Genomic DNA, 125,722 nt, shown 5'->3' with positions numbered 1-125,722 from the left:
AACCCTAGTTTATCCATTTCCTGGAATTAAAGATTCTTTGAAATCGATCAGGACAAAACAAAGACAAGCATACATACATGTCTAACAAAATTGCCAGATGTGAAGCCAACTGTTTAATCACTGATAGGCTAAGAGCAACAATATCTCAGTACCAATTTTGCTGTTCCAGAAAGAAAAGATGGATTTACTGATTCTTTGCCAAAATATTCTGTGCTAGGGCATGGTTTCTCAGCCACAGCTTCAGCATTATGACATTTCTTCCCCAAAGAGGTCTGACATGCCAGGATCCAATTTTAAAAGTCCCCCTCCCTCTTGCATGGAGTATGGGTTTATTTGATCAGGCAAGTGCTCAGGGATTACTTGCAATCTGTTCAAATCATGGGTGCTCAAGTGAAATATTTATACAATCTACATATGTGTATGACTTTATGTATTAGGTTTCTAATTTTATTATGTCAGGATTCTTGAGTTATAGAAACTTTTGTGAAAGAGGTCCAACATGAACAGAGTATATACTTGTTCTGAAAACAGCTTAGCAGGGCCACCCAAAAGTGTTATTTTCTGGATCTCACTAGTAAAACAGCAACTGGCAGGCAATCAGGACTGGAGGCTGAAAACCGTGAGCACAACCACTGCATCTACCAAAGCCTCACATGGACAGTCACAGCAAATACTTCAGAAGGTGGGACTGCCATGTCCTATGCATTCTGCTAAGCTACGTCCACAGCTTTTCCTCCATTCACTATGCAGGCAATGACAGAAATTATCTGGAGGTCTCTTGCCATAGGGCAAATAGTAACTTTTTTTTTTTTTTTGCTATCAAAGCTGGTCTATGGCAACCTGAGGGTTTTCAAGGCAAGAGATGTGTGGAAGTGGTTTGCCTTTACTTGATGTAATACATGCATTTACTTGATGTAATTCATGCATCTGAGATTTCTTCCAAATGGATTCTTGACATCAGTTCTTTATATGAATCACCAAAAAACCCCTCTGTGGTAAAACTCTAGATAATTGTTAGAGAGACACTATGCCACAATGGTCATTTTTGGGGAAAATATTTTCCCCAAACAACCACAAGAGTGCAAGGCCTGCTTGGGGAGGGGGGTAGGTCTCCTCTGCCAACAAACATATGAAATGGCCACATTCACATTACTGTTCTAAACCGGATGTTATCCATTGTTGGCCTCATTTGAAGTAAAGTGATACAAGGATGGAGATTTCGTACAGAAAATTGCATTTAGTTAATGAGCCATGTCTGCATCAATCTGGCCATTTCAAACAGCACTGCACTTTTCTTTGCCCTTTTTAACCGTGAGATCTACCTAAAAAAACAAAATATTCTAAACTGACAGTAGCACTTCAATGCTACAGAGGCATCATTGATATGCCTTGGTACTATTGAGAAAAACTGAGACACATCAAGATATATAGTGGTCACTTTAGAATGTTAAAAAAAAGTTTGAGGAAGATTGTCCCATGGAAAAGAGGCAAGAGAAACAACACTATTGAAAGCACTACTGACATTTTAAATAACACACCACAGGAATTCAGAAGTGCAAAGAAGAGGTGAAAATGGAAGAAAGCAGTCTCTCTCTACCATGGCTCAACCATAGAGATGTGCACAGAAAAAAATTCAGTAATTTTTAGACTTGGGCTGAACTGATTCAGACAAATCTGAATAAACTGAATCCCTGGTTTGGATTCAGATGATTCAATTTAGACGAATCGATTCACTGACCAAACTGTTTGGGTTGAAATAGTCAATAGTCAATAGATTTCTGCGGATCAGCTTTTGGGACAGCTCTCCCCCCTCCCTCAGTTTTCCAGATAACAGAAAGCTGACTGTGAAGGTGGTGGTGGTGGGGGGGCAATTAAAGGGTATTTCAAGCAGCAGATCCTGACAGACCAGCTGTTTGGCATGCTCTTGTACCTTCCCAGTCTTCCCAGGCACTGGAGAAGTGGCTCTCCATCTCCACTACCTGAGAAGGCTGGGTGGAGGGGAGGCATTTAAAAGGTGTGCTAAGCAGCTGATCCTGACAGATCAACTGTTTGGCCCATTCTCTCCCCTCAGCCTTCCAAGGAAGTGGATAGCTGCTCTCCATCTCCACTGCCTGAGAAGGTTGGGAACAGGAGGCAAAGGGCATGCTAAGCAACTGTCCTGATAGATTAACTGTTTATAATGTGTGGCCTATTCTTTTTGAACCTCCAGGTGGGACCAGATGATCTTTATTTACAAGACTCCAGACTACATAGATTCGCTATGGGAAAAAATGGCTTCCTTGAACAGTGAAATCTTTGGCATTGTACCCTTCTGAGGTCCCTTCCTGCCTCAAATCCGACCGTTCCCTAACCGGGATTTGGCAACCCTAGGGGCTTGGGGCAACAAAGAACAAATCCTTTGCTACATTTATATAATCCGTGCCTGTGTGCAATAACATAAAAAAATCACAATTTATTTAAACTTTGAGCATGAGTTCTAGTTCTCAATGAATTTTAGGGTCTTGTAAAATACTGGGTTTGGCCATGTGTTCTTTATTCGCAGTTTTATCCTGGCCTTCTTCAAATAAACTCAAGGTACAGTACCCATTCCTCCCCCAAAAAATCTGTTTTATAATCTGAGAGGCAGATTAGGCTGTGCTAATAACTATCTGGGAGTCACCCTTTACATTTCATGAGAGGTGATTTGAACCTGTATCTCCCCACATTCAAACGCAATCAGCTGTGTCTTAGTACCAATATTTTAAATCAAATCCTGCTAATTCTAACTACAGCCCTGAAGATGATACAGGTTTGCACGTGGTATACTCTTCGCCATTGCCGATAAGGGAATGAGAAACACAGCTCTTCTTTCTCAAATTTTCACTAGAGGTCTAAGTTACGCATGCATGCAGGCACAACTTACACTGCACATTTTACAAGCTCTGAGAACAAATCCAAATTGCATTCTCAATACGAGATTTTCCAAGGCTCATCATGACTTGTTTTATGCAGCCAGAATTCTCAGGCACTTCTCAGTTGGAAATTGTTTCCATGCCAGTTTTCAGAAAGTAACCCCTTACCACTTGGGCAAAAGAATGCTACAATAAGAGGGAAATGTCCCATCCCCACTCTCTCTACATCCAACTTCATTTTCTTGCTCAAACTTTCCAAAAATGTCACCATTTAATAGCAGTCCAAAGCATAATTCTCTTCTTGAAGAATGCCTCTCTTTAAATATACACTTGAGCTTTGAGAAATATAAAGGTTTACAGTCAGGCCAGAGCTACAACCCCCATTTAATATCTAACCTCACAAAGGTGATCCCATGCAGCCAGGTACTGCGGTACCTCAATGGAAGTCTAAAGTTCTTCCTTGTATACTCCTCAGCGATATATGAACCGTCAGGACATTTTGCAAACCAGTCAGGCAATATCAGATGCTCAGGCAGGACACATAACAGAAGCCCACATTTTTGCCTCCTCATGCTGGTATGGTCCCAATGTTTAGGAGAAACTGCAGGCAGGGCTACCAACAGACATTACAATTCCCTAAGCAAAGATTCCCTCTGGCCCCACATCACATATTTGGGGAAGGGGGGTTAGAAAATACAATAAGGAAGAATAGAACATAGGAAGGGTGAAATGACCCCAACTAGGAACTCAGTGAGTTTGGCTTTTCCCGAAGAGCCTGAAGAATGTTTCAGGGGTTTCTCGACAGTAAAAAAGTTGAGAAAGGCTGATTTAACCTGTCATTTCAGACTAACAGGCTCAATGTAGTTACTTTCTTGCTGTCATGTGACTGCAAAATATCGCACACCTGGTTTACTTGGCTTCTCAGGGCTCCAGAGCAACCTGGGCCTCGAAGCTGGTGTACATTTTCTGTCCCCCCTCCAAATATCCCCCTAACCGTGTCACATGGGCTCCTTCCTCTAGCCTGGAAGCATCCAAAGTACGGTTTAACATTGCCCTGAAACCAAATGTTCCCATAACACCAGAGTTGTCATCTTTTTATTGATCCTGCTTCCTAATGCTATTTGCACAGACTAACATACAGAGTTTTAGCAAGGAAGATTAGACATCAGGAAATGTTTTTGTATATCAGGGCTGTTAGGCATAGGACCAGGGACAGAGAAAATAATAATAATAATAATAATAATAATAATAATAATAATAATAATAATAATAATAATAATAATAATAATAATAATAATAATAATAATAATAATAATAATAATACATTGGTAACCTTACTCTAGAGTTTCTCGGTGGCTTCTTAATGCCACTTCTCACTGTGTCTCCTTCCTGTTCTTGACTCCCAAACCACCTGCCAAGACAGGAACCCATCCTTCCTCCAGAGCAAGAAGGTATGGAGTGATTTCTAACTGTTATAGTTAGAATGTCTCTGGAATCTAATTTGAATGAGAGAAAGTTCTATACCTTGAAGAGGAGGAGGGGGTTGATGCTCTGTACAGTTTTTCCCCTCCCTGTGGAATCAGCCCCTTCCTTCTCTTCTTCATGGAGTCAACTGTCACCTCTTCTTCCCGTCTGCTTATTAATGGTTATTATACTGAAAATAAGAAACTTCCTAATGATATACCAGAGAGAAGCCATATCAGCTTAGAGACATTTTAGGTCAGGGGTAGTCAACCTGTGGTCCTCCAGATGTTTACTGGCAGGGGCTCATGGGAATTGTAGTCCACAAACATCTGGAGGACCACAAGTTGACTACCCCTGTTTTAGGTGACTGCAAACCCCTTAAGCATGCTAAAATCAGCACACAGGTATATCCGTTAGTATGCTAGAGACTATAAGCCACAGTTCTGTGTTAGGCAGGACATGGCCAAGGTCTCAACATCTATTAGAAGATAGCCAAGACTGTGGGCATCATAAATAACATTGTAGATCAGGCTTTCTCAACCAGGGTTTCATGAAACTCTGTTGTTTCTTGACAGCCTTGGAAGGTTTTCCCAAATGGGTGGGAGTACATTTTTAATATATATATATATTAAATTGCCTGTAAGTCTGTTGCCCCAGCTTCAGCTTGACAGGTAGCTCTCAGCCCTTAGGCCATCTATGGGTAAAAGGATGAGGGAATCTCAGCAACTGATTATTTTTTGCACATAGATATTTTTCTGCAATTATATGAGCAACAGTCAAGTCAAATATTTATTGTGGTCTTCAACCAAAGAGAAAGGAAACCTTGTATATTCAAGGACAGTCTCTTCTTGTATATTTAAGTATGGTCTCAGTTCATCAAAAACACTGATAGACAAGCAACTGTTTGGGTAATTAATCAAAATATATTGATAATTAAAAAAATTCTTATCAATCTTGGTGTAAGGTACCTCATACAACCTTCTCTGATTCCACATTTTTCTTGAATCTGTGGACCTGAGTAAAAGATGTAGCAACCAGACATGATGATGATGATGATGAAGAAGAAGAAGAAGAAGAAGAAGAAGAAGAAGAAGAGTTGGTTCTTATATGCTGCTTTTCCCTACCCAAAGGAGGCTCAAAGCATCTTACAATTGCCTTCCCATTCCTCTCCCCACAACAGACACCCTGTGGGGTGGGTGAGGCCAAGAGAGCGCTGATATCACTGTCCAGTCAGAACAGTTTTATCAGTGCCGTGGCAAGCCCAAAGTCACCCAGCTGGTTGCATGTGGGGGAGCGCAGAATAGAAGTCCGCACTCCTAACCACTACACCAAATTGGCTTCAATGGGCTTTATCAGACAAAAGATTCAAGACTCATTTTATTTGATCAACCAGGGAAACCTTCCAACAATGGATTAGTGGTATCTTTCTGGGTCTTACTATAAAAATCACAATTAGAAAACATGTGCTCAATAGAGTCTACTTTTCTTTGAGTAATAATCATTGCTATGTATTGTAGAAAAAGAACCAAAGAAATTTTCATGTGATTGGATTCATGTGATATGTTTAGTAGACCCCTTCACTTTTCACTGGTTGAGGGGCGCAAAGTTGAATCTAATACCACTGGGGAGTTTGCATTCCAAAATGGATGAGGCAGGCTGGCTTGTGGCCTTGTAGGTCTGAGAGGAAGGTCTGGCTCTGGCAACTTGCCTCCCAAAGGCCCAGTGGAGTGCCCAGGAGAGGAGGCAGCAGCATTCCTTCACTTGTGGGGGTGAAGGGTCAGACTGGATGTTTTGCAGTCAGCTCGAGGAGGCAGAAAGCCTCCTGAGGGGCTCCTGGTGCACTGCAAGACTCCTGGCAGGAACTGGTTGCTTTGGTTTTAGCCTCATCAAGACAGAAATGGTAGGATTTTCCTTTACTGTCACAATATCTCCCCCCTCTAGAATTCCCCTGGGGGGGCTGGCAGGTTCCTGCACCACCCATCCGCTACCTTCCCTTGTCCTCTCTAGTAGCCATATTGGGGGCTTTCCCCAGCTCTACCTTCACTGTTTTCGGAGTTGACCTTTGTGTGTCTGGTTTCGGAGGATGCCACAAGTGTGGAAGGGATGCCCCCACTTAAGCTTGCAGGGAATATCAGGCTCTTGAGCTGCTTCTCTGCAACTGGAACAGAAGTGGAACTTTGCCTGAGTCGGGTTGTGGGGTGGGGGCAAGGGGAGGAATCTATGTACGTCAAATTGAGACTTGTACAAAAATATTGCAAAGTGAGTAACTGGTTGAGGAAAATCAATAATAATAATAATAAAACTACCTGTGTACAAAAAGCGAAAACGTGATTGACCATCGCTCTGTTTTCCTGGAGGCCCTTTCTGCCCTCTGGATCTTTCAGCTGAGCCCTCTCCCACAGCTGCCTCTGTTCCTTCTTGGAATCACAGTGAAGGTTTGAAATCAGGGGTTGTGGTGTTGTTTTGATTTTTGCCTCTCCTTCCCCTAGCCTCCTTCCTGTACTAGGCCTCTGGCTCTTTCAGAGGGACAGTCATGCTTCCCAGGTAGGGTGGCAAAGTGGGTGAGAGAGAACAGGGCCAAAAAACTCCACACGGAAGATGGGGATGAACAGCATAAGCAATAATGGTGTCAGTCACCATGCCTTTCCTTAGCTCTGGGCTGGGCAATGTCTTCTCTGGCTGCCTGTGGTCCCAGGACAAGCCCCCTTCCCTATGCTCACGGGTGAAGCTTGCAGCCCTGTTGCTACTACCATGAAGGGCAGTCAGTGTAGCCCTAGTCATGTGAGGACCCTACTGGCCTGCAGGCGGCCAGACAGGGTTCCTTGAGTTATCTGCCACCCAGGATTCTTTGGGCTGGATGCACAGTCAAACTGTTTTGCTCAACAATCAGTGTTGAAACCAGTTCAGAGTCCTGGGGAGGGGGGCTGTATGTGTGTGGGGTGCTTTTTCTTCGGGGCACTTTAGGGTGTGTGTGTGTGTGTGTGTTTATGCATGACAAAGAAGTGGCCACATCGGCTCATGACCGTCCTAAGTATGCAGAGAAACATTTTATGAATTGTATTTTAAATAAATGTGTTAAAACGTCTTCTTTTCTAGGGTTGCTTTTCTAGGGTTCTGCCTGTATCTCGTTTTTCTGACAGATATTCGGTGTCTTCACCAGACACAACACTTCGGCGTGAAACAGGGGGAACAAAGACAATTGGTGGCATGATGACCTATTATTGCTTTTGAAACTATACACAAAACCTAATTTAACCAAAGATTATAGCAGGTCAAAAATATATGCACACCTCATTAGAAGTGGTGGAGCTACCGTATACCAAATTTGTAAAACATATTATCTCCAGCCTTAGAAACACTTCCTCCCTACTCACCTGTTGAGCAGCTTTAAAATGCACGCCGTGAATGAAAGAAGTTACTATGCTGTCATGCTCTCTTATTGAGAACATGGGTTTCTCTGATTGTTAACTTAGTTGCAAGTTAATTTTTAGGAATCCCTGAGCTGATGACTTCTTGCCCTATTTCAACTACCACTACCCCCCACAGTGAAGAATGGTTGTGTTACATTTCTTATATGTGACGGACTCCTTGCACAAGGACTTTGTCCCTCTTCATCTTTGCAAGTATAATCGCCCAGCTTACCTTTGATTCATTCAGTTCCAGTAACCAGCTCTTCCAGCCAAACAGTTTTATTACTTCAAAAAAGGTCACTCAGTTCAGAAGATTAGTTTCATACATGCTGCAGGGTTGGTAAAGCCCTCCTTGCTTTTCAAATGCCTGTGACTGATTTTCCCAACTTAAATTCTAAGATCAACTTTGTTTACTTTGAGTTTGGAGGTTCAGATAAAAACAGAAGTACATGTGTAGATCAAGGAGCACACCAACACCCAAGACTCAAATGCCAACATAATTTTTATCTCCATGTCTAAGGTTTGAACTAGAAAGACTTGTTCATAATCACATTTAAAGAGACTTCAGACTGTCGTCCCCTTCCCCCCCCCCATGGCCACCATATGGTACAACCTTGGTTCCAAAGTAATTTGATGATTCTGACCTGACTTTTCCAGAGGGCCTTTAAGTTAGATTAATGAGAAAGAGTCTGGTTAGGAACATCAATATATAAACAGTTTAAATTAATTTTAATATGTCTTAATTAGACTCAGGCACTCAAGATTATGAAAATAACTTTATCTGGGTGTCCTCTATGGATATCAAGCAAGGATTCATCTATAGTGCCCCCATCCAGCTCTAGGTAAGTGAAATATCGTGGGGCCAACCAAGGAAGTTGGCCGTCTTTCCTTCAATAGATCAGAAAGCAGCACCAGTAATGTTCCCAGAATCTTACAAAGTTTTCTGAATCAAGTTTCTATACATTTTAGAAGTAGATTATCCTGTTTCACACAGGAAAATCCAGCTGCAAAAGCACATTGAAAGTGCATTATCCAACGTGTGTAGAATTGTCTCTGGTCTTTCTGCCTGCATAAAGTTGCCAATCTCCAAGTGAAGGGATTGCAACTAAACTCTAGGCAACTGAGGTCAGTGCACTGGGATAAAATGGCCACTTTGAAAGATGGATTCATCTTCATTTTAAACAAAATTAATCCACAAGAAATAATCCATGGACAAGTCTGTCTCCTTTCAGCATTGCTCAAAGGAGAAATACTTGTCCATGGATTATTGCTTCTGGGTGAATTTTTTTTAGGATTTGTTAAAATAATAAAGCAACTTTCTTCATTGTGTTCCTAAAGACATAAAGTCATACCTTGGCAGCATGATTTTTGTGTTTCTTTGGTTTGTTTTCATGTTCTCCTATAGTGTTTCTACTGTCTAAATACTGGTCAGACTCCTACCGGCTTAGTTGCAGCAAGGTTACCAAATCATACACCTTCAAACATCCTGGACCCACAGTGCCTTCCTCCTCTCCTTCCTACATCATGGTGTGGGGGAACATAAAAGCACCCTCCTCAGGGCAAAATCATGTCAATTCCACATACTAAGCAGCTTTTTGAGACAAGGGGGACATCTGGTTTAACTTTGTGGCAGCTTTGTGAACAATACAGTGCCATGCTGTCAGCTGCCTCAGCTTAAAACCACTGGTGTCAAAAGAGTTCATCTTATTACAGGAAAGTGAAATTTAGAGTTCAACCCAACCTATCAGTTGAAGTCAACAGAAAAACTTGTGGCCTGCAGTGGAAAATTGGCAAGACATGCCCTGACTATCCTTCTCCAAAGTATTCAACAGTCTGAATTGGTCCAGCAATAGTCTTTATTTTTAATTTTTTTTTACTTTGAGTTGAACTCCAAGTCAAGTCATAATATATTCTTTATCTCAATGTATTTATTTTTCTATTAAATCTATCTCATTTTGATTGTCTCTCCTTAACTTTACCATCTCTATACTGTCCAGTAAAGAATAATATTACCCAGGGAAGGAGAATACGACTTTGTTCTGAGCATGTGGAGTTCTGTTTCAAGGCACAAAAAAGTTTTTTACTAAATCAGCACTGAGGGATCACACGGAGACCAGTTGAGTCCAACACATCAAACATAACCCCACACTGATGAAGAGGAGCTATGGCTCAGTGGCAGAACATCTGTTTAGCAGGCAGAAGGTCCCTGGTTTAATCTCCAGCATTCCCAATTAAAGGATCTGGGAGCAGGTGAAGTCAAAGACCTCTATTTGAGACTCTGGAGAGTCACTGCAATCAGAGTAGATGATAACAAACTTGATGGAATATTAGTCTGACTGGAAACTTTGTGTGTTCGTATATGATGGGGGGAGCATGTCTCGGTAGTAGACCATCTGCTTTGTGTTCAGAAGGTCCCAGGTTCAATCCCCAGCACCTCCAGTTAAAGGGTATGGTAGAAGGTACTCTGAAAGGTCTCTGCAGAACTGCTGCCAAACTGATTGTACAATACTGACCTTGACAGACCAGTGATCTGATTCACAAGAAGGCAGTTGTCTGTGGTGTAGGTTTGCCAGTTCTGAGTTAGGAAACACTGCGAGATTTAGGGGGTGGACCTTGGGGAGAGCGGGCTCTGGGGATAGAAGGGACCTCTTTGGTATATAATACCATAGAGCTTACCCTCTGGCCATCTTCTCCAGAGGAACTGATCCCTGTTTGCTGGAGATCAGCTGTAATTCTGGGAGATCGCCAGGCTGCACCTGGAGGATGGCAACCCTATGTAACTATCAAGACACTCAGTAACGCAAGCATATAAACATGAATAAAACGTATTTGAGAGTGATTCCAGTGTAATATAAACATATTCAGTTGTATGTAGACTTACTGCTTGTGGTAGAGGACACCAGGAAGTAGCCTCAGTCTGTGAAATGAAATCTGTACGGAAAAGAACAGGCCACAGATACCTCACTTGGTCATTTTCTTGGTTCCAAATGAAATCTACTTAAATATGTGAAAAAGATTTTCTAATCTCCCCCCCCCCCATCCGCTTACAACATTCTCTCATGAGCTCAATGAAGAACAGTCACAGAAAGAGTGCGCAGACATTGTTTTACCCTCCTTCTAAAAGATGCCAGCCTTCACTTGCAGAGCCATTGCTGTGCCCCTTTCTTCTCCTTAGCTCTCAAATATATGCAGGCCTCACTTTCATGCCCAACAAAACCACAAATTGGCTCACTCTGCCCCTGGGTCCCAGCTGCATTTCTTTCCCCACCATTGCTAGCTGTAGTGAGACAGTTGAATTCTCAGCCAAGGATCCAGCCACTGGCTTCCTTCACAGAGCATGAACAGAAAATCAGGGCTGGAAAGGTTAATGCACTTTGATGTTAACTGCCAGAAGTAGGAATGTTTGAAATGGCCTTTTCTTTGGATGTATAATGTTTTACTTTCCCCCCCACACACACACCCTTCTATGGCAGTTTGATTAGAAAATCTCTCCACTCGCTCCTAGAGGGGAAAAGTGCAATCAGTAGCTTCACCGTAAGAAAATTCATGGTATAACAGACCTTAAGAGAATGACAGTTGTATAATACCTAGAGACTTATGGTTTTTTAAAAAAGAAATAAAGCTAGGGATTCAGAGAACCTGTTGTGCATTGTGTTATATAACGTTATAGACCACAAATGGCAGGGGAAGAAAAGGGCTACTGAGGGGAAAACCCGAATTTAACCACTCATTTGGCAGCTGTTCAGGCTTCGTTTGCAATCTTTTTGTAAACCTTGAGACAAAGTAGGTTGGGGAATGTTTGGGAAAAAGCTGAGGAAACCCCAGGTGGTGCAGAAATATACCACAATGACGTGGAGAAACAGGAACAAAACAAAACCAAGACCGCTTCCCACTAGCATCAAACCCAGGGCAAATAACCACTGAGAAAATAGCCTAAGATGCAGCTTTCTGAACCTGTTTCAGTCTACACTGTGTACATTAATTAAGGATTGCATTCTTCTAGAAAATTATTCTAGGCCTCAGCTCATGTGTCGCTGGTTAGTTTTATTATATACTCTGAGACTGAACAATTATTCATGTTAATAACTAAAGTTCAGATAGCTTACCTCTTGCATCACTAATAATATGCCATGTTGCAATATAGTGTACCACATACTTCAGTGTCTCAAAAATTTCCCTTCGGTTTCAGATGATTTGTGAACAGAGTGGCTGGAAGCCTCTGAGGAAACCCAGGCAGAGAACCAGGTACTCTTGAGACTCATTGTATAAATTCCTGTATGAAAGGAACAGCAGACAAACAGGTCTTAATGTCATATATGTATTTATTATCAGTTGGTAGGGTTGTGGCCCTCCAAATGGTGGGTAGAGGTCTCCTGGGATTACAACTGAGCTTCAGGTGACAGAGATCAGTTCACCTGGAGAAAATGGCCACTTTGGAAGGTAGACTCTTTAGCAGTGTACTCCATTGAAATCCCCCACCAAGCCCCACTCTCCTTAGGCTGCACCCCCAAATTCTCCAGGTATTTCCCAACCCAGAGCTGACAACCCTAATTGTGGCCCAATACACATGAAATGAACCAATTATGTAAAGCATTTTTTCCTCTTTACTTCAAGGCAATTATTACCATGGCTAAACAGACAACTTGCTATTCACGTTCCTTAATATGTCCCACTCTGAGAGCCAGTTTGGTGTAGTGGTTAGGAGTGCGGACTTCTAATCTGGCGAGCCGGGTTCGATTCTGCGCTCCCCCACATGCATCCAGCTGGGTGACCTTGGGCTCGCCACGGCACTGATAAAATTGTTCTGACCGAGCAGTGATATCAGGGCTCTCTCAGCCTCACCCACCCCACAGGGTGTCTGTTGTGGGGAGAGGAATGGGAAGGCAACTGTAAGATGCTTTGAGCCTCCTTCGGGTAGGGAAAAGCGGCATATAAGAACCAACTCTTCTTCTTCTTCTTCTTCTTCTTCTTCTATTCACTTAGATAGAGTGGAACACTGCAAATTAACATAAATAACTATTCATGTATAATATTTCAGGGATTATGATATCTCTTGCTGTCAAATGGATCCTGACAGGGAAGAATCTGGTTCAAAGGATGTGGGCCACAACGCTTTTGTTTTCCAAGGCCAGTCCCTGCTCCCCCGTCCAAATATCCAAACATCCTTTCATTGGACAAAGGTAAAAATCCCCCCTCCTCCACCACCGAAGGAAACTTGGGTGGTATATTTTCACATCTACCCCATAGCACCAAAGTTCCCAGCCAGGCCTGGATGGATGGGAGTTAAACTTGTTAGGAACAAAGTGGTTTGCTTTTTCAAGTGAACAATTAGAATTATGAGCCTTGAAGCTTTAAAAAAAGTAACATTACTGGGGGTTTTTGGGGGGAGGGGGGTTAGACTTGGGGCAGGGAGGGACTTCAGTGGAATATAATGTCATGGAGTCTACCCTACGAAGCAGCCATTTTCTCCAGTGAACCGATCTCTGTCCCATGGAGATGAGCTGTAAAACCTGGGGATCAGCATCCAAAGACAGCATCCTTATGGCTTGGCAAACAAATGTGAAATAGCTTTATAAGTATACTAGTAATCAAGCCCGCTGCGACTAATGCAGCGGGTGCTAGGGCAGGCAGCCCCCGGCAGTCGTGTGGAGCGCGGCTGCCGGAGGCTGCCCGGGCCGGCGGCGTGACGTGGCGAAAGGCGCTTTGCACCTCTCGCCGCGTCAGGCGGCCAGGCAGGGAGCCCCCGGCAGCCGCGCTCCACGCGACTGCCGGGGGCTGCCTTGGCCGGCGGCCTGACGCGTCAGGACGCCGGCAAGGAAGCAACTGCGAGCCGCGCTCCTCGTGGCTCACAGTTGCTTCTTTGTTGGAAGGGCAGGAATCAGCCTGGGCCAATTGGCAGATTGGCCCGGCCGATGGTCTGTCTGGAGGAAGGGGCCAATCAGGCCCCTTCCTCATCACGGACAAAGCCCGCCCTAACTCCTCCCCCAAAGCGCTTAGCGCTTTATTTAGTCTGCGGCGCCTGTGCCGCGGGCGTGTTAAGGATAGCTTCAGAATTATAGAGGGAAAACATTTATGCTTTTCAATATAACACTTATCATAACCCTAACAACTTTACGGTTCAAGATAAAACTGAATGATGATGTTTGTAAACATATCAATATTTGAAGAGACAGGATCTTCAGTGCCCTTGAAGGAAGAGCACTAAGAACAAAGACAAGTTTTAGCATACAGCGTCCATTAACAAAAGGAAAATGAGGAAGTCTCAAATGTTAACTTAGAGAAAGGGCAGGCTGCTTCTTTCCCATATGTTCCTCAATAGAGCTTGCTGCTCTGGAATCCTTTCTCTGGCTTGGGCCTGCAAACAAATTAGCAGTTTCCTTTAGTCAGGCTCTGGGCCTTCTCTCTCCTGTTGCAGGCCAACTGACTCACTCAGTGGAAAAGGTTTTAACCATATCTTTAATGACAAGTCAGCTTGAAAAACCCTTTTTTATAGAACAGCTCCTCAAGGGGAAATTCTAGGATATAATTTCTCCCTGATTGTTGGGCCTTTCATAAATCTGCAAAGAAATTGGCAGTTTCCCTGTTAAACTCTGGCCTTCTCTCCTGCTGCAGGCTGACTGACTGAGGGGGTGCAGCTGTTGCAGCAGCCAGTTCTTTGTTTATTTGTTTATGCTTTGATTGATATGACTGCCCTGCCCAGCATAGCTGGCTTGCGCTGGCCTACAACATTTATATTACATATCTTAACACCGCCCGCGGCGCCATGGGCGACGCGGATTAAATAAAACGGTAAGGGGTTCTGGGGCGGGATGTGTCCGGGATGAGGAAGGGTCCGGATTGGACCCTTCCTCCAGACAGACAATGGGAGGGACCAATCGGCAGGCGCTTTGCGCCTGCCGATTTGTCCCTCCGATTTCCAGCACTGAGCTACTGCGAGCCGCGTGCAGCGCGGCTCGCAGTTGCTCTTTTGCTAGCAGCCTGACGCGTCGGGAGGCAGGCTGCTGGCAAGGGAGCACCCACCAGCCGCGCATAGCCACCACAACCCAAACACCCCCCAGCCCCCCCCAGCCAGCACCCGCTGCCACAGAAGCCAAGCCGCCGCCACAGGGGCATTGCCCAGCTCCTGCGATGCCACCTGCGGCGAATCCAGCCTGCCGCCAACAAAACAGGTACGCGCCTGGCCGACAGGACGACCCCGGCCTTGCTAAGCAGGCCCGCACAGCCCCGCCGCCCTCATGGCGCGCCCTGCTAGCGCCTGCTGCATTTTGACTGCAGCAGGCTTATTTACTAGTAATAATAATAATTCTAAACCATTAAAACACAATTAAAATATTTAAAAGTTTAAGTAATCATTCCAGTTACAGTACCTATTTCTATAAATCTTGCCTTCTGCTTCAGTTCTCTCATTCTAAACTGCCTAATAGAAATAAAACATTAAAAAAATGACATGGGTTACATGTTAAAGTGGATAGCCGTGTTTGTCTGAAGCAGAAAAACAAATGTTGATTCTAATGGCACCTTTAAGACACACAAAGTTTTAAACTTTTGTATACAGGTACACTTAAGGCAGCTGACATGCTGTCTGAAGCTCTGACCCAGAGGCTGGGAGTTTGATCCCAGCAGCCTGCTCAAGGTTGACTCAGCCTTCCATCCTTCCGAGGTCGGTAAAATGAGTACCCAGCTTCCTAGGGGGTAAACGGTAATGACTAGGGAAAGCACTGGCAAACCACCCCGTATTGAGTCTGCCATGAAAACGCTAGAGGGCATCACCCCAAGGGTCAGACATGACTCGGTGCTTGCACAGGGGTTATCTTTACCTTTACACTTCCGCCCACCAGCGAATGTGTTTTATATGCTACTTCCTACTGACCATACCTGCCAGGGATTATCCATTGTACATCTGCAATTTTTTACATCTCTAAGTCTTATTTTAAATGTTAAATACAATATCAGAATGTCTATAAACATATAAATGCAATTATAGGGGGAATTTTTTCCCCATTTTGTCCCAGTAAGACCCAGGTCCTTTGACTAAGTGGTTGGTGGGATGTAAAATATGAAAAGTTGATGTTTGTTTTTAAGCCATAATAGTTTTGTGGTGTACCACCAGTTCTTACAATCGTCTCTCTCAATCACTATGACGCTGAAAGATTTTCAGGTAGGTGAAGAACAATACTTACTATATATATAGTAATATTTATGTACATTTTTAAATATGAATAATCTGGTAATGAATGTCTTTGGCATTCTAAATATTGGTTTGGAAAATAAACTAATCCATTCTACTATTTCCAGGGAATAATTTTCAAAAAAAGAAGGCAGAAGTTTTACAGTGTTCTGTGGTCTTGTACATATAGTGACAGAGCACCAATTTCAAACCCTCAAATCTATTCTGAAACCAAATGGCATTCATGACTATGTAACTTCCAGTTCTGAAGTCTGTGCACAAACTACCACTGAAAAAGACAGATAACCCTGTTATCTTTAAACAGCCCGTGGCGCCACGGGCGCCACGGACTAAATAATTCGTTAAGCCCCCTAGAGGTAGGCTTTGTCCGTGATGAGGAAGGGTCCGGGTTGGACCCTTACTCACGACAGACAATCGGAGGGACCAATCGGCAGGCGCTTCGCGCCTGCCGATTGGTCCCTCCGATTCCCAGCCTGAGCAACTGCAAGCCGCGCACAGCGCGGCTCGCAGTTGCTCCCGGACTGACGCGGCGAGAGGCGCAAAGCGCCTCTCGCAGCGTCAGACCGCCGCCCGAGGGAACCCCCAGCAGTCGCGCGAAGCGCGGCTGCTGGGGGTTCCCTCCCTGCCGGTCTGACGCCTTCTCCCCTTTCAAAACCCCTTTTTATAAAGGGGCTTTGAAACTAGTCTTTCCATAAAATAAAAGGCTATAACAGATTTTTAAAAATACAGCAAACAAGATCATATCTGTAACTATTATAAAAGACCTAATGACCTTTGCCTCACAATGACCTTTTGGGCCTTCCCAATTTAAGGGCCAATGATTGCTCCTGCCCGAGTTGTCTTGCCGCATGTGGCCGCCTGCCTAACCAGGCTGCGTCTCCCACCCTTAACTTGTCATGTCTAACAACTTCTCTCCCTTTGCCTCAGACCACTGACAGAGCAGGCAAGTGCCTGATGAGCGTGCTCCCAGGAGCCAGGGGCCGCTGCCTCCCTGCAACAGACGGCAACCAGAGCCAATGAGAATGTGGGGAAAGGAGAGTCGGCCAATCAGAGGGAGAGCCCTCTAAGGCCCGGCCTCCATGTGTTGTGGGAATTCTGAGGGGAAATCCCTACAGGGTAGCGGTCTCCAACCTTTCTCAGGTCAGGGACCGCCTCCGGAGTGAAGGAAGAGCCGACGGCCCGGGTGCTGCGAAAATGCATACGCGCAATTGCCGTGCATGCGTGTTTTCGCCACCAGGTGGCATTAACGCGCATGTGCGGCAACTGCGCGTGCACGTTTTCGCCACTGGGGGGCGCTAACATGCGTGCGCGGCAACAGCATGCATGCGTGTTTGCGTCACCGCCATGCCGGCGGCTGCACCTGCCTCTTCCCTTCCTTCTTGCTGCTGGCGGGGGAAGGCAGGCATGGCTAGTGGCGGCCCTATGCGGCCTGCCACCAGGCCGCGGACCAGGGGTTGATGACCCCTGCTCCAGGGGGGTGACTGGAAGATTCCTTGCCAAAGATTTTAATGTTGGACCTATTTTGGCAGGACAAAACAGCTGGGGGAGGGAGAAGAGCAATTCTAGCGTTGGTCTCTGAGAGCCATTGTGGGGTAACATTTAAAGACCAGCGGCCTCTAACCTGGAGAGCTGGGTTTTATTCCCCACAGGCAGCCAGCTGAGTGACCTTAGGACAGTCCAAATTCACTCAGAACTCTCTCAACGCCACCTCCCTCAATGGGTGTCTGTTATGGGGAGAGGAAGGGAAGGCGATTGTAGACTGCTTAGAGACACCTGAGACCTGCTGGCTAAACTTGGTCCAGTCCCAGTTCTTTCAGAGCTCTCCAGACATACCACCCTCACAGGGAATCTGCTATAGGGTGAGGAAGGGAATGTTTCTTCTCCACAACAACCCTATCCAATCTCCAAAGCAGCCCTTTCAGCCTGGGAAGCTGATCTTTATAGTTTAGAGATGAGCTGTAACTCCAGGAGCTCTCCAGGCCCCACCTGGAGGTTGGCTACCAGTGGGTTGGAAATATTCCTGGAGGTTTGGAGGTGAGACTTCAAAATGGTACAGTGCGTCAGAGTCCACCCTCCAAAGCAGTCATTTTTGCCTGAGAAGTTGATCTTATCATTTGGAAATTAGATGTAATTCCATGAGCATTCCAGGATCCACCTGGAGGTTGGCTACTCCTGGGTTAGAAATATTCCTGAAGGTTTGGAGGAGGGCCTTAAAATGGTACAATGCCTCAGAGTCCACCCTCCAAAGTAGCCAATTTTGCCTGCAGAACTGATCATTATAATGTAGAGACAGAAGGAGCAGGGTGGATACTGGTGTACCATGTGGGTTGGGGCAGGGGGACATTTTTGTGTCCATGGCCTAATTCACACAAGAAGGGAAATGAGGTAGAACACGGAATGGGGAGGAATTGGCTGCCAAGTAATCTCCCCCTAAGAAGATCTGTCTGATTTCCCCTTCACATATCTGAAGACATGGCTCTTGAAAGCTCATCTGTAACCACTACACCCCAATTCCCAGTGGTCAGTCCTCTCCAACACTCAATGAACATTCCAAACCACAGCTTTTTGATACCCATCTCTCCACTCCCACACCCTCATTTGTCACCACGCCACCACAACCCCCCCCACAAAACACACATTAAACCCCATGCCCTTACAGACCGGACAACCCCTCCCCTTCCTCTTCCCACCGCCAAGTTCTAGCATCTGTTGTTCTAAAACCTACATTTCCCGAGTGCCCATCCGTGCCACAACTCTCTGCAATCACACACCCTCATGCCCAGCCATACAACCACAACCCAAACAACAAACAACAACATCCACATGTCCTTCCAGAATCAACAACTCCTGACTTTTACCACCCCCACACTCTAGCACCCATTGTAGATACAACTGGCTTTGCCTCTAATTAGAACAGAACAACAGTCCCTTCTTAAAAGGGAAGATATCTTTTTGCTGGAGGTAATAAGCAAATTAGCAAAGACTAATTCTGATGTTTGATGCATGTGGGATGAATTCATGAAGTGACTTCATGAGCACAAAAAGGGGGTCAAACTAAGCACATATGAATCTAATCCAAGGCTCCAATGGTTATGAATGGTGGCATGGGGCAATCTTGTTCTGAAACAGTGTGTGTACAATATCAGTTCATTTTGACTTCTGAGGCAATACAATTACATTTTTCAGATGCACAAAATTTAGGGAACATGAACCAATGTAAGTAGTGAGTAGTGAGACAAGCGAAAGATCATGGAAAAGTTACTCTAACACCAATTTCCCCCATAAGTAGAATCATCATTAATTCTTGCCTGAAAAAGTTAGATTTTAAAAAATGGCACAAGAATTGGATTCTCACATGAGATATATGTGTGCTGTGTATGCAGCTAAGGATGTTGTCACATAAATTACTCTCTTTCTCACGTATGTATTTCTAAACCATTTTTTAAAAGCCATATTTTGCTTTTAAGGTTTTTACACTCAAAGAATATCAGGGTCTATGAAAAATTATGGTTTATGAATTGGGGTACACTCCCCCCCTTTCCTTGGGTGATTCCCGCCGCAATAAATGTGGTTCTCCCCATTCCATATACACTGAAATAAACAATAACCACTTTTTCTTGCACTGTTTGAAACACATGCCAGAATAGGGCTGCCAACCTCCAAGTGGGACCCTAGGAACCCTTTCTAGACAACAGAGATCAGTCCACCTGGAGAAAATGATTGCTTTAGAGGCTGGACCCTATGACATTGCACCTCACTGAGGTCCTGCCCTCCTCTGGTTCTACCCACAAATTTCAGGCACTGGAGTTGGCAATCCTATCACTCCACCCTCCACCAGTAGCCAGCCTGGCAAGCCTCTGCAAGGAGGAGTTTCTGTAGCATGCTTAGAGACAGAGTCCTCACCTGATCAACTAATATCCAGGGCATAGATCTTGGATCACAGTGTAAGTAACGTTACAGGTATGCCACCTGAAAAACTGATTGCATAAAATTGGTAATGAGCCATAATTTTATGACAGCTACAAAATAGCTGCTTATAATATAGTAGTTGCATTGAAAATTAATCAAGAGCAGTTAATTAAATGTAGATTTGTGTACTCCTTTTTGAGACTTGAATATAGCTTTGATGTTGAAATAATCATGCATTTTTAATATCTGAACAGCAACTTAACTGATGGACTAATCCTTACGCATGTTATATAAGAAGTTTGCAAGGTTGGTACATCTGTAAAGTTTTTTTTAAACAGGGAGAGTGCATTCAGACTTTATTGTTTGGATTGCAGATGAAGGTAGAGGTATCCCCTGTGCAAGCACCGGGTCATGTCTGACGCCCTCCAGCGTTTTCATGGCAGACTCAACGCGGGGTGGTTTGCCAGTGCCTTCCCTAGTCATTACCATTTTACCCCCTAGCAAGCTGGGTACTCATTTTACCGACCTCGGAAGGATGGAAGGCTGAGTCAACCTTGAGCCAGCTGCTGGGATCGAACTCCCAGCCTAATGGTCAGAGCTTCAAACAGCGTGTCAGCTGCCTTACCACCCTGCGCCACAAGAGGTTCTGGATTGCAGATAGAGAAAGCAAAAAATTGAACACTAATTTTTGCATAATTAATAAATTTAAAACACTTGACTTGCCAGGGGAGTGCCACAGAGGAAGGGAAGATCATATAAAAATAGGCCAACATACTATTGCGCTTTCATGTAGAGAAGGAGTGAGTAGATTTTGATTCTGGGAGCTACTTAATGTTTTTCAAGTGTCTTGGAAGCTTCCTGGCACAAGATGGTGACTTGTACTCAAATTAATGTTCCAAAGCAGGTCTCCTACACTTAGGCTAACTGTCCTTGCAGCCCCTTGGTGGGACAGCAGGATAAAAATACCTGAAAATTCAGTTTTGCACTATCATTTCCATCAGATTCTCAGAAGTAATACTACCACACTGAACATGCTGCTCTAGGATTTGCCAAAAACGATGTATTTACCATAGAGTTTTGGCACGTCCTAGAATATCACATTCAATACAGTGACGTTCCAAGTTTTCATCACAAGGGACATGCACCAGAGGTGCCAAGTTCCCACCAGGGATGGGAAGTCTGCCATCCTGGGGTAAAATCACTGTTGGATAAATGCCTGATATAATTTCTGTGTTTTCCTCAGAAGTGATACCAGAAGTGATACCTGATGGCACTCCCTTTTTCCCCACCCACCCATTTCCTACCATTTGAGAAGCTGTTGCCAACTAGCAGAACTCGGAGGGAACTTTGCTGTTTATCCTAAGCAAGTCCTACCACCCACAGAGTAAGTAGCCCTACAGAGGGAAGATATGCAGCTACTTCTATGTTTTCCTAGGATAGGCAATTGCAGGTTTGAAGTAAGGGGAAAGAATCATGCTCCTTTCCCATTCAGAGCAAGGGTGTGGAGGACAGACTGATGGGAAAGGGTACTGGTGTTTCCCATCTGGAGCAAGGGTATGCATGTGTGTGTGTGTGGCCTTTTCCTTTACATCAAGGTGAAGCAGCTTTAAAGGGAGGGATCTGAAAGTGATTACAGAAACATTGGAGGAGGAGCGTCAAGGACATACCCTTTCTGCAAACCCCTGACTACCAGGCTCCTTAATAATTTATCTGGCACTTGGTAAGGGGTAATTTATTCCTTCACCACCCAGAAATGGCAAACACCTCAGGAGCAGTACTGCAGAAAGCAAAGTAGTATTAAGCCTATATTTATCAACCCCCAACTTTTCCTGATGTCTAAAGCGTCAGTTTGGCAACCGTTTTAGAGAAGGAATTCTGCTTGTTTTTTGTTCCACCAGCTGTTCCAAAACCATTTGCAAATCTGCACAGTCCTTCTCCAACTCACTCTCCACCAAGAAGTAAATGTCAGGCAAAAGTCTGCCTTGCCTGCACCGGCATGCACACGCACACAGGACTTTGCTAACTTTGCTATTAAAAACGAAAAGGCAAGAATTTGTTTGTTTCCTCCCTCGGCCCTTTAAATAATAGTATTTGGTACCGGGGTCTTATTCGAAGAATGAAAACCAGATTGCTTTTGCATTACGCCAGTGAGTCTCTTTTGGGAAACGGTGTGCATTGCTCAGCGATTCCTATTCAGTGTTTAGATCCAACACCAGGCAAACAGCTGCAGTGAGGGACTTCCTCCTGTTTACCATTCAGGCCTGGCGGCCATGTTACATATTCCAATTTCTTAAAACACGTTACACACTTTACAGAAAGCTTAATATTAATGCCTGGTCTTTTGAAGCCCCAAGATGTCACGACATCAGTTCAGTTTTCCACTGGAAGGGATACTATGCACTGGCCCAGGACTGGTGCCCCCTGCCATTGCCTCTGAGGCCCCAGAAGGCAATGGGGCAGATTGCTGAGCGATCTCCCGCCATTGTGGGAGACCTGGAAATTGGCATGTTAATAATCCATAACGTTTCTGCAGCCCAAACATTCATTATGGTGAATCTTTAATTAGGAAGTCACAATAAATAATATACACAGAAGCACCATGTGAGTTTTCTCTGGGCATGATTCACACTTAGCATAAATCTGTTCACGGTTTGCACTTGGACTACTGCTAACCGTTTATACTTTTTCCTTTTTGTAAAGTTTCCCTATGAAGTCTTTCAGTCCCATCTGTTTTCTGTCATTTGCTCCACACTAGCATCCCTCCCAATATACCTGCAAGGCTTTCACAATTCTGCATAAAGAGCCATATTTCGTTTTCTACTAAACCACATGTGACTCTAGAGCCTTGGGTTGCATTGCTCATGATTTAAATGGCCCTTCCTTAAGTGAATCTTCTTAGGGATAAGCTAGGCTTGAAGCTAGGAATTCTGCCAACAGATCTCCCAATTTAAACCTCCCCACACACACACACTTTATAGCAAGCATCTGTTGGCCCAATTTGGATAAGAACTGGGCTGAAACAGCCCCATGAGGGTCCTATTTGTCCCAGTGAGGAAACAAACAGGTACAAATATCAGAACTACAGAGCCAGAATGAGATCAGGAAGACTGGAGGGGGAGGCTGAAATCCCATGATCCTTTGCGCCAAGGTCCTGATCTAAATTACACCTGCATGCTTCTACTGTGTAAAGAAAGAAAAGTGCTGGGAACTCCACTCCCAGAAATTCTAGTCTGGTGACTGCTTTGGCTCTCAGTTATGCTGGAATAAAATAGCTAAAAGGTCAGAGAAAGAGAATACATTAAGAATTGGTTTTCATTATGGAGCCACAGGAGTGGCTCCACAAGTTAAGGCACGTTGTTTAAACCCCATTCTAACATTATAATGCCTGAAAAGTTCTCTTTTCTCTCACCCTCATTTTCTCTACCATATATCATCATCCCATCATATATATACCAACCTTAAAAGCAGGACACACACAGACAAGACAGGGATCTTTTCCTACTGGGGTATTCCCCAGGTATGTAGAAAATGGCTATGTAAATCAACTAAGGTGGGGGAAGGGACCAACCAGCTGACACGAATACCTTCCAGGAGCTCTTAAGAGGTCAATAAGAGGGGAAAAGTAGGGTGGGGAAATCAGGTTGGCTAATCACTTCAAACTTACTGAATAATAAGTGGGTAGGACTTCCAGGTTATCTCCCTCTCACAGTTTCTCACAAGTTATAAGCTTGTTCCACTAAACATATGATTCAAGCAATAAGTCCTATCTCTGTGAAATCTGGGACATGGGATCTCCCTAGTGAGGGATCTCTCTGGTGTCATTCATCCCTGTTTTAGAAAAATCCAGTTTATGTTGGCAGATCCTAACAGAAACTTAAAAAAAAAACAGCACCTTACTCATACATTTGTAACATCTATTTTGCAAGCGAAACACACTTTTAAAATTTCCTTTTCCCAATTTAAACTGTGTACAAAAATTCAGAAAAATCCCAGAGGCTAGTTCCTTGTGTTGGTGAAAATTTATATTGTTTATAAAGTTATGAGATGTCAAAGTCCCCACTGTAATTTTGTATTAAGTACTGGCAAATTATGTGAGCAGGCTTGCCTGGTAAATAAGCCTTGTTCCTTGAAGTTCTGCATCAAAGTATAATGCCTAATGGAGGAAGCCTGGATCATCAACTGGGCTATTGAAAAAGAGTTTTTTTTAATGTATATCATGTAGAGGAGATTAAAAGAAACAATTATCTTAACACCGCCTGTGGCGCCACGGGCGCCACGGACTAAATAATGCGGTAAGGGCTGGTGGGGAGGAGTTAGGGTGGGCTCTGCCCGGGATGAGGAAGGGTGCCGATTGGCCCCTTCCTCGGACTGACTATCAAAGGGCCCTCCGATTGGCCGCCCGCCGGCAATTGTGAGCCGCGCACAACGTGGCTTGCCGTGGCTCACTTACCGGCGGCCTGCCGGCTCGGGGGCCGCACACTGCCCTGTTACACCTGCTGTATTTCAGCTACAGTGGGCTTGATTACTAGTATACAGATAAATCAGCTGAAGTTTACTTGATGTGTGAAAAATGACTGGGGAAGCTGTTCCTTTCGACTTATGGCAACCCTATGAATTAATGTTCTTCAAAATATCCTATCATTGTTAACCACAAAATGCTATAGAACATAGCCCTTGTAGGACTGAGTGGTTTCTAGAAGACTCATTGTACAAGCCCAAAGACATGTTCAAGTTAATTAAAAAAAATTAATATAAAAATGAGGCCAAGGAATCAAACTACAATGAACAGTATAAGAAAAGCTTCAAAAGTCAAAAATCCTCAGTTGAAAACCTAGGTACAAAGTAATGCTTTAGCCCTGTGGGCAAGTAAGGTTGAAGCCAGGTGATGAGTGTTTAGGGAGAGAAGTCCAAAGGTGAGATGCCACCACTAAAAAAGCCTAGTCATCACCTACCTTACCTCTGCAGCTGGAGACACATGAATTGTGACTTGAGAAGCTGATACCCCTGGGACTCACCTCATATATAAAATATGTTTCCCTAACAGGTATGGACTGTTTCCAGGTATCTCACAAAGACTGAGCTACCTCAGTCCAGTGCTGACTCCTATCAAACAAGGAAGTTAGGTGTAGGAAATATGCAAGATAGGTGTGAAGGAATCCCAGTTGGATGATTTTTCAGAGGATAACTATGAGGACGCTTAAATTTGCATCCGGTAGCACCTTGAAGTTAGGTGTAGGAAATATGCAAGATAGGTGTGAAGGAATCCCAGTTGGATGATTTTTCAGAGGATAACTATGAGGACGCTTAAATTTGCATCCGGTAGCACCTTGAAGACCGACAAGAGTTTCAGGGTATAAGCTTTACAGCAGGGATGGCCAAACTGTGGCTCTCTAGATGTCCATGAACTACAATTCCCATGAGCCCCTGCCAGCACGGGAATCTGGAGAGCCACAATTTAGCCACCTCTGCTTTATAGAGTCAAAGCTCCCTTTGTCAGACATAGACTAAAGGAGCATCAACTCCTTCAACAAGCTTACACCCCGCAATTCTTGTTGGTCTCGAAGATGCTATCGGACTCAAATCTAACTGTTCAGCCAGATGAGTGCAGGCTGGAATTTCAAGCATGGAATTTACCGATGCATGGTAAGATCACCTCCTTCCCTGGGACTGATGCCTCTACGTCACTTCCAGCCACTCCTTATTTACTTAGATGACAACCAGTTATGCACTAGAAGTGTTGGCTAGATGTGAGAAGCACAGTGCTATCTCACATGTGTTAATCTATAGCATTTTAGCTTGAAGCAAATGCTCTAAAAATGTGTTTTGAATTCATGCTGGTTATGGAAAACACATTCGGAAGCTGCTGCCAAGAGCATTATTGAATGACATACACACAATCTCTAAATTGACTCCGGGGAATGGTAGAGGACAGGAAGGCCTGGAGGATCATTGTCCATAGGGTCGCGATGGGTTGGACACGACTTCGCACCTAACAACAACAACACACAATCTCTCTCTCCTTACAGTGTCAAAAGCACCTACATTTAATCCCAAACCCATCTGAGATCATAACAAACTCACTAAATTGGTGGTAGTTGTTAGATGTTGGTTTTGAATATGTTATTTTCTTACTTTTAGCCTTGAATCATGAAATATCTGAGATCATTCCCAACTTCTGGAGGAGACCCAACAGCTGAAATCTCCTGGGGAAATCTGACTTAGCTAATAATAGTCAAGTTCACTCAAGGATAAATAAAATAATATTTTGCTGGTTGTGTTCTAGGGTTGCCAGCACTGCCTTAGCAAATGCTAGAAGATTTTGAGGGTGGTGCCTGGAAGGGGAGGCATTCGGACCAGATATGACTTCATTTCCGGGTGGTGCTAGGAATTTCTCCCCATCTTTGTTGTAAATACCACCAAGACACGGGGAAATTCCTAGAGCATCAGTATGGAGGCTACTTTATGGCCACTTTTTCTCTTACTCCTCAATTTGTTGAGGACAGGAGACTAGGTCTGAGGTCAGGGGGTTATATAATACAGCTGGGCAAATGTTTAAAATTCTGAAATTTACCATTACCACTTTTATTTTTGCTTGTTGTGACTATTTTAAAGAATTCAGTGTAGTAATTTCCCACACTGGAGAATTTTTTCATCTAATTGTTGCCAAAAAGCTAAACACTGTAAAACCTGATTACTTCTCCTACTCTGCAGTAGTGTGCACATAGACCATCAGATAGCACATGATTAGGTGCATAAACTGCTACTTACTGTGGAGCTCCACAGATCTCAGTTTATTAAAAAAACAAGCATGTTTTTCGCTTTTACAGGTTGTAAAGTTTCATTTAAAAAAAAAGTGTAAGCATCTCCTGCAAAAAAAAAGTCCCAGCATCCCCAGGCAGAATATCTGTGATTTGCATGGCTCCACTGATAACTTCATATATAAAAGTTCTGCTTCTCTCTATATGCACACCTCCTGCTAGTTCCCCTTGGCTCATAAAACTTTATTCTTGGCAACATTTCATGACTAATCAGAAACAGCCTAAAACTAGGTTCATATACAAAAAAAAGGAAAAAAGAAAAGCCATAGGGTACAGTTACTATCACTTTTCACAAACAGACAGCAAGGAATAATATTAGGACTTGGTCTTGTGATAGGACTGCTGTGCAAGCAGAAATAGTGTGTGGGGTCCAACCCACTCATAAGAAGTGGGATATTCCAAAAAGAGCTGAAGATTTTGTTAGAAGCCTCATGAACACGCTACAGAAAAGGAAATACATCTGAGAAGCAGACCTAATGTTTCTGGACAGATACACATTTCATACACATTACCCCTCCCCCACCCATCATTAAAATATCCCAAGTCAGCAGACTGGGGAGCAAAAATGGCCCTGGAAAGGCCCCCCCCTCCCCTAATGTGTGTGTGTGTGTGTGTGTGTGGTGAACAAAAGCTGACTCAGCTCAGTGAATGCATGCTCCCTCCACTGTGGATCCACCAGTGCAGCTAGCTTGCTCGCTGTCACTGCTGTTCACCTGCCCTGCTGGTTGCCTGTAGCTTCTTGCCTGTTCTGCACAAGGTGAGGGCTGCCTGCTTGCCATAGTGGTGACTCAAGGATTACGCTTCATTTTGGGGATGCCTGGCCCCGGGGTGGTGGTAGTGGTGGCTGGGTCCCAGGGCATCAGACTATTGGAGTTTTCCCCTGTGTCCTTAATGGTCAGTCTGTCCTCGTAGTTCAGTAAAATGGGGTGCAAAAGAGTGTACTTAGCACACAGACATTTAATATGGCAGAGGTGAGAGGTCAAGAGCAATACTGAGCAGATTGGCTCAAAATCCTTTTCTTTTCAATAGGGCTTATGCCTTGGAAAATGGTCATGAGATTGAACTGTTCCTCCAGAGATGAGCCACTGTTTACCTTGTGGGGTGTGTCACTTATCATACAACTGAGAAAGTGGGAAGCAGAAGAAGACCCCACATGATGCATTTCACAACAATGCAGAACTGGAGAGCATCTCCCTAATTTGGTTTCAAAGGAGGTGTGCCCACATATGTCTGTCTAAGGCAGGCTTTCTCAACCAGGGTTTTGTGAAACCTTGGAGTTTCTTGAGGACCTTGGAAGGGTTTCTTGAATGGGGGGGGGGTTTAATTGATTTTAAATTTATTTTCTAAATTTCTTAAATGTTTATCAGGTGATATGATCATATTTGGTCATGGTGACCAGCCCCCCCTCCCCAAATGGCCAATGATGGGCCCAGAGGGAATGGGAAGGGGAGGGACTCCAGGAGGGACCCCAGGACAGCTATGCTTTCCAAAAATGTTCGGCATGATCACAGCACTTCTGGGGTTTCTGGAAACCTGAAGGATGTTTCAGGGGTTTCTCAATGGCAAAAAAGTTGAGAAAGGCTGGTCTATGAGATAAAAGGGAATAAATAGACTGCAGCCACATCTGTCAAGCCTTTAAATTTAGGAAAATATAATCTAGGATCAAACGCAGGCAAGCACCAGACACATAGAAGGCATAGCAAGCTAGCTCTGAAAATGAATCAGAGACTTAAGAGCTGATGAGAAATCCAGACCCAGTCTTGCTATAAGTATTTTCATGTACCAGCAACTAACATCCTTGCCCCTGGAAACCAGACTTACCTTCTGTGCAACCCAAGCTATCTCCTTTCACCTTTATTTCTAAAAGGCCAAACTGTATTAATCTAATTTATAATAGCACATTTTTTCACACCCTTTTAAACTCATCCCCTTCAAAATGACAGACAGATGAACCACTGCATCCAGATGTGCTCTGATTATTATCCACAACTCACATCAAGTGTGCTTCTCATCTCTGCCCAAGCATATACCAAGAGATGGAATTTATAGCTTCCTGCAGAAATCCTCGTAAAGAATTAATCTGATATTCTTTTATCAGAGGAATACATAGCAATGCCAGAAAACTAACCATCACAAAACGAAATTAAAACAAGAGTCAGAAGGATGCCTTCACAACACTCCCTAAAAGGTAGCAGTATTTTGGGTCTGCATCAGTACCTTCCAGTTCTTACAAGCTATGAAACAAGCAATGAGCAGTGAGAAATGTCAATAAGTGTACATGAAATAATCCAGTGGGTAGCAGATCCAACCCACAGAGAAAGCTTCTTACTGAATTGCTGAACGATTCACTGCTTTGATCAAGCTCAAGGGTGGCCATAATGTGACTCTCCAGATGCTCAGTGACTACAATTACCATGAGCCCCTGCCAGCATGTAGTCCATGGACATGTGGAGAGCCACAGTTTGGCCACCTCTGGTCTAGCTCCTTTCTAATCAGCCTCTAGCGCATCAGGTGGAACTGGGTCATTCACTCATTCATAGTACATGGAAGCAGCAGAATTCTCAGATTCCTATTGTGTCCCTGAATTAGTCCCTACTTTCTTTCCTTCCCCCAGTAGACACACTGAGACCCATAAATTTCAAAATTCATAAAATTGACCTTTGTAACAAAGGGTTATTCTTACTCTTGCACATTCTAAAGCAAAACTTCTTAGAGGTCATATTGAAGAGTGCCTCGCGTTTTAATTCAGAAAATAAGCATATCCAGATGTCTGAGACGAATGAGCAGAACTGAGGATGTGGTAAAAGGAGAACTAGTTTAATTGAAATCCTATCCTCCTGGTCCACGATGCGTTTTAATATCGTAAGTTTGGATGGTGTTCCAATTGGGGGAGGAGATAAGAGAGCCATTAAGACACACCAACCCAGGCTCCCCTCAGTGTAGTCCCTCCCAGAGGCCTTCATAAGCCACACCCCAACTCTGTACCTACAGAGGCCCGTAGGCATTGCTCATATGGGATACCCTCCACTGTGGAAAAATAGGGAGGCATTTATCCACAGTAATAATTCCTCCTTGCTTTCAGGTCAGGTTCAAATGCAACACTGGTGAAGAAAAAGGGTTGTTTTGTCAAGAGCTGTCAGCGGTTCAGAAATACCTGGAGATTTTGCGGGTGGAGCCTAAGGAGAGTGGGGTTTGGTGAGGGGATGGATTTCAACAAGGTAAAATGCCACACAGTCCAGCTTCCAACGCAGTCAGGTGATCTGATTTGTGACGCATAGAGATCAGTTGTAACAGCAGAAGATCTCCAGTTACCACCTGGAGGTTGGCAACCAGAGTTTTCTCTCGCCAGCAATTGCAGTGAGAGCAAGCCTTGTTATGCTTGTGAGAGGTGAGAAAATAGCCCTCAGCACTGGGCTCACCCAACAAAGATCTCCCAGAAAAGGGGTATCAATGGAGATGTAAAGAAGACAGCACACGCCTGCAGTGATGTACAATGGATTATTTCTTTCACAAATCAAACTTCCCTCAGAGAGTGAAGTCCCTGTGTCAGTCTGTCAGTTCTCCCTACTGGGCCCAAAATCCCTTTCCCAGGGGTCTTGTTCTGTGCAGGAACCTATCCTCCTGCCGTTCACTAAACTCCTAAAGGACTTTTCTGGGATTTGTTCATTGCTTTCGTTTCCTGTTCTGAATCTGCAAAAAACAGAGAGAATAGCTAGGCCAAAGCATTTTTTCTGGATCATAAGTTTGGCTGCTCCCTTCTATAGCCGAGCCTCCAGCCCAAACTGACCGGGCATTTCCGCACAGAGGTCAAAATAGCGAGATGCCTCCTATCTGCAGTAGCATGATATTAAAAGCCTTCCTGCCACAGTGTCTCTCCTTTTACCCTCCTCACATGCTGTGCAAAAAGCAAAAGAGAGAGCAACACGCTCTTTCACTTACCGCTCCTCGGCCCTTCAATCAATGGAGGCAACCAATCAGAGATTTGTTGGGCTAGCTTTTTAATTTTTTAAATTGAAACTTACACATGGCAATACATATTCGTTGACATGTAAGGTAAAGTCTCCCCCCAAAAAAGAGCGGCTTCCTGTAAGGCGCTGCTCCTGCAACCATGGTGGGAAAAGTGCCACCACCAGAGCACAAGGCTGGCCTACCCTGTGCATGGTCACGAGTGAGCCAGCCAGCCAGATGCAGGTGCTCCCTGTCCACCGGAGAAGCTCAGCAGTACTCCCCAAGGAAGGGGCAGATCAGGCCCGGGAAGGGAGGGGAGATTGCAAAATAGCTACCTACCACCTGCCTGGCCGGCTGGAAGGCAGGCAGCCTCCCACCCTCCTCCTTAGAAGGGCAGTGCTGCCTGCCCTGCTAGTGGATCTGGGCTGGGGAGGTGATGCGAGGCTTGCTCGTGCAAATCCAGCCGCAGCGACAATGGAAGACGCTCATGGCAGAGGGCCCGGCGGTGGCACGGGCAACATGGAGGTGGCATGGGTGGTATGGATGCAGCGCCCTGCTTAAGAAGTGCTTGGGTAGGAAGAGGGAGGGCAGGAGTCCTAGGCGATTGTGGGATGGAATGGCTGAGCGGCAGGTGGGTGGGAGGAGAAGAAGGGATGGGGGCCTGACAACCAAGTGGAGGAAGGGAAGGAGGCACTTAGTAGAGACTTAATGGTGTTTGAACTGACAGAGGGGGAATCTGCATCCCTTGCTGGGCAGGAAATCGAGGGGGAAGGGCGGGAGCGAGGGTGGGACAAAGCTGCTGAGTCTATCACGCCTTTTCCCCTCCACATGTTCTTTGCCCTGGTTGCTTGCGAGTTGCTCACCGGTGGCTCATGCATTTAATGGTGGTAAATCCACTTTTCTCAATTTCCAAAATACTGAGTTTAAAATGGTGAAATCGCGAGCCGGCTGCTAGGCAGCCTCAGCCTGTAGGCGATGTCATGTTGCTTAAAATGTAATCACCAGGCAACCCTGGATAATTCTGTGCCTGCCGCAAGCACGGGAGTGCACTGTCGGTTCCCAGGATGAGATAAAACACTAACAGCAGTATAAGCAAGCAGGTTCATTTTATGCCAGTTTAGGCCTGCTTTGGATAGCTCGTGGCAGCCCAATCTCATCTCGGAAGCTAAGCTGGGTTGGCCTTGGCTAACGTGTGGATGGGAGACCAAGGGTGTGACGTGGAGGCAGGTAATGGCAAACCACCTCTCAATGTCTCTGGCCTTGGACCTGATATAGTGGGTTCTGACCCAAACCCAGCATTTCTTGGTGCCATAAACAGAACCAGAGATTCTGGTGATGCTGAGTAAACAAAGTGCTCCTGAGGAAATATGCCAGTGGAACAGGATGCCCAAGAATTTTGATTCCCCTTAGAATAACAAGCACCCATCCCCTAAGACTGTGAAGGAACCACAAATTTGCATGATAAATGGTTAAGCTGTTCCCTGTGATTTCAAATGATGATTGGGAAAGTATCCAGGCTGTCAAATATGCCTCCTTCCTCCTTCTTCTACAATATATTATTTTCATTTCTGCATCCATCCATCTGAGCCGAAAGGCGGTATACAAATATAATAAAATAAAAATAATCAAACAACAAAAAAAGAGCTATGTCTCTTTAAAAGTACCCAGGCTGTCAAATATGCCTCCTTCCTCCTTCTTCTACAATATATTATTTTCATTTCTGCATCCATCCATCTGAGCCGAAAGGCGGTATACAAATATAATAAAATAAAAATAAACAAACAACAAAAAGAGAGCTATGTCTCTTTAAAAACCAAGCAGCATCCCACGTTGCAAAGCAACCACGCAGATAAGAACCTGGAACAGTATGCCAGCCTAGGAGGAATATAAACTGCTGATTTGGTGCACAGTGATGGCCCGAATGCTAATTCTATTTATATACGCCTGCATAATACATAGAGCAAAGGGAATCCATCTACTCACAAAGAGGTCTGAAGGAGGTAGGTTCCATTCCTCGATTCGACCCGGCCACATTCAGGGCTGCAGCAAGCAGGATCAGAAAACTTGAACCACTTAATGTGAAGCAGACTTGCAACTGCAGTAGCTTAGTGAAGAGGAATATTTAAGAGCCGCTGATCCTTCTGTGCCTGATCAAGTACTGTGCTGCACAGTTCCTCAAGGGTAAGAGCATTCTTTGAAGCATCTGGCACTGAACTCCATGGGTCAAGACACGAGTTTTCAGTGCGCATTCTGAGCACCCAGTCATTTACGATTTTACTCTGATGTTTTTGAAAACATGAGCATTGAATGGCATTACTATATTGCTTAAATCAGCACTGAATATACCTTGGAATTGACTACCCCGTTTAAAAGACTCTGGATTTCAGGGCTCAAGGAAGTTGACTCCTGAGTGGAGAGTGAGGTGGTCCTGGCGCTGCCTGGCTTTACGTGGCACGAGCATCTGGACTTCAGTCCTTGGCCACCTGAACTTCACTCCCTGGATGTCAGCAGAAGGATTGATGCTTACAATAGCGTTACTATATTCTTGTTATGAAGACATGTGAAGAAAATTGAAAATTGCACTGGGGAGAAAAAGGATAGGAAAATACCACTGAGGATTTTTTTCCCCATCACAACAATGCACTTGCTCCTTCTTTGAGGGTGGCAAGGGCTGTACTAAATGAATTTTGATGGGAAGCCTTATCCACTCCATCCTATAGCCCTGATCTGGCCCCTTCAGAGTTCTTTTTGTTCAACATTTAAGAGGATCAGGATTTGAATCCCTTGACGACGCCCAAACTGCCATTTTGACGTGGTGTAAAGTGAAGAGTGCAGAATTCTTTGGAGAAGAAAAAGAAGAAGAGCTGTTTTATATATATATCTTACTTTTCACTACCTGAAGGAGTCCCAAAGTGGTTTACAAACACCTTTCCTGTCCTGTCCCCACAACAGGCACCTTTTGAGGTAGGTGGGGCTGAGATAAAATAACTATTCTGTGAGAACAGCACAGGATAGCCTGGTCTTGTCGGATCTCAGAAGCTAAGCAGGATCAGCTCTGGCTAATATTTGGGTGGGAGACCTCGAAGGTCATGGTGCAGAGGCAGACAATGGCAAAACCATCTCTGAACATGCCTTGAAAATCGAACAGATCACCATAAGTCAACTGTGACTTGATGGACCTTTCTACCACCCATACTAGGAAATTACGATTACAGAGAAGTTAGCAGACATCATGGCGGGCCCAGTGCAGCAATTTCATCTAGTGCTTTTAATTATGGTTACCAACCTCCAGGTGGTACCTGGGGATCTCCCTCTTTTTATCCCTGATCTTCTGACGACAAGATCAGTTCCCCTGGAGAAAATGGCTATTTGGAAGGTGGACATTATATCCTGCTGAGATCTGTCCCCACCTCAAATCCCACCCACTCCCAGCTCCACCCCCAAAGTCTCCAGGTAATTCCCAAACCAGAGCTGGCAACCCTAGCTTTTATTCATGTCCTTCCTCTCTGTCCATACGCAGAACACGCCTCTCTAATTATCATGGAGATACTGAGCCAAATCACTCCATGCACTGACATTATCCGAAATAACACCCTGATAAAAATGGAAAATATCAGCTAAATTGGAAGGTCGAAAGCAATGCTTGCTGTCTTTTCTTTCTGGCAATTAGCCCAGCTGAAATGCCATGGTGTTCATACACAAAAACAACACTTGGCCACAAAAAAAAGAAACTAAAATGCAGATTATTATTGGTTCACATTTTCAAACGCTGAGATTCAAAGAAAAATGGCTTTAATGCCTGGATTCATGGCCACAACCTGGAGCAACGCAATTCAAATGTAAACATTTGAAAACTAATCATGACGGTATAAATACTTTTATTCACCTGTTCTTAGAAAATAACTGAGATGAAAAGCAACAGAGAGAAGATGTCAATTGACAGACCGGAGCTAAGCCAGCAGTTCTTAAAAGCGTGGTCCGAGGACCAATGTGATGCAAATAACAGGCATAAATGCTGAGATGCCAGAAACTTTTTTGATGTTTCCACCACATGCAGAAGAGCTCAAAGCTGCAACTGCTCACACCACTGAAGGCTTTTCTGTGGAAATGTCAAAGAAATCACTGAGGATATAGACCAGGGGTAGTCAAACTGCGGCCCTCCAGATGTCCATGGACTACAATTCCCAGGAGCCCCTGCCAGCGTTCGCTGGCAGGGGCTCCTGGGAATTGTAGTCCATGGACATCTGGAGGGCCGCAGTTTGACTACCCCTGATATAGACTGTCATCCTTGGGTACCTCACAAATACCCACCTTTCCAGGGGCAAGTGAGAAAGACACACACTCAACGTGAGAAACGTCAAAGAAATCTCTGGCCAGCATATTTCCAATTACACTGAGCATGCTCTGCAATACAGTGATGACTCAGCAGTCCTCACGGATGTGAACTTTGATGCCACCGTGATCACCACCAGGACCTTCTGGGATCAGGCTCCTCATCCATACAATGCAAGCTACATCACTTTGATGTTTTTGCCTGCAGTTCATCTTTGAACAAGCGGCTGAGGAACTTTGTACCTGCACCTTTACCTGTGTTACTGTATCATAGCCAGGTTGTGCCATGGTAAATAAGCAACATTGATAAGTGCATATGTTTCAGCTTACAGCCATAGTGCACTCTGCAGAGTAAATTTTCTTGATCATTTATGGACAGGAAAAGTCAAGGCAAAGCTACCGTGTAGAAATGTAATCACCAACAATAATAATCAGAAAATCAATGAGTATATTGAATATATATGGAACAAAGGCAATTCAGGAACAATATCCAGATATGCGTAAAGCTACTTGCAATCACAAATAGTGTCTGTTTAGAATGAAGGAATGGGAAACCACAATACGTGTCCTGAAATCTTCCATAAATGAAGCACTCTCTCATAAATTAATACATAGAGGTGTAACAGGCAAGCCTCCTAATTGTAAATCCTATTTGACCAGAGCTCTCTCAAGTGTAAACTGTGTAAAACAACCCCAAAAGCTCCTCAATATAATGTGTTAATTTTGCTATTATATTACTGTGGGCCTATATAAGAGTTTTAAGAGGGAATTCAAATGGAAAAGCCTACCACAAGGGATTAATCTATGAACAATATGTTAGAAACTATCTGTGGAGAATTTATCTGGAGGAGAGAGAACAATGTTAAAGGTTAAGTTGTTTATCTGAAGTTTATATTCTGTTATTATTAATATAACTTACCCGTAAGCTCTAGAGATAAATTCATGCAGAAGTTTCATATTGAGAGAAGGTCCAGAAATAACTAGGCTGGAAAAGAAAATGAAAGATATTAAGGTTATAAGGATTCCTAAGAGGAATATGTAAATAAACTTTTATGGAGGAGGTAAAACATATCCCCCCACATTAATTAGAGGCCATTACAGTTACCTACTTGTCAAATACAAAATCACTCATAATTTACCGCTCGAAATGCCTGCCTGCCCCGTCCAGTGAATAATTAGCAGCCTACATTATTTGCTTTCTACCCCTGTGTTCTCTGTGAAAGGTATGACTTTGGTGCATGCATCTTAGCTGCCCTTCGAAAAAGACATGGCTGGCATGGGCCTATCCAGACGAAAGTCCTGACACCCAGCAAAAAGTTTTGACTTGCCACATAAAGCCAGTTTGGTGTAGTGGTTAGGAGTGCGGACTTCTAATCTGGCATGCCGGGTTCGATTCTGCGCTCCCCCACATGCAACCAGCTGGGTGACCTTGGGCTCGCCACGGCGCTGATAAAACTGTTCTGACCGAGCAGTGATACCAGGGCTCTCTCAGCCTCACCCACCCCACAGGGTGTCTGTTGTGGGGAGAGGAATGGGAAGGCGACTGTAAGCTGCTTTGAGCCTCCTTCGGGTAGGGAAAAGCGGCATATAAGAACCAACTCTTCTTCTTCTTCTTCAAAGTATGGCATACAGACAGGCTTTAGCAGTTGTCCAGACCTGTTGTTTACGTGGAGCAAAACATCAGGGCCCGAATGCGACTGCAGTGCAGCCTGCCAAAGTATTTTCCATCTGTCACAGGGATGTGAGCATCGTGCTTTCCACGGCGATGTGATGGAGCGCTTTATACTCTCCCCAGCTGCAATTGAGTGGATTGAAAACTTAGATATTAACAACTGGGGGGATTGCCTAATCTCTCTGCATAACCATTGAATCTACTTGGCTACATATTTTATATTACTGTATTATATATTATTGTATTATTATTGTACTAGATCAAAGGCCATTTTAAAGAGGAATAAAATGGGCACTAGGAAGGTGACAGTGGCTGCATGTCTTGGCGGTGGGCGGCAGCGTACCCGAGGGCATGCATGTGGCGGCCTGAAAGGGTCCCCTGTCGGCTGGCGGCACAGCCAGGCCTCCCCCAGCGCAGGCCTTATCTGGTCGATGTCAGGAGCAAGTCGAGGGGCTCGCTGTTGTTGGGTCGACTCGACCGTTGCGGCCGCCGGGTCTCCCGCCACCAGGTGGTCCCGGCAGAGGCACTGGCGGGGTAGTCGCGGTGACGATCGTGGGCCGGTTGGCCGTTGCTGGTGCGGCAGCAGGCGGCAGCGGCTGGAGCCTGGGCGGGGCCGCGGGGGGGCGAAGCTGTTGCTGCCGCCGCCGTGGCTGGCATCGGGGCCACTGGGGTGGGGGAAAGCGGCGGCTGGGCGGCAGTAGAGTGTGTCGGAGGGTTAAAAGAAGCCGAGTGGGGCGGTGGCGAGGCGGGTTGCTGGCGGCTGTAGGCGGCGGCGGGTGCTCCAGGGTGTGCGGGCATGCGGTCAGTGGCTGTATCGTCGGCGAGTGGGGCTAAGCCGCGTCGGTGTGGGCGCCGGGTCCTCCTGGAGATGCGTCCACATCGGCGGCACGTGGGGAAATGGCGGATCTGGGCGGCCAGTCCAGGGCGGGCCAAGTGGCACTCGGAGGGGCCCAATCAGGAGCCGCTTCGTGGCTCCTGATTGGACCCCTCCGAGTTTTTATCCCGGATGGGTCCCGCCCTAACTCCTCCCCACCAGCCCTTACTATTTTATTTAGTCCGCGGCGCCCATGGCGCCGCGAGACATTTAAAGATGTTTCCTGTGTGTAACTCTGTCGTATGATAAATAATAATAATAAGGTGGCTTAAAATAACACTGTTTTCGATCATGTTTTCCAGTAAAGTACTCATAATGTAACCCGGGAAGAATAAAACTCTAATTTTGCGATGATCATATGACACTCCTGGACTTTGAACTCTGCTAATTACCAGGGGAAGCCATGCATAAGTCTATTGAAACTCATTTGAGCATTACAAATTCTCAGCCCATAAGCTTTAGATGCAATTTTTTTAAAAAGGAATTCCTTACACAGGTTACCGCACCAACAGAACCAAATGGAGCCAAATGGAAGTTCCTTCCTTGAATGCAAAAATGTACACATCTGTCCTTCAGTGCCTTGGTTAGCACACATGAATTGGCCTTCATCTAGCTAATGGAAGGAAGTGTAACTGTTCCACTACCCGGTGCTAAAATTATAGTCCAGATAAACTTTCACCCAGTTCTGTATAAACCCTTAATCTAATTATGTTCTTTCTCTCAAAAAGAACGCTACTTTATCCCCATTTTAAGTAAATAAACCGCAGCATGAGAATTCCTGCATTGAGGGAAAATATGCAGGTTGGAAAGGCATGGTTGCTTTCATTTCCAATGGATTTAGCTAGGGATGCCAGGCCCCAGGAGGGACGTTGGGATCCCCCAGAATTACAGGACATCTCCAGATCAGTTCGCCTGGAGATTTTGGGGGTGGAGTCAGGAGTGGGTAGGATTTCCAGGGATTTCCCAGCCCACAGGTCGCAATCCTAAATTCAGAGTCCTGTGGCATCTTTAAGACCCAAATTTTTTTATTCAAGGTTTGAGTACATTGTATCTGAGGAGGTGTGTGTGCACACGAAAGCTCACACCTTGAATAAAACTTTGTTAGTCTTAAAGGTGCCCCTGGACTCTAAATTTGTTCTGCAGCTTCAGACCAACATGGCTTCCCACTTGAAACCTAGAACCAGGCATTGCTTCCATTTTCTCATTTAAATCTCTGCGTGGGCCTAACTTTAAACACATTTTATCTCAGGTCAGGACAACAGATTCTAAGATGGATTCCCATGAGCCCATGCTGGATTCAGCTCAAGATCAAAGAAACAGGGTACTGAGGCCCCTTCCCATCCAATTTTCCTAAGGATGCCAGTCCCTAAGTGGGACCTGGGGATCCCCCAAAATTACAGGTAATCTCCAATCTAAAGAGATCAGTTCCCCTGGAGAAAACGGGTCCTTCGGAGGGCATTATACCTCACTGGGTCCCTTCCTGCCCAGAATCCCAACCGCTCCTGGCTCCACCCCCAAAGTCTCCAGATATTTCCCAATTTAAAGCTGACAACCCTATGTCTAAAGCAACAAAAACAATCAATTTGGGCAAAATATAACCATATAAATTCTGTGCTGCCGCCATTGAGATGCACAAAAATTTCACAGGGAACTACATTTTTGTGTATTGTTCTTTTGCAATAGTCATAAGTATGCAAATTTTATCAATTGCTGTTTTAATATGCTTTGATGATCCTGAGTTTTAAATGCATTCAGCATTTTACGTTGCACTCATTGTTCTGGTCTAAATAACTGCAAATAAAGTGTTTTGTTTGTTGGGACCTTCCAGTAGGAGGCCTCCTGTCATAGTGAGAGGCCTAGCAGCCCTAATATATTGATCTTTATTAACAAATCTAGTGATAACATGTTGTGGCATAATGAGGAAGCAAAAGTGTTTACTTTCAGTCTGCCAATAATGCATCCTAGGTCAGACTTTAACTTTTCTCAACTGATGGGTAATCAAAATGGTACACATAACCCAGACCAGGGATAGTCAAACTGCGGCCCTCCAGATTCACTGGCAGCGGCTCATGGGAATTGTAGTCACTGGCAGGGGCTTATGGGAATTGTAGTCCATGGGCATCTGGAGGGCCGCAGTTTGACTACCTCTGATCCAGACAATACCTCCATAGATCAGGCTGGATGCTTATGTGACATAATTGTACAGCTTCAAAGTATCATTTACTGAGATATTTGTCTGGCGCACCAAATGGGTAAAAACATGCAGCCCTATAGGTTCCAGTGCTGCCATTGGCTTCAATAATAACATGCCTTAGGAATTAGAAAGCTTCTGTCTACTGTGAAATAGCTGCTGTGCATTCCAGGGCAAAGAAGATGGCAAAACTGGTTTCCTCAGTTGCACATTGCAGCATCTAACTGCATAACTGTTTCACGGGCTTTGGTGTGGGAAGTTCACGCAAAATGATATTCAGCTCGCTGGGTGGTCTTAAGTCTACTTTGAAGCAAAGCTGCCTCCTGCGTTGTTGAAAAGGCTGCTGGGGTACATTGGGTTCAGATACTGAAGTTCTCACTGCTTGACAGACAGATGTCTCCAGGGTGTGTGTGTGTTAGTGGGATATTATGCAAAATTTATATTTTCAGCCATATCCATGGCTAGGTCACAAGACAAAATTAAGAACAAACAGAATGTCCTAGCTGAATAAGAGATAAAGAGCCACCATAACTCTGTACTGGGTATCCGATAACGTTCCTGGAGATTTGGGGGTGGCACTTGGGGAGGGTGGATTTTGAGGAGGGGAAGGAGCTCAGTAGCACTGAAATGCCACAGAGTCTGCTTTCCACAGCTGCTGTTTTCTTTAAGGGAAGGAATCTCTATAGCAGGGGTAGTCAAACTGCGGCCCTCCAGATGTCCATGGACTACAATTCCCAGGAGCCCCTGCCAGCATTTGCTGGCAGGGGCTCCTGGGAATTGTAGTCCATGGACATCTGGAGGACCGCAGTTTGACTACCCCTGCTCTATAGGCTAGAGATTGGTTGTATCCAACAAGATGTCCCTAGGCGGTTCACAAGCAAAAGTAGAGACAGGCATCTTATGCTACTGGCACCAAACACTCTGGTAATCTAAGCTATACTGCCTCTTATGATACTTATTCCATGATTTACTCTAGGCCCTGGGCAATAGAATCTGGAGCTATTCCAAGCCGGGTCTTAGTTATAGATCTCTACCATCTCTAGCTTCTAGGGAACTGGATAAGAAGGGCCCTGATAGGGCTCGTTGTCTTTTTTGTTTTAGTATTTGTTCTAAACAAAGCTTTTGCTCTTTGTACCCAGGAAGGCCCTTTTACAATTCAAAATTTTTCACATTTTACAATTCTAAATACACAGGATGCGTTTGGCGATCACGACTAAATGCTACTGAGAGATCTGTCTCCTGTTCATTTGTCTAATCCAACCTTTTAAATCTTTTGACCATGAAATAATTTTTCATACCTCGAGGAGACCCGGAAGTGATGTCAGCTGGCCATGCCCCCCTGCCATGCCCCCAGAAGTGACATCATTACCCAATCCTTAGCCTTCTTTTTGCTCCCTCCCCGACGAGAGCCAGTTTGGTGTAGTAGTTAGGAGTGTGGACTTCTAATCTTGCATGCCGGGTTAGAATCTGCGCTCTCCCACATGCAGCCACCTGGGTGACCTTGGGCTCACCACGGCACTGATAAAACTGTTCTTACCGAGCAGTGATATCAGCGCTCTCTCAGCCTCACCCACCCTACAGGGTGTCTGTTGTGGGGAGAGGAAAGGGAAGGCGACTGTAAGCTGCTTTGAGCCTCCTTCGGGTAGAGAAAAGCGGCATATAAGAACCAACTCTTCTTCTTCTTCTTTACTTCAACTATGGTGGCTCTGCCTAATGTAGGATGGCAAGAAGACAATAAAACCAGAGTCCAGTAGCACCTTTAAGACCAACAAAGATTTATTCAAGGCGTGAGCTTTTGAGTGCAAGCACTATTCCTCAGACTATGAACTGACCATCATGACAGTGGGAATATATAAGCAAAAGCTGAGAAATCAGCCTGGAAACTCCCCCCCCCCGAAAAAAAAACACTACAGAGTTCCCACGGACCCCCTTCAGAACGCCTCTGGACCCCCAGGGATTCAAAGAGCCCTGGTTGGGAATCACTGGTCTAATCCTTTTTTTCAATCTACTTAAGGTGAAGGCCAACACCACTACCTCTTGGAATAATGAATTCAACAGGTTAGGAATGTTTTGTATAAAGTGATAGTGCTTATTCAGAAAGAACTGCCAACTGATTTAATTAAGGTAGCTGGAATCTTTGTATTATGAGGATGGATGGAGAGCACATCATGTCACAGTAGGGCTTTCAAGGCAAAAGACATCCCTAGGTAGTAGGCCATTGCCTGATTCTGCATCACAGCCCTAGTATTCCATGGAGGTTTCTCATCCAAATATTAGCGAGGGCCAGCCCTAATTTTCTAAGATCCAATGAGATTAGGCTAGACCTGAGTTGTCAACATCTGTGTAGTATTATGAGAGAAAGACAAAAAATTGTATTCTTTTCACATCATTAATGGTTTTGGAGATCAAAATTATGTCCCTTATTGCCCCCCTGTTTTCTTTCTTTAACCTATGTTCCAATATCACAATCAAAGATTACCGTCAATATTACATTAGTCCTAAATTAGGCTTAGAAACCAATTTCACATTCTTAAGTGCTAGCATGAACATTTACTAAGCAACCAAAATCACATGTGTAGGTGTTGGTCTTGCACAGTACTGAAATAAAATTCTGTGCCTGGGCTTAGGAATTTGAAACATTAAGCAATCAGGTGCCTTAAATGTTTCCATTGCTGTCAAAACTATTATACTTTGGGCTGTATCCAGCAGCCTGCAGACAGAAGGATAAGGGAGCTTTCCTCTTCACCAGTCTTTTCTGGAAAGTTTCTGGAAAGACCCCAGGAAAGTTTCTTCCTGGCATCACAGTATGTCAAAGCTGGACCCCGTGGGTTCCAAGGGCAAGTATGAAGAAATAACAGACCTTGGTTAAAAGTTATATATGTAAAGTTTATTAGAACAAGTTAAAGAATATCCAACCATTATGACGCAGCACAAGTCTCTATAAAAGCAAGTAGGTTCAGAAAATAAAAGATAGTAACTTAACTAATTAAACACAATTAAAGGTTGCGCTAGAGCGCACATTCCTACAGCAATGAAGTCTCAGGCCTCCAGATGTTCATGGACTACAATTGCTATGCTGGCAGGAGCTCATGATAACTGTAGTCCGTGGACATTTGGAAAGCCACAGTTTGACCACCCTGGTTCTACAGTATAGTACATTTGGAAACAGGCAGATCGTACTTGAGGCCTTGTTTCATCAAAACCCAAGTTAGCTAGCTTAACATCACATTCCTTGTCCAGTTATTGTTTATGGCCCACCTGGCTCAGGCAATGGTGATGAATCAATCACCATTTGTTCTGGCTAGAATCCTCTATCTCACCCACCCTTGACTCACCCCCTTCCATCACAGCTCACCAGTTCTCACACAGAGCCAATTATCCCATTCCATCCTTGGGTCTTGAAATTGGTTAAGTGGCCTATAGGCGGCAAAGCCCAATTAGTAACACCTGTAGGATGGAACCAGTCAGTTACTACATTCATTAACCCTTTGTTACCTTAAGTAGACTTGTATCCTGAATTTATGATTAGCAATTCTAGGAAACTTGCTGAGTGAGAGGGATGTGAGATTCTTCCACCTGTGTATGGGGGGGGGGGGTTCCTAGCCAGAAATCTCAGGCAAAAGCTGATTTAGAAATTAACCCAAAAGGGTTTTTATTGAAAAACAAAAGTCCCCAGCACACATTCATACTATTTAAACTAAACAAGCATACAAGAAGAAAGAACAGAGTTTAGATGGTACAAAAGAGGATTCAATTTTGGGCTAGACAAGGTTTTATGATGTGGAGAAGTCCAATAAAGATGGGAGAAGCAGCAAGGTGAGCCAGCATACAATGCCAGGAACAGCACACACAAGACTGGGTCCAGTATTGAAATAATCAAAAATGTATCCTCAGACAAGGATTGGGTGGTTCACCCCTAAAACAATGTATTTGAACTAATTACCTGTGCAAAATAAAGAAATGACCAGCTAATGGATTCAGCAAGTCTGTGACAAAGAAACCTTGATTGGATTAAGGGGAAACTTCTGGAGTGAGGTAATTCAGAAATGGTGTTATCAGGCAGCTACAATATTAGCCTGAACGGATGGTTAGTATGGTAGAGCCTCTCTGTAAAAATGGGTTTTGACAATCTGGTGCACATGGATGGGGAAACAATTGGTAGATAAATATAATCAGGGAAAAATTAGGGAAAGAATGGACATGTGTGTGGGGAAGATAACTGAAGTCTGTCATGGACATTAGCAAAACTGCCAGAGACAATTATACCATTGTTTGAGGGAAAAATAGGGGTCACTCTCTGTGAAATTAATTACATTATTGTGTGATTGCCATAATCCTCTTACGTGAGGTTGACATGTCACTGAGAGCAAGCATAACCTATCTCTGGGACTCAAGCCTTCCTGTGCAAGCTCCCTGGCCTGACCATATCTGGCTAAGGCATACCAGAAATGTTATTGTGAAGGGAACTTAGTGGACAAACTCCCTCTTGAGGGAAAGAAGCTTTGCCCCTCACAGTACCCACCTGTACTTATAACCAGATAGGTCAGAAGGAAAGAAAGGAAATCTTCCACTTTATCCTCTTCCATTCTCAGCAAAACTTCATTGACTGAAGAAGCAGACAAGGCAATTTTTGCCCATTTCCCTATCCACGTGGCTATTAGTTCCTGAAGATTGCATGACCTCGGGGATAAACTTTTAAATGGTTGATTCAAGTGGGTAGCCATGTTGGTCTGAAGCAGCACAACAAAACAAAATCAGAGTCCAGTGGCAACTTTAAGACCAACAAAGATTTATTCAAGGCGTGAGCTTTCAAGTGCAAGCACTCTTCCAACCTAAATGGTTGGAAAATGGGGAAAATCAGTTACCATTAGCAAATTGATAGAGGCCCTTCATGGTCTTGGCCCCTCTTATTTGTGGCTCCTCTTCTTGTGAGACTGCCTCTGTCCTTATCTTCTGCCTTGAGAACTTTGGTCAAAGCAGCAGGGCAAATAGGCAGAATCAGCAACTGAGAGCCAGCTTGGTGTAGTGGCCAAGACCAGAGGCCTCTAATCTGGAAAGCTGGGTTTGATTCCTTACTCCCCCACATGCAGCCAACTGGGTGGCCTTGGGCTAGTTACAGCCCTGATAGTGCTGTTCATCAAGAACATTCCTGTCAGAACTCTCTCAGTCCCACCTACCACACAGGGTGTCCGTTGTGAAGGTGATTTGTAAGCCACGTTGAAACACCTTTGTGTAGTAAAAGCTCTTCTGCTGCTGCTCATAAACTTTTTTTGTCCATTGTGGCTCCCACCCTGAGGAATGGCCTGCCCAAAGAGGTCAGAAAAGCCCCAATTCTCTTCCAAAAACCATACAAAACTGAATGTTTCATGAGGGCTTTTCTGCGTAGGTAACAGGTTTGCACTCTACTAAATGGTTCACAAATTTAGAGACTATGGTCTATCCTTGCTGTAAGTAGGATCACGCTATGTAATCTCTGCACCCCTTAATGTGTCATGTTAATACTTATTCCAGACTTCTCAAATCCTAATGAATTTTTGTAGAATGTCCCATTTTGCGGATTGTTCTGACTCACTATATGTAATCTGCCTCGAGGGCCTGTGAGAAAGGCGGATGATAAATTAGGTAAATCAAAATAAAATCTTCCACCAACAGATTGCTAAATGCATTACTCACATCTTGGTTCTCCTCCTCCTGCTCCCTGCTCCAGCAGGTGAAGTAGTTAAAGAGTAGCAGACTCTAATCTCAGGGGCCAGGTCTGATCCACTACCCCACCTCTAGTTCAGCGTTTTAGCTAATAATCCAGTGATTCCAAAACGTGTGTCCATAGGAATCCTGACGTTACTTAAAAGCATACATGAGATTTCTTGATAAGAAGAATGCACTTCCCTAAAAGACGACTTCCCTAAAAGACTGTCTAGCCTAGCGTCACTGCTGTCTTTATAGTCAGTGCCAGAGCTTGAAATACGACTCATCCCTAGTTCAGAGTTTTAACCAAGAATCCAGAGGTTTCAAACTTGTGTTCACCAGAATCTTGAAGTTCTTTAAAAACATATGTGAGATTTCTTGATTTCTCTAAAAGACTGCCTAGCATTACTGCTGCCTGTTTTACCATTCATCTTGTGTGTGTGTGGGGGGGGGGGGGCATAGTGTGGGGAAGTGCATTGGGACCTGTTGGCTAAGCCATTACATTACAAACTCTATTAGGACTGCTTCTCTTGATAGTCTGCAGAATAGCCTCTTTTGGTGGACCCAAAGTTCTGCAACACACCTGTAATTTAATTAAAAGACTCTGCAGTTCTGAAATTCAAGTTGTGACTTTATTCAATCCAAAGCTTGCATCACAGGGCCCTTCTGTTGTCTAGGGGTAATTAGGGCAAGAAGTTTGAAAACAGCTTCATAAGGCCATTATCTAATTCCTACCAGTTGCTTTTAAGATTAAGAAGAGTTTCCTGAATGGGTGGGAGTTAATTAATTTTGTATATATTTTTTCTAATTTGTTAGACATGTGTCAGGTGATATGACCATATATGATCATGTTGACCCACCCCTTCACAAAACAGCCAATGATGGGCCTGGATGGGTGGGAAGGGGAGGGCCCCCAGGTGGGCATGTACACAGTTATACTTCCCAATCACATTCTGCACAATCATGCCACTTCTGGGGTTTCTCAAAGCCTGAAGAATGTTTCAGGGCTTATTCAACAGTAAAAAAAACTGAGAAAGGCTGCCCTAGATTATCGCCACAGCTGTATACTTGTTCAGGATGCATTCCCCTACTCACCCTCGCATTAGAGTCACCCAAATGCTTGACTTTAAAAAAATGCCAATGAAATTTCATTTTCATATTTGCAACAGTGGGTATTATTTTTTTAATTATTTTTTTAAGTTGACATCCTCAACTCACTGAGTGCTTTGTTTTGTGACCCTGCACACTTTTCTTGCCAGTTTCCCTCTTCTGACAAGGGAATAGTGTCTGTGGCAAGTAAGAAGCAGACTCTCTCTCTGTGTGTACTCACCAATTCATTTGGATTCCACTCCCCTGCGAGCTCCCTTCTTGGAAAGTTGGCAGGGGACAGGATTCAATGAATGGGCCACATTTGGGTGAGCTGGAGAGCAGGGCCCTTCTCAACTGCAGACTTTGCTGGCTCTCAGGCATGGAGCTGGCACCGGGGTCAGAGAGGCTGGCATGGCTGATAGAGACAAAACATGTATTCATCAAAAAGCAACAACCACAAGCGAAGGTCACATTGGCTCCCCATTTTTCACACTTATGTCCTTTGTCCTTAAGAGGCAGCACCGGAAGGTCTGTTGTATCTGGAAGATAACATTACCTGCTTTTGAGGGGGGGGGGATTAGTTTCTTAAATAGGAGTAAGATTCAAGCCACGACGGTCAGAAGTGCCAGAGCAAAGTGTAAGTCCAGTGCAAGACCAATAAAGTTAAGGTGACCAGATTTTAACATTGGTAAAGCAGGACACCATTGACCGGGGGGGGGGGGTGTCTTGATTTAAAATGTGGTCTATATGGAGCAACAAAAAATTTCAAAGAATGCATAGAATGCAAAAATAGTATTGTAATATATATTTTTAATTTCATCATAAGTACAATTTGCCAGGTGCCCCCAGATGTCCCTCCAAAAGTGGGACAATCTCGTCACCTTAAACAAAGTGCAAGACAAGCAAAGTTTTATTCCAGATGCAAGCTTTTGTGTGTACAGCACTCTTCCTCAGATACAATGAAATGGAGGCTAGAAGATTACATATATAAGCACCCATGAAAGCTTACATCTTGAATAAAACGTTGTTCGCCTTAAAGGTGCCATCGGTCTCAAAACGTTGTTCTTCTAAACATAAGCTCAAGCCTTTCTCCTGGATCATCTTGCACAAAACAGGATGTTTGTATGCTCTGCTGCCACCCTGCGGCCATTATTCAGAACTCTGTGTACCTTTTCACTTGGCGCTGCTCTTTTGAAGCAAAAACTGCTATGCTCAGGGAATCTTCCTTCCTTCTAGCAAGATTCAAGTGGGTAGCCGTGGTGGTCTGAAGTAGCACAACAAAATCAGAGTCCACGCCCTGGATAAATCTTTGTTGGTCTTAGTTGTTGGTGCTACTGGACTCTGATGTTATTGTGCTACTTCAGACCAACATGGCTACCCATTTGAATCTTCACTTTGTGAAATTCTGCATGCACAGTACATTATGCTACATAGTGTAGTAATTGCAACCACACTTTTAACCAGAAAAAGGGAGCTGATCTGACCAGCCTGGCAATGCCCAAACAAGGCCACGTTGTCTGTGTATAGGTGAGTATCCTAGCACTTGAATGTCAATAAGGCCGTGTGTCCTCTGAGCCACTGAAGCTGCCACACCCCTGTACTAGAGGCAAGCCGAGGAAGAGAAATATCAGCTTCTCTATTAAAGCAAAATAGTTGTTGAAAAGGGAAATGGAGAAGCTGGCAACAAAAAACAGACAACAACTCAAGGAGACGTCTGCAGAGCATTGAATAAGCGTCCATTGCCAGCAGTCTGACTGAGAGATCTACTGATGGTAAATATAACTCAGGAATCAAGTGGTATACTCCATTTCTGCAAGCTGGATTGCTGATAGAATACCACTTCTGTGTATTTTAGAACAGGGGTGTGTGTGTGGTGGGGGGAGGGAAGCTAAGGCTGAGCAAAGGGCAGAGGTGCAGATGTGTTGAAGATAGGGATGCCAGCCTCCAGGTGGGAGCTGGGGATGCCTCAGAATTACAGCTCATCTCCAGACTACTCAGATCACTTCTCCCGTAGACACTGGGTGATTTGGAGGGTGGTCTCTTTGGCCTTGTACCTCATTGAAGTCCCTCCCTTCTTGACTGAGACTCTGTGAGAAAGGTGGATTATAAATAAATATATAAATACAAACTTCTGATTGATAAATATCATCTGATTTCTTTTGGGAGACAGGAGAAAGGTATTCATTGTATTTTAGGTGCTTTGCCAAGGCAGAGAAAAAGATGCCAATAAGAATAAGTAACAGAGCACATTTCATTACAAACACATTGAGAGGAAAGGAATTTTTGTCCCTAAAGAAATAACACATAAATCCTGCTCTGTGTATAAAAACATAGACTGCCATTTTCTGGGAAAATGACTTTAAAGTCCTTTTCTTTCTTTGGCTTCAAGCTGTGAAGTGATTTTACAAAGTATTAAGTGGTCTCTGTTTTATGCTGTTTTATACATGAGGATGTGGTCTATGGATAAAGAGCGACAAGTGTGTCATTTGCAAAGCTTCTGTTATTTTGTTAAGTATGACATCACAAAATCTAGATAGTTTGTATTCTTGCCTGGTCGAGCATTTGTTGGTCTAGGGCATTAACCCTAATGTTAGAGTGGTTTCTAAAGGGGGAAGCGACCAATGTTTCCGGGACAGACGTTTTCTCTAACCAACCCACGCTTGGAGTGTGGCTAAAGTTATATGCTTTTAAAGTGGAAGTTACTATGTATGATTGTTGATGTTGTATACTCTATTAGAAAAAGAAAGTAAGGAGGGGTACAAAAATAACAGAAAAAAAAGAGAGCCATAAAATACCGGTCACCCAAATTGCAAAATTATTTCAGAACATCTTATAGCAATGGCTTGTACACCAGTGAAATACTTAGAGGCACTATGATCTTTAAAATATGGCAATGAACAGCAATGAGAGAGGAAAAAGATATCTTCTAATGACCGTCTGAGTACCCACTGCCTTATTCTCAGTCTGCCTCAGGGAGGCAGTAGCTCCGTAGCCGTTGAACTAACTTGCTAGCTCTTCTCCGAGGCAGGCCTGTGACGATGCAGACTCATGTGGGACTGCACAGAAATTACGAAGATGTACAGTGACAAAGCATGAGAAGGCAGGTGGTCTAGTCACTCTCCTGAAAAAGAGATCCTTGCCTTTGATTTTGGACTGGGTGGATTGCATGTATCCAAAAAAGATCAGGGCCCCCCTACATGAGTGACAGTAGCGATTTACATCAACGTCCTCAGTTCACCCTCTCCCAGCTAATGTGTGTTTTTATGAGATTGTTAGACTGGGTATGACCAGGACCATGTGTTTGTGTTTCAGGACCACTGAAGTAAGCGACTTGGGATTCCTGATAATATGGATCTAGGAAGGGTAACATTCTGGCAAGAACACCTTGCGCCTAAAGGTACAGTAGTGCAGCCCTATTATTGGTTACCAAAGGGCCACAGCTGTGCCAAGTGCCCCTATCACATACGAACAAGTGAAGAAGCAAGGGTCTCCTACAAAGAATTTCAAGATGCCTTTGGATTCCCAATGCGTGATCCAAACAACCACCTCATCTTTTACGAACTGAGGCACTTCTCAGGCAAGTTAATTCAAAAGGGTCATGCCACAAACTGCAGAGAATATGACCTTCATCCAGAATCAATGTTATTTGAGATGGGCGGTTACCTTGACTCCGTGGTATACAACTACAAAAACGTCATGTACGTCATCCTTTATTCAAACTACTCTCCTTGCAATGAGGCCAAGCACGGCTGCATACGCAAAATTTACACGTTCTTGACCAACTATCCAGACATCTTACTCTGCATTTACTTTTCCCAGCTGTATCACACAGAAGAGGACTGCCCAGTGGCCACGTGGAACTGTGGAGCTCTACAGAGCCTGGCCAGTATGTGGCCTCGAGTGAGCCTTGGTCCATTGTGTCCCGACGTTTGGCACACCCTGCTCCAGAATTTTGTGGCCATTGAACCTTGGGGGCCATTTTACCATCCAATTTTGCCAGCAAGAGATTTGGCTGGTAGACAAAATGCACACCGACTTAACACCATCACTGGGGTGAAGTTTCCCTTTGTGATTGCATTGCCTCAGTTGATCCCTGGGAACTCAGCAGATGGGCCTCATCTGCAACAGTATCATTTTTCCAGTTCCCCCTTGCAGCTTCCACCACACATGCCCAATGGCAAGCCACCCCCACTGTGGATGCCACCACCCCATTCGACATCTCCTATTTCCCGAACATTCATAAAACAACCTTCCTACACCAAATTGACCGTAAGGCACTTAAAAATGCCAGGTGAGATATCAAAGCAAGCCAAAGATTTACATAAGTCATTCCAAACAGAAAATCTTGTTCGTATGGAAAGAATTTCTGAACAGCTTCCAGCTACCAGGAAGAAAAAGAATTAAATCCACCTCTAATCAGTTCAGTTGGCGCTAATGGGCCACAAGGGAAACAGACCATGAGCAAGAGGCCTGGTGCTAATTTGCATGTGATAAACACATGTTATTTTCATATATACTGCAGATGTCATGTGAACAGTAGCTGGAAGAACCAAGGCTAGGCATCCATTTGTCATTCCTGCTGTTGGCATAAGGACATTGATGGCAAAAAACACGCTGAATGACCCATGATAGCTCTTCTTTTGTCAACTCATAGGATCCACTGAATAGCATTAATTGCCAGCAGCAGAGAGGGGAGCCAACGATCCATTTCCCTAGATGTTTATGATCATGGTGACCACAACGCTGATTTTGGGTCCCTGCTCTGCATAGCTGTGATTCTTGGGCCTGCTTGCTGAGGTAGCCATTTGACAAATTAAGCCAGAGTAAAGAGAGATGCTGCTTATTGGTAAAGCACCTGGTGTTGATGCTGAAGGTCCCAGGCTCAATCCCACACATCTCTAGCTAAAAGCACCAGGAAGTACATGATGTGAAAGACCTCCACCTTGGACCCCGGAGGACCACCACCAGTCAGAGGAGCCAATACTAACCTTGATAGACCAGTGGTCTGACTGTACGAGGCAGCTTCATTTATATATTTCTGTCACCTGAAAAACAACCAAGAGGAGTCTAGAAACTTTTGAGAATTTTCTTTTGTGTTTTTTTTCCAGCTTTGGGCACATAATATCAGTGTTCAAAAATTGTGGAACAGACTTTCAAATGTCATCCGTACACAGTCAATAGACTCTCGAGGAATAAGGGAAGTGAGCTTAGCTCATCTGTACATAGACTGTAGTCGCAAACTCTATGTTGGAAAATTCCTGATTTTTTTTGGGGGGGGGTATCCTAGAGAGGATGGAGTTTGGGGAGGGGAGGAACGTCAACAGGGTATATTGTCATAGACTCCACCCTCTAAAGCTGCCATTTTATCCAGGGGAACTGATCCCTGCAGTCTGGAGATAGCTGTAATTCCAGAAGACCTCCATGCCACAGCTGGAGGATGGCAATTCTAGCATGAACGGAGAAACTGATGGCATGCACAGTGCATAGGAACAAGCATTTTTCCCCTTGTAATAATAGTCAAGAAATGGATACCTGTATAGTCAGCCTGGTCGGGCCTGTGGGCGGGAGGCTACTTCTCCACCTGAGTGTTCTGTCATCTTCCAACCTCTCCAATGAAAGGAAGACATCAGGACAACAGTTAAGGTCATAGTTTATTACACAGTTTATTTGCTGCAGAGTCTCAGATTGCAGCCTGGGGGGTCCATGGGCACTTCTAGGTTGACTGCCTCTGATTACCGACTCACACACCCCTCAGCACTGTAACAATGGCAAGGCAAGCGAGGCACTTATGATGATAATAATAATAAATAGTAGACTTTAATTTTCTAACCTGTCTTTTCCATAGGCTCAGGGTGGGTAACAACCATCATAAATACAGGTACCCAAAACTGAGGGGTGCAGAAAAGGTGCTATTACTCTTGTTACTTATGTATTTGTCTTTTTAACAAAATAGCTATTATGAAATATAAAAGGGGGCACATTGGTATTCTTACCTCAGCCACAATGTTAGCGAATTATGGCTCTGCTCCCCCTACTCGTGTAGCAGAAGAAAACAGATTTTGCAGACACTATGACATCACTTCCAGTCTCCATTTGCATGACACTTTATGTATTTTCCCAATTGCCATTGTTTCAACGTAGAGATTGGGGGAACTCGTAGAATATCGCTAACACCAATGACATCACTTCCAGCTATTCACCCAGTCATAATTGATGTCATAGATTCATGTGTTTCTCCCTCTCCCTAGAACTGCCCTCTCCAATGTTGCTGGGAGTTACCAGTAGAGGGCTGGAAGCTAAGGATGCCACTCCCCAGGTGGGACCTGGGGATCCCTTGGAATTATAGCTCATCTCCAGGTGACAGAGATCAGTTCCCCCTGGGGAAAATGGCTTCCTTGGAAGGTGGACTCCATAGCATTATGCTCCACTGAGATCCCTCCCAGGTATTTCCCAAACCAGAGCTGACAACCTTACAGTGCCCAATTGTTTTCACTCTCCCCCAACTGGCTCTTGACTAAAAGTGCAGCAGAGGCAAGCTGTGGCATGAGTCTCCTTATTTATAGATCCCTACTGACTCTGAAAGAGCCTCTTGTGGCGCAGAGTGGTCAGGCAGCAGACATGCAGTCTGAAGCTCTGCCCATGAGGCTGGGAGTTTGGTCCCAGCAGCCAGCTCAAGGTTGACTCAGCCTTCCATCCTTCTGAGGTCGGTAAAATGAGTACCCAGCTTGCTTCCTGGGGGGTAAACGGTAATGACTGGGGAAGGCACTGGCAAACCACCCGGTACTGAGTCTGCCATGAAAACGCTAGAGGGCATCACCCCAAGGGTCAGACATGACTCGGTGCTTGCACAGGGGATACCTTTACCTTTACCTTTTACTGACTCTGAGAGTGGGGAGAGGGGTGGCAGCTGCATGTGCTGAGCAACCTGTGTTGGTTTTCATTATTTTACCCAACTGGTTCCAAGCAAGAGTGCAAGCAGGAGGAAGCGGCAGCCAGCATGCTATGGGCACCGGGGAAGCACAAGGCTTTTGCCACGATGGCACAAAACTCTCCATCTCTTTTAGTTCCTTTTTTGCTCTGGATTGTTCTGTGTCATTCAGTTTTTTCCAGTGCGAAGACAGAGCTCGGTGGGAAAGAGCTGCAGCTGTGTGCAGCAGGCTCAGGAAGTGCCGTGGAGGCCTAACGCCACAGTGGTCCAACCAGGCAGGCAGGGCACATGGCAGGCAGGTGCTGACTCCCTCGGCTGTCGGATTGAGTGCTCAACCTGTAGGCCTGCTGTCCTCACTACAGTCCTTCCTTCCCTCTGATCAGGTTCCAGCTTGGGGAAGAGGAAGCAGCCCACATAGCTCCCCCCTCCCAATAGCAGTTGTAGACCAGTGGCAGCACAGGGCCCACTAGTGGTTCTTGTGGCCCCCCCTTTCCGACACAAGTCTTCTTTTTCCCTCAACTAATTCCCCCTCAAACTAAGCAAGAAAGGGCAAGCACATGGCTGTTCACTTCTGCTTCTTGTTGCCAAGGTGGATCCAGAACTAGGAAAGCAGAAGGACTGTGGATTTTCCTGCCTCCCCGAGTCTTTTCTCTGATCTCACTTGGGAGCTCATTCCACCAAGCTGGGTCTGAGGCCGAAACGTTCCAGGCCCTGCTTGAGGCCGGGTACGTTTCTTTGGGGCTGGGGATCATCAGCCTGTTGGCATTGGCCAAGCACAAAGCCCCTCGGGGGGCATTACTAATATAGGCGGTCCCTAAGATACTCAGACACTTGTAGCAAGGAAATATGGCAACTTCTCATAGCCAGTCATAGCCAAGAGAGGGGTGAGGTCATCTTAGTCCCTCACTAAATCACCATTTGGGTGTGCGGGCCATGAATAGTGAGGGCCAGCAGAAACAGTGCTCAGAACTTTGAGCAAGGGCAGAATGGCTGTAATCCAGGCATGCCTTCCAGTAGCCCAGAAGGTAAGGTAACACACATTAGCAAGGGAGAAAGATAGCTAACTGGTGGGCATATCATCTGATATTCAATAAACACAGTTTACGGTTAAACTTTGTTATCTGGTGTCTTTATTTGCAAGTTGGAGCGCAATTGCTTGTAGATGTGAAGGGCCCCTAAGGGACATCCTTGGAACTATTACATTTGGTCCTCACTCTTATCTATTGGGAATGATTGGTTAATGTCCAACTCCGGCATCTTCAGCAAGTACCTGTATTTCTCACATATTTTAAGATTGTCATTTGTCATGCCTACTTCCCACACTGGAAAATCCGGAGCCATCTTTAACCATTCGTCTTCCATGGCAATTTTCCCAGTGAACCACCATTCCTAGGACAGAGGAGGCAACAGGCAACTGCTCAGAATATGGCTAAGGAACCAATTTTGAAAATTTTTACAATAGGGCAGCAAGGGTCTACAACTGTCCACCTATCTTTGCACCTTCTACTATTGCTGATTATTAATTATTGACTTAACTTCATTTATAATCTGCCTTTCTTGCTAAATAAGGCAGATTACCCAGTAAAAAAACTCCAACGCATTGAGAATAGCATGATGCAATAAACAACAAACAATGCTATAAAAATTGGGGTGACAAAAATAGTGGAACCACTAGAAAATATAATTAGGGCAGGACTACAAATATGAGGAATATTGCTACAAAACCAGCATAATATAGACAAAGAGCAATGTAACGAAAAATGCCTAAAATATCACAGGCAGTAACTCTTTAGTTTTCTTCAGGGGGATATGTATGTTGGACAGTTTACGCACTGGGATCTTCATTGCCCAAACTCCTGTGCAGGAGCAAAAATTGGGAATAGATGAGCAGCACCGGGCCAAATGCTCCCCCGTGTGGGTGCAGGAAGAGGTGGGGCAACCTGCCACGATTAAAACTCCAGCCTGCAGCCCAGCATGAAACCTCCAGTGCATAAACGGTCTTGGTCTGAACCCATAGAACAAAGATTGGCTCCAGTGATGCCTTTAAGTCCAACAAGTTTAATTCTGAATGTAAGCTTTCAAGTGCATGCAGACTTTCTAGTGATTCGCAGCCACAGAATGGACTCTTGTGATGGACTTGTGCATTTTCCTTTGCGTGCATGGATACAACAGCTGTTTTGTGTCTTTCAGATCTGAAGAAGTGTGTATGTACATGAAAGCTTATGCCCAGAGAATTAAACTTGTTGGCCTTAAAGGAGCCACTGGACCTAAACTTTGTTCTAGTAATTGTTTGTTACGGACTACATTCTGGAATGAAGATGCAGTAAACAAAAGAGAGCTACTGTATTTAACAGTTGCACCTCTCTATTTCATTAGAAGATTCATATGCCACAAATAGAAGAGTGGCCCATACTGATTTTTAAGGAAGGATGTTATTCGTTTTACATGTTATATCCAGCCTTGACTTTTTGGAGATCGTTTTGGTTAGATAGTAAGCAAATTTAAAAATAATGCAATCCAGCCAAGCCTCTCCCAGTCATTTGCTGTGTGTTTAGCTAGTTGATCAAGCACGCCATGTTATACTGTATTGGACTTGGTGAGGCAGTAAAGAGGATAGATGTGTATGAGAAATCAAAACAGAATCTACCAAAAATAGGTGTTGCTATCAGGTTGCCATCAAGTGTTGCTACACACATATAACCAATCATCCATCCAGAAAATGTGGAAGGAGTTACTACCCCTGTGTGAATCAATATTAGACAATAATAGTCCAGAATACTCAAGCATATCATCATCATCATCATCATCCCAAGGTCATAAAATAGACCTGAACTGGCTATTAAAGAAATATTAGTTTACTAGTAATCAAGCCCGCTGCAGCTAAATGCAGCGGGCGCTAGGCACTTACTGTGGTTGGGGGTCTTTCTGCGGTGTCGGTCTTTCAGCGGCGGCGGTCTGATGGGCGGTGGCTGGCCTGGGCTGCGTTCTTGCGGCCGCGTCAGGCTGCCAGGCAGGGAGCCCCCGGGGGCTTCGCGCCTCTCGCCGCGTCAGGCCGGGAGCAACTGCGAGCCGCGCTGTGTGCGGCTCATAGTTGCTGGGGCTGGGAATCACTCCGATTGTCTGTCGTGAGGAAGGGTCCAATCCGGACCCTTCCTCATCACGGACAAATCCCACCTCAAGACCCCTTAACCATTTATTTAGTCCGTGGCGCCCGCGGCGCCACGGGCGGTTTAAAGATGTGGGGAGGAAAAGTAATTTGAAATTGATGGAAAATATCAAGCTTTTATATCAGAAGCATCACCCCACTACTAGATTTTTCTGTTCAACTTAATACTTTTTGTGGTCAAACTTGTTGGTGGTTTCCAATTTGAATTTAAGTGTTCTTAGTTCAGTAGTTGAATGTCATCTATGGTACATATTTGCTAGGGCTGCTGGCCATTTAGATACACAGCCACAAATTTTAAAAACTGAAAAAGATCCAGTTAGGAACAAAAAAAAGGTTGAGAAATCACAGGGCAGGTTTGCTTGTTTCCCTTCCCTTTTTCACTTTCAGAAGACTCAGTTCTCTGGGCCAAGTGGATGCTAGCATTTTTTTTGTAGATTGACGATACGTTCTCCAGACTTTACCTGGCTAATTGTCAGCCAATTCTTCTCCAGATAATTCTCAAAGCAGTTCTGGATGGCTGTTGCAAGGAAAATCTGGCTCTCTTCATCATTCCCAAGCATCAACTGGACGTAGGCCTTCAGATGATAAACCCTAGGGTAGTAGACTGGACTTGTAGAACACTGTACCATTGCCTGCTCCAAATTCTAATGAGAGATCAAAAGAAATTGGTGTCAGGCAAACACAAATGTGACCAAGGACATCCTCCTCTGGTGGCCAAGGAGGACCTGGGAACCTTACACACGTTACATATTCATGATCTGTTCCCTGTTCTTCCCTTTCTATGTGATAAGGAATGTCTTCCAAGTCCAGAGTGAGAAACTTAATTCCTAGGCATATATGGGCCTAGTGTGGATTGGGACTTCCTCATTCAGGGAAAAGGGATTTAAGCCTCTCCCCTTCTTGATGTTCACAACTGGAAACACCCCCATGACACTATATGCCCCACTGGGGATTTTATGCGTACTTATGGGGAATATTTACATTTCCCCAATGGGGCAAGATAGCCTTCCAATGGGGCAAGATAGCCAGGATGGTTCATCCAGGTCCCATTCTGTTTGGATTTGCGTAAGAATTACCCCGGCCACACTGCTGAAAAGGGGGACAAAATGACATGAAAGAAGAGTTGGTTCTTATATGCCACTTTTTTCTACCAGAAGTAGAGTCTCCAAGTGGCTTCATCAGTGCTGTGGTGAGCCCAACGTCACCCAGCTGGCTGCATGTGGAGGAGAAGCAGGGAATCAAACTCGGCTCGCTGGATTAGAAGTCTGCACTCCTAACCACTATACCAAGCTGTCAAGAAATTTTGAGAATCCCTGTCACAACAAAAATGGCAGAATCAGAAAATTATCATAGCTAGACCAGAAAATTATCATAGCTAGAACAAGGAACGGTTCTGTTGGTGACCCTTCCCTTCTTCCCTGAGAATCAGGCCATTGCCTTGACCTTCACATAACTCAATGACCCTCTGAAAGGACAAACATGCTCCATGCCTTCCCCCATAGTCCTCACCTTCGTCATCCTGTAACGTAGTTCACGGACTTTTTCAGGCCTGTCTTCAATGCATTTTTGTAACCACAGAGCCTCACACTCCAAAAGCTTGCAGAAGCCGTAATTAGCAGTCAGTGAAGTGCTGGTTCTTCTCACCAGCCTTCTTGCCTGTTCAAATGGCTCTTTGAAGTCATTCCATAAATTAAGTCTTGCAAACCTTTATTTCCAAGACAGACCCACATGCATCATGCTTTAGGCAACAGGCCCTTCCCTTTTCAGAATATGTAGCCTGGATTCCAAATATTTGGCTATAAATCAATGAGATATTGGCCTGTCTGCAAGCTCCACCAACCACCCTTATGTGGACAAGAGCATGCAAGCACAGTTTCATGCAGTCTCAGTACACATCTTCCAGTACCAGTGGTGGAGAGCCAAATGTAGCATTATGGAGGCCACCCGTCCAACCTGTCATCACCAATGCCACTTTAGAGAAGAATTTAGCTGTTTCCTACTATGATGACCTGATTAAGCCACCATAAAGTAGGACCATGTAATCTTGTTTCCTCCCCACATGCTGTTAAAGTTTGTTTTAGCAATTGAAAAAAGCACATGGAGTGGGGACAAGATCACCAGTGGTCTTGCCACTAGAGATCTCCAGGAATCATAGCTCATCTCTAGACAGACTAAAAGAGATCAATTATCCTGGAGAAAATGTCTGTTTTGGAGGGTGGACTCCATAGCATTATATTCCATGGGGGTCTCTCTCTGGCCTAAATCCCACCCAACTCCTGGCTTCACCCTCAAGGTCTCTGGGTATTTCCCAAGCCAGAGACAGCAACCCTTCCCACCACAACACCATCACTGCACTTTTTAAATGGCCAAATTCTTCTCTAAAATGGCGATGAAAACCATGGGTTGGATCTACAGCCATGTCAACATCTAATGTGACCATGGGCTGCCAAAACGATTGGTTTGACCTTAATTCAATTTTTCAACTTCTAATTTCCCAGTCAGGGATACATGACATTTTCAGGGATGTACACATGCTAATTCCCCCTCCTCTTGTCCTTCTGTAACTGGCTTTTTTATTTAGATATTTATACCTCAATTTGCTCTCAAGGGGGGCCCAACATTTTCTCCTAATAACAACCCTGTATGTCAGGTAACTGAATCAAGATCACTCAGCTAGCATCTTGGTATAGTGGAGATTCAGATTTCATGATCCTAGTTCAATATGCTAACTACTAAACCACACCGGATCCCTTAACTGTCCTCAAAGTCCTGTGCCTCTTGAAGCATATACAGTTCCCATCAGGCTTCCTTGGGGAGGGGACTTCTCCTTTTGTTTTCCTTTCTTTTTCTGTATAGTTGGAGAATCCCCAAGCATGTCAACTCTATGGGGGCCAGTGGTCTGGAAGGTCCAGGATTCCAGAGAAGACTGCTACAGTCCAAGACTAATGGGTCAGACCACTGCTCCAGTGAGCCTTTGCTCAAATTAAGTCCCTTAAATCCGGGGTAGTCAACCTGTGATCCTCCAGATTTTCATGGACTACATTTCCCAAGAGCCCCTGCCAGCATTTGCTGGCAGGAGCTCATGGGAATTGTAGTCCATGAACATCTGGAGGACCACAGGTTGACTACCCCTGCCTTAAATCATGCCAGAAAAGATGAGATTCTCCAAATCACCTGTCATTCCAACTGTTCAGTCCCTGTTCATTGCCATTTTAACAGCACAGTCACAGGGTTCTTTTCGTGGTCACCGAAATTGGCTTTCTCAATTTAGAACACTCTAAAGTTGGGGTTTAACGAGTGAAAATATTTCCTTCTTTTGAGTCTACAAGCCACCTAAAACTACAGTGTTGGGCTGGCAACAACAATTGTGAACTGAGACAGTAAAACCCAAGATGCTATGAAATGTTACCAAATGGCCAGAGACGAATACAAGTTGAGCATAATGCCATTTTGAGACATCAGGACGCAGTTAGCTGCATTGGTAGTAACGAAGTCCAGGCAATATGCAATTGGCTTAAATTGAAAACCTGTGAAAGAAAACAAGCATAAGTCCAAAACGGAAATAACAAACGGCCTAGAAGTTATATGAGAAAGCCAAATAAAAGGGTTGGCTGGGGCTCAGTTGGAGAAGAACTGAGTGGAGTTGACCATGGTGAGCTACCCAATATGATCCACAATTAACCACGGGAATTATGTCCACTTTCCCCCTTACATTCATTTTTGTAACACAGGACCTGACATTTTAGAACAGGTAACCATGGAGAAGTGGTCAATAAATTAAGAAAACAGTCATAAACCAACATCCATTTGAGATGGGATAATAATGCTACCCTTGTACACATCTGTCAGGACTGTGTTAAAATTGGATGACATGCAGAAAAGAAAACAACTTGGCTGAAATTTAATGAATTTAATGAATGAGGCCATGGTAACAAAGGTGAGTGTGGAAATATCCTGGGCCATAAGAGACAGACGATGTCCACTGATTACTTTTCTCCAACTTGAAAACCATGCCTTGACTACAAGTCTCAACACCCACCCTTCCATCCGTTCCTTCCACTGGTAATCTCTGAGGGACACACCGTCCAGTTTAAATATTTATTTGTTGCATCCAACATGCGAGGTCAATCATGTGGTGAGAAGCAACTAGGACTTACCAGCATAAAGCATGAGATCCAGGCATCCAGAAACGAAGCAGGCCTTCCCAATGATGTTGTCGTCTCGAAACAACAACTTCTCCAACCAATTCAATACTTGTGCAGATTCAGAAAGGCTAGAGTGGAGCAAAGAAAAATAATCTTTGTGCCATTACAGTAGGTCAGATCCTAGAAGACCTAGTTGTATTTGTTGAGATACTTTCAAGCCAGGCATCATCTCAACTATGAAAGCTCCACAACTTCTTTATGTTTAGATGATGAGTGGCTTTGCCTCTCTTTGATTACAGAACTCAAGTGGTCTCTGTAGGGTTTTCCAGAAGATCCTTCATGTAGTGAATGCTCATAATCTGCATCTTAAGCAGCACAGATACAGTTGCCCTACAGGAAAGCAACTTCCCCTTTTCCCCATTGGTGGACCGAAAGCATACTTTTTTCAACCTTTTGACTGTGGAGGAATCCCTGAAATATTGTTCAGTCTTTGAGGAGCTCCAGAACCAGGCCAGAAGTGGTATCAGCTGGCCACAACTGCCTGCAATATTCAAGGAGGAGCGAGAGGGAGAGAAAGGGGTGGTTTGAGGCAGGGGTAGGCAGAAGCAGGCTCCAACCTTTTTCCCAGTCGCACTAACCATATGAGAATGCCACCCCCAGGTCAGTGGAATTGGCCAGTTCCCTGCTTTCATGGCAATGCTGGGAATAGCTTGTGCTGAGCCCATTAAAGCAGGCTATAGGGGGAAGGCCAGGGAACTTCTGGGGAGCTCTCACAGAACCCCAGGACACCAGGGAGCCCTCCTTGGGAATCTCTGACCTAAAGGAGCAGGCGCATGTATTGGGGGGGGGAGTAGCAGGAGGGAGGGGATCAGCAAAGGCCACCTTTTCCTCTTCCAAAAATATTAAAGCCATTCTGTCCTAGGAGTTGCACCAATGGAACAACACCACAGATCCAGGCCTTATAGTTCCATTGGAAATAGTTACACTTTTCCATATTGATTGAACTCAGTGCCTTAGAAAAGTGTAACCTCACTTAATATAGCACTGTTATTTTTAATAAGGTTCCTGGACCATGTGTGTCTTCGGTCCCAGGATTCAAGACTGATCACAGCAGAAATCTTCATTTTGACAGAAGTTTGGTTCATCGTAACAGTCAAAATCATCTTTGCCTAAGTGGTTTGTTACTTTAACACGAAACCTATGGTGGCCAATATGTTTGTTCATACGACGAGTGTCTTTTTTCTACTTTCTCTCCCAGTTGGATCAGTTTGTCATTCACAGAAACAATAGGAAATGCTTGGGAAATTTACACCATGCATCAAAGAGATCAGAGAATCACATATGGGAAAGTTACCTTTTTGCTCCTGAAAACCCAGGGGATACCCTACTAGTTAATACCAATACACCCTGCAGCTACTGCATTTTCCACAGGAATCGCAGATTGACTGCTAGTGGTGAAGGAAGTCACAGCAGTGTGCTAAATTTAAATCCTACATAAAACATTCTGCAGGAGAGAACGACTGAAGATGGCGCCGTACTAGCTGGGCTTCTGTCCGGCTCTTAAGCCATGCTGAGGGTCAGGAGCAATCGCAACTGGCAGACCTGAGCAGATACGCAAATCTTGCTCGCCGGTCGCCCCAGGAACCAGGAACAGCATCCTGAGGGTCCTACAGATCCGTGGAGACTGAGTTCTCCGGATCGCCGCAGCATGTGTTCAAGGTCATGATGGCGCCCTTGTCGTAAATAACTTTCTAAGCCTGAAACGACCAGCTGACCCTACATTCTTCCCAGATCATCTTTTACCAGACTGACAGGAGCCGAAGTCTACAACAGTAAAGACTGTGAGTTTTCTGGCTTTTTCTTTTCTTTCCCCACAAGCTCTTCCCCCCCCCCTCCTCAACCAATTTACAAGTGAATTCTTTCGTCGAGTGGGAGGCTCCCAGCTAATTATACTCACTAATCAAACAAAGAGAGCTTAAAGAAAAGAAAGACTTTAAAGTTTTGTTGGAGAGAGTTCAGTGGGGGACGCTGACTTGATACGGATATCGACAAACTGATAATTTTGGATCGCTCGTGCTCCCGCGAGACCTCACGAGACTTTCTGTTTATAGTTTGTGACTGCCTAGAACTATGGAAAAATTAACTAAGGCACAGCTTTTCCATTTGTTATGCGAAGGGAACTCAAAGATACTGAGAGCAGTCAATAAGGTGGAAAAGGAAATCCGAAAGACTAAGAAAGAGCTTTTAGACAGAACCGACGGTTTGGAAAAAACAGCTGATGAAAACACAACTCAGCCAACAATACTTCAAACGAGAATTCAATGTCTGGAAGTTAATCAACAGGAGGGGGAGAGCTAGGGACGTAAAAATCAAAAGCACCTTGGAAGAACTTGGGAAAACAGATTTAAGGAAGGAAAGCACCGAAAACCTGGAAGTCTATTTAGAGCAGGAAGTGATTTGGATCAACAAAATAAATAGAGTCTATTCAAAGGCGACAGCACGCAGGAAGCTATCAGGAGATATCTCTATGCGACCAGAGGAAGAGATCCGGATTGATAAAGTATACAGAGCCTACTTAAAGGTGACTGCAAGCAAGAATCAAGCAAGAGACTTCTTTGGCCCTGACAGAAGGACAACCAGAAATACTCTATGTAGGAATCATCAGGTGTTACTATGGAAAAAAATACAATTTCATTTTCTGCGACCACCTGAAGGATGTGATGAACAGTGGAGCATTCTCCTGGTTTCCTATGGGAAAGACAGCAGCAGTAACTTTTAGGTCAGGACCAATATATGAAGGGGACTGACTTTATATTATCTAAGACAATAATAGAATATATATTCTTATAATAGATTATACTCTCATATGTATCAACAATTACTCTGCTAAGAAAGATGGTAATACCTTCTAGATCAGGATCAATATGTGATGGGAACTGAATATGTATGCCAATATGTATGCTAAAAGAGGATGGCAAACTATACTTCATATGTATTAACAAGACAGCAGCAGTAACTCTTAGGTCAGGGCCAATATATGAAGGGGACCGACCTTATATCACTTAAGATAATAATAGAATATATTCTTATAACAGATCATACTCTCATATGTATTAACAATCATTTCACTAAGAAAGATGGTAAAAACTTCTAGATTAGGATTAATATGTGATGGGAACTGAATATGTATGTTAAAAGAGGATGGCAAACCATATCAGCTGGTTGCTTTTTTTCCCTTTACTTTTCTGTAAATGCTTCATATAATAATAAATAATTATATAAAAAAAACATTCTGCAGAAATTTCTTTAATCCATGGCAAACATGCCAAGCTTTCAGGGTAGAAAGTTGTTGGGAAAGGGCTTCCATAAAAGTAGCAAGTTTGGGAAACACTAAAGGTAAAGTTATCACCTGTGCAAGCACCGAGTCATGTCTGACCCTTGGGGTGACACCCTCTAGCGTTTTCATGGCAGACTCAATACAGGGTGGTTTGCCAGTGCCTTCCCTAGTCATTACCGTTTACCCCCCAGCAAGCTGGGTACTCATTTTACCGACCTCGGAAGGATGGAAGGCTGAGTCAACCTTGAGCCGGCTGCTGGGATCAAACTCCCAGCCTCATGGGCAGAGCTTTCAGATTGCATGTCTGCTGCCTTACCACTCTGCGCCACAAGAGGCTCTTCTGGGAAACACTACATACAGTCAAATATAAGAAGGTATGATATAACCAAAGTACCTGGATCTGAGGAAAAAAGAATTGAAAAGATCAAAGAGAACACTACAGTTGAGTTTAGATTTCCGGATCTGTTCACAAATTTCGTGCGCTCGAAAACCTGCAACGAGAGCAAACACATCAAGTGGCCTCTCTCCTCACTGCCCTGCAATATTGTTCAGTGCTGTCTGGCTAACTTACCCAGCTTGGAGGCCAAAAGCAGGCTCCCTAAGCAAAGCTTCATGTAGGCCAATGAAGCCACCACCTTAGCTATTATAAACAGCTCTCCTCCAACAATCCCGAGGTGGGAACTACGCTGGATGGCCATCTCCTCATATTTCATCCATTCCTGCTGACAGCCAATCAGCTGACAGCAGAGTGAGAACTCCATGTAGGAGGAGATTATCTGTGAAAAGAGGAAATCAGTGACATTTGTCATTTATTTGGAAATCTCCATCAGGGAGCATTTAAACCTGAATTTTAAATCAGGCATTGTAATAAACCAGAATCTGTAGAGTTCATATGACAATGAGTGTAACAATAATGTTTATGCTTTTTTTAAAATTTGCACAATCAGGATTTATGCAGAAGAAAACATATAGCCTTAAATTTTTAAAGAGTGGCAGAAATGCTCCGTTTTATTATTTTATTCATTAAAAAAAAACACTATGCAACCTCTCCGGAGTGCCTGTTCAGGCCAGCTTACAATGTAAAACATAATCAAAACATAAAATACCATAGAAGTCAATAACAAGGAACACACTATGTAAAAGCTACTAAAAACCCAACCTGAGAATAAAAACAGCTTTAAATAAAACAGGTCCCATAATGCAATCCGCAGGCTAGAAGCAGGCTCTTAAAAATGGCCATCTCCCTTATTAAGAATTCATCCTCAGAATATTCATTGATTTGGCATAGGTATACACCTTGATTGTATTCTTCCAGATGTCCTTTAGACATTACCCCCCAGTACAATAAATACACATGCAGGGAGTGGGCATGAACATGCTGGCCCATTCCCCCTTCCCTCCATGCAAAGACTGAGTTGTGAGCATGGTACCTATGCACAGAGGAAATGTCTACACACAAACACCTCTTTCTGCGTGATTAGGAATGTTTGGAAAGGAGCATGGACACGCCAGTTCCTATTTTTTGAAGCTTAGATCAGTACACAAAGGTGTCATATGTAAAAGGTGCAAAAGGTACATATGGATGTATATATGTATTTATTTATTATATTTATATACCGCACTCCCCGAGGGCTCAGGGCAGTTTACAGAAAACAGGAAAAGACACAATTAACAGGTAACAGTAACAGTAATAAGAATATTATTAACAGGTAACAGTAACAGTAATAAGAATATAACAATAATAACTTAACAAGATCATAACAATAACATTATAAAATAGAAATTGCGAGAGCCTCAGCTCAACTCTTACTGGGACCCAGTGAATAAAACCGATTAGTGTTGGTCGTAGGGGGGGAGCTTGGGGGCCAACTGGAAGCGGTGGTTTGGGTCGACCTCAACCAAATGCCTGACGGAGGAGCTCCCTTTTGCAGGCTCTGTGGAACTGTTTAGGTTCTGTGAGGGCCCTGATCTCACCTGGGAGCTCGTTCTACCAGGTGGGGGCCAGAATGGAGAAAGCTCTGGCCCTGGTTGAGGTCAAGTGGGCTTCCTTGGGGCCAGGGACCACCAGGAGGATAAGTCTATTTGCCTCTGCAGAGTCTCCCAGTGGAAAAATGGGAAACAAATCTACCCTTTGACCATTCTTCAGCCATCCCAACAGAATATAACTTGCTGTGAAAAAGACATCTAATCCATATGAAAGTCCAGAGGTGCACTCTTTCCATGTGACAAAGCTACCACAAAAAGGGCAAGGAATTACCGTGATTACTCCCCAGAGCTAGAGTGAAGGACATACCTGGGCCTCATCCTGAGACTCCTCTGCACAGTTCACAGTCATGAGAGCGGCCAAATGACAGAACTTCTTACTTTTCGTAGCAGGATCCAAGCTAAAGGCCTGCCACAGTACAGACAGACAGCGACCTTGTTGGTAAAGAAGAGCTAATCTCTTTTCTTTGCTGCAAAAGATATGAGACAATCAAAAAATAGGAGAAGATTCTGGCCTCCCTGTTCAAAAATCCTCCTGTAGGCAATCACTCGATGTATACCAGCCAGAAACTGGCTATATGCCGTTATAGATTTTTCATAATTGAATTGGTTGGATTTTAAAACTGAACCCTAGATTTTAAAACCGATATTATATTTAATTGCTATGGGTTTTTAACTCTGTTGTAAATCGCCCCACTGGAGAACGGCAGGGTAGAAAACTAGAAGTCTAAAAATAAATACATAAATAAACACAGATATGTCATGATGGAATTGCCACTCCTGGAAGAATTACATGGAACATGTTGGTGGGCAAGGAGAGAACACAGAAGTATAAGCTTAGTGTTTATAACCTTTCCCTCACACACATTAATCACTGTGTCATAGGCCCAGTGTAATGGTGAAGAGCGGCAGTTTCTAATCTAGGTGGGGGTTTGATTCCCCGCTCCTCCACATGCAGCCAGCTGGTTAACCTTGGGGTCACCCCAGCACTGATGAAGCTGTTCTGACCGAGCAGTGATATCAGGGCTCTCTTAGTCTCATCTGCCTCATAGGGTGTCTGTTGTGGGGAGAGGAAAGGGAAGGTGATTGTAAGCCGCTTTGAGACTCCTTCTGGTAGAGAAAACCAGCATATAAAAACCAACTCTTCTTCATTTACTACTTCTATGCAGACATATACCTACAATTTTATTTATTTAGATTTAGACAGAAAATTGTTTCTCCGCACAGCCTATTTGAGACACCGTAAGAAGTGCTCTATATGTTCAGACGGGGTTTCAGTTCTCCCCCCCCCCCCAAAAAAAAAAATGTTTTCCTGAAACAGTACTGGTAGCTGGCCCACTAGAGAAACCCATGTGGTGGTGTATGATCCTGCCTTGGGTATGTGGAAGCAGAAGGGGGAAAGTACGCCCAATGAGATCATTTGGTAACCATTAGCATGCTATTGGACCTTTCGTACTTCAGCTTCTTGAGGCTGGGGCACAACAGGAAGTAGGGGATGTGGGGAGGGGCCCCCAGTTCCATCACCCAACTTCACTATGCCAGAATTTTGTGGAAGATGGTAATGTATGCTTTGCATTGACTTAGTCCTGAAAGCAGAACTGCAGAGATTCTAAGGAACAGGCTATGGTGGGCTATGATAATAGTTTTAAAAAACCTAAAATACCTTTCTGATCCTCTATGGCAGCCTTATTCAAGCTTTTTATCATTGAGAAACCCATGAAACGTTCTTCAGGCTTTGAGATGCTCCAGAAGTGATGTCAACAGGACACACCTCCCTGCCACACTCTGGAAGTCACATCACCAGAAATGACATCACACAGACACTGGATGTGACATCATCCCCCTGCCCCCTCCCAGTTAAATTAAAATGAGTTTACTTACCTCTGTGGTCTCCAGTCACTACTATGTGTGATGAGTCTTGGCCAGCAAGGATTTTTATGACTGATGCTCCTTCCTTTTCTACTCCTTCCTAGCCCATCATTGACCATTTTGGGCAGGGGGGCCAGGTAAACAAAACCACATATGGTCATGTCACCTGATTTTTTTTTAAGTTTTAAAAAATATATTAAAAAATAATTCCCTTCCATCCAATTGGAAAACCCTTATAGCAATAGGGAGGGAGGGAGGGGAGCCAAAGAAAATGGCCATAATTCAGCCCAGACTGACTGGGTTGGTGATGAAAAATGCCATCAAATCACAACATACTTCTGTCAACCCAGTAGGTTTTCAACTCAAGAGAAAAATGTGGTTTTACCACTGCCTGCTGAGAAGCAACTTTACACATCTTTGGTGGTCCTCCCATCAAATACTAACCGGGACTGACCCAGTTTAGCAGCCAAGATCTGGTGGGATCAAGCTAGCATAAACCATCCAAATCACTGTAGATTTCACATATGCTTAATTCTTTATTGGACTATGGTCAACAGTAACAATGAGTTGGATCCAGGAGAAACATTCTAAATGTCTTAATTCAGAGGGCTGCTGCAAAAATTATTTATTTATGGTATTTATACCAAACCATTTTCCCAAAAGGAGACCCTGTAAAATAGGCATGTGAGACTAGCCTGGGCTTTCTCAACTATGGTTTCATAAAACCCTGAGATTTCTTGATGACCATGGAAGGGTTTTCCAAATAGGTGGGAGTTAATTAATTAATTTATTTTTAATTGTTAAACATTTATCAGGTGATATGATCACATATGGGCTTTTGACCCACCTACCCCTTCCAAAAATGGCCAGTGATGGGCCTGGAGGGGGTGGAAAGGGGAGTAGCCCCAGGTGAGCATGTACACAGCTAAGCTTCCAAGCCATGCTGTTGTTGTTGTTAGTTGCGAAGTTGTGTCCGACCCATCGCAACCCTATGGACAAAGATCCTTCAGGCCTTCCTGTCCTCTACCATTCCCCAGAGTTCCAAGCCATATTCTGCAAAGCACAGTATCTCTGGGATTTCTTGAAGCCTGAAGAATGTTTCAGGGGTTTCTCAATGGTAAGAAAACTGAGAAAGGCCAGACTAGACCATTGTCACCCAACAAGCCTCCATGGCAGAGTGAGGATTTGAACTTGGATTCCCCATATTTTAATCTGACACTCTATTCTACCATGCTGCTTCTCAAATTAATATGCTCCTGAAAGAAAGGGAAGTGATAGAATCCCATAACTGGAGAATTTGTTTGCTTTGAGAAGAGGCCTTCTAGCTCATTTGTGTTTGAGTCCCAGAAATGGAACAAGGTAGGACATGTACTCCTATTGAAATTCATGACTCCACACTTCTTTTCAAAACAATTTGTTGGTATCCTACCCATTAGCCATTTGCAAAGAATTCTGCTTCTTCTGATGTGTAATATGTTTGGAAAATTCCACCATGGACATGAAAAAAGCCCCAATGATAGTCAACGGGAAACTTTTCTTCAATAAATCCAAAGCTTTCTTCTCCATCCTTTTTGCTAAATGGATCTGGCCCATATTGTAAGAGACCTATGAAGACATGTGTGGGATAAAAACACAGTGAATATTGTTAAATTTATTAGGGTACTCTGGTCAGAATTAGTCTAGTGTACTGAGGTTCCTCAACCTGAGATGCTTATCCCTGGTTTGTAAAGAGGTGCATGAATATGAACTCTGTCCATAAAAGCTGTGAGGAGTAAGCACAACAATCTGACATAGATAGCCATTCAAATGATACCCGAGGGCACATATAATTTTTCATGTATTATTGAAATCAGAAATCCACATTCCATTTCCTTTTTCTATCTAGAAATTCAAATGCCTATGTGCCAAAGTGAATGGAAAAAATGCCCAATTTATTAAATCTATAAAACAAAAAATAAAAATTGGGAGAGGGAAATCCATAGGCTTAGATGATACACACAGGCTCCAAACTTTAAGAGCAGAAAGAATACATTTAACTACAGAGAGTACAACTCTCATATCGCTACTAGCCAAGATAAATTCAAGGTGAAAACATGCCTGCTCTTCCATATGGACAGAAGCTCTGGGGCTAGAGGGACTCCAGCACAAACCAGAGGCATCAGAAGTAGGTCCCCCCAGCCATTATTTCCAGCTGTAGATTGGGAAACTCCTGAACATTTAAGGATGGAGCCTGGAAGTAACATGAAAAAAACACATTGCTGTGCTCATACCGCCTTCCAACCAGTGGTTCCCCAGCATCTTCTTGCTTACTCAACCAAACCTCAATTTTACAAGAACTTGTTCCTGACATCAAGGAGGCTGTCCAATTTCAACTGAAGGATGGATTTTTCAGAGAGGGGAGTTGCAACTGGAAGCATCCAGATGGTGTCACCAAACAGGATTAAGAAGACATCGTCTTACCTCACCCTTGAGGCAGTACAAAACAGACATCTCAAACTGGCTAATAATTTTCTGCGTGGGCTCCAAAGATTTCAACAAGCACTCTGCTGTATTCAGGTATGTAAAAGCCTCAAATAAGAATATCAAAGGATAAATAATTTACTTTTTGAAACTTTATTTGCACCACACACACACCCCTAAGCTTGTAAACTCATGAATCCATTGGTAGCTGGTTGGGACCTAGGGTGTAAAACCCAAAGTGCATCTACAGTAGGGCTGCCAGCCCCCAAGTAGGGGTGGGGTTTCCCCTGGTTTGGAGTTTCTCCCCATTTCAGGAAGTTACACAGACATAGTGGTGACATTGGAGAGGGCAATGCTCTGGTTTGGGAGGGGGGGAAGACTATGGTAAGAAGCTAATTCTACCATAGAGGTTTTGCCCACAAACCAGAAAGTTGATCCTGATGTGCCTACAGCATTTGCTGGCAGGGGCTCATGGGAATTGTAGTTCATGAACATCTGGAGGACCACAGGTTGACTACCCCTGACGTGGGCAACTCACATTTATTTCTAGCTTCTTCCCTCTCCACTCTATTTAAGGAGCAGGATTCCCCCACCCCCAAGGAGAAGACAACGATATGCTTTGCAGATAACTTAAACATGAGTTCTGCCTGTGACATGCTGTGCCATGCCTGGCTTCATATCTGGCAGCTAATAATTGAAGAAATATGTATTTTGTTACTCTTCTTGTTTAGAAATATTTAGCCTATTCAGTTTAAATCCCTTGAAAATTCTGGTTTCCTGCAATAAATTAATTTTATTTATTTTTGCACTTACACCTCGCCTTTCCTCAGAGGCTCAGGGTGGCTTTTAAGCCCTATGTCTGCGATCTTTTGAACTCTGCTCACTCTCCTACTGCTTTGGTCATGTTGTCCCCAGATAACACTGGGGTTCTGTGGTTCTTTTTAAGAGGAAGATTTAGAAGGCTGGGCTGAACAAGAAGATGGCTGCTTTATAGAGGTTCATATAGATTTTTACCGCATTTGGGGGGGGGGAATATGATTGGGAGGGAGGGGGGCAAGAGTAGATTAGGCCAGAAATGTCTGCACACCACTCAAATGAAACTTTTTCAGATGTTGTAACTATCAGTTTGTAGAGTAAAGCAATAGGAATACGTGCTACCCATGATTTGGGTCATTTCAATGTTTTAATGTTTATGTTTGTTACTGCCTATGTGGTTGTATTTACTGTTGTGTGCTGCCCTGAGTCTGCACGGAAGGGCAGAATACAAATTAAATAAATAATGATGATGATGCTCCCAATATAATTTTGTGTGAATAAGGCAATGCATGGGCTTTCTATGCACATACAGCTTTGGTATTGTGATCCACACATTGACCTCTGCACAAGAAATGACAACCATGTATTGACGGGGCTCCCCATATGCATGATCATGACACCTTGAAAGGAATTAAAAATTTGCTCCTGACCCTTTATAATCCAGGATTGGGGCACAACTACATATTACACAGTCCTTATGGTGTATGCTGCTCTGCCACCAGGGCTTCAGATAAGGTGCATGTTGCAAGTTCTGTGTTTGGAACTCAGTTATGAATACTCGAAGCTGGCTCATACTGAATCAGACCTTCTGTCTATCAAGCTCAGTACAGTATCCAACTTTCTTTTTCCCCAAACAAATTTTAAATAAAAAGACGAAGTGTAAACCCACCCATTATGTATTAAATGCACCTGGATCCAGTCCATCTTCTAACAATAAGCAAAGAAATGTTAGCAGGGCCTATGAGATCGATGGGGGAAGAAATTAGATGGTTCCACTCACCATGTAGTTGTTGGAGAGGTGTAAATAGGCAGCAGCACATTCTAGCAAGTAATAAAAGGCACGGACATAATTTTCCACAGCCATGCAGTGGTGAGACAAGGGCACAATGACAAACTCAACAATCTCCTCACAATAACAGGAGCCTATGTTGTTGAAGTTGTTCTTGTCCGATTCAAGAATCTCGATGATTTCATCCAGCCTGGTTAGAAATGCTTTTTCTGTATATTCGGTTCTGGTAGAAAAGAGAGCAGGGGAAATAAAGGTCAGTGGCTTCTTAATCAAGCCTCATCTCTCACCCCAACATGAACAACAGCAGCAGCAGCGACAGAAATCTTTGAAAACACCCAGAGTTCCTGGACCCTTCAGAACTGTCATGGTCAGCATGTAGGAATTAACCAGTAACTATGAGGGTTGCTGGGTGACTCTATATTAATTCAGACCAGTGAGAGTAAAAAGAGACGTGACAGGAGTGGCCATCTTGTTCCTACTGGTTCTGCCTCATTAATTTCTCAAAGTGTGAAGGTCTTATTTCAATCTCCAAAGCCTCTCAGACCAATTTTTCTTTGGATTTTAACTCTTCTACGACTGTCAAAAAATGCCTGCTCTACAGAAACTATCAGTAGATCAAAGCCTCTAAATTTTATGTCAACATAATCTCCAGTCCTCTATTTCACTGCTAGATTTACCTGCAATGTCTGTGGTCCCTTTGACAATCAACAAGAGTTGAAATACAACTCTTTGTTTTTCTCTGCACATCAAGCTTGAAATACACTTTGTTCCTTGAAATAGCAAGGTTTCCACTTCCATCCAAGGACTAATTTAGTTCAGTTTAGTACACCTTAACACCCTCAAAGAAACCGACACTCCACTAGGAGAGTTAAGGAACATTGAAAAGTCAGTAGTTCAATTTAGCCTTCATATTCTTAATTTCCTGCTCACAAAAGGGCAATGCCTTAATGTGCCATAGTGGTATAGTGGTAAAGTGTCAGCCTAGCACACACCCAGTTTAAGGATTTGTACCAGAGCCAGTTTAGGAATTTGCGGGGCTTTAGCAGAGGGCAAGAGCCTCTTGTGGCGCAGAGTGGTAAGCGGCAGAAATGCTGTCTGAATCTGTCTGTCCATGAGGTTGGGAGTTCGATCCCAGCAGCCGACTCAAGGTTGACTCAGCCTTTCATCCTTCCAAGGTCGGTAAAATGAATACCCAGCTTGCTGGGGGGTAAACGGTAATGACTGGGGAAAGCACTGGCAAACCACCCTGTATTGAGTCTGCCATGAAAACGCTGGAGGGCGTCACCCCAAGGGTCAGACATGACTCTGTGCTTGCACAAGGGATACCTTTACCTTTAGCAGAAGACAACTTGTACTGCACAAATGATTGCAGAGCCCCCCTCACAGGGATTTCTTGAAGCTTAAGAATCTTTCAAGGATTTGTCAACAGAAAAAAAGCTAAGCAAGCTGGTCTAAGGCAACCTTCACACTTATGTAGCTTGTGGTCTGCCCGCATGCTCAGTGAGTGATTACTCTGAGTATAAACTGGAGCAGAAGAGAATGGTGTACATTGTTCAGAGCTCTTTGGAGAAAAGGCACGATAAGACATAATAAGTTAGGCACTCAGTAAATTAAGAGTGCATGTACTGGCAATTCTTCATCCTTCACTACCACCAGACACCATCCAGAGAAGAGTACATCTGGAATGACTCAAACTGGAAAGCACGGGGAAACGTGTGAACCTTCAAAACGTGTATGGTACCATACAATGAGCACCTGCAGGATATGAAGATGTGACAGAAGGAGCCATGTATGAATCATCTCCCAGAGTCTGTCCTAAATGCTGCTTCTCAGTTATCTCCCTGAACAGAAAAGTCTTTTCCACCGTACCTAAAGATGTCTGTCACATTTATCGATGGCCGATCATGGTCCGCTGTGCCTTAGTGGGGAAAAAAATTAAGATAAATATATTAGTTTCAAACACATTCTGTGGTTTCTTCATAAAATAAGGGAGGGGATATAATTGATTGATAGAAATATTAGAACCCACTGAGTATTCACTGGACTGGCCTTCTGATGAAGTCACAAATGGAAGTTGCAGAGAACCTTCACCTGCTGGGCTGGATGTAGATGACTTTTTCCACTTAACCCTGGTCAGTTCTCCACAATTCTTGCTCAGTTCTGTCCCCCATCCCACATGGCTGCAGTCCATGCAGGTCTCCAGCACATACCCTTTTGGGTAGTCAAAAGGAAACCCTCTCTTTTCTTTTTATTCAACAGAAAAAAAAACCTAGCTGGATCCATTCCATAGGACAGAACTTTGTTGCCAAGACATGAACTGGGGGTACCTGTGCATATACATCCCTGGAGTATCTTTGGCGCCATATAACCCCTTCATGTAAAGATCTTTGTCTGTCGAGCAGTCAACATTATACAGTCCAGAAAGAGCATGAAGAAAGCTTCTTCTGAAAAGTAGTCTAGATATGATTCAGTTTCAACTTCAGATTGGCCGAGAAGCTACTTTCTCATGCAAATGATGGCTCAGCACAAGTGAGGCCATAGTTGGTCTTTCCCAATGGCTCCCAGTCCGATGGTACAGGGAAGAAGGACATCTGTGAACAGCCCCATGGACCCAGTTGAACCATTCAAAGGCACTACTCAGCCTCATGGAATTCCATCAGAGGAAAGCATTCCCACAAAAAGTAACATCTGTGTGTGAAGGGGCAAGGGGCAGAATTGCAGCCAATTGATAGCTGGCAAAATAAGTAAGACCCCGAATTCACACTGAGCTAAAACAGTGCATTTAGAATTTATTAACGCCGTCCCTCCCATTGAAACAAACCCATTCATTTTCTAGTTTGTTGGGCACAAGTGCTAATGGGCACACATACTTTGCTCCTCTCAGCTGTGCTTTAAAATCTGTTTGAAGGCCACTTGTCTACTTCTTTGATGTCACTTTTAAAAACTCAGACATCTTCCTTTAAACAAAGAGGTGATCCCATAGGCAATCAGATTTAGATAAATGATGATATTATTTATTTATGAAATTTTTATGCCAGCTTTCCACCTGATCAGGGCCCCCGAGGCAGCACACATGACAATATTTGAAAAATTAGAAACATTTAAAATTATAAAATAACTCAACAAAATTTATGAATATAAATATATAGAACAGGGGAGGAGGGCAATAACCATTACTGAGGATGTGCCAAATTAAACAGAAAAATTTGCACCCACTGATAGAATGCACCAGTAGAGGGAGACAGAAGTCTTTTAGGGAGGTAGTTTTAATACCATGAGTGAGAAAGCTGTCAGCCGTCTAACCTCAGATGATGGGGCAACAGAAGATGATCAGAATGAACTGGTAGGTTCATAAGGGAGAAGGTAGTCCTTAAAGTATATTGGTCCAGGCCATTGAGGATTTTAAAGGCCAATGCCAGCACCTTGAATTGAGCCTGGGAGTAAACTGGAAGCTAGTATAGATTGTGGTTTGTACTTTAAAGCTTTATATGCATTCGTTTCATTTCTATTTTTAAAAAAATCAAATATAAACTTTTTATTATATTTTAAAAACCTGGAATTTTCAACCCTAACCTCCCTTCTTTTAACGTAACTTGGTGCAATTATATCCAAAGTCCAATTAACTGGACAGTTTCCTAAGCCTATGAAAAATAACAGCCCTGGTATCTACTCTAACTCAGTTGCTGATGCAACATAAACGTCCAAAGAATCCTGGAGTTCCCTAAAACAGAGTTTGAAAACCACTGACACTCACAATAACAGAGATTATACTACTTGTGAGTGATAATTTAAAGTACAAGGTTTGTTTCTTGCCCAGAAGCAATGGTTTAGAATCCTTGTATGGGACACATCTTTAAGCCCATCTTCTGATGCAACAAAAAATCTGGACTTGTTACAGACTCTCTGTCCTAGGCAGAGTCTGCACTTACTTTGTTTATTCCATTGTCAATCCTGTTGAATTCAGATCGATTTGAACTCAGGTCTTCCTCTCCCCCCCCCTCCCCATTGAAACAGGAAAGTGTTCTGCACGTGGTTAGGGTAATTTGGGGGGGGGGGGAGCCAAGCCTCTTTCTTTCTTTTCTTGAAGGGGGGGGGAAAGGGGAGCCAAGCAGGGAGCCTCTTTCTTTTCTTGGGGGTGGGCGGGGAGAGGATCGAAGAAGGCAGAGGAGGGAAAAAATACAAGACCGATAGAAGTTGAGAGAAATTAGGGGCTTCTCCTTTAAGGCAAGCTTGTCACATGGCCACCTTTGGCCAATCAGGGCGTCTCTACCATGGAGGTTCAAAACAGCCTGCTTTCTCAATCCGGATTTGAAAAATATTGAGCATTAAAAGCACTCTAAGATATCACACAATAAAGGTAGGGTCACTCTGGATCAATCCTTCTTGCTGCAGAAGGAAAATTTAAATTGCCCAAAATCCAAATGGAAATCGCATTCTGTATAGATGGCAGGGACTGAATTGACCTGGGATTGGAATAAAAGCTCCGTGCAATTTACACCCTAATCTTTTACTCATTCCCTTCCTCCACCATATTGAAGTCCCAGCTCAGGATACTAAAGCTGCTAGATCCATTACAAAAGACACTCCTTTTGGATTTTATGTTTGGGATAAAATTTCAGAAGCTACCACCATCAGAAGCTCCTTGGAACGTATTTATACTGTCAAGATAGATGCAGTCTCACTCCTGGAATACCTGTACCACTGAACCGATTCTGGTACCGATATGGACTAATTCTGTTGAGCCTATTAGCTTCCCCATTGGAGTGTAAAATCAAGCATATGGGTTTATATGAGTAAAACGACAGAGAGGTGCCAGAAAATTTGTCAAATTGGAGGACTCCTGCACACCCCAAATGTTGTTCAGAGCTGGGAGCATTTTCATTAATTGCAAATGAGCATTGTTCAGATCAGATATTGAGTGATAAATTTCAGATTCCATGGCCTGAAATTTTTTAAAAATCCCCACCCAAGATTTTTCAGCTCCAATCAGGAATTATTTTTACAATACATGAAAGTGAAGAGATCACAAATGATTAACCAGGTGGTAGGCAGACGCCTTCCTACAAATTTTGGGGTAGGATGTGCCATCCCGTGCCCTATTATCTGTTCCTTTTATTCCCCCCACCCCAGTAATAATCTGTTACATTAAAAATGAGCCTACCTTGTCTAACCTTTGATGTTTCAATTTTCTTTAAGATTGCAGTGACTGTTGATACTAGAAGGAAGAAAAAAAAGCACATTGTACATTGTCAATATGAATCCATGATACAAATAATCATTGCCACCATTACAAGATAAATAACAAGATGACTGGGAACAGACATTCTTTTCAAAGGCAGTGCAAGATTTTAAAGTGAAAGCAAACTGGCAAATGAGATTGGGGACAGGGAATTAACGAATTCTGTTCATTCTCTGTTCGGTGTAGTGGTTAGGAGTGCGGACTTCTAATCTGGCAAGCCGGGTTCGATTCTGCACTCCCCAGCTGGGTGACCTTGGGCAAGCCAGGGCACTGATAAGACTGAGCAGTAATATCAGGGCTCTCTCAGCTTCACCTACCTCACAGGGTGCCTGTTGTTGGGAGAGGAATGGGAAGGCAACTGTAAGCCGCTTTGAGCCTCCTTCAGGTAGAGAAAAGCGGCATATAAGAACCAACTCTTCTTCTTCTCCAGTGTCTTAAAATAATTAAAAGAAAGGAAATTCAAGAATGGAAGAAGAAAAGTAAAACTTAGGGGGAAAATGTCACTCAGACAACAACAGCCCAAGTCACAGGGAAAAAGACAAACAAGGAATTGGTGCGATATCCAAAAAGAATAAGAGGCACAGAATTAGGATCCAGCATTATAGACAAAGCTTCCAATTCTGGACTAACCGGAGAAAGTTCTACAAATCACTAGTGGGAGATGAAAAAGTAGAAGTAAAACCAAAGGAAAGACAACCACCTTCTGGAGAGAACTCTGGGAAAACTCCAAAGAATACACCTGGATCAGAGATGTAGAAAACAAACTGAAAGCAAAGCAAATGGAGGATAACGCCTCTGATATCACAACTGTAGAAAAATGAAAAAATATTGACAGTGCAACCCCAGAAGACAGAATAATAGAAAAGAAAGAACAGGCAAAGACCACTAAAGTTAGAGCAACTCAGTTGTCATTGGTGCCTAGAAGTCTCAAGAAACACCTGGACATTCTGGGTATTGAGCAAATAACACTAACTCAGCTCCATAAGACAGTGTTGTTTGGAACAACAAGAATCATATTTAGATACATCTGAAATTGACTAGATTTTGAATGGTAGAATATGTAACAATTCATAGAAGAGGAAGGAGCCAAGGAAGCTTGTAGCCAGACGCGGATGTTGGATTTTCGTAGGGCAAACTTTAATAAACTCAGAGACATGATGAGTGTCATACCATGGACGAGAATGCTGGAAGGAAAAGGAGCATGTGAAGGGTGGGCGCTACTCAAACAAGAGCTATTGCATGCTCAATCAATGACTATTCCAGAAATACGAAAACACTGCAGGAGCTCTAAGAAGCCTATTTGGATGAACAGAGAACTTCAAGAGGAACTAAGAAAGAAAAGGAAAATGTTCAGGAAATGGAGGGAAGGACAGAGCTCTAAAGAAGAGTACCTACAGGTTACTAGGCACTGTAGATCAATCATCAGAAAGGCCAAAGCTGAGAGTGAGCTAAGATTGGCCAGGGAAGCCCATTGTAACAAGAAAAGATTTTTCAGTTACGTGAGGAGCAAATGTAAAGTAAAGGAGGCAATAGGCCCGCTGTTGGGTGCGGATGGACAAACTCTAACGAAAGATGCAGAGAAAACAGAAAGGCTTAGTGCCTATTTTACATCTGTTTTTTTCCCACAGGTCAAAGTGTTTAGGCACATCTAGAGATGGCTGTAGCCAAAGGATAGTGTCTGGGTGGCAGGTTAACATGGATAGAGAGGTTGTCGAGAGGCATTTAGCTGCACTGGATGAGTTCAAATCCCCTGGTCCAGATGAAATGCACCCGAGAGTACTCAAAGAACTTTCCAGAGAACTTGCACAGCCCTTGTCCATCATCTTCGGAACCTCTTTAAGGACTGGAGATGTCCCGGAGGACTGGAAAAGAGCAAACGTTATTCCGATCTTCAAAAAAGGGAGGAAGGATGACCCGGGAAACTACAGACCAGTGAGTCTGACCTCTGTTGTGGGGAAGATAATGGAGCAGATATTAAAGGGAGTGATCTGCAAACATCTGGAGGACAATTTGGTGATCCAAGGAAGTCAGCATGGATTTGTCTCCAACAGGTCCTGCCAGACCAACCTGGTTTCCTTTTTTGACCAAGTAACAGGTTTGCTGGATCGGGGAAATTCGGTTGATGTCATTTACTTGGATTTTAGTAAAGCTTTTGACAAGGTTCCCCATGATGTTCTGATGGATAAATTGAAGGACTGCAATCTGGATTTTCAGATAGTTAGGTGGATAGGGAATTGGTTAGAGAACCGCACTCAAAGAGTTGTTGTCAATGGTGTTTCATCAGACTGGAGAGAGGTGAGTAGCGGGGTACCTCAGGGTTCGGTGCTCGGCCCGGCACTTTTTAACATATTTATTAATGATCTAGATGAGGGGGTGGAGGGACTACTCATCAAGTTTGCAGATGACACCGAATTGGGAGGACTGGCAAATACTCCGGAAGATAGAGACAGAGTTCAACGAGATCTGAACACAATGGAAAAATGGGCAAATGAGAACAAGATGCAATTTAATAAAGATAAGTGTAAAGTTCTGCATCTGGGTCAGAAAAATGAAAAGCATGCCTACTGGATGGGGGATACGCTTCTAGGTAGCACTGTGTGTGAACGAGACCTTGGGGTACTTGTAGATTGTAAACTAAACATGAGCAGGCAGTGTGATGCAGCGGTAAAAAAGGCAAATGCCATTTTGGGCTGTATCAACAGAGGCATCACATCAAAATCACAAGATGTCATAGTCCCATTGTATACGGACCTGGAGTACTGTGTGCAGTTCTGGAGGCCTCACTTCAAGAAGGACATCGATAAAATTGAAAGGGTACAGAGGAGAGCGACGAAGATGATCTGGGGCCAAGGGACCAAGACCTATGAAGATAGGTTGAGGGACTTGGGAATGTTCAGCCTGGAGAAAAGGAGGTTGAGAGGGGACATGAGAGCCCTCTTTAAGTATTTGAAAGGTTGTCACTTGGAGGAGGGCAGGATGCTGTTTCTGCTGGCTGCAGAGGAGAGGACACGCAGTAATGGGTTTAAACTTCAAGTACAACGATATAGGCTAGATATCAGGAAAAAGTTTTTCACAGTCAGAGTAGTTCAGCAGTGGAATAGGCTGCCTAAGGAGGTGGTGAGCGCCCCCTCACTGGCAGTCTTCAAGCAAAGGTTGGATACACACTTTTCTTGGATGCTTTAGGATGCTTAGGGCTAATCCTGCGTTGAGCAGGGGGTTGGACTAGATGGCCTGTATGGCCCCTTCCAACTCTATGATTCTATGATTCTATGATTCTATGAAGGAGACTTCATGGGGAGGGGAGATAAAACATCTTTACCAGTACTTGCTCTCATCCAGGATGAACGTTTATTACCAATGCTTACGAATGATTCCATTCCTGAAAAGAAAAAGAAAAAAAACAGAATTCAACCGTATGCTCAGAACCACTAAACATCCTTAGTAACCGCTATTAACAACAAACTTGTTGGAAGTTAAGGATTTTGTGCTATCTGTAAGCCTCGGTCTTCTAAGGGTGACTATAGAAATCAGAGAGACAGGCAGATCAGATCAGTACATATTATCTGATTCTCTTTCCATCCTAGCTTAGAAAGCTAGCTGGAGTGTCTCTCTTTCTCTCCTTTCCTATCACAGTATAGATTTCTTTCAACAACTAAAAAATCCATTTCTTTCTTCAAACAACAAATCTCAGGTGAACTTTATTCTACAATTAGCTCCTGCTACCAATGCAACCGGTCAGTCCTAGAGTAGATCAGCCCTGACTGCTCCTTAGATGGCCAGATCCTGAAGATAAAGCTCAAATACTTTGGCCACCTCATGAGAAGGAAGGACTCCCTGGAGAAGAGCCTAATGCTGGGAGCGATTGAGGGCAAAAGAAGAAGGGGACGACAGAGAAAGGTGGCTGGATGGAGTCACTGAAGCAGTTGGTGCAAACTTAAGTGGACTCCAGGGAATGGTAGAGGACAGGAAGGCTTGGAGGATCATTGTCCATGGGGTCGCAATGGGTCGGACACGACTTCGCACCTAACAACAACAACACTAATGTACATAACTGGGAGGTTATATCCTTTAAGGAATCACATTCAAATTGTTAACTACGGGCATTGAGAAGTAAGGAAAAGGTCCTCCCTATTAAAGGGACCATCTTGACTAAGGCCATTGCACTGGGAAGAAAGGATTTAGCTCTCTCCCCTAGCATCCATCCATTTGGAAATGTCCCATCCTCCAGCTGCTTATAGCTCCAACTAGGAAAAGGTATCTATAGTACAATGACCTGATCCCCTCCATTATTGTTAGAAGAAGCCTGATTATAGCCTGACACTCTTGTGCTACATCACGCTGGCTTTCAGCACTCCCTTGAGCATCTAGCACTCCCTTGAGCTCGTCCACACAAGAAGGAAACAAGAAGCCACTTGTGGAATCCACAAGAATGAAGGCACCATCCTCTGTCCTGTAGTAAGGATAGCCCATTTTTGTGCCACTGGGGCTGTAGATCACAGCTCTTTAGTAATGTAAGGAATGCCCAGTCCTGAGTGGGTGAAAATACTCAAGGTCTCTGCAAGGCTCAGAAGTCTCACATTGCCCTTCAATCAGGGCTAGCCCCAAACAATGCCGTTTAGCCCCGCCCCTCACCAAACCAACTGGTCACAGCTGATTCTTTGCTTTCCCACTAAACCAGCATTTGAGGTTTTCCATCAGTGGTGCCATCCAGCCACCTGCCCCACCTTCCGGGAAGCGAGATTTACCTTTAATTGACCTGGTGAAAGCTTCTGGCACCCTGGGATTTAATAGCTCATCAGTATTCTTCATGTCATTAAACACTTCCGATCCTGTCAAACAGAAAGAAATGATGATCTGAACATTTCTTGCCGTGGTATTTCACAACTAGGTCAAAAGAATGAACATTCCACCTCTACCCCCTCCTCCCCTTTCCCTTTCAAGGTCTTTTTTACCCTTCTGCAAACTGCATGAAATGGAGCTGTTTAGGAGCACACATAGAAATTTGCTTTGGGCTAAATTAGCTAGGCCATCTATTGATAAGTGACTCCAGATAACCTAGCCATATTTTCTAGAATGTGACGTATCTTTTAGAAGACACATCCATGAAGATTTTTAAGATGAACACAGTGAACTAATCTGGTAACTAGTTATTATAACAGCTAGGACTACACTATCTATAGCATCAAAACAACTCCAGAAAAAAAGGATTGCTTGGGCAGGGTTTGTTTTGTAATGACTGTGGTCATGATCACAAAGTATTTTTTGTTTTACTTCATTTACTCCTTGCCTTTGTCCTCGGGGGAACTGAAATGACTAACCACATTCTCCTACTCCTCCATTTTATTCTTTAAAAAAACAATCTAGTGAGGTAGGTTATGCAGAGAGAAAGTGACAGGCAGTGATCACCCAGTAAGCTTCCATGACTGTGATGATTTGAAACCGAGCCTAAATAAATTATAAATATATATGGTTACCATGATTTCATAAGCACTTGGTCTTCTCTAGTAAAGATCTGGAATTTTTGTAATCCAATGAACCATGGTAAATAAGGTGGCTATGTAAGTATCAGCAATATATCTAATTCTGAGTGTGGTAAAATTTGTGGATGCTTAAATCCAGATATTGGAACTATGAACGGACAAGAGAGGTCTTTATACAAACCTGAGAAAAGCCCCAGGTTTGGAGAAAAATTGAAAATCCAAAGAAAAATACAATGGGGGCAGGTTAACTCTCCCCTAAAAATAACAAGCACCTGTAACTTTAAGAAATGAATGCCTTCAGTGTCCATTGCTAGGCAACCACAGCAGTATTGCCAGCCTTCCAGATTGGTTTCCATTAGTAAAAGGCAGGTGGAATGGGCAGAGCCCCTTCTGGGGCTGTTTGCCTTTTGAGACCAGTCCTGGAAACCATCACCATGCAACTTGCTACCATTTGACTTTCATGACTCACCAAGACCCACCTGTTTGCTACTGCTCAACAACAACTATCCTGCAAAAGCCGATGTGGTGCAGTGGGCAGAGTTTTAGAAAAGGACCCGAGAGATCCAAGTTGAGGCCCCCAGTTTACAATGGATTCAGATTCAAATCTCCACTTTACCATGGAATCTCACTGGGTGAACTTAACACACACTTGGCACTGAACTACCTCACAAGGTTGTGGTATCAAATGGGGAGAATTAATAAGCTGCTTTGGTTCCTCCTTAAGGAGAAAGGTGGACTAATGAGATGTAAATAAAGAATAAACATAGCTGAAAGGGGGCAGATAAAAGGTGGGTGAGTGGGAAGGAGAAAAGAAAGCAAGGAAATGTGATGTTATGGGAATTGCCAGAAGGAAAAAAGGACACAGCATAGAGATGAGATTACAGGGAGGAGCAAGGTTCCCCCTGCAAGTCCTTGTGAGTCCCTTATAAATAAAACCTGGGCTCAGCAGACAGCATGTGTAACTGAGCCTTAAATGTCTCTGGCCTTGAAAACCCTATGGGGTCACCATCAGTCACCTGTGTCTTAACAGCACTTCCCACCACTCAGCCTTAAGTCTTTGATCTGCTCTGATATATTGGAGGACCAAGATGGAATCCTGTAGCCCAGAGATTATATCACGATAGTTTAGATTAGAAACAGAGGTGTATCTAGCTTATCACTTTTACTTATCAATACCTTTGTGTTCTGCTGGAATCAACTCACTCCCCCCAAAAACAACAAAACTTGTCCCAAAAACCTATCTATGCCTTCTACTTCTGGCTCTCTTTTTATCTTCTCTGGGATAAGTTATTACCTTTTTTAAGCATTCAGACTGAACCCCTGAAAATCCCTTGGTATTGTGATCTCAGGGAAGGAAGGAAAGCCGGTCACTTTCCGACTGACCTTTCCTTCTTTGTTCACAATCCGTCAGCTCCTTGCCACACAGTCACAGATAAGTGTAATTAGGTGAGTGGAAGCATCTGTCTCTAAATTACCTGCTGCCAACAGCAAAATATATCTCCCTTCCCCATTTTTGGGTTCCCCAGCACCCTATGACCAAGGGCACCCCTGCACCATCACCACAGACTTGTGGCAACGAAGAACTTTACCTACGGCTCTCAGTGTGGTAGAAACAATCTCTGAAGCAGCCTCACTCACGTTGTCCTTCACTGGCTCATTTCTAAGCTCCTCGGAATCTATTTTCCACAACATGCCCTCCACGGCGTAGCGGTGGAAGGCTATGAAATCCCCTTCCCCACAGTACTTGCATTGGTGAGCATCACACTCCAGATAGCTGGCACACCTGAGGTGCAATGCTTTTTTCTGGCTTTTGAGCCAGAGCTCATAGGCAGTTTCCTTCAACAGCGGTGTACAGAAACCCATGACTTTGCATTGCATCACTGCCTCCTCATGCTTAATCCGGGTGGCAATGATTTGTCCAAGATCTGAAAGACAAATTGGCATTTGGCTTCAATGTTTTAATCTGTCAAAATACTACACACACATACACACACATACCCCGGCATCTATTTTGGTGAAAGGATAAAAGCAAGAACAGCTAAACTCTTCTTGGGTAAATTCTAAGCAGCTTTTTCAGCTGAAACCTAAAGCCATGGTTCTATTTTGTGTCATAGTTTTTGAGATGGGAAAACAGGAAAAAATTCTGCTTGATAGATAGCTAACTGCAGATCCATTGGATTCCATCTGAATGGACAGGCGGTTCAGGACGAATTCTACTGTTGACTTGAGGGATCGGCAGTTAAGAGTGTCAGTTGAAAAGGAAAGTGGAGGGTGAATAGAAATGAAGTAAAGGATCTTAAAGGGAAGTGGAACCAGTAGTCCTTCCCTGAGGGAAATAGCTCCTAGAAAACTCCTAGAAAAATGGTGATCTCTATAAGTGTTAAAGGTGGAAATGTGTATATTCCTGCTTCCACAGACTTTAACAGTTTTGTAACATAAGCTTATGCCTGTTTATCTAAGAAGTGACAAGTTAAGTGATCTCTCTCAATAGTTATAAACACCTCTGCAGAACAAACCAGCTATATTTTTGTGACAAACTATCTATTGTATATATATAGTTACACAAAGTCTTCCTCTTTCCTGTTGCCTTTTCACCTGCCAAGTTTAAAACTGAAGCCTCCCTGATAGTCTGACGACCTTTTTGCTTTGGGGTTGAAATAAAATAGTTTATATGCTGTAAATTCACCTCAGTCTCACTTCTAACTTATTTAGACATATACCAACAAAGGATTTTCAATTCATCCATATTGTAGGATGGGTCAGAACATATCTATATACATTTTAACACCTGGGGAATAGATGAGGGAAAGAGGGGGGAAGACAAGTCATGTTGGGAGTTGTAGGCAAACAGTACTTCCTTCAGCATCCTGAATGCTATTGGAGGCACAGCCCAACTTCCTGGCAAGTAATCATAGTGGGAAAACTTTCCATTTGCCCCCACCCTCTCACTTCCTCTCTAGCCCTTTGTTAGCATCAGCCTGCCCACAGAGTTAAGCATCTTTTCCCGCCAGATGAGACTACACTGAAATCACAATCTGATTAGAAGAATCCAGCTGATATGTAAATTCACCGCAAATGGATATCTAATAAAATATGATTTAAACAAGTCTCCTCTGCATTGGTCACTTTCTGCGATGAGAGTTACCTGCCTGGCTCTCTGCAACAGAACAGGAGCTGCTCGGCAATGTGAAAAGAGATGTGGGAAGTGTCAGACCTGCTCATACAAATACCAATCCATTGCCAGTTTATGTATCTATGAACACACGGGAAGCTTGCCTCACACTGAATCAGATTTGCCAGTATTCTCTACTGCAGGCTTTCTCAGCCAGGGTTTTGTGAAACCCTGGGGTTTCCTGATGGTCCTGGAAAGGTTTCCCAAATGGGTGGGAATTAATTTTTTATATATTTTAACAATTTGTTCAACATTTTGGGGGTTAGATGACTATATATGGTCATGTCAACTGCCCCCCCCCCATGGCCAATTATGAGCCAGGAGGGAGTGGGAAGGGGAGAGGCCCTGGGTCGGCAAGTACACATCTATTCTTCCCAACTGCATGATCTGGGGTTTCTTGAAGCCCCAGGGATGTTTCAGGGGTTTCTCAAGGGTCAAAAAGTTAAGAAAAGCTGCTCTACTCAGTAAAGGTCAGTATTCTCTATTCAGACTGACACGGATCCTCCAGTTTCTCAGGCTGAGATCTTTCATATCACCTACTACCTGATCTTTTTCACTGGAGATGCCAGGGATTGAACCAGGGACCTCCTGCATACCAAAAAGACGTTCTAACGCCAAACCACAGCCCTCCCCATTTGCTTTAATCTGTCCTTCCTCTAAGGAGCTCGGGGAGGTGCATATGTTTCTCTCCCACCACCATTTTGTCTGCCATTTCACTTAACATGTACATACAGATACTCTTCAGGATCTTCATGAATAAGTATGCAACTTTGAGTGTTTTGCCCAATTTCCTACCTGACACTGCCTTAGCTACGGTAATAAATGCAGAGGAGGAAAAGTCCAGAGAGAATGCATCCCATTTCCGGTTAGTATGCTGCACTTTTCCTTCAGTAAAACACTCAAAGATGTGAGATTCCACCAGGGCTGCTAATGTCTGATTCATTTTCATCTTGGTCCATTCAGGAAGGATGTGGAGGAGCAAGTCTGTGTTGAAACTCACACCAATGATAGCGGCACATTTCACAACCATCTGCTCTGAAGGGGTCATGTTGTCTAACTGAGCCAGAGCAATCCCTACCCAAAAGAGAGTCAAGTTATGCAATGCAGACAGAATAGCATTCATGATGCTTAAGAACACATTAGAAGTTCAGTAGCAGTTATCTAAAAAAATAACATGGGAACAGAAGAGCAGATTATGCAGATAGTATCAATCTTTGTTGAGAAAACAGCTGAATTATCTGCGTAGAAATAATTGTATTCTGGTTTTGGATGCAGAGTCAACATTTACTAAAAGGGATACCATTTGTATGTAACTACACCAGCCCTTTTCATTGGGAACAATTTAGAATGAAGTAACAGTTTTAGAACAGTTCGGGGTGGTCTGGCCATTTCACTTCTTGGGAAACTTGCCAGTGGAAGACTGTTTTGCAGGTCCATTGACGGCCATGAGCAAGCAGAGTTTGTTGTTTTGTTAGGTGTGAAGTCGTGTACGACCCATTGCGACCCCATGGACAATGATCCTCTCGGCTTTCCTGTCCCCTACCATTCCCCGGAGTCCATTTAAGTTTGCACCGACTGCTTCAGTGACTCCATCAAGCCCCAGCAATTCTGCCAGTGCCATAGTGGCTGCTTGGTTGCTGTTCTAAAAATGTTATTTCATTCTAAATTTGTGAAAGGAAACTAAATTTGAATTTGGGAATGCCTCACTGGAAAACTTCAAATGGGTAGCCGTGTTGGTCTGAAGTAGCACAATAAAATCAGAGTTCAGTAGTACCTTTAAGAACAACAAAGATTTATTCAAGGCGTGAGCTTTCGAGTGCAAGCTTTCTGAGGAAGAGTGCTTGCACTCGAAAGCTCATGCCTTGAATAAATCTTTGTTGGTCTTAAAGGTGCTACTGGACTCTGATTTTATTTCACTGGAAAACTAAGAGTGGAGATCCAAGTTGGGGGGGGGGGGGACATTGATGTAAAGCAGGATTTGGAAATGACAGGTTAAGAAGGTGCAACATTTGGATTTACTCCAGGGGAGACCAAATTTTGTGTGGAAAGTTTTGCATTGCTTGATTATTTAAGAATGACATTGCAGGGGATTACTCTTGTATGCAAATGGTACCGCTCCCCCCCTCATCCCCTATCTCCCACCCCCCTGATTCCCACCTCCTAGTAACATTCTATGCTAGCAAACTAAATATAATAATAACAACAACAATAGTCTTTTAAACTACTGTATCAACTACTGGTTGCTGATAGCTGCTTAAATTATTGTTTTAATGTTTTTGAAAATGGTTTTATCATTATTGGTAATGTATACATTTTATTATTTATTATCATTTTATTGTTATTGTTGACACACATTGTTCACCACCCCAACACAGTGAGTCCGACAGTGGAGTATACACATTGATTTAACAAACGAACAAATAAATAAATACAGACAGGGTTTCCTCAGAGGTAGCACTTCATCTTTTGAATGTCCTCCCCCTTTGAGGCTCACTGGCATCTACTTCTTTAGGCACCAGGCCAAAACACTTTTAAAGACAGAATTTTAACTGGGGATTTCCACCAATTAGAAGAAGAAGAGTTGGTTCTCATATGCTGCTTTTCTCTACCCAAAGCAGCTTACATTCACCTTCCCTTTCTTCTTCCCACAACAGACACCCTGTGAGGGAGGTGAGGCTGAGAGAGCCCTGATATTCCTGCTTGGTAAGAACAGCTTTATCAGTGCTATGACTGGCCCAAGGTCACCCAGCTGGCTGCATGTGGGGGAGCACGGAATCAAACCTGGTTCGCCAGATTAGAAGTCCACACTCCTAACCACTACACCAAGCTGTCTCCTGCACCAAGCTGGCTCCTTTTGAATGTCCTGGTTCTATGGTCTGCTTCTAACCAAACATATTGCTATCATTATAAGCTGCTAAATGGTGTTTTATGCAGTGGCTTGTTTTTATGTTGGTTTTTGTGACTTTTTAAAATTGTTGTTTTATGATTTTACTGCACTGTTTTAACTTGTTTCTGGTGAGATGGAAGTTTCTATTTCAATAAGTATTAAAGAGGAGCTGCTTTAAGGCAGAACATTTCACAGAAGTTTGTGCTGCTATTGAAATGACATTGCCCCATTAAGTTCTCCCGTGATTCCTGTGTCACATAGTTATTCCACACTTTTGCACCTATCATATTAGAGGTTTCTTTGTCTCTGCCAGTCAGTGCAATGGTCAGTGTTGTGCCAGGGCAGTGGTGACAATCCTGACATGATAATACATGTCCTGTGATTAGTATTACAGGGAAGTCAGACATGGCTTTTGTTATTTCTACTGGAGGGCTTATGAAAAAAAAATTACCCCCCCCCCGCATGGGCGCGATTTTCGGCTGAAAATCGAGTGAAAAATAAAGGGAAAATAAACCAGCAAACGGGGCGGTGTGGTGCTTGGTGACTTAAAACAGCTCTGGGGAGGGACTGCAGCCGGGGAAGCCTCGCTGTGTAAACGAAGGCTCGCCGGTGCATTGATCTCAGCTCGTTCCGAGAAAAAAAAAAGGCAATTGCTTCGCCGGAAGATCAGAGGAGAGACCAAGGGGGAGGGACTTTGCAGAAACCGCAACAATGGTAACGCACAGAACTTTCCCGCTAGTGTTGCAGATTGGTTGCAAGAGTGTAGCGCTTTCCGGAGGGTGAATCCACTTTTGGGGATTTCCCTGAAAGCGCTACAACGAAGCGCTTTTTGCAGATCGGTTTCAGGAGTGTTGCAGATTGTCAACGACGTTGTGCATAACACCAAATTAGTAGCGATTTCAATTTGCAACCATTGTGCAATTTTGAACGAGTGCGGAATGGCCCCAAGAGTTCACAGAAATTGGCCTCACCTTTTAACATTGGAGGGAGCATTACATTGTACAGCTTCACGTTCTGCTTGACAGTGCAAATGTATTCTTCACTCTCTTTGTTTTCAAAGGATTTGGAATTTTGAGTCTTCAGAAGAGCAGTAGCTTTATGAAGGAGACAAAGGACGAAGCAATGAAGTAACAATCATTCTATGTTTTCAATGTATCTGGCAAAACCCCAGGCGTAGGAGAGAGACTAGGTAACAAAGCAATGGATTACCTTTCTGCTCATGAGAAAAATATGCTAGATCTTACCTACATGGAAACAGCAAATAAACAGTGCTCTGTGTTAGGCTCTCAGCTATGCCAAAACAGCTTCCAAATCTTGTTCTAGAAATTCAGGGTTAAATGCAATTGAATTGTGTTTTGCGTAGCCCTGCTCCATATGTGATGTTTGCTTGGATGTTCTTGTAATTTGGTTGGGAAAGGGAGGGTGAAGTGTTGGTGCCTGGAAGCCAGGGGGATGCAGGATAACTCAGGATTCTCAGAGCAGTCCAGGCCAACAGCTTCCATCCCATGGCAGTAAGGAAGAGTCATTCATTTATTTATAGTCATTGACCAGCAGTAAAAGCAAAAGAAAAGAAGCCAATGGCAGAACAATATCAATTAGGGCAATACAGGCTATATTCATATTGTGAAAATATTGTGAAAACAACCTGCCCTGAGTTCCGAAAGTCAGGGCAGACTATAAATCCCCAAAACAAAAATAAATAAATAATATGGAGTCTGAACTCCCTATTGATCCAGTCAGGGATATCAGCACCTTGATGACTACATAACAAAACTTCGCCACAGTATGAGAAATAGTGATGTCCTTATTTTCAAGTTAAAAAAATTACTGAAAAGTCATCAAGGTGTCCAGGAATCCTGGTCAGCAGAGCAATGTCTAACATCACAAGAACAATTACAATACAACAGGAAGAGCACCTTCCCAAGCTAGATGGAGTGCAGCTTATAGTGGCCCAGTCAGCCAGGAACTTGTGATGAATTTTGATGCCTCCTTATTGATGGAGGCTCAGGTCATGAAGGTAGCACAGATGGCATTTTCCCACCTACTAGTACCCTGGCCCCGGAACACCTGGCCACAGTGATCCTTGCAATGGTCACCTCTAGATTACTGTAACTTGCTCTACACGGACCTATCCTTGACCCTGCTCTGGAAATTACAGCTGTGTCAAAATGCAGATTCCCGAGTTCTCACACGAACACCGTGGAAAGCCCATATGAGACTGGTCTAGGACCATTTACGCACTGGGAACTTCACTGCCCTAGCTCCCGTGCAGGAGCACAAATCGGGGGCGGATGAGGCACACTGGGCCACATGCTCCCCCGTGTGGGTGCAGGAAGAGGTGGGGCAACCTGCCACGACTACAGCCTGCAGCCCGGCATGAAACCTCCAGTGCATAAACGGTCTAGGTGAAACAAATGTAATCAAGAATCTGAGAAGCAACACAAACTCTGTGCTGTGATGCTGTCAGTTGTGAACACCCCCATGACCACATATACACACACCCACACCATTCCCACCTGCATGACAGCTTGTCTTTAAAGCATGCCATTCAAGAAATAACTGTACGGAGGGCTTATGACAAATAACTTACTGAAAAGGCTGTCCCACTCATCCTCACTTTCTGCGTCTTGTTCTACTATGTGATACTGAAGGGCATTGTTTATGTGGAGGTTGTGGAGAAGCTCCTCACAGAAAAATGGGTTTCCATGGCTTCTTTGTATTAAGAACCTAGAACAACATTTGAGCAACACATTTGAAGGAAACCCAAAGACAGCCTATATCCAAAACAAAGGGGAAAAGCACTTGCGCATGCATTGTGCTAGCAATTTTGGCATTTATAAACGCAATGATGCAGTGTCTTTTTCCATTTGTTTCACTTTGAAAGAAGCGTATTGGTGCGTTATTGCTTTACGGTACATGGTAATTTGCACAAGGATGAGGAATACGTTGGAAAGGTTAAATGAAGGATGAAGTTCCTCTAGAATGTTATTTCTGGGACTCAAATATTATATGTATCCTTACCATTGTTCTTAATATTTGGGAAAGGCCCCTGTGGGTGGAACGCTGCCCGAGACACATCCGGTGTCCTGAATGCGCTTCCACCTGCATGGGCCAATCCAGGCACATCCAGACCAGATTGGGCCGGCCCATGGAGCACCAGCCTCCAGACCCTGCCTAGCCACCGAGGAGGATGCTCCTGCCCTGTCCTGCCTTGGCGGCCAATCAACGCGGTCTGTGCAGCCATTGCCCCAGCTGGTAGCATGCCTCCTGCCTTGCCTGCTGCGCGCCAGGACAACCGGCTGTGGGGCTGTCACTTTTTAGGCAGACTTTTTGCGAGGTTTCTTGCCATGCATAATACACCCTGGTCAGGGCTCCTGTGCTGTAGGGTAGGTTAGGCTTCAAGTGACTGACTCAACATTACTCAGATTTGAGTCCAGATCCTACTCTCATGGTAACCAATAGGACACACTGCCATTTCCTACTTACGTCTCAAGTTCCCTGGCAATAGTGACCACCCCAAGGTCCTGGCAAGCCTTCTGCACGATCACGGCAGGGGTCAACACCTTTAATCTAACGTAGGTGCTTGCCATGGTGCCCAGGATTCGAGATGCCGTGGAGCACAGCGGGTGTTTAATTTGGTCAAAAGGAGACAAAGACAAGACCAAAAGGATGGGGACGTGGACCATCAATTTATCCAAGAAATCCCAGGAGGTGGAATCGATGAACTGCGCATCGTCAATGACAAAGATAATTATTTCCTTCTCTGCGGACTGAAAGGGATAAAAGAAAAAGCAAACAAGCCAGAAAACATGAAAAAAATGACTCAGGTTAAGGTGATTCTACAACTTTGGAGTTCTTGTCTCCAGTTCTGTCAGCATATCAGCCTGTATTCTGCCGCTTTGGTCAGCAACATCTGCAGCATTCTTGTAGCCTGTAATGAGTCTTCCTCCAACGTCTTCCTCCAACTTAGGTGACGTTTGTTTGTTTATTTGTTTATTCATTCATTCATTCATTCATTCATTCATTCATTCATTCAATCAATCAATCAATCAATCAATCAATCAATCAATCAATTTATTTCTTCAATTTACATATGTCCCAGTAAAAACCCCATTAAAAGGACTATAACAGCAACAATCAACAGCAAGTAAAGATGGTGGAACCTCAACCCCCTCTATTCATCTACTAGAGGGAGGAGAGGGGAGAGACAAATCAGATGGTGTCCGTTGTTGGCAACAGGGGGACCCCAATTGCTCTTCCTGCACTAACCTGGCCTCAACCATAGACCTGGCGGAAGAGCTCCGTTTTGCAGGCCCTGCGGAAGACAGCAAGGTCCCGCAGCTCACCTGGGAGCTCATTCCATCAGGTTGGGGCCAGGACTGAAAAGGCCCTGGTCCTGGTCAAGGCCAGGCGTGCCTCTCTTGGGCCGGGAACATGAAGGGATAATAGTCTGATTAAGGGCCAATAAACTGGAACTCACTTCAGACCTATCTGACATAGGTTGACAATATTGTCAATCAAGGATGAAAACATGAGCCTTTGATAGACAGGGCTGTGCTCCACTGAAAGAAGAAATTTGGGAGTCGTTCGTGCTTATAGTCTGAGGTCTCTGTAGTATGCAGCAGCTTTGTCCAACTTCTGTTAGTGAGCCAGCTGTGGGGGTTTATGAAAAGACAGGATCTCAAAATGATCATGCATCTGTGTCATTCAGCAATGCTCCAAGTTTGAAGCAGGTCACCTCAGCCTAACAGTATGGCCAACGTATTTGTTGCTCTTCCTCAGGAGTAAAGACAATTAGACTGCCCACATGGTAATAGGAACATGCAATTTTTAAAAGACAAATTACTGTGAAGAGCTAGCAATAAGCAGAGGCTCTCATATACAATGTATATTAATAAACTCACTGAGTCACAAAGATAAATCACAGTAACAGCTGTCAAAAAACCCAAAGTCCATTGGCTCGCAAGTAGGTCCACCCACTGCAGAAAAAGCCTTCACCAGATTCACTCCATGCACGTTATCTTTTCCCTGCCTTGTGGAAACGTTTCCATGGAGTCACCATGCCAATTTCAACTGTTACAAACGTGTCACAAGGTAAGAGTCCTTATATCGACTAAACAAAGGGCCAACAGAAACCCCTGGATGTTTTTCTGTTTGGTATATCTTCATCCAGGGTCAATCAGAACTCACAAAATGTCTTCTCATCTTCAGATTAGTCGGTGGACCACAGCTTGGCATAAGAATATTATACAGCACGCTGCTCAATCTCGGGCTCCTGTGGTTTGTCATTGTGACAGTGTGTGTATAGATCTGTATTATATATGAGAGTCCCAACTTACTGCTAGTTCTTCACAGTAACTTCCCCAGGAGTAGGCAGGACGCACAATAGATTTGGCACCATCTTGTAGTGAGAGCAACACAGAAATGGAATACTTATGCAAAGCAATATTTATTTTACATAATATGTTACAAAGGTGTAATCTTATATTGTGGAATCTCTCTTTTCCACAAGTATTTCCCCATGATTTGCATCAAATATTTCACTGGGGTTATGAACAACTGGGGGAGGGGGCACACAAATCTTTTTGATACACCCTCCTTACATGACTGAATCTGATCTACCTAAGGGTTCGGTTAAAGTTACTGTTTCTGTTGAACAATGTTTCTGTTGAAATATTCTAGTTGATATGTTATATGTTATGATTGTCATATTTGTTATGATGTTTTATGTAATTACCCCATGATGTTTCATGTAAACCGCCCAGAGCTGTACGGAAGGGTAGTATAAAAATCTAAATAAATAAATCTTTATCCATTGTTCCTCTTAATAGTTGTGTAACAGCCCTGAGGGTGGAGAGTGTCCTGGCTGTCCGAGCTGGAATAGGGCCAATCAGGGTGCAGCCAGCAAAGCTGGCCGCACCCTGATTGGCCTGCATCTACAGCTCCCGCCCTCCCTCCCTGGATGCTAGCCACTTTGCTCTCAGACGTTGCCGGAGCCACCATGTGAGAGACACAGAAACATGGAGAGCCCTGCCAAACCACAAACCAGCCTTGATTACCTGCTATGACTCCTGCTGTGAGGGAGGGAGGGAGGGAGGGAGAGAGAGAGAGAGAGAGAGAGAGAGAGAGAGAGAGAGAGAGAGAGAGAGAGAGAGAGAGAGAGATCCCCTGGGTCCTGGGTCCTAACGCCCATTGTATTCCTGGTTACAATGGGCTTTCTTGCTAGTAATAAATAAATAAGAAACTTATCAGCTTGATCAGTACTGCAGAAGTTGCTAAGAAATTAACCGATAGTGTGTACTTTGCAGATCACCCAAGCCTCTACAGGATGAAAATCACTACTTACCTTCCGGAGAATCTGTACAAGAACTGTTTCCAACTCTGCATTCCTCTTTTGAACATCCATGTTTGAAACAATTTCCGAAGCAAGAAACTGATCAGAAAACAAACCCATGCCCACAAACATAACTGATCAGTGAGGTGTGGAATCTTTTTTTCTTCATTTTGACAATCTTTCCTCCTCTGTTTTTCCCCATTGAAAACTTGAAAGACAAGTTTATTTTAAACTTAAAAAAATATACAACAAATCCGTTAAGCCCTTTCCAATCCTCTGCTAATTTCCCTTCCTTCTCAGTCGAATAACCCTTACTTAACAAAAGAGAGGTGCTGACCAGACACAAATCCCATGCTGTCCTGACTTTGAAGTAGAATGAGAGACTCTTCCTGCTGGGCAACACAAAGCTGTAGGTTACCTGCCACCTGTTTCAGCCAGAAGTTAGAAGAAACTGCAAATCTCATGCTGCCTAGGCAGGGAATTATGATACTGAGCATGCTCACCTTTTAATCCTGCCTTTCACCCTAGAAGGCCCATACATGGCTCTCATTTCCCCATTTTATTCTCACAACAACCTTGTGAGGTAGGCTGTTTGGAGAGAAAAGGACAGGCCTAGGTTCACTGCGTGAGTTTCATCACTATGAGGAGGTTTGAACCAAATCCTAGTCCAACATTCCAACCTAGCTGTTCTCAAACTGTGGGTCAGGACCCAAAAGTGGGTTACAACTCTCTCAGAGATGAGTCACAAGACCAGAAGGGCAAAGAGCTTTGAGTTGCAATAGGAGACTTTGAGAGGTTCAGTGACAAATCTGGTTTGCTTTGCCCTGAAGCACAAAATGGCCATGAAATACAGCCTTAGGAATGCTGCCTGAGTACCAATCCTGGAGAAATACGTTATACCCTTGTTCAGTTTTAAACAATATAACATTCCTCTGCCGTGGGGTGGGGAATGATTTGGAGTTCCTTTGTAAGCTGGCCCCGTAAATTACAGTAAGTATGAAAGTGGATTTCTTATTCTCTTACATAAACTTTTGTGAATTCCAAACTAGTTGATATGCATATGTTTAAATATTTGGACTATATACCTTAAGCTACAATTGTTATTGTGTATTGCTTTTGTATTGTTCAAGGACTGTAATAAATGCCTGACTGGGGTTTTTTTTTTTAAAGAAGAGGCGTGAGTCTAGCAGTATTACTGTTTTTTCCTGAACTTGGATCCCTGGAGAACAAAATTAGGGACAGGAAAAGTTTTCAAAGTTGTGGACGAGTGCTGTTTAAAGTTAAACAAGATGGGTACCCACAAATGAAGACACCGTGTTCAGCAGGAGAAAGCCTCTTTTTCCGACACACTTCCTGTGCCACCACCTTCAGCTCTCTTGCGCTGTTGCTGCTGCAGTCCAGCATCCTGTTGTGTATTGCACTGGACTGCAGCATGCAAACTCCCAGCAGAGCCTGCAGGGAGAGTCAGTCCCTTTGCGAGCTGTTAGTGTGGGCATGTACCGCTACATGTATTATGTTGAGTCCTGGGCCCATTCCGCACATATTAGATAATGCACTTTAGAAGTAGATTTTCCTGATCCGCATAGGAAAATTTAGCTGCAAAAAGCAAATTGAAAGTGCATTATCCTCCATGTGTGGATTGAGCCCTGGAAAGGGCTTTTCTGTCACTTTATTCTGTCACTTTTCTGTCCTGGCTACGGTACTGTTGCTTACATTCCCACCATGAGCACGCACTTACAAAAGCCACTTCATTACCTTAACGTAAAAGAGGTTGTTGAGAAGGCAATAGTGGGTTTCAGCCACCGTACCACGGACTTTGGTCAGAAGGATGTGCTGCCTGGCATCGAAGGATTTGCAGGTATCAATTCCCAAGAACATAGCCATAAGTGTCCGGATGGTGAAGAAGTTCTGGGCCAAATTGATCTTTGTGAGCTCCATGGCCACAACCCTGCAGAGAACACAGGATAATGTGAACTGTCATCAACTGGGGGAGTAGGAAATTAAAAGGCAAGAGATATTCACAATAGGACCCTTAGTCTAATATATGGAGGCTGAAGACAGACCAAATTCAAGATGGAAAATGTAGAGCCACTGAAGAAAAACCCATGTAAGAACGTCTTACATGTTGATCCCTGTAATGTAAGACTGTTTATAAGACTGGCCACAACCCTGCAGAGAACGTAAGACTGTTCCATGTACTGTTCCATGTACTGTTCTTGTGTTATTATGTAAACCGCCCTGAGCCCCCGGGGAGGGCGGTATATGAATGAATGAATGAATGAATGAATGAATGAATGAATGAATGAATGAATGAATGAATGAATGAATGAATGAATGAATGTCAGCTATCTTGCCTGAAAGGGCAATAACATCAACCAGTCCAAAGCAGAGTTAGATCCTTCTAACTCTGCTAAAGTCAGGGGTCGTAACTCTGCTTAGCATTGCCCTGTACATAAAAGTTCTGAGAAGAAATTCTGGAGATGCATTACTCGTGCCATGAACACAACATAGTAATTTAATTAATTTCTATATTGCCCCTCCTCGTAAATGAGCTGGGGTGATTTACAATAAAAGCACTGTAAAAAACTAGTCTCCTTTCACCCACACCCTTAAACACCTTCTACCAGTTACCCAGATGAGATGACATAAAATAGGAGATGGTCTAAAATAATTGGGGGGAGGGGAGAGCCAGGGAGAAGGAGGGAGGCCCATGTAGCTTCAGATAGCCATGGTCTCAACCATAAGCCTGGCAGAACAGTGGTGTTTTGCAGGCCCTGTGGAAGTCTGACAGCTCTGTCGGGGTCCAGATCTTCGCTGGCAACTCATTCCACCAGGTTGGGGCCAGAGCCAAAAAGGCCCTGGCTCTGGTCAGGGCCAGGTGGATGTCTTTAGGTGTTTTAGTGTTGGCAGAGTGGAACGTTCTCCAGGGAGCATATTGGGAAAGGCACAGGACCCAGACCATATAGGGCCTTGAAGGTTTGTACCAAGACCTTGAACCTGATCCAGAACTCTTCCAGGAACCAATGAAGCTGCTGGAGGACAGGTCAAATGTGGGCCTTGCACCAGCTGTAATCTCCAGGTCAGGGCCAAGGTAAGCCCTGCGCAGAGTGAGCTGCAGTAATCCAGCCTGGAGATGTTGGATTACTGGGATAAAAGTTTCATCCTTTACCATGTTGTAGCTGATAAATGAGAAATCCAGTATGTAGTTCTCTGCTTCCCTATTCTTTGTCTAAGCAAGGATCTGGTCAATATGTCCTTATAGTAATCTGTTACCAGTGATAAGTTGTTTCAGCCTCTGTGGACAAGTGGGAAGTACAGAATTTAAATATATTTTAATAAACGAATGAGTAAACTGGGGGCATTTGATGGTTATGTGTATTTGGAGGAGGTACATTGGAAGAATCACTGGATGAGCCTGTTCCCGACTGACTCAAGTGGAGCTTACCCAGGTTGCCTCTAACAAAAGAGCTACGATATCTAAGAAGTAAAAAAAGACCCTTTAAAAAGAAATGATAACAAATACATATTCATCACCCCTAAAAATTAGAATTCCTTAGTTATACTTCAAAGAGATCCAGGGAACATCTTTCATGTCTTGGGAACAGTTTTGCTTTTGGAGGACAGAACAACTCCTTTTCTTTTCAAGCTCATAGAGTAATCCAGAAGTTTGATGCCCACTCAAACTGTGCTTTGGGTCAGGACTGTGCAGTGTTACATGATGTAGACATGGACCTGCTGGGGGTGTGGAAAGGTGATAGATGGTTTGAAGAGCAGTGAGTAGATGGGTTTTTAGAGTGGCTGGGCAGATGTAAAAAAGTGAGATTAAAATGCACTCACTTTTGGTTCGCTGCTTGTCCTAAGTAGGCAATTTCACTCAATAACTGGCTTTTCCCAGATCCTAAGTGGCCTTCATACATTAAAATGTGGCTTTGGGGGGAGGCTTTAAATTTTTCCACCAAGTCCTCAAAGATTTCTATTTCCCTCTTCCTACCTGCAGAGAAACAATAATGTAGGTGAGATGTCATTAAAACAACAAAACAGTTATTATTTGTTGAATTCCGCCTCTCCCGCCTCTCCCATCTCCAAATGAAATAAGATCAATAAGATCGAAATAGGGTTTCTTTCATGGCCCATGTGCAGCAAGAATGTACATTATGGTTGTAAGCTGCCATGACCTGGCTGTGCTGGGAGCAGCATGATGGAAACCCAGTCAATCAAAAATTAATTAATTAATTAAAATAGTCCAAAATAGCTGCAGTCCATCCAAAATAGCTATGGCTCATCAGCAACAACAAATGAAACTATCAACACATCGAAAGAGCGCCTGCGTGTGGTCTTGCTGGCAATTAGCAGGACAGGGAGAGGATTCGCAGGATGAGAGCTAGACTTTCTGGTATCAGCCTCATTCCTTTTTGCATGAACACAAATGTGTGCAACGCTCAAGCCAATACCCATCTTGCCTGGCCACTATAGTGGAGGCGGGGAGCTCCAGCTGGCATTGAAGTAGCACAAGGGCTTTATTTCCAGCCTTTTGTCCCCCGACCCTAAAATCAGAGCTGGGGGGGGGGGAAGTCTCCTACAGTCTTCAAATTGAGGTCCTGACCAATCAGTGATGGACTACCATGCTATGTCAGCAGTGGGGGCACAGAGAAGGAGGTGGAAGAAAAACAAAAAAAAACCATGGACATCTACACTTGCAATACTGTGTTTTCAGAGTGCATTTCTCAGATTTAGCGGATAATATCTGCTTCAAGATAGCCCAGAGGATATATGGTGTCACCATGGAGTCAGTCACAGATGCTGCAGATTCAAAATTTTAAGAGATCAAAAAAAAAAGGAAATCAGAAAATATGCAGTTAGCTTTTTGCAATGCGGGCTTATAGAGGATAAAAAACCCAGTGCAGATAAGACCATAGTGTTCCATCTAGTTTTTATTTATTTATTATTAGATTTTTATATCGCCCCATTTGAGGTTGCCAACTCAGGGCAGTTCACAACATACAGTTGTCAATAACATAGCTACAATTAACAACAAAACATTTAAAACTAATGAAAATTATTCCAATCTGCATCAGCCATTGAATTTCATTTCTGCCTCTCCATCACCTGTTCAGGAAGTGGGTTACTTTGGGAGGGAGGCATAAAATGGTGTTGTTTCCCTTATTCACTAGCCCCAACCAAAAGTCTGGCAGAAGAGCTCAATTTTCCAAGCTTTTGGGAATTGTGGCTATACCTAATAGCCACTGATGGACCTCTGCTCCAAATGCCTATCCAGTCTTCTCTTGAAGCTGTCTCTATGCCTGTAGCCACCACCACTTCCTGTAGAAAGGGATTCCATGTGTTAATTGGGGTGAAGAACCTATGGTGAAGAACCTATGGCTTTCGGATTCTGTAACTGCACATTGTAGGAAGCTAATAATCTACTTACCCAATAAAGGATATATATCAGATCTCTCCTTGGTCAGATATGCCTTGAACATCATTCTGAAAAGGGGGAACAAAGAGGGAAACATTAAAACACAAACATATCCACTCAAATAATACGGGGAATGTTTATTAGAGTTTATTAGAGGGGAATGAATGAATGAGTTTCTAAGTTTATTAGAGTTTCTAAGCAAGGAATTCTGGGAACCAAAACTCTGTGCAGAGATATTTCAGAAGCATTCCACATTCATAGTTTGAATTAAATAGCATGAAAATTAAAACTCATCTTTAAACCGCCCGTGGCGCCACGGGCGCCACGGACTATATAATTCGGTAAGGGGTCTGGAGGTGGGATTAGTCCGTGATGAGGAAGGGTCCGGATTGGACCCTTCCTCATGACAGACAATCGGAGGGACCAATCGGATTGGTCCCTCCGATTCCCAGCTCCAGCAACTGTGAGTTGCGCGCAGCGCGGCTCGCAGTTCCTCCTGACCTGACGCGGTGAGAGGCGCGAAGCGCCTCTCGCCGCGTCAGGCCGCCGCCCGGGGAAGCCCCCGGCAGTCGCGCAAAGCGCGGCTGCCGGGGGTTCCCTGCCTGGCGGGCTGACGCAGTGAGAGGCGCGAAGCGCCTCTCGCCCCGTCAGCCCGCCCACGCCGATAGAAGCTCGCCGACGACGACGAGGGACACTCGGGCCAGCCTGCAAGAAGCCCGCACCTCCGCCGCTGCCTGCCGCCGCGCCGCCGCCTGCCGTTCCCCCGCCGCCGCCGCCGCCGCCGCCGCCCGGCTCTCCCCGCCCCGCCGCCGCCGCCGAGGGGCCGGGCCTGCTGGCCAGCAGGGACAGGAGCGGCGGCGGCGGCGGACAAGCGGCGGCCGAAGGGGACGCGCAGGCGGCCGGCAGGAGCAGCAGGAGGTCTTTGACCCTCGGACCAGCCTGCCAGAAGCTCGCCGCCGCCGCCGCCGCCGCCGCCGAAGCAGCCGCAGACCAGCACGCCGAAGAACAATGTAAGGTCCTAGCGCCCGCTGCATTCCCCTGCAGCGGGCTTGATTACTAGTCAATAATATTCCTATAGCAGAAAAGCATGATGGTAAGCAATATTAAACAATATTATACATTCTTAAGAACATCATGTAGACCTCAACATTATCATTATACCCTGGAAAGCTTGTTGGTCTTTAAGGTGTTGCTAGACTCAGATCTTGTATGTATACAAAGCAATTAAGATCCAAATACATCTTGTGAGCTTTTCGCTAAGCTTCGATATTAAAAGAACATCAAAATAAGCAAGAATTTTGCCTTCATATCAGAATCAAATATGAGGAGTGAAAGCTCTCAGTTGAAAGTCCTCAGCCCCATTTCCCCCTCAAGAATGTCTGCAAGGAAAGGTTTAGTGGGGAGTCCCCTTCAAACCTCCGTATTCTACCAACTGCAGAAATCCAATAACTATGCTGAGAGCAGATGATTGAAAAAAGGAAAAGGATTTACTTAAAATCATTCCTTGATTTACACAAAAAATCAGATAATCGATGCAAAGATACTGTGTGACAGAAAGCAAAAGGAAGACCCTGTCTAATCCCGTCCCCCCTAAAGCTGGGAGACGGGTGAAGTTCAAGTTAATTGTAATTCTCTCTGAAGGTGCCTTTTGCACCAACAAAATCCCTCCCGATGGAAATCAGGATCTGTGAGAATCTCTGAGGAGCTGTTTCTGTTTTTATTCAGTCAGGCCCCTTTGAAGTGTCAAAGTTAGGCAACAGAAAAGATGTGTTGTCCTGACCATTTGGCCCAGTGTGGTTTTGGTGTGACCCGCACAGGAAGAGACTCGGCAGTTAAATGTCATCACAGATCCTTCCAGGGAAAGTTTGACTCACCATTTGAGTTAGTGTTGCAGTGTGTTTGTGTTGGGCACCTAGAGGTGAGCTAGCCTGTCCTCACTGGTGTTTCAACCAGCCCAGAGACTGTCCACCCTGATTTCTCTTTTCCCAGCTTTCTGTGGAGGTAGCACTTACGTTTTCTCAGTGACACCGAGAAATTTATAGATTGTTCCGGGGTTCAGAATGCCTTTCATCTGAGCTAACGGGACCTCTTGAAAAAAATAGGGTGGCAGCTTGGATTCGGCGTAGGTGACTGCATCACAGGTCACCATCCCGGGATAGTACACCATTATCCGGGCAGCCAGGTTCACTTTGCGGCCAATGACTGTATCAGGGGAAGAGTGAGAGAGAGGATTGATTTGAGCCTATGTCCTCAATCAGGTACTGGCACGTCAGAACACTTCAGCAACACATTCAAGCAGGGCCACACTTACGGACCATTCTAAGCACCTATATGAATTAGAGCTGCACAAATTCTTGCCAGCCCAGTCCGTGCCCTGCCTACTAGTTGCAAGCAGATAACCCACAGGCAAGAGGACCACCCCATTTTCTTGGTCTGCTGGCTGAAACCGCATGATATGGTGCAATGCAATGAGCTGTGACTTCATGCATGGACACTTCCCTCCAGTGGAAGTCTGCTTTTTCCTTCCCCCCAGGGTCTCATTGTAGCTGCTCTGGCAAACAGTGCATAAACTGAGTGTGTAGACATGGAGGTTGTTGTTAGGGGAGTGCTGCTAGTTGTTGTACAGTCCCCCTCCCCCGAGTCTTTCTAGGGCCAGAGCCTTCTCTATCCTGGCCTCCACCGGTGGAATGAGGTCCCTGAAATGACCAGGGCCCTGCCTGAACTCCCACGGTTCCGCAGGGACTGCAAAAGGGAGCTATTCTGCCAAGCATTTGATTGAGGCCTACCGATCCAACAGCATCTGCTAGCCCCCCAGAAACCCCTCCCCATGATCTGAACTCAAATATACCATCTGGGAGTGGCAGGCTAGAATAAGAGTAAGAGTAAGAGTAAGAGTAAGAGTAAGAGTAAGAGTAAGAGTAAGAGTAAGAGTAAGAGTAAGAGTAAGAGTAAGAATAAAAGAATATACGGGATCATGGTTAGAAGTTAATGTTGTTATTGTGAAATGTAGTAATCCTTGTTGTTTTCAGTTCTGGTATCCACTGTTATTGTTGTTCTGATGTTTATGATATTAAACAGAGGCTGTTGGTCAGTTGTCCACCCCCAAGCATGGAGTCCTTACTTGCCAAACCAACTCACGGTATTCCTATTTTTCACCGGCCATGCTTTTGCTAGAATATCAAATGGAGCACCTCTCCTATTTGCCATATGCTCAAGAATGGCAAAGGAAGTTCTACAAGTTCAGGAAGGCCAGAAAACAAGTATTACAGTACTGGGATCCCAGCAGTGGAAGGAGGGAACAAGAGTCTTCTCAATTCATGGCAGAAGGTGGGGGTGTGGGAAGAGTAACAGAAACAACCAATCGATACCCAGATAGCATGGCCCACCTGAAAAATTAGACCTTGGCGGTCAAATGAAAACACGGAATGGATATCTCAGGCAGAAACGGAAGGCTGTGTTGGGAATTTGATGGGCCATAAGCTCAGACAGATAAATGAGTGGTTGTAGGAGTTCAGGGGAGGGATTAATGTTTCACTTAAAGCACCCAAGTGCTCAAAGATTGCCTTGGAGCTTGGACAGTGGGCAGTTACCAGTGGTCCACAATGGCTGTACCTGTATATTCATGTCTCACACGATGACCAACTACTCCACAGAACACAGACCCACTGGTGACACCAATGGAGACAACCCTACAACAGACAGAGAGGAACATGAAGTCAGTAGGCCAAACAAAAGCTCCAGGTACTTCTTTCCCCCTTGGAGCATCTCAGTATTCTCCTTCAACCAATGCCTAAAGAACAAAGCTAGGAACAGATATATAAAGGCATAAAACAGATGAGCAAGTTGTGTGTATCCTGCCATGGCATGCAAGGATGGACTTGCCTAAGCCTACAGGACTGTTCAGGACTGAGCATTCTAAGAATCCCCCTTGCCCATAGTGCGAGAGCTCATAGCCATATAGTCTCACAACCCTTGCTGGTCAGTAAAACAAATCCAAGCTGACCTTCTGCTTTCCATAGCTGTTGCAGGTATAAAAGCCTGGCTGTCACCAGAGGTGCAAATTGAAGGGCAAGAGCAAAATGTTTTATGTCACTATGGAGGAGTCAGCTAAGTAGATCAACCCAACAGATAGCTATTATGCTTTAGAAAATATCGAAATTTTATTTTTGTAAGCTGCTTTGGGACCCCAATAGGGAGAAAAGCAGGAGAGAAAATGCATTAAATCAGGGATAGTCAAACGCTGGCAGGGGCTCATGGGAATTGTAGTTCATGGACATCTGGAGGGCCGTAGTTTGACTACCCCTGCATTAAATGCACAAAGCAGAAAGTATCCAGTTGCCTTTCCCAGAATGCCACAGTCCCTGGGACATATATGGCTCGTTAAGCCTCTATACCTCGTTCCTCTTCCCTTACCATTGTCAATACTCAAAGACTTTTCTTGGCTGCTTGCATCCAAGTCCCAGCTATCATGTTTCTTTATGATACCAGTCAAGCACAGCTGGAATGAGGCCGCAGAAAATCATTGAAGAAGAGTTGAGATTTATACCCCACTTTTCATTACCCAAGAGAGTCTCAAAGCAGCTTACAAACACCTTTCCTTCCTCTCTCTACAACAGACACCTGTTAGATAGGTGGGGCTGAGAGAGCTCTGAGAGAAACTGCTCTGTGAGAACAGAACTATCAGGAGTGTGACTAGCCCAAGGTCACCCAACTGGCTGCATGTGAAGGATTGGGGAATCAAACCCAGCTCTCCAGATTAGAAGCTGCCGCTCTTAACCACTACACCAAGCTGGCTCTCATACCAAACCGGCAAGCAGGCACTTACCTCACTTTCATGAGTGACGAGCTACAGAAGTTGTAGATCTTATGAGCACAATCCAGAGCATGTGCGCTCTCATCCGCTTGCTTGTCTCCGGGGAGGCCAAAAACACAAAGGAAAGTGCAGCCCTTTGGGGAGGGGGGAGGGAAGGTGAGAAAGTAGTCAGAAAGGGTTGGTGAAAAGAGCTCCTGTATAATGACTGCAAAAGATACGTTCGCAAACTAAATGCCTATTTGCATAAGGGAAGTCGATGCACCCTTCAGTGTAACACATTCCAGCTGGCTGGACTTTTGATTTTTCTACTGGTTTTCCTTTTGTCAATGGTCCATCACTGGTGTAAACAATGCTCACTGTCTGCAGGCAAAAATGTGCTAAAAACTGACAACTCACAAATGTGATATCATTCCATTCATTTCTTCTTCAGTGGTGCTTGCAAAAGTTTTCCTGGAGCTCCTCAGAAAGGACGGGGCAGAGGAAATAATCAGATCCCCCCCCCACCCCGCATCCCCACCAAAGCTCCAGAGAACTGCCGATGACCTCTTCCTTATTCCCAGTTCTATATACTCGTTTCCATGCTCATTTCCATGCTGTTTTCTTTAATGTGTAGCTTAGGAATCCCCTAGCGTCGCCAAGCCACCATCTCTTGCCAACATAAAGGCTGGAAGATTGACAGTGAGCAGCAAGTTTGTTAGACTTGTTCATGAGTGAGCGTGGGGGTCTTCTGGAAGCAGTGCCAGCACAATATCCCCATTTGTGATGTAAGAACATTGAAATCATACATTCAGAGCAGATTTTTTTGTAGGAATGTTTTGATTTATTGATGTAAGCTGTCCTGAGCCTACTTGCAGAGGGGGGGGGGGTCCTATAAATGATGACATGAATAATGGCAGGAGCTCTACCAAATAGACAGACTCGTATTACTTGGCTTATATTCCCTTGCAGGGGTGGCCAAACTGAGGCTTTCCAGATGTCCATGGACTACAATTCCCATGAGCCCCTGGGGCCCCTGCTAGAGACCCCACCTTCCCAAAGCAACAGGAACACACTTTAGGAAAATGATAATGCACTCCCTCCACCAAGTGAGTGATGTGGGTGTTTTTCAGGTATCCTCCCTTTATATATTATATCTATACACATATGCATGTATGTGTGTAATATCCATCTATCTATATGTAGTCACATTTGTAATCTAAGCCACCCTAAACATATGTCAAGGGCTGGAACCAAAGAGTTTGTTTTCCTTCCTAATGCAAAGTAACAGAAGATGCTTTGATCTTAAAATCAAGGCTAGGCAGATTTACCCATCACTCTCAAGGACATTGGTTCTGTCTTACAAGCACATGCCTAAGTGGGAAATGCATGAGTTCTTAATCAACAAATCAATGATCAATAATGTTAAATAGTATTTTTCAAGTTTGCAAATGAGCTCTCTTATATTTGTTTATTTTGATCTTTGGCTCTGAATTTTGACACAGTTTGATTCTTAGGTTGTAAAACGGCCCACACGTACCATGTGGGGATATCAATTCTGCTGTTGGCGGGCATTACACCACCCCATCATCAGTACGGAACGCTAAATTAGGCTCTTGAAAGCAGGTATTGACCCGTAGGACCGGAATGGGTGACACACCCCTTTGGAACAGTCACAAAAAATTGCTGCTGTCCCAAAGAGTCAAATCAACCAATCATTAGAGGACTCACTTTGTCAAACATGAAGATCTTGTTGATCTTGCCTCTGAGGGGGTGTAACATTTCTGTGATGTAAATGCTGGCATCCTGAACAGCCTTGGACAAGTGGAGAGTATTGGCACTTTCATCAAACTGAAGGTTCACAAAGACAATGGTGACCGGACGAAGCTCCGATAAGTACTCCAAGGGCTGGTCATCATCAATCTGAAAAACAGGGGCATCTCAGTCCACATTGAGTGATCTTGGGGACAAGGAAATTCTTAAAGCTAAAATGCTGCTGCCTTCACAAACATTAGAGCAAAGGCTGGATTACATGCTTTTGGTATGCAGAGGGACTGGTCAGCCATGAAGCAGGACATTTCTTCAGAAAGGATCACCAGGAAAAGTTACCTTGATTGAATTTGCACGCGGTTTTGTGCTGCTTGCGCTACAGGATAACAGTAAAGTTGTGCCTTAGTAAATAAGTAACAAAGCAAATGGCAGCCACTTTTGCTCAGTTTGCAAACAAAATCTCATTAACACACTTATTGGAAGTCTCCCAATTATGTGTAGATCTTTACAATACATGTGAATAACGTGTTATCTGAACAGAAGGAATACGGGTATGTGGTAGGGACGGGCATGAACCAAACCATAGCAAAATCTGTGACAAATTTTACACTGTTCGTGGTTCACAAACCGAAGTTCAGGAAGGGTTCACTGTCATGAACTTCCATTAAGTTTTATTTTATTTTCTTTTTATAATAATTTTATTGTTTATTATTATATAAAGCATTTACAGAGAAGTTGTAAAGAAAAAGCGACCAGTTGATATGGTTTGCCATCTCTTTTAACATAGATATTTAGTTCCCATCACATATTATTCCTAGTCTAGAAGTTTTTACCATTTTTCTTAGCCAAGTGATTGTTAATACATATGAGAGTATGATCTGTTATAGGAATACATTCTGTTATTATCTTAAATGATATTAGGTCAGTCTCCTTCATAAATTGGCCCTAACCCAAGAATTACTACTGTCGTCTTGTTAATGCCTATAAAATATGGTTTGTCATCCTCTTTTGGCATACATATTAACATACATATTCAATTCCCATCGCATATTAATCCTGATCTAGGAGTTATTACCATCTTTCTTAACAAAGTAGTTGTTGATACATAGGAGGGTATAATCTATTATAAGGATATATTCTATTATTGTCTTAAATGATATAAAGTCAGTTCCCTTCATATATTGGACCTGTCCTAAAGGTTGCTACTGCTATTTTTCTCACAGGAAGCCAGGAGAATACTCCATTGTTCAGCTCATCTTTCAGGTGGTCGCAGAAAATGAAATTGTGTTTTTTTCCATAGTAGAGTGTTTCTGATTGTCCTTCTGTCAGAGCCAAAGAAATCTCTTACTTGATTCTTGCTTGTAATCGCCTTTGAGGGGGCTCTGAATCCTTTGTCAATCTGGATCTCTTCCTCTGGTCGCACAGAAATATCTCCTGATAGCTTCCTAGTTGCTGTCGCTTTTGAATAGACTCTTTTTATTTTGCTGATCCAAGTCATTTCCTGCACTGAATAGACTTCCAGGTTTTTGGTACTTTCCTTCCGTGAATCTGTTTTCCCAGGTTCTTTAAAGATACTTTGGGTTTTTACATCTCTGGCACTCTCTCCCTCCAGTTGATTAACTTCCAGACATTGAAGTTTCACTTGATTTACTGTTAGCTGAGCTACGTCATCAGCTGGTCTCTCCGGACCTTGGGCTCCATCCAAAAGCTCCCCCTTAGTCCCACGAATTTCCTTTTCCAGCTTATTGACTGCTTTCAGTATCTCTGAGTTTCCTTTGCATAACAAATGGAAAAGCTGTGCCTTAGTTAATTCTTCCATAGTTCTAGGCAGTCACAAACTATAAACAGAAAGTCTCGTGAGGTCTCGCGGGAGCACGAGCGATCCCAAATTATCAGTTTGTCGATCTCCGTATCAAGTCAAATTCCCCCACTGAACTTTCACCCATAAATCTTCAAAGCACTCTCTTTGTTTGGTTAATGGGTATAATTAGCTGGGAGTCTCTCACTCGGCGAAAGAAGGAATTCGCTTGTGAATTGGTTGAGGGGGGGGGGAGGGAAGAGCTTGTGGGAGAAGAGAGAGAAAAGCCAGAAAGCTTTCAATTCTTACTGTTGCAAATTCCAGCTTCTGTCAGCTTCTGCTCCTGTCGATCTGGTAAATGATGGTCTGGGAAGAATGTAAGGTCGGCTGGTCGTTTCAAGCTTGTAAAGTTGTTTGCGACAAAGACGCCATCATGACCTTGAGCACAAGCCGCTATTAATCCAGGGAGGTCTTCCTATCTCCCCACGGATCTGTAGGACCCTCAGGATGCCGTTCCCGGTTCCTGGGGCGACCGGTGAGCAGATTTGCGTATCTGTTCAGGTCAGCCAGGTGCAGAAGCCCCTGACCCTCGGCATGGCTTAAGAGCTGAACAGAAGTCCAGCTTTCTTTATGGCGCCATCTTCAGTTCTCCCTTCCATGAAGTTTTAGAGTGGTTTTTGGGTGCCGCAGAAAGCAGGGGTTTGAAGGGACTTTGACCCACTGCTTTTTGTTCCACATGAAAGCTGTAAAAGTAGTTGAGCAAGGGCGAGATGCTCCCCACCAGACAGCTGTTTCAGGCTGTCTTCCGGAGTCCTGTTGAACTTTAAAGTCACCGTACAAGACAGCATGAAAAATAGATTCACAGTAGGGAAGCAAAAGAGCTGCAATTCAAGGGGGAGGCGAAAGAGCTGCAGAGCAAGGAGCATCTCACTAGTGCACAGCTGTTTTTCATGGTGTTTTGCAGTCCCTTTAAAGGGAGACTGCACAGGACAGCCCAAAACAGCTGAGTGGCAGGGAGCAAGCTGTTATTTGCTGCTCAGCTGTTTTTCAGGCTTTCTGAAAAACCCCTTTAAAGGGACTGAGGTCCCTTTCAACAAGGTTTGCAGGGTCACGAACCACACAAACCTGTTCAAGTTCATGAACAAGCCTCCCAGTTTGGTTTGTGGTTCAGCCACAAACTGAACCACATTTTTCTGGTCTGTGCCCATTCCTACTATGTGCACGTGCATGTATGCGCCATCCACTGGATTTTTCAGAGATTTAGATCATATGTATCACACATGCATGCAAAATACAGTTGTTCTTTTGTATGGATATCAAGGTACCTGCACATATTGGGAGCTCTGCAGGTACAGTCCAGTTCCAATTGGCATGATTGCCAGGCTTCTGGTATTTGATTGTGTTACAGCACTTATAAAACAATCATGAAATTAGGCTCTCATTAAAGTACCTTCTTCAAGACATTCCTCATTACAAATTTTCTCAATCTTCTCTCGAGTTCTGCATTTGGAGGCAGTACTGAAGCCTTTCTCAGGATCGCTGGGGAGGAAAGGAAGATATTTATTTAAAAAATTAAGCTGCAGTATGTACAGCTCACCAGGACTGAAGTTCACTTCTGATTCAATACAATAACTTTTTGCCTGCTATTTGCAAGATATTTTGTTGTCCAGCTTTGACAGGCAATAGAATTGCAAATTTTACATAAAAAATGAATCTCATGAAAAACTGGCATTGTTGTTATTGTTGTTATTATTATTTGATTTATTGCCCGCCATTCTCGGACATGCCGGCTTCTGGGGGGTTACGTACAAAATTCAGTACAATAGTTTAATCCCTAATTTAACCCCCCGCCCCGTTAAAGGTAAAGGTATCCCTTGTGCAAGCACCGAGTCATGTCTGACCCTTGGGGTGACGCCCTAGCGTTTTCATGGCAGACTCAATACAGGGTGATTTGCCAGTGCCTTCCCCAGTCATTACCGTTTACCCCCCAGCAAGCTGGGTACTCATTTTACCGACCTCGAAAGGATGGAAGGCTGAGTCGACCTTGAGCCAGCTGCTGGGATTGAATACCCAGCCTCATAGGCAGACCTTCAGACAGCATATCTGCTGACTTACCACTCTGCGCCACAAGAGGCAAAACCATATGGTGGAAACAATAACAAACCAACTTAACAGCCCCCACTAACAGCCGGGGCAGCTAGGAGAGGGGTGTGACAACCAGCCATGCCAATAGATGGACCGGCAGGGAGGCATACCTTCCAGGGGGGAGCCCTATTTGATCTTCTGCCAACACTGGCCTCAACCATAGACCTGGCAAAAGAGCTCCATTTTGCGTGCCCTGCAGAAAACTGAAAGCTCTCCCAGGGCCCGCCGCTCTTCTGGGAGCTCATTCCACCAGGTAGGGGCCAGGACCATACTTCTTCGGGGTCGGGAAGGACCAGCAAGTTGGAACCTGCAAAGCACAAAGCCCTACAGGGGGTCCAGGGCAACAAGCAGTCCCTCAAATATGTGGGTCCCAGACTGCAAAGGGCCTTAAAGGTCAAAATCAAAACTTTGAACCTTATCCAGGCCGCAACCAGCAACCAATGTAGCTGCCTTAGCGCAGGCTGGATATGGGCCCTCCAAGGTGTTCTTGTGAGGACCCTAGCAGCTGCATTTTGCACCAATTGCAATTTCCGGGTCAGAGACAAGGGCAAGCTCGAATAGAGCGAGTATATGGAAGAGAAGGATTTCTCTTACCTCTTTTTGTTTGCTTAGCAGAGTGGGAGGTCTGTCTTAAGAGTTTAACCATATAACAGCAAGGGTTAAGAGTTCCGTCATGAGCTATAGGAAACTCAGCATTTTCTTGGTTTGCATCCCAGTTCCCCTACCCTGGTAGATCTAGTAAAACACTTTATTATACTTTAACACCGCCATGCCTGGTTTCATCATTAATATTAAATCTGCTACTTTTAATTACAAAATGCCCAACAGCCTGTAATCAAAGAACACAGAAAGAATTTTCGGCACTGCAGTAGGACTCACCCTCATTCTCACTGATATGATTGTCAGCCAGGTACAGTGTACATCTCGAATACAACAACTCCTCGTCAAACTCTTGAAGATCGCTTTTAAGGTATTTAACCTGAAGATGAAAGGAATCAGTGCCATTCAGCAGCATTCCCTCCAGCAAATTCATCTAGGCCCACCTCTTCAAAGCACAAATCATGACACTCCCAGTCATAGAATCATAGAATCATAGAATCATAGAGTTGGAAGGGGCCATACAGGCCATCTAGTCCAACCCCCTGCTCAACGCAGGATTAGCCCTAAGCATCCTAAAGCATCCAAGAAAAGTGTGTATCCAACCTTTGCTTGAAGACTTCCAGTGAGGGGGCGCTCACCACCTCCTTAGGCAGCCTATTCCACTGCTGAACGACTCTGACTGAGAAAAACTTTTTCCTGATATCTAGCCTATATCGTTGTACTTGAAGTTTAAACCCGTTACTGCGTGTCCTTTCCTCTGCAGCCAGCAGAAACAGCATCCTGCCCTCCTCCAAGTGACAACCTTTCAAATACTTAAAGAGGGCTATCATGTCCCCTCTCAACCTCCTTTTCTCCAGGCTGAACATTCCCAAGTCCCTCAACCTATCTTCATAGGGCTTGGTCCCTTAGCCCCAGATCATCTTCGTCGCTCTCCTCTGTACCCTTTCAATTTTATCGATGTCCTTCTTGAAGTGAGGCTTCCAGAACTGCACACAGTACTCCAGGTGTGGTCTGACCAGTGCCGTATACAATGGGACTATGACATCTTGTGATTTTGATGTGATGCCTCTGTTGATACAGCCCAAAATGGCATTTGCCTTTTTTACCGCTGCATCACACTGCCTGCTCATGTTTAGTTTACAATCCACAAGTACCCCAAGGTCTCGTTCACACACAGTGCTACCTAGAAGCGTATCCCCCATCCAGTAGGCATGCTTTTCATTTTTCTGACCCAGATGCAGAACTTTACACTTATCTTTATTAAATTGCATCTTGTTCTCATTTGCCCATTTTTCCATTGTGTTCAGATCTCGTTGAACTCTGTCTCTATCTTCCGGAGTATTTGCCAGTCCTCCCAATTTGGTGTCATCTGCAAACTTGATGAGTAGTCCCTCCACCCCCTCATCTAGATCATTAATAAATATGTTAAAAAGTACCGGGCCGAGCACCGAACCCTGAGGTACCCCGCTACTCACCTCTCTCCAGTCTGATGAAACACCATTGACAACAACTCTTTGAGTGCGGTTCTCTAACCAATTCCCTATCCACCTAACGATCTGAAAATCCAGATTGCAGTCCTTCAACTTATCCATCAGAACATCATGGGGAACCTTGTCAAAAGCTTTACTAAAATCCAAGTAAATGACATCAACCAAATTTCCCCGATCCAGCAAACCTGTTACTTGGTCAAAAAAGGAAACTAGGTTGGTCTGGCAGGACCTGTTGGAGACAAATCCATGCTGACTTCCTTGGATCACCAAATTGTCCTCCAGATGTTTGCAGATCGCTCCCTTTAATATCTGCTCCATTATCTTCCCCACAACAGAGGTCAGACTCACTGGTCTGTAGTTTCCCGGGTCATCCTTCCTCCCTTTTTTTTATACAGTCCATCTGTATTGTCTTTTTCCCCTCCCCTGTGTCTTCGTATTCTGGTCTCTTCGGGATAGATGGGGCCTCAGCCTGCCACTGTCATTTCCCTTGGTATTTTGAACTCAGACAGGTTCTTATCATAGTCTCTGTCATATTCATCTAAAGATGAGAGCCAGAAATGAAACATCATCACAGCAGGGAGTGCTTCTCACCACAATCCACAAAAATTTGCCCTGACAGTCTGACTCTCAGAGGGTATGTGGGACACATATCTGCTCTGGAACAACTTTGTCAGGGCCCCCTCCCTCCCTCGCAAACCCATACACACACAGAGACTACTGTGGCTACTGTGAAGGCCTCAGGGGCAGGGTGGCTGCTGTCTTGGCCCCTGCGGGTTGCCCTAGAGGGCAGAGCAGCCTCTTCAAATGCCTTGGGGTGGGGCAGATGCTGCCTGAGCCCCTCACAGGTCACGCAGCGGCTGCCCAGGCCTCAGAGGTTGGTGTGGCCGCTGGCTGGGCCCTCCATCTTCTGGCGCGCTTTGTGGGCGGGACAATGGACATCACGTCCGTCTACATTTCCATTTGACGAGGTGCACCAGAAGATGTGTCCCACATCAAAAACCATGTGCTCACCTTGACCGCTCGTTCGTTAGGGATTCTTCGGATCTCAATGATCTTCCGCTGACAGAGCTCCCAGCCATTTGGTGACAGAATGATTTCACCGGCTTTTGCTAGGTTCTGTGCCAATCGCACTTCATCCACTGCCCGGCCAATCACCAGGAAATATTGGTGCCTGTGATCTCCAACAACAACTTTGGAGATGTGGCCTGCAGATACTCCTGGGCAAGAGAGGAAACATAACCGTGCCTCATATAAGGATCTTTTTAGAAAGCATCTGGCTCTAACATGTGCCTAAAAACCACACCCTTGGCTTGAACAGGTCTTCTGTTTCTGTTTTTCTCCTCACTGTCCTTTATATTCAACTACCCTCAAGCTTCCATGCTCCTAGACAATATTCAGTCCTCTTACCATTTTAGGGTGATGGTCTTTCCTAATTTACAAAGCAATTTTTTCCCCTCTGAATTTGGATAAATCCCCCAAGCATACAGAAACTGCAGATGGAACAAATTTAGCATTGTACTGATAGACTTTCATCCATCATTTACTATTAGGAGGAAGGAAACGCTCAGTTCAGACATCCCACAGGACCTTGTCTTATTTTAACTATGCTTAGTTTGGGAAAACATTATTCGCCTCACGGACCAGACTTTTTCAGCATTCTGATCATGGAAGCACACCTGGGAAAAAACGTCAGGCTTCGAGGCATACTGGAAGCGATGTCAGCTGGATAACCCTCCCTGCCACACATCCCAGAAGTGATGTGTCATTCAGAATTCACACATTTAAAAAAATCCGGGTAAACTCTTTTAAAAAGTTTTCTGAGCCAGGCCCTTCTTCCTGCCATGCAAGGATCAGAGCTCACAGAAGACTCCTCTGTCATCCCCTGAGTTAAAAACAAAAAACAAAAAAACAAACCAGAAGACACCCCCAAGCTACCCACCTCCAACCCCAAGGAAGGATTCACCACACTCTACTTCAGCCATCAACAATGACATACGTGGACAAAGTGGTTGAAGTCCTCAGCCAGCAAAGGTTTGAATGGCCGGGGATCCTCCTCTTCCCACCCCCTCCAGGCCCATCACTGGCCACTTGGGGAAGAGAGTGGGTCAACCTGCATACATAAGGGAGTTTCCTTTCAAAAACTCCCAGCACGCTGCAGCACACCTCGGGTGCATGTGCCACGGCGCACCAGTAGAGAATCCCTGTCATAGATTGTGAGGCATTGTCTTCTCTTTGCAGTCTGGGAGGGCATCACTTAGGACCAAGCCAGGATTAAACCAGGATGCTTGCATTCATACATGACACAAAACCATAGTTAGGACTAGCTGTGATTAATCAACCACCTTCAGATGCTAGTTTGGGGGAGTCCCAACTATCTATATTTTTCAGACAATCACTGTATACCAGGGCTAGGGCCTTTTCGGTCCTGGCCCCCACCTGGTGGAATGAGCTCCTGGGTGAGCTGCGGGCCCTGCGGGATCTTTCGGCGTTCCTCAGGGCCTGCAAAACGGAGCTCTTTCGCTAGGTCCATGGTTGAGGCTGGGGTCGGCGAGGTACACCGATGGCTCCCCCCTGGGCTTTTTGAACATCGTTGACCTCCTTCTTCTCCCCCCCCCCTTAGCAATGGGGGTAGGAAGGAGATCCTTTTGATTCCGCCATGTTGTGATAGATTTTAAGTCTTTTAATAGGAGTTTTAACGGGGTTTTAAGACACTGTGACCCACCACGAGCTGCTTAGGGAGTGGCGGGAAATAAATTGAATAATAATAATAATAATAATAATAATAATAATAATAATAATAATAATAATAATAATAATAATAATAATAATAATAATAATAATAAATTAGGGGTCCAAATCTTTTTGAGCCTGTAGGGACCTTGGAATTCTGACACGGAAAGTGCAACCATAAAATGGCTGCCACAGGAGGCAGAGACAACCACAGAGTGGCAGGGAGTGAGGTTATGCATAACTCTAATAGAACCTTTTCAGCATTTCAAGCATAAACTCTATTTAATCAAATGCCTTTTAAACTGCACAGCTAATCAGATCTCCAGTGGCCAATCAGGCATCCTGCTGAACAAAACCACCACCACCAGGACCCACACATTTTCTAAAAATGCTTAGTGGGCACTAGGAAACCATGCTGGGGACACCTGGTATACATAGTTTACTCAAACCATGGTTTCATATTTGAACAAAGCCATCATCTAATAATAATGAGATATCTGTGCCTATTATGCCCATATTGGATAATGCACTTGACTAATGTGCCTTTGCAGCTGGATTTTACTGGGTGGAACAGGAAAGTCTACTTCTAAAGTGCATTGAGAGCCCTGGTGCCTGACTTCCTTCCATCTGTCTCTGTTGTTTCCCCCATGACATTGTAAAGGTGACACTCAGCCTTACAACACTGGGCTTAATTGTCTCTCTAAACTCTGTCCTAGTAGGTCTCTAGTGTGCGTATTTCAACAACATAAGAAGACTATCCTGCAGGGGGCATTAGAGGAGATGTGTGTTTTTCGATTAGGAACACCTGATGTTTTTTGAATATCTCCAGTGTCCCGATTTGCTCAATTGAGACTTCCTGTTCTTTTGAGCACACTTCCTCCCTTCTTGCCTCCATAACAGATGGAATTAAGTCAACAAAATAATCAGTCAGTTAGGGCTCTCTCTCTCTCTTTCTCTCTTTGCAACATTTGATTCTCTCCTCTTAATAACACTATTTTTTTCTTTTATGCAACCTGGTACTCTGCTCTACTGCATATTTTAAAGTCAGCCAACAGACAGTACCTATCTTCACCCTCAGTTCCAGCCCCACTTCTGTATCACGGACTCCGTAGTCTTGCTGGATTTTCAAGCTGCATTTCAGGGCCAGCGTGATGATGTCATTGATGTAGCGACGGTTGACTCTCCAGAGGGCCAATAGCGCATCCCCTACAGACAATGGGGGAGGGGGACTGAAATTACAAACTCTATCTTTAAATGACTGTCCAGCTGCCATTCCTAAAGCCATGTGCAAAATGGTCAGATAAAACATTTTCATGGAGGGACGGCACAGACTCCAATTCTTCAGAACAGATCTTTTTAGTTAGCAACTCCAGCAACAAACTCCAAATACTGAACAGAGAAAAGCAGGCAAATTCATACACTTTTGTACCTTTCAGGCAGCCAGCTGCTGCCTCTGATTGCCCCTAAGCCAGAGCAATCTGATCGGCCCTAAGCAGAGCAATCCGATTGGCTCTAAGCAGAGCAATCTAGTTGGACCTTAACAGGTTCCTTTGATTGGTTAGTTCCTTGGCTGGCAGAAGCCCTCATTTGCATCAGTAGCCAAATGATCACAGACATAACAGAATCCATTTTGTGAACACCAACCAGGCACTTTTATACCCAGAGGGTAGGCCAGAAGGGCATGCTTATGGGTCTGTCCATTCCTAGAGATACCAGCTTCAAATTCACTAACCCCAGCAGCCACAATCGGAACAACCCGGTACCAGTAGTCATGCTTTTAATGAAGCCTCTATGCCCAGGGGCATCAATGATGGTCACATCGTATTTGCTGGTTTCAAATTTCCACAGCGAAATGTCACTAGTGATACCACGTTCACATTCTGCCTTCAGCTTCTCCAGACCCCAGGCGTATTTGAAGGAGCCCTTGCCCATCTCAGCAGCTTCCTTCTCAGATTTCCCAGCGCCACCGCATTTGTAAACCAGGTGACCAGAGGTGTTAGATTTGCCAGAGTTGACATGTCCAATGACAATGACACTGGTGTGGGTCTCCTTTCCTATTTTAAATATTCAGTGGATGGTTCTCTCACACGTCAGATAAAGCATCTCACTCTCCTAATTGCCTTTAGAAGAAGAGTTGGCTTTTATATCCCACTTTTCTCTACCAGAAGGAATCTCGAAGCGGTTCACAATTGCCTTCCCTTCCTCTCCTCACAACAGGAACCTTGTGAGGTAGGTGGGGCTGAGTGAGCCCTGATATTACTGCTCTGTGAGAAGAGCACTATCAAGGCCCAAGGCCACCCAGCTGGCTGCATGTGGAGGAGCAGAGGATCAAACCCGGCTCGCCAGATTAGACGTTGCGGCTCTTAAACACTACACCAAGCTGGCTCTGACATAAAATTAGCTTTAGGTAGTCTTCTCTTTGCCAGAAAAAGGGAACGTGCAGGAGCTAGGATGATAGTTTGTGTTTTGTACGTCTGGCTTAGCTGGCTTTTACTCCCAAGGAAACCTTTCCACCAACAGAGGATCTTATTGCTGAGATAGCAAGTGCTGTCAATCACTCCTGTCTGCCCCACAGTTACTGTGGGGACCCAGCCCTACCTTACCCTCCTCTTTACTGCTAAGCTGCTGCCTCTTTTAGGGAAGCCGCTATGCTCTCTGTGCTTCATGTACCATGTGGCAGAAGAGTATGTGAAACATCTCCTGAGGAGATGGAATCAAAGTTTGTCTTAATGACTTTTGGCCCTTGTTGGGGGGAAGAAGCCAACGTGATACTTGTGGAACATATTTAAGGGTGAAAAATAACTTCATGCTAATTAACTTAATGAAAATTGGGCACTTGTGGGCTAAAGGGTCAGCTTTTGGCACTCTCACAATTTTAATTGGGTTGACAGAGTCACATGAAGTTTACTAGAATTTATGTTCAAACTCAACCAGGTTATCCCCCCCCCCCCAACTACATCATAATTTATTATTTATTAATTTACATTTCTTTATGGGATTTATACCCTGAACCCTCCCAACTTTTTATCACCTTTGCTCCACAGTCTGTACCTGCAAAGTTCAATATGTCGCCTCCAAAAACCAACACCTCTGTTGATGAAAGAGAGAGAAACATTATTATAGCATGGGGAAAGTCTGCACTGAATTAGAGGAGGAACTTATCCATTCAAGTACATGGGGATTTTCCACTTTCCATCTTTTGTGCGCTCTGACTGGGTGGGTGTTTGAGCTAAAAGCAAAAAACTTCCATCATACCTGCATGAGTCTCTCCTCAAAAGATCTCCCAAGCTTCAAAAAGACTGGACCAGGGGATCCAATTTGGGCTGCCTCCATCCAATCTCCATTATTCCCTATGGTGAGAACAGACCAGAGAATCTGTTTTGTTCCCTTATAGGAAATACTGGCGATTGGATGGGGGCAGCCCCTGAATTAGGTGAGATTTTCTTCACTGAAAGTTTGCCCTCTGTCAATGGGATCCAGCCTGTGTTAGGTTTTATTTAGGATTATCCAGACATCATTTGAAAGAATCTCCCTGCTATATTTTAGCCTTTTGTCAGACAGATCTTCTCCGGGCAGTCCAAAGAAAAATGACATGACTCTAGCTGGTGAACTGCTGTTTGGTAACTATCCTGAGCTAGGTGGAGCATACTTATCACACCCACTCTGTGGCCACTCTGTTGATTACATATCAGTTACTCCATTCAATTCAAAGTATTGGTTATCACCAACAAAGTTTGTAATGGCCTTGGATCCACATACCTACAGGGCTGCCTCTCCCTCTATCTGGCACAGCACCTTCACACACCTGAACAAAGGCTTCTGAAGGTGCCACCCTGCAAATGGGTAAGATGGACAGTAGGTGTGCATTCTCTGTTTCAGCTCCTACCTTGTAGATTGGCCAGCCTGTGGAGATGAGGAAGGCTTCCACACTTCTAGCATTTTGCACAATGTGCACAACAACAATGTTCAGGAGGTTAGTTTCAGAAAGGGATGAGAACTGCCGTATAATGGAACAGCTAAGGAGGCTGCATTTATAAGGCTGTAGAAGAATCACCCTGCAAACTAAAGTGTGTCTAGTCAAGGCTATGATCTTCCCACTTGCAATGTATGGCTGTGAAAGTTGGACCATAAGGAAGGCCGAGCATCAAAGAATTGAGGCTTTTGAACTCTGGTGCTGGAGAAGACTCTTGCGAGTCCCTTGGACTGCAAGGCGAACAAACCGGCCAGTCCTAGAGGAGATCAGCCCTGCCTGCTCCTTAGAAGGCCAGATCCTGAAGATGAAACTCAAATACTTTGGCCATCTCATGAGAAGGAAGGACTCCCTGGAGAAGAGCCTAATGCTGGGAGCGATTGAGGGCAAAAGAAGAAGGGGACGACAGAGAATGAGGTGGCTGGATGGAGTCACTGAAGCAGTTGGTGCAAGCTTAAATGGACTCCAGGGAATGGTAGAGGACAGGAAGGCCTGGAGGATCATTGTCCATGGGGTTGCGATGGGTTGGACACAGCTTCGCACCTAACAACAATGACAGGAAGAATCCACCCCCTCACAAAGGAGGAGATGCTGGAATAGTCTTCTTCGTGAGACAGTGGATTCTTCATCTTTGGAGATATTTAAGTATTGGTTAGAGGCCTACTTGTTGGGGATATTATACCTGTAGATCCTGCGTTGGAAGGGGGTTAAACTAGATGACCCTGGTGGTCCTTTCTGCCTCTGAGATTAAATGATTAACTACATTGTAGACTACTGCAATGTTTATTGTATTGCCACCTTGCTTACTGTACTGCCTTGAAGCTTTGTAAATCACTCTGTCTGTTGTTTATGGTATGTCATACTTTAAATAGGTTTCTGTTTGCATTGTTTAGCAGTATAATCCTAATTAACTGGATGTCTCGTGCTGTCTGGTTTAATTCTTTTTTTACATTTGCAATATGCTTGAGTCTCTCCCACTGCAGATCATGTGTGTTAGGAGGAGAAGGGAGGAAAGTCACATGCTTCCCAATGGAAATCCTTCAGTCAGTGGTCATTTTCAGCAGGATCCAAGTCCCAGTGTGGTGAAGTGGTGATCGGACAGATGCCCTGGGCTCAAGAAACTCCGTGAGTGACATGAACTCTCAGCCTCCTCTCTTACCCCACAGGGACTTGGTGAGGATAAAATGGAGCAGGTGAACATGTAACGTATGCAATCACTTCCCAAGCAGCACTACAAACAGCCTGACCTGAACGGAGATACTTTTTCCTGCAACAATATAGTGCTGTTTGAAAGCTTAGAAAAATATGCTTTCTGCAATAGAAGATAATAACGTATCTGTTGCATTGTAAGCACCTGCCCCCCCCCCCGGAAAACTGTTGCAAGGAGGAAGAGGATGTTGTTCCTGTGACTGAATGTGTGTACCACTGCCGTACTCACCTTCCACGATGTCACCCACATATCGATTAAGTGTTTGGGTCACCTGGTCAGCGCCACTCTCCAAGTTGGTGCTTGTGCCGTATTTTTCAGTTAGTGCCGTGAAACCTTTAACAGGGATAAGGGTGTGTCATTAGCAACAGGAAATATGGATTCTGCAGCTGAAGTCAGAAAATGGGAAGATTGCACAGTCCTTTGGGGCAAGATGTCTAGTGAACCTTGGGCTTTCTCTATAACAATAGGAGGTCCCTTGCTGTGAGCCATTTTTGCCCACTGCAGTGAGAGAATTAAACAAGAAAAAGAAATCACATGAGTGATGTAGAGATCTGGAGATTCTTACAGCTATCCTACATCACTTCTGGGGTTTCTTCAGAAGTGATGTTGTGACATTTGTGATGTCGCTAATGTTGCATGCCCCCTTTCCACTGGCTGAACCTGGCAACTCTAAATCTCTATGGCGCTATATCCCACCAAAGTCTTTCCCCTCTCCAAACCCTGCTTTCCCCAACCTATATCATCAAATCTCCACAAATTTCCCAAGGACAAGAAATATATTGAAAGATTCTGAATTTTTAATCTCTTAAACTTTTCTCCATGTTAATTTTTCATGATATTTTTTAGCTTAATTTTAAAACATCCATAAGCTGTTTCAAATGCTTGAGTATCATAAGCATTTTGTTTTTATCCTTTATATTTTTGTATTCCGACTAAATAAATAGATAGATAAATACAACTGACTATAAATATTTTATCTATTTTGTAAACCACCCAAACCTGCTTGTGGAGAGGAGCTGTCTATAAATCTAATAATAGCAACAATAATAATAACAATTCTGAGTCTATGTGGAAGCTCTCTGAAATCTTTTGAACCCAAACCAAAAGATCTGTAGGCTAAATAAATTTTCCATTTCTTAAATATGATCAACAATCAAAACAGTATTCCAGGTATTCTGCCCATTTTCCTGCACCTTCATCAGTGATTGTTAATCTTAATACTCAGTTTTATTGGATATCACAAAGGCTTCTGCTCATAGATTCCTGCCTGTAAGCATTGGGGGTCGTACCATGGAAAATGGAAAATATCGAAAATATGAAAATAGAACTCTTGGGACGTTTGTTGCTTAAAATTTTGAAATCATAACAAAGAAGAAACAAATGAATAAATACTTTAGAAAAATTTATTTAGCCTACTGATCTCCTTTTGATTTGGGTTCATTACTTGGAGGAATCAACGGTTCGGCTACTTGGAAATCTTTTGACTGTAAATATGGATATTTCAGTTCTTTTCATCAATTTATTATACTCAGGTGCCCTTAAAATCCAAACAACATTCCTACCCCAGCCTCAGTTTGCCCTATACTTACCTGAAATGTCTATGAAGAGGAGAACTCCATCAAAAGTTTCAATGAAGGGCACTTCCTGTGAGAAATCACCATACACAATAAGGTCAGGGACGTGGGCAGCTACTTTCCCAAGGGTGGAGATCTCATTTTTAGTGTTCTGTGCATCGGGTGGACTCATCACGGCACGTTCCCAGTGCTGCTAAGGCGTTAGGTCTTCTGAAGTGATGCCCTGAGAGTGAAGGTCCTGGCCATGCTTAGACAGTACCAGTGTTGCCAAGCTTCTGTCATAATGGACTGACAACTGCTTCCCCTCCAATGAAAGTTATGTCCCTCTCAGACAATGGTTGCTAAGCTAGATATACTCGTTTTACTTATGAATGCTGGATCAACTCAGCCGTAGGACAGTTCATGACAACCACTGGACACTCCACCAGCCACAAACCAACTTTCAATTTCTCAAGAGAAGTCAAGACAATAAGCGGTGCCTTGAGGATCAGACCAAGGTTCCATCTCGCCCAGCAAGCTGTCAGAAGCAATGGCCAAGCATACCGCCTCTGGATTGTGGTGTTCCCTTTACTCATAATAGCTAATAGTCATTCATGGATATGACTATTATATGATATATGACTATCCTAGCTAATGGTTATCCCTCATGGATTTATCTACGCCGCCTACGTGCTTGTAGATAGTACCATGTCCACTGGCAGTAAATCCTTCAATTGAATTACCCATTGACTGAAGTGCCTCCCCACCCCACCCCCTGCGGCGCGGCACTGGCTGCGTCGGCCTGGAACGGCCGATTTGGATGCCGCCGTGCACAGGGGGAGCCTGGAAACCCTACAAAGAATCACATGAACACACCAAGGTGCCTTACGCTGAATCAGACCCCTGGGCCATCAAAATCAGTATTGGGTGTAATAAAGATTTACTGACTGACTTCTCAAGCCTGGCAGCGGTTCTCTAGTGTCTCAGGGTAAGGCCTTTCACATCACCTCCTACTGGATTCATTAAACTGGAGATGCTGGGGATTGAACCTGGATTTCAAGGTAGAAGTCAGCTTTTGTTGTAGATAACGAGATAAGACAGCATTTTCAGCACTGTACTTACCCTACTTTTCTAGAAATGGGGGTATGGCTCAAAATGACAGACTCTGCACAGAGGAGCCTTTAAAGATCTTTTTAAAACTCATTGTGGTTCCCTCTCGGAGAATAATGGAAGCAAGTGGCTTAAAATTTATGTTGCAATGACAAAATAAAGACCAATTAACGAGAAATCATAAGCTGCTACTAATACGGCAAACAACATTGGGGAAGGCATTAATAGTATTCCCCTCGCCTGAAACTGTGGGATAACTTCTTAACTTTGTGTGTTACGTCCACAGACAATAAACTAGTTTTCTCTACGCGGCATTGACAGTCTTGGCTCAGGAAGTCCTGGGGATTTAGGGGCAATGACAGGAGAGGGTGGAATTTAGGAAGCAGAGAAAGTTCACTTGTTGAACTTCTCCTTGTTGGACACAGAAATATTGAAGGATCCTGGATTTCTCTCATTACCTAAACTATGCATAACTAGGATTTCCAGCCTCCAGGGTGTGGCTAGAGAACTCCCAGGATTATCACTGATCTCCAGGTAACAGTTTACCTGGAGAAAATGGCTGCTTTGGAAGAAGGACTCTATGGCATTGAAGTCCCTCCCCTCCTCAGGCTCCACTCCCCCCCTCCCCAAATCTCTAGGTATTTTCCAACCCAGACCTGGCAACCCCAAGGCAAATCAGAAGAGCATTTTTATCAAGAGCAACAGTATAGCAGAATACTTCAGGAAAAATCTTTCATAAAAGGAATGAGCTTATTTGGACTATACAAGTATGTACAGTATGTATTACCTGCTGTCACTGCATTGTTTTTTACATCTATAATACCATTTAGTGCATTGTATAACATAGAACGTCATAATACTTTATGCTTTGTTTCAGTTTTTTGTAATCTTAGGCCTATTAGATTGCTTTTAAGGTATGTGTTGGATTATTGTTTCACATTGTGTAACTCGCCTTAAGCTGGTCTATAAATGACTTAAATATTCTAGATGAGAAGGAATTGGATAGCATGGCTCATTCACTAGAAATAAGGAGGGACACCTGTTGAATTTCTGCCACTCTTACAGATGCTATATGGAAAACTGGTAGGAATCCTGTGTTGGCAGAGCTTAAATAGCGCCGGCTGCTTAAAAAAATAAAATAGTTGCATTAAGAACAGAAACAAACTTTGTGAGTAAGAGAGGAGAGAGATAGTCCTAACAGTCTAACTGACGGACATTCTTCAAGGGAAAACAGGCAGGGCACGTACTCACAGGAACAGGAAGTCACCAACTGAGCAAATCAGGGCACAGGAAAAGATTATTTGAAAATATCAGGAAATTTCTGATCTAAATTTGCCAATTAAATATCTCCAACGCCCCTGCAGGATACTCTTCTTATGCTGTTAAATCATGCACACTACTGATTTTGCATATTCCAACTTCCTGTAATTTCATAACACTCTAACCCAGTGGTCCCCAACCTTTTTATCACCGGGGACCAGTCAACGCTTGACAATTTTACTGAGCCCCAGGAGGGGGGGTCTTTTGACGAGGGACGTCGCCACCACCTGAGCCCCTGCTCCACTTGCCTTCTCACCGGCGCCCCTGACTTCTCGCCGCCCACTGGGGGGTGCTGCCAGCAGCTGCTGTGCAGTGCCACGCCGAGGGGTACCCCCAGCCATGGCAACTGCTGGAGAGCACCAAAGTGAGCCAGCAGCAGAGTGGCAGGGCAGCCCCCGAGGCAGCTGCCAGGGAGGAAGCCGAGGAGGAGCCACGGACTGGTACCGACTGATCTACGGACCGATCCCGGTCTCCGGACCGGGGGTTGGGGACCACTGCTCTAATCAACAGAACTGCAGATCCTAC

General features: G+C 44.1%; 2 protein-coding genes across 6 annotated transcripts; one reads left to right on the top strand and one right to left on the bottom strand.

Moving 5' to 3' along the window:
• Nucleotides 1-48,087: 48,087 nt before the first annotated feature.
• On the top strand, nt 48,088-53,481 carry APOBEC4 (apolipoprotein B mRNA editing enzyme catalytic polypeptide like 4). The gene is made up of 2 exons (XM_077336285.1): nt 48,088-48,243; nt 49,784-53,481. Exon 2 carries the CDS (start codon nt 49,820-49,822, stop codon nt 50,873-50,875), a length of 1,056 nt encoding a protein of 351 aa, XP_077192400.1. The 5' UTR covers nt 48,088-48,243; nt 49,784-49,819; the 3' UTR covers nt 50,876-53,481.
• Nucleotides 53,482-54,506: 1,025 nt separating this feature from the next.
• Nucleotides 54,507-123,159, bottom strand: LOC143835262 (adenylate cyclase type 10-like). Of its 5 annotated transcripts, XM_077332624.1 has the most exons (35): nt 122,804-123,151; nt 121,443-121,547; nt 119,086-119,124; nt 117,097-117,240; nt 114,316-114,521; nt 112,094-112,193; nt 110,520-110,608; nt 107,233-107,424; nt 105,538-105,659; nt 104,325-104,401; nt 102,725-102,914; nt 100,725-100,780; nt 99,134-99,287; nt 97,052-97,244; nt 95,309-95,395; nt 92,449-92,732; nt 91,553-91,689; nt 89,934-90,056; nt 86,871-87,149; nt 84,493-84,828; nt 82,169-82,252; nt 80,743-80,802; nt 77,346-77,399; nt 74,054-74,102; nt 72,176-72,407; nt 70,360-70,467; nt 69,329-69,504; nt 66,341-66,500; nt 64,619-64,823; nt 64,442-64,538; nt 60,723-60,838; nt 59,975-60,092; nt 58,075-58,270; nt 57,027-57,209; nt 54,507-54,788 (listed from the first exon to the last, which is right to left on the bottom strand). In XM_077332624.1, exons 1-35 carry the CDS (start codon nt 122,958-122,960, stop codon nt 54,597-54,599), a joined length of 5,100 nt encoding a protein of 1,699 aa, XP_077188739.1. In that variant the 5' UTR covers nt 122,961-123,151; the 3' UTR covers nt 54,507-54,596. The 5 variants fall into 5 exon arrangements, with proteins under 5 accessions (XP_077188739.1, XP_077188741.1, XP_077188740.1 ...); XM_077332626.1 differs by lacking the exon at nt 84,493-84,828 and having other exon boundaries at nt 122,804-123,152; XM_077332625.1 differs by lacking the exon at nt 86,871-87,149 and having other exon boundaries at nt 122,804-123,150.
• Between the last annotated feature and the right edge of the window lie 2,563 nt (nt 123,160-125,722).

Source organism: Paroedura picta, chromosome 4 (genome assembly GCF_049243985.1).
Source record: "Paroedura picta isolate Pp20150507F chromosome 4, Ppicta_v3.0, whole genome shotgun sequence".
Taxonomy (NCBI): Eukaryota; Metazoa; Chordata; class Lepidosauria; order Squamata; family Gekkonidae; genus Paroedura; species Paroedura picta.
The sequence above is the reverse complement of the archived record's forward strand: the minus strand, read 5'-3'. Positions and strand labels throughout refer to the sequence as shown.

Excerpts from the sequence above, each read along its gene's own strand:
- APOBEC4 (XM_077336285.1), top strand. The coding sequence starts at position 49,820 with ATGGATCTAGGAAGGGTAACATTCTGGCAAGAACACCTTGCGCCTAAA.
- LOC143835262 (XM_077332624.1), bottom strand. The coding sequence starts at position 122,960 with ATGAGTCCACCCGATGCACAGAACACTAAAAATGAGATCTCCACCCTT. Across the intron at positions 119,125-121,442 it reads TGTGGGTGACATCGTGGAAG|AGGTGTTGGTTTTTGGAGGC; the intron begins GTGAGTACGGCA and ends TTTCATCAACAG. Across the intron at positions 72,408-74,053 it reads AATGTGACAGACATCTTTAG|AACCGAATATACAGAAAAAG; the intron begins GTACGGTGGAAA and ends CTTTTCTACCAG.